Source organism: Ipomoea nil, unplaced genomic scaffold, assembly GCF_001879475.1.
Source record: "Ipomoea nil cultivar Tokyo-kokei standard unplaced genomic scaffold, Asagao_1.1 scaffold2159, whole genome shotgun sequence".
NCBI classification, from domain to species: domain Eukaryota; kingdom Viridiplantae; phylum Streptophyta; class Magnoliopsida; order Solanales; family Convolvulaceae; genus Ipomoea; species Ipomoea nil.
In genome coordinates, this window is record NW_017618587.1 from 4,386,081 (window position 1) to 4,495,349 (window position 109,269).

Here is a 109,269-nt window from a genome sequence, read left to right on the forward strand (position 1 = left end):
AGTAATTATGTTTGTAAGAGGAGTTTTGCTCCTCTTATATAGATAAGCTCTCTCGTTTCAAACATTTTCAATGTGTGATCAAAATGATCCCACATTATTTACAAAAGGAGTCTGTGACTCCTCTTTGTTTTTTCTTGTTTTTTTTTTAATTTTAATTTTATTTTTATTTTGTATATAGTTTTGTTTGGATTATTATTATTATTATTATTATTATTATTATTATTATTATTATTATTATTATTGTTGTTGTTGTTGTTATTGTTATTGTTATTGTTATTGTTATTGTTATTGTAATTTGATAATTTGGAGAATTCTCTAAAATTTTAAAAAATTCGCTTGTTTAACATTTTATATTTAATCAAAACATCAAAAATATTATTTAATAACATAACAATTTGCTTCAAACTGCTAAAAACAACACATATACATTTTGGGTTAATCTTAGCCAAATCCCCTAATAAATTAAAAAAAAAAAAACTAAAATAAGAAACCATTAAAATAAGATTTCTTAAATAAGAGCCTTTTGAAACGTTGGGCTTCAAGGGCTTCAATAGGTTGAGTAAGTCTATATGAACAGATACTACATGTAACACGGTGAATCGAATAGTTATGCTGTGTAACCGTGTCCACTTTGCAAGGTGGACACAGTTCTATGTTCATAATCTTTGAACTTCATATTCATAATTATTGAACTCTATATTCACAATTACAAAACTCTATGTTCATAATTACTAAACTATATGTTCATAATTATAAAGCTATATATTCATAAATTTTAAACTTCATATTCACAATTATTGAGTCTCCATATTCATAATTACATAACTATATATTCATAATTTTTGATATATATATATAATTATGAGCAATTTTAGAACCGTGTCTACCTTGCTAGGTGGACACGATTCCACAACATAATTTGACGTGTCAATAGTACTCAAAAAATAAAATATTTACCTTTGGACTTCTCAATACGTGTCCACATTGATGGACACGCAATTATATTTGTAAGAAGAGCATTGCTCCTCTTATATAGAGGAGCTCAAGAGCTCCTTTTTCAAACATTTTCAATGTGGGATCAAAATGATCCAACATCATTTACAAAGTTTTTTTTTTTTTAATTTTAATTTTATTTTGTATATCGTTTTGTTTCGATGATGATTATTATTATTATTATTATTATTATTTATTATTTATTATTATAATAATAATAATAAATGTTTGTATATCGTTTTGTTTGGATATATATATATATATATATATATATATATATATATATATATATATATATATATATATATATATATATATCCAAACAAAACGATATACAAATATTTATTATTTATTATTATTATAATAATAAATGTTTGTATATCGTTTTGTTTGGATATATATATATATATATATATATATATATATATATATATATATATATATATTCATAATTTTTGAATTTCATATTCACAATTATTAAATCTCTATATTCATAATTACATAACTATATGTTTATAATAATGTTCACAATACTATGTTTATAATTATAGAACTATATATTCATAATTATGAACAATTTTTGAACTGTGTCTACTTTGCAAGGTGGACACGATGCCACAGCATAATTTGTCGAGTCAATAATACTAAAAAAAAAAGTCTTTGGATTATTATTATTATTATTATTATTATTATTATTATTATTATTATTATTATTATTATTATTATTTACGAATTAATATATTTTATTTAATTTCTATTTGAGATTTACTTACCAAATAAGCTTTATTACAAAAAGTTTTTTTTTGGGGGGGGGGGCGGGGGGGGGGGGGGGAATGAATTAGGATGATTTAGTTTTTAATTATATATAGATAAATTGATTCTATTTTATTTTTTAAGCAAAATATTCCTTAAAGATTAATAGTAAAATAAAGCTAACTTATTAATAATCGATTCTATTACATTTTTTTACGCAAATTTTTTCTTAAAGATTAATAGTAAAATCAGGCTAAATTATTAATAACCAATTATATTCAATTTTTTATGTAAAATCTTTCCTAAAAGATTAATAGTATCTTAATGATTCTTTTTCTTATACTGCTTATTGATTCTTTTCCATTTTTCAGAGTGTAGAAAAAAATCACATGGTTGACATTTTCTTTCATTCATTTCTGTTTTCCATATTATTATTAATTTCCTTCCCAATATTATTCTATATTGTTTTGGCCTACGGCTTCCTTACATTCATTTATATTTTTTCATATTATTATTAATTATTTAGGCGGGAACTTGTAAATGAGGATATTGTTTTTATTAATTAATATAGAATATAGATTACCAATTAAAATTAAAGTTTTTATTATAATTGAACAATAATATTACCAATTATTATTTGAAGATTTTGTAAAACGGTAAGTAAAATTGTATTACGGATAGGAAAATATATGTACTTTAATTTTAATTTAAATTATTAATAATTAATTCTATTTTATTTTTTAACAAAATCTTCCTTAAAGATTAATAGTAAAATAAAGTTAAATTATTAATAACCGATTCTATTACATTTTTTACGCAGAATTTTTCTTAAAGATTAATATAGTAAAATTAAGCTAAATTATTAATAACCAATTTTATTACATTTTTTTATGCAGAATTTTTCATAACGATTAATAGTAAAATAAGACTAAATTAGTAATAACCAATTCGTTTTTTATTTTTTACGCAAAATCTTCCGTAAAAGATTAATAGTAAAATATCTTCATGATTATTTTCCTTATACTGCTTATTGATTCTTTTTCATTTTTCGGAGTGTAGAAAACATTCACATGAATAATATTTCCTTCCATTATTTTCCATACTTTCATATTATTATTAATTTTCTTTTCAATATTATTATTAATTGTTTGGGGGGTACGGCTTCCTTCCATTCTTTTTCATTTTTCATATTATTATTAATTGTTTAGGCAAGAGCTTGTAAAGGATGATTTGTTTTTATTAATTAATATAGAACATAAATATAGATTAATATAGAATATACATTACTAATTAAAATAAGTTTTTTTTTTAAATATTATTGGTTCACATAGTTGAATTATTTATTTTTTATTTAATTATTATAAACATAAATGATATTTTACTAATTAATTTATGATATTTATCAAATTGTATTTTTTAAATATAGTGTTTTATCCATACATTGCACGAAATTTTATTTTTGTTATTATGAATTTAAAATAAAAATAGAAAAAATAAAAAGATATTAAAATGTACAATATAATAATATAGTTGGACTTTTATATATTTAGTCAAGTATCTATTTCATAACATACAAAATTAAAATTTAAATTTTGTATGGTTAATATATTCTCTAATCATGTACATATTTAGATAAATTTATATAAAAAATTCATATAATTAAGTTGATTTATTTCAAATTGTATTTCATATCTATATATTTTTTTGAAAGGTGGCCAATAAGGCATATATTAAAGGTACTCAGAAATAGAGTCTGGAGGGACATCGTCCGAATACATAATCGTAGAAGAATTAAATGCAGTAGCCGCTAGACTATGTGCTAAATAGTTCTCTGATCTAGAAATAAAATTAACTGAACAATAATCAAAAGAAATAATGCATGCTCTACAAGCATCAATGGCATAGCCAACGTAAGACCGAACAGTGATAGCTTGATTTGTCAAATACTGTTGCAGGGTCAAACAATCCGTGAGTATGTGTACTGAGCGCTCTCCACGATTCCATAACCAAGACAAGGCTTCCTTACATGCTATTGCTTCAGCCATAAGCGGGGACAGACAATCTGACAAGGGTGCACTGAATGCCGATACATATCCCCCTTCCTCGTCGAACAAAACCGCGCCAACCGTAGCCCTTCCTGTAGCTGGCATGAATCCAGCATCGACATAGCATCTCCGTCTCGGCTCGGCAGGCTCGTTCCGTGCGCCCTCTTGGGCGATCCCCATAGCAGTCACGGCATTTGCCGTGTTGTAGTGCTGCTGCTGCCGTGTCACGGCAGTGGCAGTAGCACTGCTTTGTGCGGCAGCCCCTTGGTCCGTTTGTGGGTGGGTGTGGTGGACTCTTTGCCATGCAAGTGCGGTTGCTTCGGCCAAGGCTAATACTTTTCGTGGTCGCGGTAGACACGCATCCCATACCGCTCCGTTCCTGGCTCTCCAAATATGATATAATATTGCAGCTGCGTGAACAATTTGGTTAGTGTCTAAAATATTTAATAGCTCACTAAACCAAGTATGAAAAACATTTGTTGCTATCATGGGGATTGGAAGGTGAGATTGAGCCCAAATGGAACTTGCATAACCACATGTTACTAAAGCATGCATTGTGTCTTCATCCATTATTCCACACATAGCACATGTTGGTTGGATTTCCACCCTCTTTATAATCAAATTCGTTGTAGTAGGGAGGATACCACTCAAAGCCTTCCACAAGAATGTCTTCCATTTGGGGGGAACTTTTAATTTCCATAGGCGTAACCAATTATGCGTGCCTGTATTATCATTGAGATCTCCCACAACTGCTTTGTAGCCACTCTTAACAGTATAATTACCTCCCTGATCACCATGCCAATACCACATATCCTCATAGTCCGGTGATACTGGAATCCTTTTTATCCTAGCCACATCCGTAGGAATAAAAATATCTGCCAAAATATCCGGATCCCAGGTTTGTGTCTCATGATCAATTAATCCCAACACTGCTGCATTATTTAAATATGGGGGCTTATCAGTATGAACCATTGGGTCGTGTTCATCTTGTAACCATGGGTGGTCCCAGATTAGAGTTGTCTTTCCATTTCCAATTCTGCGCCTCGTTCCGCTACAAATCATGCTCTGAGCTGCCATTATACTACGCCAACAGAAACTGGGGTTATTTCCTACTTTGGCATCATAAAAGGTCCCTTTTGGGTAATATCTCGCTCTGTAAACTCGTGAGACCAGAGAGTCAGGTTTTGTTAACAAGCGCCATGCCTGTTTGCCCAGCATTGCTATATTAAATGCGTGCAGTTCTTTAAAACCCAGGCCACCATACTTTTTTGGTATACACAATTTGTCCCATGCCTTCCAATGGATTCCTCGTTCATTCCCAGATCCCCACCAATACCGGTTCATTGTTCGCTCAATAGCTGTGCAAATCCCCATAGGTAATAAAAAGACACTCATTGAAAAGGTGGGCATTGCCTGAGCCACACTTTTCAACAAGACTTCCTTACCAGCTTGCGATAACAATTTCTTATTCCAAGATAGGATTCTTTGCCTTATCTTATCCTCAATATATGAAAAGGCTGCTTTTTTATTTCTCCCTACAAATGAGGGTAGTCCCAAATATTTTCCAAAGTTTGGTGCCTGAGTAACCCCCAGTATCTGCGCCACTTCCTCCCTACTATCATCCTGTGTGTTCTTGCTATAACATATGCTGGACTTATGATAATTTACCACTTGGCCAGATAAATTTTCATACCGTGTCAAACACTGCTTTATCGCACTTGCTTCCTGCACATTTGCTTTAAAAAATAGTAGGCTGTCATCAGCAAAGAATAGATGTGGAATAGAAGGTGCACCCCTTGCAACTCTACACCCATGAATTGCTCCCTGAATCTGTGCCTGTTGTAGCAATAAAGATAGTCCCTCTGCACAGATAATAAATAGATACGGGGATAATGGGTCTCCCTGCCTGAGTCCGCGAGATGGGATGATTGGCAAACCTCGGGTTCCATTCAGTTTGATATTATATGACACAGTAGTCACACATAACATGATTAACTCCACCCATATATTACTAAAGCCCAAAGCTGTTAACATGTTTCGTAGGAAAGGCCATTCCATACGATCATACGCTTTCGCCATATCCAGCTTTAAAGCACCCCATCCCACCTTTCCACATTGTTTTCTGTTCAGAAAGTGGCCAACCTCTGCCGCTATCAAAATATTATCTGTAATCAATCTGTCAGGTATAAATGCACTCTGTGTATCAGAAATAATATCATCCATGAGTGGCTTCATCCTGGCTGAAATCATTTTAGCCATAATTCTATAAATCACATTGCTTAGCGCTATAGGCCTGAGGTCCGTGACCCGTTCTGGATTTTTCTTCTTCGGTATTAAAACCACATCAGTATCATTCAAGTTGGCTGGGAAGGTCCGTGTATTCAAACAGTCCACAATAAAATCCGACACATCTCCTCCCACCACATCCCAGAACTGCTGATAAAAACCCGGATTCATTCCATCCGGGCCGGGTGCCTTATCCGGGAACATAGCAAACAAGGCTGTTTTCACCTCATCCTTTTCAAAGGGGCGCAATAACTCTTCATTCTGCGTGTGTGTCACCCGGGGCAAGATATTGGCATAAAAACTTTCATCCATCTGGGACTGGTTTGACGAGAAAATATCTCGATAATAATCAAAAATAGTTGTTTTCATGGCTTCTCCCTCCACCCAATCCCCATAATCATTCATAATTTTTGAAATTGTGTTTTTCTTTTTACGGTGAGAGGCATACCTGTGATAGAACTTTGTATTCGCGTCTGCCCCCTTCAGCCAGTGTTGTTTCGCCCTCTGTTTCCAAAAGGCATCCTCCTGAGCTTCTAATTGGGCCAGGCGTTCCTCCAACTGCTGATACTCAGCCAATGAATTTTGATCTGTGCGTCCCCGTAACCGCAATTGTTCCTTGCGTAGGCACCGCAATTTCTCATCAAACCTATGATATTTATCACCTCCCCATCGCAATAACTTATTACCACATAATTCGATACAGGCTTGTAACCCTCTATCTCTTCCTTCAATCCATGTCGTCTCAACCACACCCCTACAACCCTCATCATGAAGCCAGGCCATCTCAAACCGGAACCCTTTTCTCCCACCACCCGTCCTTTCCCGAAGATTCAGAATCCCAAGGAAAAGAGCAGAATGATCTGAGCGTCGGGTTAGAATGTTCAAGACACTTGCCTCTCTCACCACATCTCGCCATTCCTGCGTGACCAGCACTTTATCCAATCTTTCTTCAATCCAGTCTACTGTCCCCTCTCCTCTTTCCCAGGTAAACGGGTACCCCTGCATAGGTAATTGAGCTAGCCCACACTCATCAATAGTCTCTCCGAAGCCACGTAATAGTGCCTCTGGATGGGGATTACCCCCTCGCTTCTCATACTGATATAAGAGATCATTAAAATCCCCTATAATAACCCATGGCAACTCAGAGCGATGTGATAAGGACTTGATGAATTCCCAAGAATCATTCCGTCTTTCTCTTTGCGCATAACCATAATACCCTGTCATCCTCCACTTGTCAAACCCCGGCATTGTTACCTCAATATCCACATGATTTTTAGAGTAACTCAACAGGCTTGCCGTTCCATTCGTTCTCCACAGTAAAGCTAATCCTCCCTTCGTCCCCACACTATCAACTTTAAACACACCATCGAAGCCAAGTTTCACTCGGAGCCGCTCCGCATGATCCTGGGCAACCATGGTCTCCATCAGAAATACAAAATCGGGCTTCTTATTGGACACCATGTCCACAATCTCTCGAACTGTTCGTGGATTACCCAAGCCACGACAGTTCCAACTCAACGTACTCATAATGTTGGGCGGGTCTGGGAACCAGCACCCGCCATGAACAAGTTTTTTGACACATCTGCCATGGTAATGTCCTCACCGTTACCCCGCCCTCCTCCCCCATACCCCCCTTCCCTTCTTCTCTTCGAAACCGCCTCAACCGCCTCCTCGGCCCCACCATCCACAACGGGCCCTACCCGCAGCACACCCTCCCCCACCGCACCGCCCTTTCGGCCTCCCTCCTCCCGCACCCCCTCGGCTACCCGTAGCAGTCCCCCCACTAGGACCAGCCAGCTCTCCCCCACCTCCCTCGGTCCACGGCCTCCCCCAACTCTCATCTCCGCACTATACGGATAAAGCTGAACCGGTATTGTAGAGACCCGGGCTTTGACACAGAATTTGTATGTATGTCCCAAAAGCCCACAAAAGAAGCAGAAAGAATGCAACCGTTCATACCTGAAATTAATCCAACAAGTGGTCTTGTCCCGTTTCAACAACTTCATACGTCTTCGTAAAGGTTTGTCCACCGGGATCGATACCCGGATCCGATAGAACGCTAGCCAAGGCGCCCCCATAAATCTCTCATCATGTTTAACAAACGTTCCAATAAAGTTCCCCATCTGCTCAAGCATTGGAAGGGACGTATAACCCATAGGGACATCATGAAGCTGTACCCACATATCAACCGAGTTCAACTCAACATCAATCGGTAACATTCCATCCTCCACCAACCGGCAAACCAATGTATTGTTCTCGAATGCCCACGGACCACCATTCAAAACATACTCAACATCCGTTTTGTGGAAGAAAACGAATAAAAACAATCCCTTATATATCTCCGTTACCGTAACCCCCATCACCGGTTGCCATACGGACGCCAATACTTGCCTCATGTATTCCAATTTGATCATACGTGCTGTTAGGAATCTACCAACTACACTCCACGTCTGTACCGGCTGCTCGGCACCCTCAGTCCCGCCCTCCTCCTCCACCGGTGCGAAACAAACATCTTCATCGTCAATCACAATTTCGGCCGTACGCTGCGTTAATTCTGCCACATGGTGCTCCTGTTCGGTGTCCGCCATATCGCCTTGCTGATTAGCGAATTAGCGCTGCCTTGCTATTAATCGGAAACCAGCAAACACGCCGGAGAAAGCTGATGGAATAGCGAAAAACCTAGCCAAAACCCTAGGAGAGAAAGCAAAACCCTAGAATTCTAGAGAGAAATTTTTTTTTTACATGTACGTATTTCATATCTATATATGAAATTTAAAAATATGAATAATAAAAACTAAGAGAATTGTACTTAGAAATCAATAAAAAAAATGTAAATTCTAAATTTTGTATGAATAAATAAATATTTTAATCGGACGCATATCCTTATATTTTGTATAATACTTTGTATATACACATAATATTTATTAATATGTGTATAGGAAAGTCCTATAATATAATTTCATTAATTATAATTTATATTGATAAATTTATACTTAAGAAATTATATTTAGAAATTTAAAGAGTATATGTATGTATATTTTAAAAAAATTATAAATATTCATGTTTTGTTAATTTTATAATTTCATTTCTTTAATTATATTTTATATTTTATTAATTATAATTTAATGAAATTGTCACAAATATGTCCATGGAAGAAATCATATATTTCTCAATTTCAGTAATTATATTAATTATAATTACCAAATATTGTGGCAATTACCACAATAATTTCATTAATTATAACATTTGTTTTCTTCCAATATTTAAATACATTACCATAAAATTACCATAATAATAACACAAAAGGAAAGAAAAATTATGAGAATAATCTATATCTATATATAATTAAAAGTAAAATCCTCCTAACCAAGTTTATCCCCAAAACTTAGGGGCATATATATATAAATTGCATATTTACCATATATGCATATTTTGTGTTTATATATTATAATTTTTGGTATCAAACATTTGAATGGTAATAAACGGGGGAAAATGTCAACATACAAATGATAATTCTTTCATTACTATACTAATTTTAATGATAATTCATTAATTACTATATTTCACGATGAGTCAGTCTGTTCATGCCCATCATTTTTCAAGAAACATAGAAATGAAACAGTCAATTATTAAAATTGTTTATGATTTCGTTTTTAATTTTTGTCTAAAGTTAAAGATATATATTTTCGGCGATTATAACATTTTTTGTATTAACTGAAAATTTGAAAGTTTTACCTTTTTTGTGATCTCTTACCATATTATAATTTCAATATTGTGCTATTTTGAACACTCTATATGACCATACAAAATCCATTGAGGAGACATTTGTACTCAAGAGTAAACTTCTCCTTAAACTAAATTCGGGTGTCAAGAAAATCTCCGTTTTCATTCATAATGGTATTCCTATTTCCGAGTCTCTCATCACCGTTCGGTACATCAATGATGTCTGGATTTCTGGGTCTTCCATTGTTCCCTTTGATCCTTATGATTGTGCTATTGCCAGTATTTTTTTATTTGGGTTCAGTACACCGTGGATTTTTTTGGGAGGTTTCTCTAATTAAATTTTTGGTTAAAAATTTATATTTCCTTTGTATTTTATTTTATTACTTATTTATTTATTTATACTAATATGTGAATGGAGTAACACAAAATCTGAAATTGTATTTGTTATTTATTTCTTCTTTTTTAAATAATCATAATTTTTGTGTTTTACAAAAATTTAAAAAAAAATCAAATATAGCGAGATTTTTAATAGGTTAAACAAACACTCTACTCAAGTTGTGATATATATATATATATATATATATATATATATATATATATATATATATATATATATATATTAATTATAAAAATGCTGTAAAATGAACTCTGGTTGGTAAAAAAAAAAAAACATAGAAACTTGAATGGCATGTACGAATCTCGAAGTCAACATATTAACTCTAAGTTTCAGAAAATCTTACAAAATTATCAAAATTACCGTCTTTATCATCCTCGATCGCATCTCTACAATCTTCCATAAAAACTAAACCAATAGGGTTCTGTTACAAATGCTCTTCCTCCTCAATTTCCTTTTGTTAAAGCAGAGCCTCCTTAAGTATCTTCAAACTTATACCAGATGATATAAACTGCAAAACATATTGAAGTACGTGAGAATATAGTTAGAAAAATGTAAAAAATTCATACAAAAAGAAAGCAGAGAGATGAGTCTGAGATTCTTTGATTGAAGAAGCCATTGTATTTATAAGTACAAAATACTAATTCAAAAGGAAAGTATAATAATTTATTTATTTAAGGGAAAGTATAATAATTTATTTATTTAAGGTAATAATAATAATAATAATAATATTATTATTATTATTATTATTTATTTTCCATTTGACATTTACTTACCAAATAAGTTTTACTACAAAAGTTTTGGGGGGAAAATTTGTTAGGAGGATTTTACTTTTATATATATATAGATATAGATTTCCATTTACGAATATTATTTAATCGTGACGATCACTCTTTCATTTAAGGCATACCAAAATCTAAAAAATTTAAAGATATTTTTATCCTTTTCAATTTAAGATTCAAATTGAGCATGAATAAATGAATTAAAATCATAAGATTTATCTCAATTCCCAATTTTCTTCCCCATCGTACCTTAATTTGAAAATGAAAATACGGTCTATATCTTGTTAACCATGTGTCCATGTCTAGTCATTCAACTTTCACATTGTAATAACTTGTGAGTTTTCAATATTCAAATTTCAACCAATTGTGATTTTCTGAAAAGATAATTTTGCTCTTACTTTATATGGTCTAACCGGCTAAAACTAACGGAATGACCACATGTGGATACAATTTGAAAGTTGAAGGACCATGGGTAATTAACTTGAAAATTTATGATTAAAGGTATCTTTGGAAATCAAAAATGTTTTTTAAAAAATAACTCATTTTTTCATAAAATATTTTAATTGTTTGATGTTTTGTCAAATGTTATAAAACTATATTTATCTATTTGGTTGAAAGTTAATAAATTGCATTTTTCCAATTTGGTTAATTTTTCTAAAAATGAACATTTTTTTTTTTTTTTGAAAACCAATCTGTAGATTGTATTAATAAATCAAGCTGTAATAACGTCAGGGGGATAGAATCAATACATAGCATGATCCTGAGTAAAAGCTAAGGAAGCTAAAGTGTGAGCATGTAAATTAACCTGTCTAGGGACATAATTTAACGAAATACGATTAAATTAAGACATAATTGTTCTGCATTGGTCAATCGTGACCCCAACATAAGAATGGATCGGTGAGTCTTGCTGCTGCAAAGTAGTACGTAGTACCATGCAATCCGTGAGCAGACATACTGATGTGACGTTCCTTCCTAGTAGCCAGGATAGTGTCTCCTTATATGCTTGTGCCTCCGCTATAAGCGGTGAGAAACAAAATGGCAATTTGTCAAAAAATGAACATATTATTTGTTATATTAATAATAATAATAATCTACAAACATAATAAAAACCAATAATGTTATAGCCGTAACGGAAAAAAAATGATGGTGCAATTGTTTGACGAAATTAAAGATTCAGGGTATTTTTATTTTAGTTTTTGATAATGTGACCACTGAGATCCTGTTAATTGCAGTCCACGACTTTCAAAAGTATTAATTTAGTACATTGACTATGTAAATTTTATCAATTTTGGTCACTACGGTCAAATTGCTTGCTAAATTTCATCAAAAATTTTTAATTGGTCAAATAATGAAGGTATTTTTGTAATTTTACTTATCTTTTATTTCTTCTCCGACCATCCCTTCTCTTAAGATTTTTTGGCGATCGTTTGCAGTAGCCTGAAGAAGCTCATTTGGTATTGGAGAATCTAATTTGGGATTTAGAAAAGGGCGGGACTGATCTAGGCTTAGAAAACCAGTGCCGACCACCATGATGCCGTCGCAGGTTGGTAGCAGAGGTTTTGGTCGCAGGCCGGAGTAGCAGAGGTTATGGTTTTGGTCGCGGGAAGAAGACATCGCCGGAAAAGGGGAAGAAAGAAAAAGATAAGTAAAATTACTAAAATACTCTCATTATTTAACCAATTAAAAAATTTTGGTGAAATTTGACCTGCAATTTGGTCGAAATGACTAAAATTGATAAAAAAAAAATGTATAGTCAAAGTATTAAATTAACACTTTTAAAAGTCGTGGACTGCAATTAACAGGACCACAATAGCCACATGACCAAAATTGAAATTTACTCTTAAATAAAGTAGTAGCTATAACAAAAAATCATACATAAATGCACTTGTTTAATTTAGAATTTTGATATCTACAATGATTTTATTCAAAAAACTAGTCATTATATACAAATTTTAAAAGAGATATAATTTTAATAGTTATATTATTTTTATTTTATACAATTCAAGTATTATTTACATTCAAATTTATTAATTAATTATATTAACTAGACTGTCCATTGTCTTCTTTTTAACCATCTTCTAATTAAATATCAAAAATATAATACAAAATAATATTATATATTTATTTACCAAGTATTTTAATAATACTATGACAACGAAAAATAAATCAATTTGAAACCAACAAGGGTATTCAAATAACCCAATAAATTAAAGTGAAAGATTTTTCAATAATATCTATAGATTACATCACAATTATTCACTTTAAAAGGTAACAAAAGAATTATATTCGGAGAACTCCATATAGAATTAACTCTCAGTCTCTCACACACACATGTAAGAGAGAGAGTGGGAAAAAGTAAATGAACCATATTATCCAAGCATTATAGCCAAGTTATTTGAAAAAAAAAAAAACATATAATCAATATATCAAAATTCTTACCAAAGATTAATGGCAAATAAAGACATTAACAGCCAAAAAATGACTAGAGACAGCTTTATTATTAAAGCTTAATATGAAAGATCACTCAGCCTTATCATTAACTGCATCCCATATGAATTGCCATAGGAATTACGGAGTAATAAATTATGAAAACAAAGCAAGCATTACATCCCGTGAAGGGAGAAAGTGAGCATCTCATATGAATTGCCATAGGAATTACGGAGTAATAAATTATGAAAACAAAGCAAGCATTACATCCCGTGAAGGGAGAAAGTGAGCTCTAAACTTCTGTTGCCGGGAATTGAACTCGAGTCTTTCGAGTGAAAACCGAATATCCTAACCAACTAGACTATAACAAATTTGTGAATAAAATCTCCAGGAATTTTTTATAATCATTTTATCCACCAAAGGCAATATAGTGTTAGTTCTATTGGGGTTATCAACATAAATCTTATTAAATTGTGTCTTGTTAAGACCTTTGTGAAGATTATCGGACGTGAATTATTACTGGAGCGTTATGCCATGGTGAACACGGTTCCAACGGTGTTAGTACACCGTTATCTTTTTTTTTTTTTTTTTTTTCTTAATTAATTGCGTGACTTTTCTTCTTCATTTTCACATTTTACGGTTTCACTTTAATTTGAGGTGAACAATGATTTCGGACATTCATAAATTATGAATTCATGCCTGCACATTCACTCTGGAACCATGCCTACACATTCCCGTCCAAAATCACGGATATTCATAAATTATGAATCCATGCCTGCACGTTCACTTTGGAACCATGCCTACACATTCACTTTGGAACCATGAGATTATGAATTTTCTGTTATGAGATTATGAATTTTCTGTTATGAGATTATGAATTTTCTGTTATGCGATTATGAATTTTCTGTTATGCGATTATGAATTTTCTGTGTATGCGATTATGAATTTTCTGAAAATTCATAATCTCATAACAGAAAATTCATAATTTGATCAACGCGCGCCGTTAACTCCACATCCGCGATTTTTTTTATTTTTTTTTGTCTAAAAACGACGTCGTTTGGCCTTGTGTTCACCATTCTCGGTCAACACGTTTCCAGGGCATAATTTGTCATTATTACTAATTATCAATATCTAATTATGAATTTTTTGGCTGGTGAAAACGTTTTCACAGCATAATTTGCCGGCAAATTATGCTGTGCATCCGTATGCACCATGCATGGTGCATACGGATGCAAAAACGACGTCGTTTTAATAAAACGCGTGTCTCCCCCTTAAAAAAAAAAATCAGGTTCGATTCCCAGCAACAACATATGAACTATAATTTCATAATCCATGAACTATAATTCCATAATCGATGAACTATAATTTCATAATCTAATCTATGAACTAAAAATTCCAGAATGAATGAACTAAAATTCCATAATCTATGAACTAAAATTCCAGAATCGATGAACTATAATTCCATAATCAATGAACTATAATTCCATAATCTATGAACTAAAATTCCAGAATGAATAAACAATATAATGTTGTTGCTGGGAATCGAACCTGAATTTTTTTTTAAAGGAGAGATGCGCGTTTTTTAATAAAACGACGTCGTTTTGGCATCCGTATGCACCATGCGTGGTGCATACGGATGCACAGCATAACTATCCTAATTTGCCGCTGTATATATATTGGACCAAAATGATTGGTAAGGGGAGTGGTGGGCTATGGGCTTTGTTTTATTTGGGCCACACCTGCATCAATTCCGGCCCACGTAAAACACAGAAAAGAAAACCGTCTTTTTCCCTATCCCCTTCCTGCTCTCTTGCTTGCTTCACTGAACGGACAATGGACTCTCTCGCTCTACTCTCAACGCCTCTCTCTCCTCACCGCGCATCTCTCTCTACTCATCTCCGCCTCCGCCGGCACGGCCTGCTCCGCCACCCGTCTCTCAAGTTCACTCCGCCCTCTATCAAATGCATTCTCGATTCTCACCTCCCCACCACCCCGAAACCCCTCTCCGAATCCCAATTTCTCAGCAACAGCGATAGGCTCTCCCTCCATCTCGCCTCGGCCCCGCAAACGCAGGCCACGGCTATGCGCGGAGCCGAGGCCGACGTCATGGGGCTGTTGTTCAGGGAGAGAATCGTTTTCCTGGGGAACGAGATCGACGACTTCGTTGCCGACGCCATTAACAGCCAGTTGCTGCTGTTGGATGCTCAGGACCCCACTAGAGACATTAGGCTATTCATCAATTGTTCTGGTGGCTCCCTAAGGTATATACTTCGTCATAGGAAGTTGAAATTTTGCTAATTTGATTTTTCTAGCGAAGATTCTTAGCTCATTTGAAGAAATGCCCGTATTTGTCTTCAGCTACGTACTGAGCCATTAAGATTTATTTCCATTTCAATGATTTTTCTCTTCGGAAACTGTATACTCCGAGATAGAATGTTGAGCTTCTGGAGCATATGTGAACTGCAGTAATGCATCAATGAACATTAACATACATTTGGAAAGATGACTTAGGATGTCTTCTGACTGTAAACAAGTGCATAAAAAAGTTCACCTAGTAAAGCTTGGGAGTGTTATGATGTGAATCTGCACGAAAATCTGTTTGAGCAGGAATATGGACCCTGCACTGGAATAACTAGCACTGTAGCAGTCTATCTTAGCTTGTTGGCTCTTGAACTGAAAATTGGTCCACTAACCTCTAGTGTAGCGAGTTGATTCTTTTAAACAACATTGCTGCAGATACAAATATTTATTTTAGTGCCTGTTATTATGCAACTCCAGAAGCAAGTCTGTTGTTTGAATGTGCATGTATTTGTTGTCAATTTTTCTATTTTGTTGTCTAGTATGTCTAAGTTTAAAATTCTTCAGAATTAAGTAAAGGTTATATTTATTTATTTAAGAAATAGAAAAAATAGCATTTAAAGAAATATGATCATGTACTAAAGTTGTAGAACAAAAAGGGGATGAAGCTTGAATTTAAGTAGTTTAATATTCAATTTAACTTTTTACAACAGGACTGTTACATCCTCATTGCCAACTTCCTAAATGACATAATTTCATTCTTATCGAACAAATATGAAGTAGACTAGTATAGTATACAAACAATCCATGTCTTGATCTTTAGTTTGTTGACTAGTGGTTTACTCATTGTAACAAAATAATAAATGTACTCTATATGTTTAAAGATTATCAATTGATAGATTGGTTGATATCCCACTACTTAGACTTCCATACTATGGACTATTTTTGCTTCAAAGATTATGAACCTTCTCCACTGGATTTCCATGTGCGAGTTCTGCTATTTGTTTCTATCTAGTCACATATGCAGCTAAAAGCTACTGTTATTGAGATATGTTGAGTCGGTTACTATAGTTCCCTTTTCCAGTATTTGCCCATTATTTCACCTTGCTCGGTTGATTGAAGATGTTGAAGCAGTTGTTCCACTTCTTAGTTCTTGAATCATCTTTCAACTGATGTACTTGCCCTTTTCAGTGCAAGCATGGCTATTTTTGACGTTATCCAGCTTTTAAGAGCTGATGTATCAACAATTGCCCTAGGCATTTCAGCTTCAACAGCTTCTATAATCCTTGGTGGTGGCACTAAAGGGAAGCGTTTGGCAATGCCTAATACTCGAATTATGACGCATCAACCACTTGGAGGTGCAAGTGGGCAAGTAATTGATGTTGAGATTCAAGCCCGAGAAATCATGCACAACAAAGAGAATGTTATTAGAATAATATCCAATTTTACTGGCCGCTCATTTGAGCAAGTTGAGAAAGATATTGATAGGGATCGTTATATGTCCCCCGTTGAAGCAGTGGAATATGGCATAATTGATGGAGTTATTGACAAAGAAAGCATTATTGCACTTGAACCAGTTCCTGATCGGGTTAATGCTACACTTAGCTATGAGGAAGTCACTAAAGATCCAAAGAAATTTCTTAATCCAGAGATCCCTGATGATGAATTGTATTAGCTGGTATGGCACTTGCAGGTACCGACTTCTTTTGCAATTTCTTTTATATTATGGACTAGTGTGTGAACTTACACTCTGAAACTTATTTAGAATAGTCATATTCCATGAAGATTGAGACAGTGTACTTGGCAGCTTCAGTCAGTTTAGTGATGAACTTTAGACAATTGCATTTATTATTTCCTCATGCCCTGTGCAAAAGTTAATCATAACTCATAAGAAATATGGCCTTTGTCGGCAATTTTTGTATTCTACTAATAGCTTATAATTTTCGCCAGCGTACTACTATCTAATCTTTTATAAATTATTCTCTTACATGACACTCTTTCAACATTTCTGTAGTTTATCAAAGGAATTTCTAATGACAATGCTCCTTTTTAGTGTTAAAATTGATTGATTACTTATTTCTGTTTTTCATATCTCGCCAACAAAAATGGCGAGACCTAATAACTACTACATCAAAAGCTTCTTCTTCTTCTTCTTCTGATCTCCTTCTGTTTTGGGTTTGATGCCTCACCCTTTACTGTTTGATGTGCTAATCTCACACTGCAACACCATAGTATTTTATCTGGATACATGGATTACATGCTGTGATTTTGTTTGTTTTTTATTTATTTACATGTCATTCTTGAGCTAATTACTTAGATTTCACTCTTCAAATTGATTTTTATCTTCTAAATTAGGCCTCTTGAATCTCTCTTCTTGGAGGGGGCATATGATGCATTTGCAGAGTCATCAGCTTTGTAGATTGAAGTTGAGGTTGATTGCAGCAGGAGAGCACATTTGAGATTTAGTGTTATGGTTGAAACTTGAAAGATTGTGTATGGAATGGAACTACTTGTCCAAAAGAAATGTATGCTGGTTTTTTTTTTTAGGTTTTTCTTTCTTTCTTTCTTTCTTTTTTATTTTCCTCAAGCAGAGGGGATATTCAATGTATGATAGCTCAATATGTCATGCGGAGCTACTCATATTAATTCATCTAGCAAATGCCTTCCTGAAAGATAATTGATGTAAAAAAATTTCTGGCAAACTCAGGGTTTTGAAACGAGCGAGATGTACACACGGTTTATCAAACAAAATTTTTATCTAAATATAATGGTATCTTAAAAGTATAACAAAATTATCTCTTCGAGAATAAACAAGGTTAAATTTACCCAAAATCTACACAGAAATGTCTCATTACTAAATATGTTTTTTTTTTTTTAAAAAAAAAAAACTAAATATTTAAAGATTTTGAGTTACGAATTGTGGATCTGAGTAAATTCCATCTTATAATTTTAGCCGATTCAAATTTAAAAAGTGAAATTGTTTTTAAGAGTTAAATTTTTAAATTGGTCTAGATAACATAGTTAGCTTTTATCAGCTTATTTGATCACTATGAGCTGTTTGACTTTGTTAAACAATTAATATGAGTATTTAATTAATTAATTTTAATTAATTCATTTTTTGTAACTTATTGTTCTAAAATACTAAAAATAAAAAATATGTTCAAAATTATTTTATCAATTTTTTTTTTAAAAAATATGTAATCAGTTAACAACTAATTTATATTTACCAAACACTTTTCAACAATTAATGTTATCAATTAGTCAAACTCACTAACCTAATTAGTTAACAACTCTATACCTAACACCATATTGTGATCACCGAATTACCAGTGTACGCTGCAATTTTTTAGGGCAGGATTGTAATTTTGCGCACATTTAATCTTTTCTTTAAAGAAAAGAAAAGAAAAAGAAAAGAAAAAAATGACAAAGCCCTAATGGAGTAAATCCTGTAGTCTCTCTCTACTCTATCGTAACCTACTTATCGAACTCTTCTGGGTACTCCAGTGACTCCCCATTTTGACCTCACTTGACTCAAAAATATCATAGAGAAGAACCTCTGCAACTGTCTGTACATGGAGGTAGCGGAACTCTTTCCCATACCCTTTTGTTCATACGCATTAAGTTTTCAGTTTTGTTTTAATTTTCCAGAATTTACTTAATTTTTGGCGTTTCTCAATTAGTTGAGATGATTTTGGAGCGCTTCAAGTTCTGGTAATCACTTTAGTATATAATATGATTTTCGGTGATTGTACGATGATAATTCAATCTTGATAAAAGTCATACATTTCGGTATACCCTGCCTTATTGTGTGTTATTTTCAGAGCTTGAAGGGAATTTGCTTCTTTGTTTCACAGTTCATGCTCAAATAGTGTTATTCTCAACTATGATATAAAAGTACTACAGTAGGCATTACTAGAACTGGATTAGGTGGATGTTGTTTAGCAGTTGCCTTGGCATTAAGCTTAATGTAGTATTTGTAGAGGTTAAGGCGTATTTCGTGATATGATATGTTAACCAGGAGCTATGTGTTTTGATGCCTTTACTGGTGCAGAATGGCAGAAGCAAAAGGAAAGAATTTTGGTGCGTGCAATACCTTCAAACATGCAATCCTTTATGAAGCAGTGTGAAAGTCATGAGAAGGAAGTCCATTCTCAAACTTAATCTAGCCTTCATGAACCGGTAAGATACCAGACTATATATGCGTGAAATTAAGCAAACAAACAAGTAATAAGGAGACGGAAAGGGGTGCACTCCTTTCCAAGCAATAGGCTTGAGTTTGAATCCTACCTCCCCCATCGTTGTCAGTTCTGCATTCATGTTGATTAATGGCTATCTATTGTTTTTGTTCAGCATTTGGCATTACTTAACTAAACAAGGATATCAGTTAGCTAATAGTTCTGTAAAATTTGCAGAAATGATTCTGAACAGACTAAGCATATAGAAGAGTTGCTGAAACAGATTTGGGGTATTAAAACTCTTACTCATACCCTTATGGTCATATGCATAAACTTCTTTTTTTGTTTTGTTTGTTGTTTTTTTTTTTTGTATTAAATATAAATCTGCAGAATTTACTTAATTTTTGGTGCTTCTCAATTTGCAGAGATGAATTTGGAGTGTCTCAATTTCTGGTAATGATCTATTTTGTTTTCTTTTTGTAGAATTGGGTTGATTAATTGGGCAAATGCATTCTTTTTCAAATTTGTGATATGGATGCTTCGATATCAAGTATGCTATGTTGAAGATTCTCAGTTCATTGATCGAGAGAAAGAGTGTTGGTGTTATTTTGGATATCTGTGGAAAAATGGAAAATGGGATGATGGGTGGTAAGAGACATCATTTTGATGTGTATAGCTTTGTGATGGGTAGGTTTCTCCAGAATAACGAGGTTGAAATGGGCCTGGAATTCCACAGAAGGATGACAGGGAATGGGTCTGTGCCTAATATTTTAGTTTGTAATAAAATTTTAAGGACTCTTTACAAAGAAAACCGAGGGGGTGTTGCACATCAGTTTTTCTTATTGATGCAAGAAGTAGGTCCAAAGCCAAGTCTGGTGACATTTAGTACGGTGGTTAATGGATTCTGTAAGGAAAGAAGGTTGGATGAGGCATTCAAACATTATGTTCTAATGACTGCAAAAGGTATAGAGCCTGACATAGTTGTTTATAGCATTTTAATTGATGGTTTGTTCAAGGCTGGGAAGTTCGACAAGGCAAATCAGTTGCTCTCAGCTGCATTAAGTAAAGGCATAAAATTGGATGTTGTTATTTTCAGCACCATAATTGATGGTTACATACGAAGGGGAGATATTCTAAGCGGTGTTGAAGTTTATAAGAGAATGTTAAGGGAAGAAGTCCGGCCAAGCATCGTTACATATAGTATCCTTTTAAATGGCTTGTGCAAAAATGATCGGCTTCTTGAGGCATTTGGAGTGTATGGTCAGATTGTAAAAAACGGCATTCAGCCATCTCTTGTTACTTACAGCAGTCTTATTGACGGTTTCTGCAAGCTAGGAAATTTTATAGAGGGATTTCATTTATACAAGGATATGGTAAATAAGGGACATATTCCTGATGTTACTGTTTGCAACATGCTTATAAATGGCCTCGTTAAACAAGGGTGGATGGACGATGCACTTGTGTTCTTTTATCAAGTTGTTAAAAGCGGATTAGTTCCCAATGTTTATATATTTAATACATTGATGGATGGGTTCTGTAGATTGAAACAAATAAAGGAGGCCACAAATCTGTATATTCTGATGGGTGCTTATGATATAGTCCCAGATCTAGTGACTCACACTCTTATTATCCGAGGCATCTTTGAGCTAGGGAGATTTCGTGAAGCCTTAGCTTATTTCTTCCAAATCCTGAAGAGGGGGTTCCTTCCCGATGTTGTTACATATTGTGTTCTCATTGACGGGCTTTGCAAATGTCATAATCTAGCTGCCGGATTACAGGTTTTTGAGCTTATGAAGAAAACCGGAACACAACCTGATATTGCCATTTATAATGTTCTCATAAATTCACATTTTAAAGAAGGTCATTTGAGAAACGCATTGGAACTGTTCAGACACGTCTTGGATTGTGGACCAGATCCCGATATTGTGACCTACAACACTGTAATTTGTGGCTACTGCTCTATGAAAATGTTGAACGAAGCCATTCAACTTTTTGAAGAGCTGAAGCAGAGACGAATCAGGTACAACACAATTACCTTAACTATTCTGATTGATGGGTTCTGTAAAGAAGGTAGAATGGACGATGCAATGTCATTATTCTCTGAAATGACGGGAAAAGATAAACTCCCCAATGTGGTCACATACAGCTGTTTAATTGATGGCTACTTCAAGTTTTACTCTTTGGAAACAGCATTCGAGCTCCATAAAGCAATGCTCAGCAACAATATTTCCCCAAACATCATAAGCTACACAGTTCTGATTGATGGCCTTTGCAAAAGGGGAATGGTGAAAGAAGCATCGTCTATCTTTTATTCTGCTTTGAAATGTGGTTTATTGCCCGATGTGATAACGTATGGCGTTCTGCTCCGTGGTTACTGCAAGTTTGGATGGTTGGTGGAAGCAAAATCATTGTATAACCACATGCTTGAAGCTGGGATTAAGCCAGATAGCCTTGTACAGAATACAATTGCAGAATACCATTTTCATCTTTGACCGAGTAGACAACTCGAGAAGGAATCAGTTTCTATATGTACCGATACACTGTACAAAACCGTAGCATTTTATCATGTTCTTAGTATTGTTATTATTATTCTTCATTGTAAAGTATAGAAGTTAAGGATACCAACTTTGTACTATAGCTGAACTATTTATTAATGGAGAAGTCTCTACGTTATACTACTTTCTTTACATTCTGGAGTATAAACCTAAAGGTGAACTTATGATAAATGCTTTGCTATCGTTCAGATTGTGACTTGAATCCATTCACAAGATGCAGGTCATTAGTACAGATGAATTGATCAAGAATCTGTGATGGTGCTCATAGGATCGAGCTTGGACACAAACACTGGTCTTCTCATCTCATGGGTAGCTGAGTCATCGTGATTTGCCCTTATACTATTCTGTCGGGCTGGAATGTGCCCCTATACTATTCTGTCGGGTTAGAATGTGAGTGCCCCGAGGACGGAGGAGTTTGCCCCTATACTATTCTGTCGGGTTAGAATGTGAGTGCCCCGAGGACGGAGGAGTTTGCCCCTATACTATTCTGTCGGGTTAGAATGTGAGTGCCCCGAGGACGGAGGAGTTTTATACAAACACTGGTGTTCTCATCTCATGAATAGTTGAGTTATCGTGATTTGCCCCTATACTATTCTATCGGGCTGGAATGTGAGTGTCCTGAGGACGAGGGAGTTTCGCCTTTGTGGACAAGAATATGTGACGGTGGGTTGTTTGACCACGGGCATGTTGTCTCATGCTAGCCAAAGGGAAAAAATGGAATGTGATTTTTGCTAAGCAAAAAAAGGGGCATTCCGAGAATCAAACTCAGGACCTCTCGCACCCAAAGCGAGAATCATACCACTAGACCAAATGCCCACTTTAATATAAATTTGAGATTGAATATAAATAACGACAAACATAATCACCATTCTACTGGTTCTAACTTATTCCTCTGATCTTAAATAAAAACAAGATTCCTGTTTCTTAAAGCCATGTTATAAGAATCATACATTTTGTATTACTAATATAGTGAAAACATTATGGTATGTTCATACAATACACTAAAACCCTCTAACAAAAACTATAGGGTACGACTGCTGCTATGTTCCAGAACCATAAACTCGAGGCTCAAAACCCTGTTCAAGGACTACAAATGATGGAATATGAAAAAATCCATTTCTAATGGCACAAGGATTTTAGACTCTTACATAGGAATGTCGAGTGCTTGCAAGTCACACTTCTGTGAAAACGACCGCTACCTACTATACTGAACTCTAACCTCAGGGAGGCCGATTCTTTGCAAGTATTGAATGGCCAACCAGCTTGAAAACGACACATATGCTACAAAGAAACAAACTCTTTTTAAACGGACTGCAGTGCAATGCAGAGCGAGCCATCTTGTCATGGAGAGTTGGAGATGATATGACCAGAATTTCCGTAAAAGGCCAACCAAGAATATGAGCAAAAAGGAAGAACAGAACCCGGTGATGAGTCCAGCAACCACACCCCATCCCCAGGACTGTAATAAATTTGCACTGGCAAGTGCAGATTTTGATACGCTCATGAACCTGTCGAAAATAACACCACTTCTAGTTACATATATACCGGGCAGGAAATAGAAAAGTAACTGAACACCCATCAAATCTAGTTTTTTTTCATCTATTTCAAAATATCAGGAGGCGTATTGCCAATGGGTATAAGCACAGATGTTCTTGAAATATTTTCTAATTGTTAAACAATCCACTTTATGGTGTAAAGCAGACACAAAAATTCTTTCTTTGATACTCACAGGATCAAATAGCGAACAGACATCTCGACAGTAGATGGATCTTTAGCTTGGCAATCGAAAAAGCCATCTTCATATATGTTAATCTTAGATATTCCCAATGAATACCAGCACTTGTAAGTTTCATTCACCTGAACAAAAGAGCAGGCACTAACATGATAATTCGCAAATAAACAAAGAAATAGCTTCAATGAGTGAAAATACACACAAACACATGGATACACGTGTATTAACTCAGAACAAAATTTAGTAATCTAGTTCAAAAACTTGGAAATCTTCTTTTTGTGGACTCGCAAAACTTTTCATTTCAACATATTTCCTTTGGTGCCTCAATCCAGAAAATATCACTTCAAGAGATAATTCTGTGATATAAAGGTGCACACTGGTCTTTTAAGTAATACTGTAAACAATTTTTGTCAAGATATAGCTTTTATACTAATTAGTGTTTTCCCACATTACACTAAAAATTCAATGCCCAAATTCTACCTTGAATCTATCTTTTGTCAACCAAGCAGCAATGAAATTGGGCCGACAGTCAGAGGGAAGTGCTTCGTTTGGAGCTTCTGCCAAAGCTAGCCGTGACTGACCTGAATGATCTGTATATTCAACCTGTACTTAGAAAAGGGAATTACAAAAGCAAAAAGTGAGCAGTTTATTATTTTATGCTCAGAAGATTTGCAAATTTCTCTATCAAAAAGGAAAAGGAAAGAAAAAACTGCTGAACTGGTGAGCGTCAAGTTCAAGGTCCAGATAATGGCAGATAGTATGAATGTTATTCAGTATACATCAAATGAAAAATGACAATCCATATTGAATTGGTATGACCTTCATGTCCTTAACGTGTTTGTACTATAATCTTGAATTAATTTCCTTTTCTTTTTGAGAGGGGTGGATCTGTGCATTTAAAGGAGCATACATATAATCTTATTGCGAAGCATATAACTACGCCACAGCTCACAAGTTCACAGGATCATAATATATGCCCAAATAAAGGAAGTAGACTATAAAAGAGTATCACATGCCATAAGTATTAATGATGATCACCTTAAATACAGATGCCCAGTAGTAATCATAGCGGCACCGGAACTTCTTTCTTTCATATGGGTAAAGTACATTTTTAGCTTTGTAATTCAACAGTCCCAGTTCACAGACTTTAGATGACCTAAGATCCACACCTGCAGAAAATTTTCGATTGGTCATTTTCAGGTTTCTTGATTCTTATTTGAGTTAGTTCACAATCCATACATTGCAAAAGTGCAAAACAATGTAATATTAAAGGTAATATAAAGCTGAACACAAGCTTCCCCAAGGGAATAACATATACAATCACTATAAGTTCCACTCTGTATGGTTTCCAGCAAACTGAAAAGTTTTAACCCAATCATGTTTCATTCTTGAACCAGATTACTTCCAAACCCTTCTTAGGAAACCAAACAGGTTCAAGGAATTGGCAGCTAAAATTGGAGGCCAAACTCAATCCAGTAGCCCAGAAAAGAAAAAGTTATGATAAATGTAATGTTCTTTCAAACCCCCCAATCAGACCCCAAGAAGTAAGAATAATAAGAAAATTGAAGCAATAACAAACCCTAGACAAATCCATCATTTCAGCGCACAAAATAAAATAATTTAGAATCACTTACTGCTCGAAACTATTTTGCAGCGCGAGGGCAGAGAAATAGGGTTCCAAATCGATAAACTCTCAATGTAAACCGCGAAATAAAGCACGACAATCGACAGCAGAAAGAAGCCCAATACAAACAATACAAGCCCCAAGCAGCTGCGCAACAATCGGTAATTAGGAGTCTCCGGCTCTTCACTGTTCTCCTCATCGTGCTCGGTCGAATCCATTGTATTTCCTTATAAATTGTCAACAGTTAAGGGGAGATTCGTAATTCCGGTCGCCGGAAATTTCATCCGATGATCGGAATTGGTTGTCAGGGATGATTCTGGGTTTGGGTACGGAGACGAAGATATTTTTGGAAGATACCGCAAACACATTTTTTCAAGAATCAAGACTTCCTCAATGGAGGAGAAAAGGACAAAACAGGTCAAAACACTACTCCCCATTAACATTGACTACCTTAATTTCAACATTTTTAAAGGCCAAGTTGCGATGTTTGCATAGAGATTAGAGAAAATTCTGCTTTTTTTTTTTACCCCTAAAGATTGTGCCTTTGAGAATGAGAAATTTTTCAAAACAATCAATGATGTTCACAGTTGACTTTGAGAGGCTGAATGATTTGAATGTAGACTTACGAATGAGGATTACATGAAGGCTTTCGAACGTAAAAGATAAAATATTGACTAATGTTGTGATTAAAGTTGACACATTTGCCATGATTAATGTCCTTAACAAGATAATTGAGGGGTTAGATGAAGAAGAAGAGGTGTTCATGGTGAATTGTAAGGAGCTTATTCGAGAAAATGAATCGTTGGAGTCAAACATAATTATTATTGATAATAATGACTACCATGAAAAATATTGTCCTTATCATTTGTTTTTTTACGAGGGATTTGGTTTTAATAATAATAATAATAATAATAATATTATTATTATTATTATTGATAATAATGACTACCATGAAAAATACTGTCCTTATCATTTGTTTTTTTACGAGGGATTTGGTTTTAATAATAATAATAATAATAATAATAATAATAATAATATAGTTGTTTTAAAGTCATGGGGTTAATTGATCAGACTACTAGTACACATGGGATCCTCACATTTTGTATGGTTACAGACTTATTGTTGGTATTGGTATGGAGACCCAAATGGTTGTTATTCAGTCAAGAATGGTTACAGACTTATTGTTGGCACTTATGATAATATAATACTGGTTTTGATAAGTGGCAAACCCTATGGAAACTGAAAATCCCCCTAAGTGGAATACCTTTCCATGGAGAGTTATAGGTGATATCCTCCCTACCACCACCAATTTACTTATAAAGAGGGTGGATGTTAGCCCGATATGTGCCATGTGTGGAATTATGGATGAGAACACAATGCATGCTTTAGTGTAGTGTGATTATGCTAAGTCCATATGGGATCAATCTAACCTTCCACTCCCCCATTTTGTGACGAATATTTTCCAGGAATGGTTTAGAGTAATCCTAAATGTTCTAGATGCTAATGGGATATTGTTTACAGGTGCAATATTATACAACATTTGGAAAGCCCGGAACGATGCCGTTTGGAATGCATGCCTACCGATGCCAAAGAAGATTCTTGCGATGGCCATAGCATCCATGCAGGCGTGGCAGCAAGTGCACTCGGCTGCCCCTTCACGATCAGCCGGCCTCGGCACTGCCAACCTGCTGCCGCCATCTTCCATGCAACAGCCCGCTCCTCCTACTGTCAGAACAGTGCAACCACAGCCACCCGTGCAGCTGCACGTTACCGCTGCTACTGGAACGCAAACAATGCCGCTGGTGCGTTGTTTTATCGATGCCGGGTACCGGCCACACTTGAAGACAGCCACAGTTGGAGTGGTATTGTTCGATGCCTACGGCGGATACATATCAGCTTACAGCGCACCCTTACAAAACTGTTTCTCACCGCTTATGGTCGAGGTTCTTGCGTGCAAGGAAATTTTATCATGACTCAGAGCACGTGGCGAATCGTCAGTTGAGCTATTCACAGACTGCCAGACACTTCAGGCATAGTTAACCACATCGGAGATTCAAGCTCGATCCTACCTTGGTTATGCCCTTGATGACTGTAGGACTACTATAGCTATGTTTACTTATTGTTCAGTTTTTTTATTCCTATATCGCAAAATTATTTAGCGCATATGTTAGCAGCTGAGGCTTTTAATCACGATTCGACTATATACTAGGATACTATCCCACCTGACTCAATTTTGAGTTATTTATAAATATAACCACATTGGTTTCTTCTTCTTCAAAAAAAATTGAGTTGATTAGGTTATGATAATTATAAGGTTACAAGTTCGACTCACATCAAGAGTTACAAGATGATTTACAGTTCGACCGTAACCTATTGCATACTTAAGGTGATGGGCCTGATGGTTATTGCTCTATGTCATTGTCAAGTTATTATGTTAGGAAACTCCTTACATGAAATGCCCGAGCAAATCGACGAGTGGATTGGTGAAGGAGAACTACAATGTTGTGGTGAATAGCCATCGAAATAGAATGGGGTTTGTGTGTGGGCTTCAAGATGACGAGGGAAATTTAATTTTGTGGCGGCAAGAGGAGTGTCATGGTTAGTGTTTAGCGGAAAAATTGATTGAAATGTGCCATTTGTGGAAGAAGTGACAAGAATAAGATAATTTGGGAAAATGGCACTTTTTCCCCCTTTGTTATATACTTATAGCACTTTTTCCCCCTAAATTATTTAAGTGGCAGTTTTTCCCCCTGATATATTAAATGGACATATTTACCCTTAAAATAAATATTTCATTTATTTTTCTTCTCCAACAAATTATAACCACGATTTGAAAAAAATAAAATACATTAAGTGTTAAATTTAGAATATTTTAAAAATAAAAAAAAAATTTAAAAGAAAGTTTGAACCAACCGTTCAAATTGGATCAAAAATCGTGAACCGACGGTTCAAAATAAAACTTAAATCGCGATTATATATACTTATATGTGAGAGTCAATATAAATGCGGAAAAAAACATGCACTATTTGCAAATATTATAATTCTAATTTAAGCTATTGCTAGTAGTTGTTCCGATTTGAACCTCCGGTTCATGGTTTAGGATCCATTTTTTTCCAGTTCACGATTTTAATAAACGGAAACCCAAATATTGGGTTATGTTATGAATCATAACCGAAATTTTTTAATTTGATTGCTATAGTGTTTGGTTCAGTTCGAACCGAACCGTGGTCATCCCTACGTATAAGCAATAATTTGGTGAAGAAGAGAAATAAATAAAATATTTGTTTTAAGGGTAGAAATGTCCATTTAATATTATCAGGGGAAAAAACCGTCACTTCTATAATAATTGAGGGGGCAAATGTGAATGCATGAATAACTCAGGGGGAAAAAGTGCTATAAGCATATAACACAGGGGGAAAAAGTGCCATTTTTCCATTTTTAAAGTTGTACAAAAAATAAAAAATCGCATTTGCAAGTACTTGAGTTTCTTGTCACAAATGAGTTTTTCAAAAATTTAAAATGATAGCACAGGGTGCGAGCCTCAGGGTAAACGAATTTTTAGATTTCTTAACCTTTTCATTTTGAGAATAACAACCATTAATGGCATCATTCAACAATTTGTCACTTGCCCATTTAGCTCAGTTAGTAAAGTGCAAGACTTTTAACATTATGGTTTTGGGTTCGAGCCCTAGGGTGGGTGGAAATTTAAATTATTTAAATAAGCTTTTAACCTTATGGTCTTGGGTTCGAGCCCTAGGGTTGGCGGAAATCTAAATTATTTAAATAAGTTGCACACAATCAATCTTCTAGCCCATAGACATAGTTCTAAATTATTTAAATAAGTTGCACACAATCAATCTTCTAGCCCATAGACATAGTTTATACGTACACGAGTGTTTTGTCTCAGTGAGAGGATTAGTGACTGTATTAATATGTAAATTATGTATTTTAAACATGAGTTCACATTGCATGGGGACCCGGGTCCACATAATAAGTTGCCATCTTCGATTCTTTGGGCTAGACTTTGAGATTTTATTGCCATTTCATGCCTTTGGACCACTCATTTTATATGTCCTATACTGTGTCTTCAAAAGTTGGGCCATAGCCTGTGTTTTCGTTGGGTACTTGAACCTAAATATCCCTCTTTTTTTTTTTTTTTGCAAACTATACCCTCTTTGTTTATTACTTCAAAACATATATGAATATCCTAAGGCCCACATATTGTAGTGCATGGGACTTCAAATCGCTATCGTGCATGGTGCACACGATTGTAAAAACGGTGTCATTTTGATTAAAAATGACGCGTCCGACTTAAAAAAAAAAAATCAGTTTTGATTGCCGTTAACGATGTTATGTTGTGCATAATTCGAACTATATATCCAGAATAAATGAACTATATAGTTCAAATTATGCACAACATAACGTCGTTAACGACAATCGAAACTGATTTTTTTTTTTTAAATCGGACGTCAAAATGACATCGTTTTTGCAACTGTGTGCACCATACATGGCGCACACGGTTGCACAACGTAATGCTCCACTTCAAACAATCGTTATATCGTGCACCGGAGCTCACTATTTGAACGTTTCCTTTTTTACCTAACCAAACCGATTGTTCAGTTGGCTCACTTGGAGTGCCACTTGAAGTGTTTTAATTTGTTGATGACAAGATGAAGAATCATCCATCCATATAGTTAATATTTGAAAAATAAGAATTATTAAAACACCAAATGTTAGGACTTACGACTTAGAGTTGAGGTCTGAGGACTTGAGTAATTGAAATTATTAATTATTATATTATTTATATATAATAATAGCATTTTGTACGCGTGATACGCGAAAATTTATGCCCAACATTAAAAAAGTTGATAAATGCAAATAATTACAAGTTATAGTTCAAATTATATTTTGCAATTCCTTAAAATAGTAAGTTTTAATCATCGTATTTAAAAACTATAGAGATGAACAAAATTTATATTTTTTTATTAATAATGTAAACAATTTTTTGATATAATTTATACTTTTGTTTTACAATAGTAAATAAATAAAATATCTATAATACTAATCTAGTACTCGGTCACATATATTGGTGCGTGTGCGTGCCTATATATATATATATATATATATATATATATATATATATATATATATATATATATATATATATATATATATATATATACTACACACACACATATATGATTTATCATTCATAGAAATTTAATTAAAATATAATCAACAATTAAAGTAATTAACTAATTATATAATAATTTTAATAAAATGATAATGAAAGAATAGGAAAAAAATATCATAGATATATGTGTATGATAATAATGATAGAATTATGAAAGTTATAATTAAATAGTAAAGTTGTTATAACGGTGAAAGGGTACTTTTGTCTAATAAGAATGTAGTAGGGACAATTTTGTCCATTATAATTGAAATGTATAACATTTAATGAAAATGTATACATTTATTAGCATAGAAATGTCAATATTAATGCAAATGTGTTATAGCTTAATGGGTAAAATTTTTGCTTTCTAACTTAATTGTTAAGAGTTCAAATCTCACATTGGCCATTTAATATATTATATTATACATTTATTATAATAATAAAAGCGATCGATTTTTTAGTTCAGTTCGAATTTTAACCGAACTGATTCGATCGATTTTCTTAAATTGAGTACCGATCAATACTTCGGTTTAAGACCGAACTGAAAGCCCAGCCCTAGTTAGAATGATGAGCCAAATGCTCTCTCAACAAAACGACGTTGGCTCTTGTTGAATTTTATGGCAAATTATACAATTGTGTGAATCATGGTCCGAAACGACGTTGTTGAATTTTATGAGTTAGAATAATGTATAGTTTGTGTTAGAATAATGAAACTTTTGGGGTAAGATAATGTACTTTATGAGTTAGAATAATGACATTGTGCTTTACAGTAGTAATGTACATTATGAGTTATAAAAAAAATATATAGTTATGCATGCAATTCTGAATGTATAGTTATGCAGTTATTGATGCGTAGTTATGTAATTCTTAATGTATAGTTATGAAGTTATGGATGTGCAGTTATGCAATTCTGAATGTATAGTTATGAAGTTATGGATGTGTAGTTATGCAATTCTGAATGTATAGTTATGAAGTTATGGATGTGTAATTATGCAATTCTGAATGTATAGTTATGAAATTATGGATGTGTAGTTATGCAATTATGAATGTATAGTTATGAAGTTATGGATGTGTAGTTATGCAATTCTGAATGTATAGTTATGAAGTTATGGATGTATAGTTCAAATTATGCACAACATAACGGCGTTAACGACAATCGAAACTGATTTTTTTTTTTAAAAGTTGGAAATCAAAATGACGTCGTTTTTGCAACCGTGTACACCATGCTGATGCACACAGTTGCGTTAACTCAAGCACTACCTCTAACGACTAAGAGCTTGGAGTTGACACGTCTGTCACTCCCACTCATCAAAAATAGCCAAAAGATAGTCAAGTCACAGAAGTATTCCAATAACTTAGACAATAAACCAAAGACTTAAGTCCATAAATTTGAAATCTTAAACATACACCATAACTTTCCAAATAACTTCAATGTCCACTTTAAATGAACTGAACATGATGAGTCTTATTTATATGTCTCACAAAATTGTCTTGAGCCTTACAAACCAAAATAGCCCAGGATCAATTTTGAATAAACTAAAGACTCTATCAATCACTAAATAATTTATTAAATGTCAATGCACCTACAAGTTAAATGCTTTTGTTCTAATAAATTCCTTAATATTGTTACAATATTTTCATAAATATGTTGCACAACCAAATGTTCAATATATAATTTGAACTTATGAATTTATAGGACCAAATACAAGATTGATACTTGTGAAATCGATCTTTTGAACTTATTATTTAACCTACAACCTAATTTAAAATATATAAATACAATTATTAAATTCAAAAACTTTAATAGAGTATGTGCACACGGTTACACAGCATAACGCTCCTTATCAATGATAGCGAAAATGGATTCAAAATCAAAATTCCCAGTGGATAAACTTACTATAAAATCGTTTCAGAAGACACGTGACTCAATGTCAAGTTAGAGAATTTCAATGGACAGTACTATTCGATTCATCATTGGGATTAGTATTAAATTAAAATAAATTAAAAGCAGTTGAAAGTGAAATATAGAAGGTACTTTACTATTCTTCAATAATCGAGTCAGGTAATAAACTTCTTTTTTAATTATAATTCATTTGATCTAATAATATATCTTTTTGGTTTTTCAAAAAAAAAAAAAAATAATTCATATACATTTGGGAGGGGATATAAATTATGGTGATTCAATTATTCAGCATGCAGGATCTCAATTGTTCAGCATGTAGGGTTAAATGCCAGTACGAGGACACACAAAGGATTTGTCCATTTTAAACATAATTCCTACACTATTATTGTCGAGGTTCAAACATTAATTTCTCTTTTCAAATATTATTCACTGATTCAGTGAGTTAAACTTGTGCGAACCTATTTTTAATTTTCTAAGAGTCCCTGTCGATGCTAACTTGTAGGGTTATATCTCATTATTATTATTATTTTTAATGTCTCTTTCACAATTTCTAAATCTTTTAGAACAATAATAGCACATCAATGCCAACTCGTGGATAACTCATCAACTCGCTCAGCTATTCCTTTAATTTCAAGGCTAAAAATATTAAATTTTAAAATGCTATAACATCGATATGGCCAAGCATGAAATTTACTATAACGTGTAATCAGGGGTATGTCCCGGTGTCACATGTATTGAACTTTTGATTTATATTTACATCTCCCGATTTGATGAAATTTACTATAACTTGTCCACATGAACAACTCAATTGGTCACAATGTAAAGCTTAAGAACGTCTCACCAGTAGCAGTGTGGGAGCAACCTCTCAAAGTGAAAGGCTCCTTATGGACAATAAGTAAATGTCTAGTCTCTGTTCAGCTGAATTACCATGATTTATATCCTTTGGGCCGGAACGTGATGCCCTTAAGGAATAATGAAATACACTTTAACTTGACCATTGATTACACGTATCCTTTTATTAATATTGTAATCTTGATCCTAATTAATAATTTTTGGTTTTTTTTTTTTTTTTTTTTTTTTTGTTACGCGTGAATGATCCACCGTCCATATTTTATAGTTGAAGGCATAAGCATGATCCACGAGCTGAGAGATCGATATGATATGAATACAGGTGGCCGGCTGGCAACGTTATATTGAGGATAAGTCAATTTATACTTCCAGTACCCATTTAACTCTTCTGTCATCATTATTATATTTATATATTATATATTTATATATACAAGCAAACATATGCAAAACATGCATGTGCAATATTAGATGACAACATTTACATCCGTGAGTTCATTAATTTCTATCTCATGCATGCATAATCAAATCATTGTTGTACACTTTTTTTTTTTTTAACGAAAAAATTTGCTACCGTTATTCAAATGTGCAATATGAATAAAACTCATTTAACCGGTTAAATTAGCCTAAATTATTTATAATTAATCGACTTAAACCAAAAAAGGTCAAAATTAAAGTCGTACTTAGAATTAAATTGGCATTGTGATTACTAAATAATTTAGTGTCTAATCAATTTGAATGGGTCGTCTCCAAATCATTGTTGTACACTTGTACCAATAATATAATTGTTTGTGGTCCATTTAAGATATTTATTTCCTTCAATAACATCGCAAATTTGAATTCAATCAGGTATAACCACATGTTGTGTAATTTATTTATTTATTATTTGGGATACAACAAAAGAAAACAAAGAAACCAAGTAACCAACAACTAGAGACTAAGAGTTATGGAGGTTTAAGATTAATCTAACGTAAGTTTTGAAAAAACTATACCCCTTCTCCTCTCATCTTTTGATCAAAATAGATGATGATATAATAATAATAAATGCGAAATTAACTTGCTTGACGTTTATGAAAGCTTAATATTGGATACTTGTACCAAGAGATTATCTCATTATCCAAGTAACGTTTATTACAATATTTGTGCATGGGAGTTGTCATATATATATGGTATCTTGCGTGCTCTATAACAACCAACAACATGCCATTTTTTTGAAAATTCATTTCAAATATGCCATATTATAAGTAAAATTGGTACTTTGATTATATATGGTCTAGATTAGTTAATGATCTACCTTGCATACATTTTGATTGGTTAGTTGACAACTTCACGTCTTCACATTACAAACTTTTATTGAAACGAAGCTAATATTGAATATAGATAAATTAACAATTAAATTACATAAAACATAATTTTAACAAAATTAAAATGATTATATTCGTTTTCAAAAAAAAATGATTATATTCAAAATTAAATTGTACTTAAATATTATTATTTACATTACAATTTGTATTTTATATTAAACTAATTAAATTCAAACCAATAAACTTTTAAATTTTGAGAAATCAAATTATTTTTGTATAAAATAACATTTGGTGTGATGCGTTGAAGATAAATAAAATTTGGTATAAGAATATTCCTTTCGATGTGATATTTTCTATAGATTTTTGGTGTTTTTTTTTTAATACGACTACTCTATTACAATGTAGTATCTGTTTATATACTTTCTACTCTATTACAATGTAGTATTTGTTCTATCTGTACCTAATGAAACACAAAGAGCCAATAACGCCTCCAAGGTTCGAACTCACAACCTTCCAAATAGAAGTCCAACCCGGGTACCATTAGACCACATAGTAACAAAAGTTGCAGTGAAAAAAAAAAAAAACAAATAGAAGAAAGAAAATAAGTATTATTTGGGGGTTGTTAAGGTATATATTGACCCAGACTTACTAGTTGTGTAACAAGTATTTTTTTTTTATTTTTTTTGAAAATGTGTAACAAGTATTTAATTTATTTGAATTTCTCACCTTGGTAGGTGTTGACTTTGATTTGCACCAACCAAATCTCATATATATTGTAATATAATACTGTATAGATAACGTCGTAACAGCCTAGCGTTAATAATTAATGAAATTTGTATTTTCACTATAATTTTTAAATTATAATTAAACTATATTTTTCCTCCTCAATTGCTTTGTGTCCACATATATAATCCCCGGACTTCAATATGAAGTTAGTAATTTTTAGTCCCTAAACTACCCTTACTTATTGGGTCATACAAGCTTACAACCTTTTATCCCCGCCATTTTAGCAGTTTCTATAAAGTAATCCAAACTAAATTGATCCGACAATTGACTTGATAGTGGCAAGGCTTCAAATTTGACTTTACGTTAGAATTGTTTATTAATTTTTTGGTATGAGTCAACATATACTGGTTTATCTCTTTGTGGTCCATTGTCAACTAGAGTTGATCACAAGCGAGTTGCACCTATAAGCGCGTTTTCGGGTAACACGCAGTTGTGGGTTTTTTCGTAAATAATAATTAGTAAGATCATTAAAGTATTACAACGAATTTCCTTCATAAAATAGTGGTGTTTAATAACGTAATTAACATTCTTCTCTCAAAAGGTTGAATCCCCAATCTCAAGGGTCCCAATAACCCAACCCGACAGAGCATTTGAGAGAGTGTAAATCACGATGAAGTATATAGGGTCAAATACCGCACGAGAGATTTGCTCACTTTAGGCATAATCCCAACACTGCCGCGCTGCCGATCGAGGTTCAAACCTTGATCTTTTATCTTAAATACTGATACTGAACCATTGAACTAAGCCAGTGTGGTCAGTGTTTAATAACCTTTAGTAGTATTTGGTGTCTTTACACATAATTTCTGCAAAACAATCATGTGTTTTTAATAAAATTATCATGCAGTGTAAAATATCAGACAAACATCAACCATTAATCCATCCATTATAAATATATTCCTTGTAATTGATTATATAATTTATATTCCTTTGACAAATACGATAATGTCTAAGTGATTACAACCTTCTAACGAACCAAATTGATTATAATTTAGTTCCACATTTGAGACATTATTATATATTAACAACGTGGGTCGAATCTGAATATATATATCTCCAAGATCGAATACTAATATGTAAACGTCATTCACATTTTATAATGATAACAATAAGATTACGACTAATTCCGTTGTTCGATTTATGATCATATTATATACGTAGTTTGTCATTTTTAATTCTCAATTTTCAAATTCATTGACGATAAAAATAATAGTGCAGGACAAAAGAACAGTACATGATTTTGAAGTTAAAAAAACTAAAATTTACGAAATTTCCTATAATTGAAGGACATGGCATGGGAATTTGTCTAGGAAGATAAAACAAAAACGTGCGGTTTATGGTTTCATATGAGGTTGAAGACACCCATGAATGACTATCATATCATATCATCACCTCTATATAAATCTGCCCACTACACCCTTAGAACTCTCAAGAATCCTTTAAACTTTGCCAATAATTCCAGTTCTCAAAATCCACAGCAATGGGGAATTGCTTACCTTCACAAAACGAACCCCAAACACGCCCCATTGATTCCGCTTTCAAGCTTCCTTCCCCGTTGCCCACCTGGCCTTCATCATCAGGTCCTTCAATTTCTGCATATATATATTCTCAACTTTCTTGAATATAACTAACGTTGTCATTATTGTTCATTAAGTTTGTTGTTGTCAAAGTTCTGATCTTTACAGTGTTTTGTTTATGTTATATGTGTACAGGCGGTGAATTTGGGAGTGGATATATTGATCTGGGAGGGCTCCATGTCTGCCAGATTTCAGCTTTCAAGAAGGTTTGGGTAACGTACGAAGGAGGGCCCGACAACCTCGGAGCGACAATCTTTGAGCCGTCGTCCATCCCTGACGGTTTTTCCGTTCTGGGTTACTACGGGCAGCCCAACAACCAGCCGCTTTTCGGTTGGGTTCTGGTCGGAAAGGACAACAGTACCGGCGCCGACATTCTAAAGCCGCCGAGTGATTACACTCTTGTATGGAGCAGTGAGGCTCTGAAAATCAACCAAACTACCCCTGCATATATCTGGCTACCTGTTCCGCCGGAGGGGTACAAGGCAGTCGGCCACGTCGTCACCACGTCGCCGGAAAAGCCCCCGGCGGACAAAATCCGGTGCGTCCGGGAAGATTTCACCGACAACTGTGAGGTTGAAAGCTGGGTTTGGGGACTGGGGAGCTCGAGTGACCCAAACGGCTTTAATGTCAACAGTTTGAGACCAAGCAATAGAGACATAGAAGCCCAAGGCGTCCCTGTCGGGACATTTGCGGCTAATATCGACGGCTCAGCCGCCATATCTTTATCTTGTCTGAAAAACAACAATTTTACTACGTTTTCTTCCATGCCTAACCTCGCCCAAATCGAAGCATTGTTCCGAGAATATTCTCCGGTGGTTTATTTCCACCCAGAAGAAACGTACCTAACGTCTTCCGTCAACTGGTATTTTGCCAGCGGGGCATTGCTGTACACGCAAGGAGACGAGTCTAACCCCGTCGCCGTTAACCCTGACGGCGAAAACCTCCCGCAGGGCGGGTCAAACGACGGGACGTACTGGCTGGACCTGCCGGTGGATGAAACGGCGAAGGAGACGGTGAAGAAAGGAGATTTGAAGAGTACGGAGGTTTATCTCCACGTGAAACCCATGCTGGGTGGAACGTTCACCGACATAGTGGTTTGGTTGTTTTATCCGTTCAACGGTCCGGCGACGGCGAAGCTTGGGATACTCAACATACCGCTAGGCCGCACCGGGGAACACATCGGCGACTGGGAGCATCTGACTCTAAGAATCAGCAACTTCACCGGAGTTCTGTACAGAATGTACTTCTCTGCCCACAGTAGCGGCGCGTGGGTGGACACCCGGGACCTGGAGTTCAGCGACGGCGGCAACAAGCCGGTGGCGTACGCGTCGCGGAACGGGCACGCGAATTATTCGGCGCCGGGGGTGGTTTTGCAAGGGCCCAACGACGAGATCGGGATAAGGAACGACACTGCGAAGAGTAACTTGGTTTTGGAGTGTGGGGCGAAGTATTCGGTGGTGGCGGCGCCGGAGAGTGTGGTTGAGCCGGCGTGGCTGAACTATAGAAGGAAGTGGGGGCCGCACATTACGTATGAGCTTAAAGAGGAAGTGGAGAAGGTGGAGGGGATATTGACGGGGGGCGTGAAAGATCTGTTTCAGAGTCTGGTGAATATACTGCCCAATGAATTGTTTGAAGAAGACGGCCCGACTGGCCCCAAGGAGAAGAATTTCTGGGCCGGTGATGAGAGGTAGGTAGCTGCCGTGAAATTAATGCGATTGGATTAATGGGTGTGAGTGATGAGTGAATTGAATGTCTTCAAATGCTGTCATGTCTGCAATATAATAGTTTTACTGCTGTATGTATGTGTCTGTGTGTATCATATGCTAGTTTCCATATTCACCTCCTTTCCCACATTATGGTTTACTTCATTTTCCAGATACCCGGAGTGGAAAGAAATGTGGTCGAAACTAGAGTTTCCTATCGGAAATCAGCCATTTCCGACCATTTTGTGGTGGTCGGAAAATCAAACATTTCTAGCCGTACTTCAATTCTTTCCCACATTATATTATGGTTTAGTTCATTTTAGGGTGAGAAATTTAAAAAAAAAAAAAAACAATCTTTCAACATAAACTGATTTAATTTTTTCATATTAAAATTTTAAAGGAATAAGGTTCAACGTAACCTGAAAATGCAATTAGACCACTGAACGAAAAAAAAGTGCAATTAGGCCACTGAACACTCCAAAAATGTGCAATTTCACCTGATAGCAGGTTATCCTCAATTTTAGCAGGTTATCTGCTTACGTGGCAGCTGAGTTGGCATTTTTAATAAATTTTAAATTATTTTTAATAAATTTTTATTTTAAAAAAAATAAAAATGATTTTATTTTATTTTTTATTTATTTTTTTCAATTTTTTATAAAATTTATTATTAAAATTAATTATTAAAAATGTCAACTCAGCTGCCACGTAAGCAGGTAACCTACTAAAATTGATGGTAACCTGCTATCCGGTGAAATTACATACGTTTGGAGAGTTCAGTGGCCTAATTGCCCGTTTTTAGAGTGTTCAGTGGTCTAATTGCACTTTTTGTTCATTCAGTGACCTAATTGCATTTTCAGGTTTCGTTCAGTGACAAATTTGAACCTTATTCCAATTTTAAAATACTTCTTCTCCATTATTAACGGTGATACTGGCCCGCTATCAATTACCGGTTAGTCGTAAAACCAACCTCTTAATTGGTAAGCAGCCGTTATTAGCTGTTATAGATAAAAACTCTATTTTGTGACCATAGCTTATAGCTAATTGGTTGCCCATGACTTCATATTATTGCCAGCTGGCGATGTCTCCATCGTTAAATAATGCATTCCATTGATTGCTATACAAGACTCCACTGCACACACATTAAATTGTTTGTCCGCAAGCAATTCTGTAAATATATTTCTGATCAGTTGTCTCAATGAGGTTTTTTGTCTAATTTTTGCCCACAAAATATATGAAATGATAGATAAATAGTCATATTTCAGTGTGTGATGTTACTATACGTTGCATGTATATTGTTTTTTTTTTTTTTTTTTTTTGTTTTTTTTTTTTTCCAATTTTGTCTCATGCATGATTGCATATATGGTATATACTTCAAATTATCCAAACCACAAAAAGAGATAAAATTGGATACATGTCAAGTAATGTATGGAGTTTATGAACTTGTAGTATTATATATATATGCTGTACATATAATGAATTTTAATGGTACAGTGTGCATTGTGTAAAATACATAGTTATACAAGTATAATTGGTACATGTTTTTTTTTTTTAATGATACTGACTCTATTACATTGTAATATATGTTCAAATATACTTTCTCAACCTAATGAAGCACAAAGAGTCAACAACGCCTCCAAAACTCGATTTCTTGACCTCCCACATAATTATACAAGTATAATTAGTACACATAATTTTTCACATAACGCACAATAAATAAATAAATAAATAAATATATATATATATATATATATATATATATATATATATATATATATATATATATATATAATGTTTACATTTATTTATATATTTATTCTCCTTTTTTTATTTAAAAAATAGTTGTCAATTATTGTGTGAACTACACTTTTTTTTTTTTTTTGATAATTAACTCTTATTCATTTGATTTATCAATACTATATATAAAAACAAAATCCTGAAATTTTAACTTCCCGCCCAATTCCTAAAAAATCTCTCTTCCTATAAAATATATTGATTTCTACTTTCCCATTCGTACAATAATTCTGCGTTAAAATTCGATTCTAATAGTATAAAATAGTGTAATACAATCTATAGTCTATAGTATATATAAAAACAAAATCCTAAAATTTTAACTTCCCGCCCAATTCCTAAAAAATCTCTCTTCCTAATAAAATATATTAATTTCTACTTTCACATTCGTACAGTAATTCTGCGTTAAAATTCTATTCTAATATTATAAAATAGTGTAATACAATCTATACTATATATAAAAATAAAATCCTTAAATTTTTACTTCCTGCCCAATTCCTAAAAAATCTCTCTTCCTAATAAAATATATTGATTTCTACTTTAACATTCGTACAGTAATTCTGAGTTAAAATTCTATTCTAATATTATAAAATAGTATAATACAATCTATAGTCTATAGTATATATAAAAACAAAATCCTGAAATTTTAACTTCCCGCCCAATTCCTAAAAGATCTCTCTTCCTAATAAAATATATTGATTTCTACTTCCCCATTCGTACAATAATTTTGCGTTAAAATTCAATTATAATATTATAAAATAGTCTAATACAATCTATACTATATATAAAAACAAAATCCTGAAATTTTAACTTTCCGCCCAATTCCAAAAACATACTATTTCTTGAAAGTTACTAACTCTATTAGATTGTATTATCTGTTCATATACTTTCTCAACCTACTGAAACACAAAGAACCAGTAATACCTCCACTGAGGCTCAAACTCATAATCTTCCAAATGGAAGTCCAACTCGAATACCATTAGACCACATAGTCCAAGTATACAATCTATACTATATATAAAAACAAAATCCTGAAATTTTAACTTCCCGCCCAATTCCAAAAACATCTCTCTTCCTAATAAAATATATTGATTTCTACTTTCACATTCGTACAGTAATTCTGCGTTAAAATTCAATTCTAATATTATAAAATAGTGTAATACAATCTATACTATATATAAAAACAAAATCCTGAAAGTTTAACTTCCCGCCCAAAACATTAATTTAATGCATATGTAATATTACAAAATTCTACAATAAGAAAATTCCTATTCTAATCAATATGTAACAAAATTCCTAAAACATCTCTCTTCTTAAGAAAATATATTGATTTCTACAATAATTCTTGGTTAAAATTTTATTGTAATATTATAAAATTGTGTAATACTATTCCTATTCTAATCAATATCTATTTTATATATCAGTGTTGCAAAAATCGTGTTGCTGGCCGCGGCGAGGAAGGCCGGAATCGGCCTCCTCAGCTGCCGCCTCGCCGGCTGAACCGGTCTTTAATTTTTTTTAAAAAAAATTTGTAAAGTGTCAAAAGTTCGGCACGGTATAACTTTTGACTCCATTGTCCGTTTTGGACAAATGTTTTTTTTGAAATCGTGTATTTTTTCGAGATCTATCCACCGCAAACTGCCGCAGGCGGTTTGGCCCATCAATTTCTAAAAAAAATACTTTATTAACCTTATGTTTTATTAATGAATTCTTAAAATTCTAAGAAAAAACTTTGAGAACCTTATGTTTTATTAATGAATTTTTAAAATTTTTAATTAAACAATTGTCTCGTGCATTATTTAATAATCTTTCTTTATAATTGGTCAAATTATTTAATTATGTTAAATTTGGGAATAATTAATGATGGTAATAGAAATCTTAGAAGAATATAGAATTGAACAATATTTAATTATTGTTATATTATTATTGTGACTCACAGAATACAAGACTTAATGCCATTTTTGGTCCTAGACTTATTGGGGCATTGACACTTTTCATCCTCCATAATAAAAATTGTCACTTAGTAGCCACTGTTATTGATCGTTGGACAGTTTTGATCCTCCGTCAATGACGCCGTTTGTTGACCGTGAATTAGAAGGGTTTTTCTGTCTTTTTATGTTCTAATCCTTGTATTTCTCCATCCATTGGTCACTGCTACATCCATTTCTTCAAACTGAGGTTATCCGCTTTAGTCCTTTCTAACATTAAGAAACCATCTTCACCCAACTAACAATCACGAATTTTACATTTGACATCAATCTCAAGATAATGGAAACAAGTGCAGTTGGAATAGAAAGGGCGTTAGTCCATGCCTGTGGAAATTTTGTCGAGCATACAGCATAACTAGCAAAGTCAGGAATATCACCCAACCCCTCCCTTAACCATTCTGCATCAACTATAATAGGTATGCCCCTACTCTTTGCCTCCTGCACTACAATCAAAGCAGTCTCATGCAGCCTTCCATCTAAGTAGACAATATTTACTCCAAGCGTTAAAGACAATTTTGATTTGGGTATGTAGACCCTCAGATATCATGGGTGGATATCCTGGAGTGAAAATGCACGTGCAAGTTTTTTTTTTTTTTGGTTGTCAACAATGACATATGTGAATGGTGAGTTTCCTCCTTTGGACACCACCATAAAAGATGTATCAACACCATCCCTTTCAAGCTCATCAAGTATTCTTTCGTCATGCAAGTCATCAGCAACCTTAGATATGATCCTTGGATTAAGACCAAGACGAATTTTATCATCCGGGTTTTATCAAAGCATTGCCAGTGTTACCACCTCCTTGGACCTCAAAGCTGGTGCTCCGAATTTTATCATCCGGGTTGGGGAATGAAGCTACAGCAGCCAGGAAGTCAACACCGGCCATTCCAACACCTCAGACAATGCGATTTTTGGGGAGCGGCAGATTCCACATTTTCAGCTTGAAACTTCAATGAATTTCAGGTAGAATAACAGAGTTTTTGAGGTTGTGCACCAAGTAGTTGTGGTCAGAGAGAGAGAGAGAGAGAGAGAGAGAGAGAGAGAGAGAGAGAGATGGGAAGGATATTTATGGTCAATATGGAAGGGAGGACTTACATGTGCAAATTCTACATCACGCCATCTACAACTACAACTGCTATTTACCATAGGAGGGTTCGCCGACCTGCTGCCCTCTCTGCTTCACCGGAACCAAAAACCACCGGTGAAGGCCCCAACCTCGCCGGATCTGTTGCTGTACCGCCAGATCTGCCTTATTGGTCCGTCGCCGAAAGGAGTTACTGCCTCGTATGCTCGCCGCCATACCCACAACTCGCCGGAGAAGAACCTCGCTGCTACTCACTATCGACGATTACTACTTAGCCGCCAAGTCTCGCCATCTCGCCTCACAGGAGTCATAGCAGCGCTGGTCTAAACAAGATTAGAAGAATAAGACATAAAAAGACAGAAAAGCCCTTCTAATTCACGGTCAACAAACGACTTCATTGACGGAGGACCAAAACTGTCCAACGGCCAATAACAGTGTCTACTAAGTGGCAATTTTTATTATGGAGGATGAAAAGTGTCAATGCCTCAATAAGTATAGGATAAAAAATGGCATTAACTCCGAAATACAATACAAGAATATTTAATTATGGTTATATTATTATTGTGCCTCACGACCATTATATACTAACAGTACTTGAAAAGAAACTAATAATAATAATAATAATAATAATAATAATAATAATAATAATAATAATATAATAATAATAATAATAATAATAATAATAATAATAATAATAATAATAATAATAATAATATAAGTGGTAATAATAATATCTAAAAGTAATTAAGTGTTAATAATAATAGTAAGAATATTAACGTAAGAGTTGTAACATAGAATAAATTGTAATAATTAATAACTATAATTTAGAATTAAATTTGGAATTGTCAGAAAAGATAAACGACCTCTGGTGAAATCAACTCTTAAATAATTATATATAGATTTAAATATTCTTAATATATTACAACAATTCCATTCCGTGCATCGCACGGGTGAAAATACTAGTTATGGTAACGCAATATTCAAACATTTGAAGGGTGATGATGTTTATGCTCATAGACTCTTGCCATATTCCACGTAACACAAATCAAGCTGTCATTTAAGTGTGATTTCCTCAATCCCCTAAAATCATATATTCATTTTCATAATTTTGGGCAATAGTCGTGACATGCATCTATCTATTTAGCCACTTGTTTTTGAATTGGAGATGTTTGAAGAAGCAATGTAAGTTAGATATGACATATATTAACTTAATTCATAATCAACCGTAACTGTCTTAAGTTTAAACATATATGAAATATACTCTACATATGAGTCATGTAAAAATAGTATATTCATGTTCAATTGAATAGTTACCTTTAAGAAATTCATCGAGGACATAACCTTCTATGTGCATTACCCAATGGCTTCCATAGTCTGAAAAGGAAAAGCTTCTAGGGGCGAAATGATTAGAACGGCGTATCGTAATACTAGATTTGCTCAGTTACTCTGACCTTAATTCACTATATGAATATGGTCTGGCTTAGAGAAGCATATTACTCAAAGTATATGTCTACACATGCGTAAATACTACATGATTACATGCATATGCCTTACTTAAACGTTCAATGCTCAATCGATCACCGCTCCAACTCATTGAACACCTGGACATTGCACACACTAGCCCATCATGGTGATTCTCTCTCTTAGGGGTGGGAATAGGCCAGGCCCCTTGTAGGGGCCTATGTCCTGGCCTAATTAAAGCTCAGTTAGGCCTAGCTGGTTTAGTAAAAAGGCCAGGCTTAAACCAATTTCAAAGCCTATTAAACTAAATAGGTCAGACCTATATATACCAGGCTCGGCCTTTAGGCCTACAGGCCTGGCCTATATATATATATATATATATATATATATATATATATATATATATATATATATATATATATATATTCTATTTTATACCTAATATTTATATATTTACAATATAACCCCAAGTATATATTATTTAGATAAGTTTTTAAAAAGTCTTAACATGTAGGCTTTAATAGGTTATAAGGTAGGACATACTTTGAAGCATTTTTAATGACCTAAATATTAAACATGTTTTTTAAAAGGCTTTAGGCCAGGCCAGGCTAATTGCAGGCTCAGGCTTGAGCCTAACAAAAAGCATACATACAGGCTCAGGCTTTAAATTTTCGTAACAAGCCCAGGCCTAATTTTTCAAAGCTCGGCTCGACTCGACCTATTTCCACCCCTCCTCTCTCTCTTTTTTTTTTTTTTTTTTTTTTTTTTTTTTTTTTTAAGTGTAACATACACATAGTTTTCGTTGTCGGGCACACTGATTAAATCTCTTGTTAAATTATGGTGATTCTTAGATTATGATAAATTGTATGATCTCTTGAATTTACTTTGTCAATTGTCTTTTTTTTTTTTTCATCGTTGAGTCTGTCATTATTGAGTTAAACATAATAAGTTGGGATATACTATGAGAAGAGATTTTAAAGGATTTTTTCTATGAATCATATATATAACAATAGTACACATTACATAATTAAATCAATTAATTATACATTATACACATTACATAATTGCACCATTAAAACAAGAGTTAATACCCAAAATAGTCCCTCGACTATGTCGTAATTGTTAATTTGATCATCGACTATCATTCTTACCCAATTAAGTCCTCAACTATACAATTTTTACCCAATTTAGTCATTTGTCAATTTGACTGTTTGTTGACTGTCAAAAGTGGAAATAAAGTTGTAATTTTACAAGTTTTCTCCTTCCTCCTCATTTAGCAGCGCCAAACCATGTAGCAATAAGCTCCGGTTGGGTTCTAAACCTGTCAGTATCGAAGTAGTGGTTATGCATCGGATAACCCATGAATTTGATTTCCAACGATTTTTTGACGATCGAAATCTGATCGGAGTATATTGTTGCATGATTTGGCGCTGCTAAATGGAGAGCAAGGAGAAATCTTGTAAAATTATAATTTTATCCCGACTTTTGACAGTCAACAAACAGTCAAATTAATACAGAGGACTAAATTGGGTAAGAATTGTATAGTTGAGGACTAAATTGGGTAAGAATTGTATAGTTGAGGACTTAATTGAGTAAAAATTACATAGTTGAAGACTTAATTTGATAAGAATGGTAGTTGAAGACCAAATTGGTAATTATGGCATAGTCTAGGGACCATTTTGGGTATTAACTCTTAAAACAAAATGTATTTCCAGTGGGCATGATTTGTAATACTGCAAAAGTAAAGGGACCGTTTACGCAAAAACCATGAGGACGATTGAAAAAGCTCGCACGCGCTCAAACATTTCGTGCGTCACGCGCCAGCAAAGCTTCCACTAGAATCCAGAAAGTCCCACCACTCCCACTCCGCCCTTTTTTTTCACCACTCTCTCAAATTTTCTCCTTCCCGCTCACCGTAACGCACTTTTTAGGGTTTTCGGATTTCTACACTTTTGTTCCCCCGCGAAAACCTTACTTTCTTTCTTCATTCTCACCGGAAAGTTTCAGATTTTGCGGGAAAAATGCCTCCGCCGGTTAACCTGTCCGAAGGCGCGATATCGATGTTGATAAACGGCGAAGGGCAGGTCGCCGATATGAAGCCCGTGCTGCAGGTCGCCGATATACGGCTTGTGAACACCCAGAACCAGAGCAGCGCCAATGAGCGGTACCGGATTATGCTGTCCGACGGGGAGTTCCTCCAACAAGGGATGTTGGCCACGCAGCGCAACGATCTTGTTCGGTCACAGCAGATCCAGAAAGGCTCCATTATTCAATTGAATCAGTTCGTCTGTAATGTCATCCAAAATCGCATGTAATGTCTCCTTTAAAACTCAGTTTTATATCCAATTTTACTAATCTACGATATATGAACCGTATCGATTTTCGCGCCTTTGTGTTAATCTGGATGATAAATGATTTTTACTTCTAATTTCTATAGGTGTTTATTTGATGTTCTCAAAACTGATTTCGGTGTCTGGGTTTTATCTCTATCATTGAATTATTTATGAGAGGATATTGTTTATAGGTTCAATTTGGGAAATCGAAAAGTTCCAGTATTTTTTAGTTAGTGTCTGTCATTTTATAAATTCCTTCCATTGAGTTTGACATCTCTTAGATACATACATAGTAATGAACTTGTATTTGCATGTTATAATTTTTTTTTTTTTGTCTTTCTTTAATGTAAATTATTGTCTTGAATTGTCAAGATTTCACAATCTGTTTGATTTCTGGACCTCTGGTCATGATCATTATAAGATGCATCTAATTCCCAAATGGCTGACACATTTCTCCTTAACATCACAGCAGAGAAGGCTGTCAACTGTTTTGTAGTGTTATATGAGTAATTTAAAAATTAAGACAATGCAATATATGAGTGTTTGTGTATAAATGTAGACGCTTTAGTAGTTCCACATAGGTTATGTTCCATATGAACCTTCTGCAGTTCACTTTAGCTTTATCCCCTTCACATGTTCCTGTACCTCATTTTCTTCATGATAAATATTATTAACCTGTGGAATAGAATACTGTATAGTGATGCCTACCCTGGTTGTTGTCTTGGCTGTTATTCTGTTGTTAACTACTTGTTATTGACCCTTGAAATCCTGTGCAGGATAATCATTATCATTGAGGTGGATGTGATTCTTGACACGTGTGATCCTATTGGGGACCCGAAACAATTTCCTCTGAAGACGAATGGTAATACCCCCGTAACCCCTCCCATGGCAAGGACATCTCCACCAGTTCAGTCTTATGTGAATCAGTCAGGGTCTGCAACTGGCAATCCTCAGTCCTTTACTTCAGGGGGAGGTGCTACTGGCTTTGAAAGTAAACCAAATGTCTCTGGAGGAATTCCTTCTCAACCTTTTGAGACAAATCGCCAGGTTGGTCATGGTAGTGCTGTCAGCAATGTTGACTTACCTCGATGTAATTCTCCAAGTGCACCCGTTTATCCCAAAGTGGAATCTGGTGCTGGGGCTTCCAGACTTTCCACAAACAGTTATTTGCGCCCACCTCAGCCATCATATCAGCATCCATCACCAATGTTTTCAAATAGAGGGCCCGTAGCTAGGAATGAAGCACCTCCACGTATCATTCCTATTGCTGCTCTGAATCCTTATCAAAACCGTTGGACTATAAAGGCCAGGGTAACTGCAAAAGGAGAACTTAGACACTACAATAATGCTCGAGGTGATGGTAAAGTATTCTCTTTTGATCTTCTTGATTCCGATGGTGGGGAAATAAGGGTAACATGCTTTAATGCAGTGGCTGACCAATTTTACGACCAGATTGAACCAAATAAAGTATATTTGATTTCAAAAGGTAACGTGAGAGTTCTCCAGGACAGAGCAAAAGCTTTCAATAACCTGCGAAATGATCATGAAATTCACCTTGAAAGCACTTCAACAGTACAGCCTTGCTTGGAGGATGATAAATCAATTCCTCAACAGCAATTTCACTTTAGGTCCATAAGTGAAATAGAAGAAATGGACAACAATACTGTTATAGATGTGATTGGTATAGTCTCATCTATTAGTCCCAGTAGTTCAATCATGAGGAAAAATGGAACTGAAACTCTGAAAAGATCCCTCCAATTGAAAGACATGTCTGGTAGAAGCGTTGAATTGACTTTGTGGGGAAATTTTTGCAATGCAGAAGGGCAAACGGTTCAAAACATGTGTGATTCTGGTGTCTTCCCTGTATTGGCAGTGAAAGCCTGCAGAATCAATGACTTCAATGGGAAAGCAATAGGGACTATATCTCCAAGCCAAATGTTCATTGAACCTGATTATCCTGAGGCACACAAACTTAGGGAATGGTTTGACAAGGATGGGAAGAATGCCCCTGTTATATCCATCTCTAGAGAAACAACATCTATGGGCCGTACTGATGTGAGAAAGACCATCTCTCAGATCAAAGACGAAAAATTAGGGACTTCTGAGAAGCCAGATTGGATCACTATTAGTGCCACTCTAAGTTACATTAAACCAGAAAACTTTTGCTACAATGCATGCCCCATCATGATTGGGGAACGGCAGTGTAATAAAAAGGTCACAAATGATGCAACTGGAAAGTGGCTATGTGAAAGATGTGATAAGACTTTTGATGAATGTGATTATCGATACATTCTTCAATTCCAGATTCAGGATCATACTGGCTTGACTTGGGTAACTGCATTCCAGGAATGTGGTGAGGAGATCATTGGAATGCCTGCGAAAGAATTGCATTACATGAAAAATGAAGAACAGGAAGACGAGAGATTTCAAGAAGTTATGCGAAATGTTCTTTTTAAGAAGTATATTTTCAAATTGAAGGTCAAAGAGGAAATGTTTAGCGATGAGGTGCGTGTAAAGTCTACTGCAGTAAAAGTTGAGAAGGTTAATCCCCAATCAGAGACCAAATATATTCTGGACATGATTGATAAGCTCAAATCAGAGGAATTTAATTCTGTGGCTCCAAATGCTAACAATGTAGCTCCAAGCTCAGGACTGAACAATACTGCATTTGGAAGTGGAATTAGAGAAAGTGGGAGTAATGTTATGAATTATGGCAGCAGTGCTGGAACTATTGGAAGCAGAGTGCAGACAAGTCAAGCCGGTCCATTTGGGAATCAATATGGCGGTTCTGGGCAAGCACCGCCTGGAAGCAGAGTGCAGACAAGTCAAGCCGGTCCATATGGGAATCAATATGGTGGTTCTGGGCAAGCACCGCCTAGTTCCCATATGTACACAAGCTGTAACAATTGTGGTGGCACGGGCCATAACTCTGTGAATTGTCCTAATGTCACGAGGAATCAAGGTCAGGCATATGGAGGCAGCAGTGGCTTCAACAGTAGAGTAGGTTCTGGGCCAAGTGCCGGTGGTGGTGCTTCTGATAAGTGCTATAAGTGTGGGGAGACTGGGCACTGGTCAAGAGATTGCCCTGGTGCTAGCAATGTTCCTCCCGCTTATGGAAGCAATACAATGAACCCGGGTGGTGGTGCTTCTGATAAGTGCTATAAATGTGGGGAGACTGGACACTGGTCAAGAGATTGCCCTGGTGCGAGCAATGTTCCTCCTGCCTATGGAAGCAATACGATGACCCCGGGAAGATTCGGGAATGTTCCAAGGCAACATGTTGGTGGGTTCTGAGTTTATGCCATGGCAACTCTCTAGCTGCATCCTATGATTGCATTGCCTGCATAATCTCTACTCTTATTCCTGTACATTATCTTGTTTACTTTGGATTCAGCTTCTCTTCTGTTGGTGTTCTCTATCAATGTCTTTGGGGTTCAAATTTTGCATTAATTATTGTTGCTTTGTTTTCCTTGGTTGGCTATTAGGCCTTTATCTGCTTAGAAACAGAGTTTTTGATGCTCCCAGTCTTGTAAATGTATTTATCTACTATTTCCTCAACTGAATCTAAATTAGTAGACCAAATCATTCTCGTTTATTTGACACTTTTTATTTTTAAAAGGTACATTTTTTTCCTACCAATTAAAGCATGTCATGAGGTGACACCGATTATTTGCTTTCAAAAGTATACAATTAATATTTGTCAAGAAATTTAATCATGTCTTTGGTCCACATGAGCAGCTCAACTGGTCATAAAAGTAAAATTTATCATAAGAAATTACTCGGTATAAATTAATAACAATAGATGAAATAGATTCTTTGTGTATACTAAGACTATATGGTCTAATGGTATTCGGGTTGGACTTTCATTTGGAATATTATTATGAGTTCGAGCCTTAGTGGAGACGTTATTGGTTCATTGTGTTTCAGTACTTTGAGAAAGTACATGAACAGATACTACAATGTAGTAGAACCAGTAGCTTTCAAAAAAATAAATACAATTCTTTGTGTATAATAAGTAAAAATTTAGCCTATATTAATTAGTTGAGTCACATTGATTTTTTTACCCTGGGAGGAATTCTTCAATTTAATATTTTGTATCCCTATTGAAGTTAGTGGGTCAAGAGGCAATTAAATTGTTCGGTGGATTTTATGAAAATTGTTGGGGCCAATGGAATGAATGATTTCATGATGTTGATTGCAAATTCATTATTGTTAATGATTAATTTTCGAGAAATGTGAGTGATAAAACGAAACATCATAACACTTTTGTATCCCATTCTAATTATGTATTTTCAATACCTTTGAGCATTCAAGTTAATTATCTACCACACTTTATTTTCTTGTAATCTTTTTAACTTGGAAACCAATCCTCCTACTTTTTTTAAAGTTTATTCGGAAACACTCTAATTTTGCAGCTTATTTTTGTTGTTAAGATCACATATTATATTTTCAAAAAAAAAGATCACATATTATATTTTATTTTGTCACAAAGTTTATTCGGAAACACTCTAATTTTGCAGCTTATTTTTGTTGTTAAGATCACATATTATATTTTATTTTGTCACAAATCCAGTCTCTAATTTTATTGTTAATGAATTATATAAATAATACATATGTTTTACTTTTGTTAATAGATTATTATTATTATTATTCTTAGTGTTTTTTAGAAGAATAATTTAGGAAAGTATAATCTATCATTCATAATGTTTATTTATTTTGACAACATACACAAGAAAAAAAGTGAACCACACAGTTTCAAGAATATTTTTTTTAGTAAATAAACTTTGTTGAGATTACCAATTTTAGCCAATTAATTATGATATAATTGTTTTGTTGTGCTTACATTTAGCTTCAATTATCACTAAAAATAGTCCATTTAGTATTCGCTTAACGAAATTTATTATCTTCAAAAAATAATAATTAAGAAAATCATAAATTGATAATCATTTCTTCGCGAGCTTATTAGATGGCGAAAATGATAGGCTTTCATAATTGTACTATTGCGTATTTGTATAGAGTTAACAAATTTCATTAAAAGAAATCAAATCAACAAGATTTGGAAATTCAGTGATAATTAAAAATTGAATGTGACTTTCAAAAAAAAATTGAATGTGTATATGTTAAAGTAATTATGTACAAAAAAATAATTATTGCATGATACTTGATGAATTAAATTTGATTTTCTCCCAAAACAATAGTACACATAATTGGTGTAGATTAGGGCTAAGATGACCTATATATTCATATCCATTGAAAAATTTTCATATTAAAGGTCACGTACGGAGAGGGTGGAATTCACTCATTTCTAGTAGCACGCTAAGAGCCTTATACGCATAGATTAAATGGTACTAGACAATTACACGATTTTAAATTTAATTTAATTTTCTCTCTTAAAAGGTTGAATTTTCAATTTAAAAGGCTCTTATACTTCGGTCCGACAAAGTGTGTGGGATGATGTAAATCACGCCCTACATTATCGCTGTCGAATTTTGATATTTTGTTATCTTCTTTCAAATACTGCATACTAAACTAGTGAGCTCGTGCGGACTCCAAATTTGATTTCTTTTGAGACTTGTTAATTGACCTTTTTTCTGTTTGAACTGGTTAGCTATGGACAGTCTACTCTGATTTACCTCATTTTGATCATTTGTTAGTTAGGACCAACAATTATACCATAGGCCCAGATTCAAAATACAGAATTTACATACTGAATGTTCACAATTTGAATTGTGAACATTCAGTATGCAAGGTGAACTCGGATCCAAAGAATAATTTAATAGCTAGGATTACAAGACATACTCTATTCACCGTTTTGACACATGTTTTAAAATCAATTGTGTGATTACATACAATGGATTTTTTTAAAAAATACAAAATTTATAGCTCCAACCCATTTTCAATTCTTCATTATGGAAATACTTCTCGTTTGTTTGTTTATTTATTTATTTATTTATTTATTTATTTATACATAGCTAACAAGTAAAAACAAATGCGAACAGTATCGTGAAGACTTTTTTTTCCAATTTTAAATAACAAATTTCAGCTGGTTTTTATAAATTTTAATAAAAAAACTTAATTTTATTTTCTACTTTAAAGTTATTATTATAAAGAAAATCCACTGAACACAATTTTTACTGTTTTTAATTTAAAAATATTGAGAATCTACAAATGGACAAAATAAAGTCAAGAGCATAAAGTAAACAAACGTAATGACTAACCAAATACAAACGAATGTGTCGGCAAAGCTAACATTTCAGTTTCTTTACCAAATGGGGCAAAGTAAAAATGTGCGAGGTTTTAAAATGTATCATTCAAATTACAAAATGTAAAATTATAATTCAAAATTTTTTAAAATAAATTTCAAAAAATATGAAAAGTGCACTACAAAAATAGTAATTAAAAAGTGTAATTCACGAGTCCTAAAAGTGCACTTTGAAACTTTATAGTTTTTGATGTTGATTTGTTGAGTTCCACTTTTACATATCATAATTTGTATTTTTGTAGTTTGTGTGGTGCACTCTTAAAGTTCGCACATTCTTATTTGATGCAAGTTCTCATATAGTCACTACTCCTTCCCCCAAATACTATATGTATATGATATTGGACCATATAACAATGAGGTTTAAGTTTATGACGACACCTTATAAACGAGGTGACATGACACTTTTTATTAATTAGTCATTATAGTTAATCTTAAGCAAAATATCAAACAACTATGATAGTCTACTATAAAAGTTGTATAAGCTACCTAAATTGACTAGCAAGTTGTGATATGTTTACACAAATTGTCTGACCAACTTCCTGACCTAATAAGCTTCTTATATTAGAATTTGAAGTCTATAGTTTTAGTAATAGTAGTAATTACACTTATCTATCACTAAGGCTATTCGTGAGATGTTAAAAGTGTAATTAAAAATGTTATATATCAAGTGAGAATGACCCACACTTAGTAGTTTATAAAGCGAGACACATATCATAATTTTTTTTGAAAAATAAGTGGTACGATCTTAAATTTGAGATTCAAACTTAATTATGAAAGAAATAAATAAAAGTAGTAGGTGAAAATTAAGTAACCTGTCTGCCAAAACCAGTATGGAAACTTCAACTTCCATACCACCATTGGTACGTACGTACTGTTATTTATTTTTTTTCAGACGTAAAAACCTGTTCCACATTATGACCATTTATTACATATTAAATACATTATTGTTACATTTTATTCATACATTATTTATTTATACCTAATAGAGTCGGCATATTGTAAAATTGTTCAATTATAATGAATGTTATATACATAAAATTAATTGTAATATACACAATTATACCCAACTACACGACAATAATGCTGTAAAAAAAAACTTGTATATACAAGTTATTATTCAAAGATTAGATAAATTCTTTCATTTTTAAGTGACACGAAGAAAATTTGTAATTACTATCTAATAGTCAGACTAATTTGGTTGAGATCGCTTTAAATTTTTCGAGAGAGAGGTAGAAGAGGAAGAATGAGACTACTTGGAGACTGCTCGGAAGATTTGTGATTTACCTCATTTATAATAGAACAAAGATAATTTAAAGTGGACAGATCTCTTGTGTGTACCGACATTTAGTTCTGTCTATTATTTTATTGAGTCATCGTGATTTATATTATCTTTGGAATTTGAAATTTAACTTGTTGGGGGAAGAAGCAATAGAACAAGGGTTTTGAAAATTTAGTATTAATCTAACACAAATCCAGAAATTTAATGTAAAAAACATAAGAGCATGAGCTAGCTGTAGAACATGAAGAATTGAAGAGTAGACAGCTAGCGAGGCACTGTTCAAACAATCTGAGAAAAGGATAGAGAGAGGGACAAAAATATCATTGGATAAGGCGAAAGAAATTCGAGTCATAAAGATCTCAGACTCTTTGCTTTTTCTTTCTTTAAATTTTGTTTTTATGGGTTCCGATATTAATTCAACAAGTCATCTTTTTTCTTTCCTATCTCTTCGTCTTCTTCCTTGTGTTTCATCTCATTTCTTTTATATACGCGTATGTGATGTGAAGTGACACGGATATCTCATACTCTGGGCTCTCTGCCTCTGTTCCATATCTTCTTTCTCCGCATTTCTTTCCCTGTAGCCTGCAGGCAGAGAGCGGGAGACAAATCTTGGGCTATTGGGTCTTCCCTGTTTGTCAGATATCGAGTGCCACAGGTACTTTCTTCTTGTCTTCTTCTTTTTTCTATTTTTTTTTTCTTGCTCGCTTTCTGTTTGTTTGTATGTCTGTGTTAAAATTGATTGTCTGGAGCTGTATTATTGGCTCTGTGTTACTTCTGTGTTCCATGATTTCGTGTCAGATCATTCCACTTGGCCATTGCATTGTGGCGCTTTGAGGTCCTTTTCACATTCAATGACCCTTTTCTCTTTCTTGGATAAGTATAATTGGGATTTCTTTAGTTTTGCCAAAGGGATATCATTTCCCCTTGGTTTGGATTTTCATTGAAGGATTTCAAGTTTAATTAATTTTTTTTTTTTTTTTTTTTCTATTCTGTGCAACTAGTTCTTGATTCTTCTGGTGTGATTGCTACACCTAAAAAGGGTAAGTTCCAATATCTCTACTCAATTTTGGAGAGATACCGTATGGGATAAGATAAAAAGGGGACTGATTAGTCAACATTGATATTTTAAGCAATGGCAACTTTTTCTTTCTTTAGTTCCTTCAGGCTATTGTTTTCATAGGTGCAAGTGTTCTGCTTGAGACTTTCCCTGATTGTGGTTTCTCTTTTGCATGATATCGATTAGGTGTTTGAAATGGACTGTGGTTTTTTCCTTTCTATTTGCCTGTTTTCAATGCCCTAGGAGGCAAAGAAGCATGGTTGGTCATCACTAGGACCACCAATTCCATAAAGCTTTGGGCCCTTAACATGTGGAAAACAAAAGGGAAAGTGACAGGAAAAGTTCAATGCACTAATAGTACTATCAGATATTCAGATCACATGTTTGTATTAGTTTTAAATTGCCAGTTTCGACCATTTGATCTGGGTTGTCCTCTGTTCTTCTCTAATGTGGATGCTCTTTCTATCTAGCATATAATCTTCTAATGTTGTGGTTGCTCTTTCTGCACTCTTTGATTGAAGAAAGTAATTATTTCTGATTTCAAACTGAATCTCTCAAACAAGTTGAAGCATTTTACATATCATATGGTTTACAGAATTTCCATCTTGAGCTAGGCAGATATTAAATTGCTGGATAAATTCAATTCAATGTTTGTTTTAATGTTCTTATATGTTTAATAATTTTTCTGCATTTCTATATAAAACATCATTGTAGTGCATATTTTTGTTTTCGGTGAGCTGCTCTTTTTAGTTTTAATACTACTCCAGCTCTTTCTTCTTTGTGGTCCACTCAATGTCTTATGTCAATTTGATGCCATTCTTGAAATTGCCAAGTGTTGGAATCCTTTCCTCCTATTTTCAAAGTGGTCTTGATCTTTTTTTTTTTTTTTTTTTTTTTTTTTTTTTTTTTTTTCTCTTCTTTATGGATTTATTTATTGATAATTTCCGGGCAAGCAGTCAATTTAAATGATCTTATAGTATCATAGATTTATTGTTTGGTAAAGCTTAGTGATTTAGAAGTTGATATGTTCATGTGCAGATAGGTAATAAAATTTGGGACCATGAAGCATAACGATGGGAAACCCACATCTCAACCAGAAAAAGGTTCCAGTGTAGTCGCCATGGCACTATTGTTTGTTGTGCTATGCAGTCTTTCATTCTATCTTGGTGGAATCTTCTGCTCTCAGGGGTGGAGATATGTAAATATGGATCTTGCTAAGGCCCTTGGGTATCCCAAGGAACCTGCTGTTTGCCCACTGCAAATAAACGCCACTTCCTTTGCAGAATGCAGTCCTGACTTGCAGGACTACACTCCATGCACAGATCCAAAGGTATATCCGATTACTATTACCATGCTCTGAAGGCAATGTTTGTGGCTGAGGGTTGTTATAATATAACGGTAAATATGGCTAAAGTATTGTTAACATTGCAGAGGTGGAAAAGGTATCGCGGTCATCGATTATCTTTCTTGGAACGCCACTGCCCTCCAATATTTGAAAGAAAAGAATGCTTGATCCCTCCTCCAGAAGGCTATAAATTGTCAATCAGATGGCCAAATAGTAAAAATGAATGTTGGTACAGGTAATGTATTCTTGATCTTTGTTATCATAGAGCAGTCTTCTCTTAAAGCAATTTGGCAGCTTTGGATCCTGGTTTGAATTCCCATTCAAGGCTAACATGCTGTTTCAATCTTTGTCTCAGGAATGTTCCATTTGATTGGATTAATAAGCAAAAATCAAATCAGCATTGGCTGAGGAAAGAAGGTGAAAAGTTTTTTTTTCCTGGGGGAGGTACTATGTTTCCAAATGGTGTTAGCCATTATGTTGATGTGATGCAAAATCTGATTCCGGCTATGAAAGATGGGACAATTAGGACTGCCATTGATACCGGATGTGGGGTAAGTGCTCTTGGTTTTTTATCTTTCAAATTCTGTTACCTTACAAGGCACTGAAACTGTTTACTTTTAACTTTTTTTTTAAAAAAATAAATGATCCATACATTAAAGAATAAAGAGCCATATGCTTGGCTAATCAATGGCATACCTAAGATGGTTTCTTAGCCTTTTTGTTTTTAGAGATATTTTGCTTGAAGTTGGCTTGACAGAAGTAAAAAACAAAGCTTTCTATTTTTGATGATTTCTTAGCCTCTTTTTGTTTTTAGAGATATTTTGCTTGAAGTTGGCTTGACAATTAAATGCTTTTTCATCAAACTTAGTCGATATTTATTGCTTGTTATTTCATGATTTCTGGAAAGATTGTAATACTGGATGGCACCAAAGTACAGTTACTGAAAAGTTCAACCTTAATTTCATTTTTCCCTTGCTTTAACTCTGGTCAAGTATTGTAAACTTTTTTTAGATTAACTTTTTCCTGATAAATAGGTTGCCAGCTGGGGAGGGGATTTGCTAGATCGTGGGATCCTAACAGTTTCTCTTGCACCAAGAGATAATCACCAGGCTCAAGTTCAGTTTGCATTGGAACGTGGAATACCTGCCATCTTGGGGATTCTTTCAACACAACGTCTTCCTTTCCCTTCAAGTTCTTTTGATATTGCGCATTGCTCAAGATGCCTGATTCCATGGACTGAATTTGGTAATTGATATATGACTGAGTTGATTCTTTCTTGCTTTTGATTGTGTCTTAAGTAGTTAAGTTATTGAATGAGTGTACTGAATTCGGTAAATGGTCCCGAAGAACGTTTCCGCTAAATGGTCCTGACCAATTAAGATCTTATTCCTTTCAGGTGGACTTTACCTTTTTGAGATACATCGTATACTGCGCCCTGGAGGTTTCTGGGTCCTCTCTGGTCCTCCTGTTAACTATGAGCGTCGTTGGAGAGGATGGAACTCCACTATTGAGGAGCAGAAATCAGATTACGAGAAACTGCAAGCATTGTTAACTTCAATATGTTTCAAGCCATACAACAAAAAGGGTGACATTGCTGTGTGGCAGAAATCATCTGACAACAGTTGCTATAAGAAGTTTGATAACCCGGGTACCTACCCTCCGGAATGCGATGATGGCACTGAACCGGATTCCGCATGGTACACGCCACTTCGGCCCTGTGTTGTTGTACCAAACCAAAAGTCCAATAAAGTAGCGTCATTAGAATCCCTCCCGAAATGGCCACAGAGGTTGCATACTCCTCCAGACCGTATTTCTAATGTTCATGGAGGGCGTGGTAGCGCGTTTAAACGTGACGATAGCAAATGGAAGACCCGAGTGAAGCACTACAAGAAGTTGCTTCCCGCACTTGGAACCGATGAAATACGAAACGTGATGGACATGAACACAGCGTTTGGAGGTCTCGCTGCTGCTCTCATTGATGATCCCCTCTGGGTAATGAACGTGGTTTCTTCTTACAGTGTAAATACACTTCCAGTGGTGTATGACCGAGGTCTTATTGGGACACACCATGACTGGTATGCCCGCAACACATTTTTGTCACTCGGTTCATTATTGTGTCGAAGCCATGCTTATGCATTCGATTGTTTTGTTCGCAGGTGTGAGGCTTTCTCCACATATCCTAGAACTTACGATCTTCTTCACCTAGATGGCCTGTTTACTGCTGAGAGTCACAGGTAACGACATTATCAATATCAAATATGTTCTTCCCTTTCTCGATTTCTTTCTATGGATCCATACTGCCCAAAAAGCGAAAAAATGTGGGGACTATATTTGTAACCCGCTCACTGGGATAACTATGCAGATGTGAAATGAAGTATGTTCTTCTAGAAATGGATCGCCTTTTGCGACCAAGTAAGTATGCAATAATTCAAGAATCCAGCTTCTACATAGACGCTATTGCGACCATAGCCAAGGGGATGAGATGGGACTGTCGCAAAGAAGACACAGAGAAGGGTGTAGAGAAGGAAAAGATATTGATTTGCCAGAAGAAACTGTGGTATTCTTCTAAGAAGCAGAGTTAACCTTGTAAGGGTCAAAAGATAGCAGAGCATAGCTAGGAAAATTGTTAGTCCTACACTGCTCATACAGAAATTTCTTGATCTCTACATATAATTGGAATTCAAGAAATTAGCTTTACTTAGTATAATGATATGTTTAGGTAATCTCTGGTTATGCTATGATGATGGTATTGGGCTGTGGCCACTGTTTTTTATAATGTATGTAAGTAGTTTGTTTCTATGGTTTTAATGAATGGAAATTTGCTACTTCATAGTTTGCCACTTACCTAGATTTCTTGTCATTGCCACACCCAATCATTATTTCATGGACTAGGTCCACACAGCTGTGTGGACCATAAATAAAATATACTCCGTACATTTATGTACTGAATGCACATTATTTGAGTACTGATATTGAAAGTATATATAAGTTTGTGTATTATCAAATAATGTACATTTAATACATAAATAATGTATATTTAATATATGAAAAATATACTTTTTATTTATCATTCATAGAAAATTTTGCTGATCTCCCTCCTTCACAACAACATGACAAAATATCAATATTATTTCAGCTTTAAAAATTATGAATGATTATTTCTGGCTTATAACCTCCCCATGATGAGATTGCACCTAATAACCCCCAACTCTGAATAGATTTTATGCTTTTAAAAGGAAAAAGAAAAATCTATTCTTTAGAATATTAGTTAGGTCTTCTTCATTTCACAATCTTTAATTAGGGTGTGCATTTGGTTGTTTCAATTTTGGCAGTTTATTACTAAATTTTAGTTTATTTGACTACTATTAATTGTTTGAGGTCAAATCATCAATATAAGTGTTTGATTAATTATTTTTTTATATCAACTTATTGCTACAAAACGTTAAAATTCAAAAAGATGTTCAAAATAATTTTTTCGAACAACTTTTTAAGAAAGTCATTTTATATGTAATCAGCTATCAGCTAACAACTAATTTACTAAACATATTTCTACAATCAGCTAATGATATCAACTAGTTGAGTCCACTAACCCAATTAGCTAACAATTATTTACCAAACACCTCATTTTTTCCTATCTTAATGTTTTCTACTTTTCTCCATTATATTAAAAAAATATTTGAATAAACCTAACCAATTTAAAGCACATATGTATTGGTAGTCTACAATACAATTTCTGCAGATGGAATGTCATAAATAATTTATTCCTAATGTTAATTCATATAATAAAGGTTTAACGTTTATATGAATCAAGTGGGAGACTATTAGATATAGACCCTGTTTGGTAAAAAATTGACTTAAAGGCCAATTTTAACTTATTTGACCACTATTAATTGTTTGATTTAGATGAAATATCAATAGAAATGTTTGGTTAATTAGCTTTTTGCAATTTCAAAAGGCTAAAATTCAAAAAGCTACTCCAAGCAACTTTTTCAATTAGCTTTTTGAGAAAAGAAATTATATCAAACAGCTATCAGCTAACAGCTAATTTACCAAACACTTTTCTACAATCATCTAATGTTATCAACTATTTATAACTTTTAATTAACACAATCAGCTAACAACAAACAATTGTCAGCTAACCGCCATTTTACCAAACATGGCCATAATTATTTCCTGACATTGATTTATATAATAGAGATTATAATTCCATAAGGTATTCACCGTGAGTCTGTGATGATTAGTGATGTGTAAATGCGGAATTACTGAGTGAAATTCCCCTCCATCTCATTCTGTTAAATTTTAAGTTTATTAAGTGTTAAAAAGATGTATGTTGGAAAAGGTTATGGGTTTCAGGAGGTTTCACAATCTTAAATGGATTTATATTCTTTCTCCCAAAGAGATTTCTATTCCTAAAAGGGGATTTTCCATTCCTCTTGAAAGATGATTTTTCATTACATCTATAAATACTCATGCAAACTCTAGGGGTCATAAAAGTTTTATAGTCTCTAAGTTTTCCAGTTTCTATATCATCTGGAGGTGATTAAGACATACAGATAAGAGAGGTGAATATTTATTCAATTTAAAGATGCATAAGTTTCATTTTTATTTCTATTTAATTAAAAACTCATGATCATGAGCATTGTTTAGTTGATTGATTTTATTTACATACGATTCACTGTTAAATGTGCTTCCCATTCAAGTTATAAGCACATAAGATTAAATTAACATGGAAAAGGTCTGCAAAACGTACATATTTTTTGTAATTGCACTATTGTTATGGGGTGCAGTACAGTGGCATTCCCCGGCCAGCTAAGACACCTCATCTCCCACCACACACCAAATTGCCAAAACAAATATTTGATTATATGTGGAGAATAATTTTTAAAGCAGCCCAATTTGGGGTGTGGAATAATGGGCATTGGGATAGATGAGTATTTTTTTTTTTTTTTTTTAATCCTTTTTGTGTTCCCATTTCCTAACCGACCTCTATCTTGACCTAACCTGATTACATTATGTTCAATCCTATTATGTATGTATGTGTATGGCCATACTCTTTCTCATCATTTGCACCACTTCATTCCATGGTGATTGGAGAATTGAAATTAAAAAGGAATCTTCTAATAATTTTTTAGATGAATAAATGAGATATTTGAGTGTTTGATAAATAGTTGTTGGTTGATTAGGTTAGTGGATTTGACTAGTTGATAACATTAAATGATTGTAAAAAAATGTTTGGTAAATTAGTTGTTATCTGATAGTTGCTAGTTGATTACATACAAAATGACTTTCTCAAAAAAACTTATCGAAAAAAGTTACTTTGAGTAATTTTTTTAATTTTAACGTTTTGAACCAATAAGCTGTTATAGAAAAAACTAATTAATCAAACACTCATATTGGCTATTTAAAAAGTCTTCAAAATCTTAATATGATAAAGTTTATAAAAATTAATAAATTTTTAAATATTTTTTTAAAATCTAATATCGCCAAACTTTTAAAGACTAGGGTTGAATTAAATACCAATAATTTACAAGCATTTTGTGCTTAAATGGCACTTCTATGATTTTCCCTTGAGAGAAGGTCACAAGATTGAACCTCGTAGTGGAGAAAGTATAAATATACATTACCTTATAATAGAGTGAATAATATTAAAAAAAATACCAATAATTTTACACAAAATTTATAAAAATCTAAATTAAATATAACCTAACTTTTTCATACTATACATATATAAAAATACAAACCCCAATAATATTACGTTGAATTAAATATCTTTCATGCTTAAAGCAAACATGATCTGATCCACCCATCATCAGAAGATGAGAACAAAAGCGGCGGCTGAAAAACACGTATGTCCGTATATATACTCCTTTTTGTTACGGGATTATGAATACGGAGTATTGTCAGATACAAATATTAAATAAATATACTCCGTAGTCACAAATATATATATGTATATATATATATATAACAATAATACTATAATTTTTTTCACAATACCAACGATCGGGTTTTGATAGAATACTAGAAGATCTCCGGATTTCTTCTTCCGTGGCTCCCTTAGGTTATGCCGTTTACCCCTCAGGTTTCTCTCCCTCTCTCTCTATCTCTCTTGCCCTATGTATCTTTCTATGGATTTGTGCCGGTCTGTGTGCGGATTTCTGGCTTTTCTTGTCGAATCTCAGCTTCTTGGATTTGGGGGATGAATTGGTTGTTTTTCCAACCCCCTGGGTCTATGCTTTATTGTTTTCATAATAAGATGTTTCTTTTCCTTTGATTGTTGTGCTTGTTGGGATTAATTTTGCTGTTTTAAATTCGGTTAAGGGTTTAACGTTTTGGTATTCAATCTTTTCTTTGATCTGCATTTTTCAAGTTTCTGTTTTTATTTTTGATATTTAATTTTCTTATTATGCTGATTTCAGGTTTGATAAATTAATATGGGTAGAGAAAGATTCTTATTTTGTCAAATTGATATTTGGTTTTCAATTTTGTTGAATTCATGGTGTTTTAATGGGGAGAATCATTCTAGGATTGGTTGAGAATGCATTCTTAGCTTTTTTCCTTGCTTTTTTGAATTTTATCATTTTATATATGTTGTTTTGGGGAAGAACATGTTGCACCAATTGTTTATTGTCTGGGTTATTTCCCGCTGATTACGTGATTAGCTCAATAACTCGATTCTTGATATTTCAGATCTTGTTAGACTTCAATTCCAAGGGATTATTATTACTTAGGACATGGAGCAAATGTGCCTTTGGTCAAGTTGCTACAAGTATCAAGGTTTTTCATTCCAGGAAGTGCTTGATTGGCGGTTTCTCACCTTTGGAGATTTCCTTGTTTCCTTTGTCAATTGTACTTAGTGAGCAGTTTTCCTTGAATGATCTGCACACGAGGCCAAATGCAGATTCCTTCTAAGATAGGTGTTGGATGTTTTGTTAAATTTGAGAAGCAGCACCCCTTGTTATGTCCGTTGTGATTCTACTGTTAAGTGTTGAGTTCATCATCGTTTGAGGTATTGGTTAGTTTTATAATGTTTCCTGTTAACCATATTCTGTATTAGACATGATGATTCTTACATCTGATCTCTCTTTCGTCTCTACTGCAGGAAAAAAAAAAATTGAGAGCAAATAAATGATGTTTTTAAACATCATCAAGAATAGACTGCATACACTCTTGTTTAGTGTTGTAACTTCTTAGATGCATATTCTTCTCATTGTAAGGCACCTGTTAGGAGTGATCTGGTTCCCTTGACTGAAGAATCAGCAGCAACGTTGTCTAGTATATGTGAGGAGAGCTTGTTTTGCTGTTTAAGAAGCCACTATCAACCATATATTGAGCTGAAAATCAAACCTGTTTCATTGGGCTGCATTATGTTTTAGTTAGGCTGTGGGTGATTTCAAGATGATTAACAGTCCTTGCCTGAACTTGTTTTCTCTACCCAGTGTTCCAAGTCACTGCTTTGAGGTCTTTGATGTGGCCATAAATAAGGTTGTGAAGCTCCTCCATCATAATCTTGCTGGATTTGGGTGCAAGACAATGCAAAATTAACAGTGGATTTTGTGGAACCAGCCAGGCTAGTCGTTATATATAATAGTCCTCTTTTCCAGGCATCTATTAAAGGAAAAAAAAACATACACGTCCTCTGTGTGTGTTTCCTTCTCCATCTCCAATTAATTGTGCTGTGTGCTGGTCAATTAAAAAATGGATAGGTCAGTTGGTTCATAGTTTATACTTCTGTCATCAGTTCTATTTTTTTTGTTGCTTTGTCTTGATTTAGTTTACAACTGATGGCTTGGAGCAGGTACAAGATAATTAAGGAAGTTGGTAATGGTACTTTTGGAAATGTGTGGCGAGCACTAAATAATCAGACTGGTGAAGTGGTGTGTGTTATTTTGGTTTTAAAAAAAGTTGAGCATTTGGTTTTGTGTTTTCCCCTCTCAAGTTAACCTTGTCATTTGAACAGGTAGCAATAAAAAGAATGAAGAAGAAATATTTTTCATGGGAAGAATGTATGAACTTAAGAGAAGTGAAGGTACTATTCAATTCCTTTTTACTCCTAGCTTTTAGCCTTTTATTGGATTTTCCTTACATTGTAGACATAAATGACTTCAATTTTCCTTGGCAGTCTTTGAGGAGAATGAGCCATTCAAATATTGTGAAGCTAAAGGAAGTGATCAGGGAAAATGACATCTTATTTTTTGTGTTTGAATACATGGTAGGTGGCCATAAACAGTGTCTTTTTAATTTTGTTTAAATTCTCAGGGCTTGTTTTTATCTTCTCTTTACCTTCTTCCAGGAGTGCAACCTATATCAGCTTATGAAAGACAGAGCAAAGCTTTTCTCAGAAAGTGAAGTGAAAAACTGGTGCTTCCAAGTATTTCAAGGTCTTGCATACATGCATCAACGGGGATATTTTCATCGTGACCTTAAACCAGGTAGTTATTTGCAGTGGTTTGTTGACTTTATGATTTTGATAATGTGTGCGTGTATTAACTTATATAACCATGCTGTTGGAGCTTAAAAACTGTTCGTTAAACACTTAAACCAAGCTAGTATAGTTAGCTGTTGCAACATCCACATCGCTTCAGTTTTTACTGGGCCATGTTTTGGTTTTAACAGTTGAAGAAAACACATTACAGAAATATTTACATCTTTGGCTGAGTCAATGCCTTAGTTGTTAATGTCCCATACAGTTGTCGTCAATATCTCTGACCCAGAATACTGTTTACTTGTGAGATTTATGCACTGTTACGGTGATTTATAATTTTCTTTCTTCTTTGTGCTTGTACTAATAAGAACTTATTTATGTGCCAAGTTGTTCAGTGTGTTAGTGTTGGTTAGACCCTGTGAGGAATGGTTAAGAGCAATGGTACATGAATAGTTTGCCAACTCATCTACCATGCAATTACAATGTTTCAGTGTCTTTATCTTTTCATCCAATGCGTTGTATGCAACTGTATATTTGTGGTAATGTCTGTGCTCATATAATTTTGGTGGTTGTGCAGAGAACTTATTGGTTTCAAAAGATGTCATTAAAATAGCTGATTTTGGTCTTGCTCGGGAGATTAATTCTGAACCACCATACACTGAATATGTTTCAACACGCTGGTATCGGGCCCCTGAAGTTCTTCTCCAGTCCCCAACATATGGCTGTGCTGTTGGTATGTATTTAGAAAACAGTTTAGTTTCCTTTTCATTTTCCCTCTGGTGTATGACTGTCTGTTCTGCTTCAGATATGTGGGCAATGGGTGCAATAATGGCTGAACTGCTTACGCTTCGCCCTCTGTTTCCAGGCTCAAAGTAAATCCTTACTTTCTTATGTATCCATCTGCTATTTTTATATTCATTGATTGATGCTTATAGATTCTATCGTTCTTTGATGCAGTGAAGCAGATGAGATCTACAAAATTTGCTGTGTATTAGGGACCCCAACAAAGACCGAATGGCCCAATGGACTTGAACTTGCTAATAGCATTGGCTACCAGTTCCCAAAGGTTGTTGGCGTACATCTTTCTGCACTTATACCTTCTGCCAGTGAGGATGCAATTAATCTCATTACGGTGAGGAGTTCAATTTTTCTGATGTTTGATGTCTCTATGATCTGAATTCCTAGTATTGGATCAGCATTTCAATCATTCTGCTCACAATTTATTAATTTATCCGCTTCATATGTTAATTTTCCTGCAGTTGCTTTGTTCATGGGATCCCTGCAAGAGGCCTACAGCTGTAGAAGTCCTTCAGCATCCTTTCTTTCAGGTGGCTCGTCGTTTCCTTTTCAGTGCCCTAGTTTGTTATTTTGTTTGTATTTAGCAACTACAGGTCGATAGGTGCAAGAATGGGATCAGTTAATGAATTAAATTATTAAATTTGATTGTACTTTATATTGCAGAGTTGCTTCTATGTTCCGCCATCCCTACGCCCCAAGGCATACCTCCCCAGAGCACATTCATCAGGCAATACCCCTGGGTATACTACCGCTGGAACGAAGCCTATATTGGAACAGAAATCCAAGAAATGGTCCTCAGGGACACTATCCAATTCTAGGTCCTATGGTGACTTTTGTTCTGCAAAGTCACATGTGCCCTTGAACTCAGGTAATGTGTGAAGAATGTTTGAACTGCTATTTTGAGCCCGATGAACTGATATTGTCATCCTTTAATGGATCTCTCTCTCCATATGAGAAAAATATTTTCTTCATTTGAACGCATAACGAATCGGTCAATCTGACATATTATTCTTTTTATATAGGTGTACAAAGAAAATTGGAGACGAACTTTCAAGTACGTTTATTTTGGATTTCATCTTATTCGCAAACAAATGGATAAACCTTGTCTTTGATCTGATCTCTTCTTTTCTTATTATCTGTACAGGATCCAAAGAAGCCTGTTAAGCCCCCCGAGGACTTTGTGAAGCAACAACCGAAATATCTACCCCCTGCAAAGAAAGTTCAAAGTAAGTTGCATAGCACAAATGAAATTTACTGTTGCAATTAGGCATTAGTTCCTGGAACAACAATGCATTTGTCCCTTTAATGTCTAGCATTGTTACTAATGACCCCTAAAATGAAGGATTAAATAATGCATTGCATGATTCACTTCCATTTCTATAATGACCGCAAATTCACTTGGTGATATGCTTTCATTGACAGTGGCGAGTTCTATGGTGAAGCCTCATGGAGTCTCGAATGCAAACGAGAAGTTGGCGAACATAACTGTTCCTTCTGGCAGACCTACTTTCAAACAACCATTACCTCAACCTATGAAGGCTGGAGGATGGCACGGGCCACCTGCTATGCTCCTCAATTCCCAAGATATGCTTCCAGGAAGAACTTACTCGAGGAAAGTGGCGGGATGAACGATGAAGAATGAACGAGAATCACTACTATATTTGCTTGTTTTCTGGTGCAATTTATGTTATTATGTTCTAGTGCCTGGCTATGTTAGGGTGTGACTGTGAACCCTTTTTTTGCTTCTGTTTTTGTTTTCTGAATGGTTTTACCAACGTTGGTTGTTCCCTGCCATGTTTTACCATGACAGTGTTAATAATAAATTCTGGTTGGAGTTAATAAAATACTTTTGCCAAATTCTGGTCATAAGTGTGTTGTAAGAAAAGGCTGTAATATGTTTACCCAGAAGAGCCTAATGATCCAGGAAGGTAAAGAGAAGATAAAAACAAGCCCTGAGAATTTTCCAAAATCATGTAATTACATATCCAGTTAGACAGCATAATGACTAGAAAAAGACACAAAACCCTTAGCCAAAGAGTGTTGCCCCCTCCATGTATGTACTGACAGACAAAACTGTTCCATTTTATGTTGGACTTGAAGGTACGAGGTTGCCAGCCACTTGGTGAATTCAGTTAAGTCTTACTCCTAAAGGTATTGTGCTTGTATTCTCTCCCTGTTCTGTTCCCACCAGGTCTTTGCGTTCACCTCTCCAAATCGTTCTCGGCTGTAAGAATTAAACCAAAAGCTTATAGAATGGTTTTCAAGTTTTGTGATTATCTATCAGATCGTGATAGTAAGGAATTATATGTACCTGAATCTAACACGACGCAGCTCTCGTGTCCCATCAGCTAGTTGTCTGATGGTTATGAACACCCCGGGCTCATCCTGTTCTACCCACTCGGACTCCATGTCACTTGCATTGCTGATGGAAATGGAAGCCTCGTCTCTGGAATCAGTTGTCGTTCTTGATGCATCCATAGTTCCAGTTCCTCTATAGTAGTTCCTCTGTCCAGGAGTCATCATGGGGCTCTCCCTCACAGACCCAACCCGAGAATATGAGGAATCTCTCTGCATTACAGGTAAGTCCAACGAGGTTGTTAAGATTCTACTACACATGTTGTCTCTTTGCTGTTATCAGTTATCATCAAATTTTAACAAGGTGGAGGTGGTTTAAGTTACCCCATCCTCAGAACGCGAGGGAGTGTCGAGAGCTTGCTGGTTGAATCTCTGGACATTGTAGAGCTCCATAATTCTATCATAATTCTCTCCCCACCATCTCTGGGCTTGCCATTTGTTGAACATATCCCGGCTTCAAATCCAACATGCCAGAAAATCAAATCTTTAGTATGGCATAAGAAGAAGATGCAGACTATACAATTAACAGAACATGTTTAAGGATAAATTGTACCTGAAACGGATTCGTTTAAGGTCATTTCCACCGCGGGGAAGAGACACAAAAGTGATCTGAACACCGGGCTCCACCTGAGCTGTCCACTCCTTGGGTGCACTGTCATCTTCAACCACAACTTCACCAGACTGGGGAATCGAGTCCATACCGAGAAATCCAGAAGCAAATTTCGGGACAGGCAGAGGGGTTCTGTGATGACCATTTCTAGTGAAATCCCAAGCTGGTGTAGAACTAGAACTTCCTGGCTGAAAAGGGTATGGAACTCCCTCTGAGATTGTATCAAAATCTGGGTATGGTCTATGCCCTTTCCTGTAAGTGCTGGTGGGTGTGCTGGACTTGCATTTATATGCCCCAGAGACCTTCAATGCAATATCCTTTATCTGCAGATAATCAAAGCCACCCACTACAGATTAAGCTTCTTATAACTACTTGATCAGAAAATGGAAGGTCCAACAAACATGGGAGACAAGGATTAATCAGTAGCAGAGGATCATGAAAATAAAGCAATTTAGTATAGAACATGAAGATCTTGGATTTTCTTATTCTACCTGTATGATCAGCTCAACTAGTTCTCAGGTGATAGATTAGACAAAGATTTTCAAAAGTCACTAGAACTTGTGTTCATTTCCACCAAAATGTACGAGAATTTTCACCATTTAACATTACTCAACTAAGATTATCTAGCATTCTATGTTACTAGTTTACACGTTATTAGTTATATTTTCACATTGACAGTTGGCACTGTATGCAAGTTATTTGTTATCTTGTACTACTATTTTTTGTCAAAAGTACACATAGAAAAAAATACAATTTATAAAGCACAATGTATGACTTTATGAAGCAGTTGTAAACAAAAATTAAGCAATAAAAAAAAGCATAGGGTTCGAAACTTGAGCAATAATGAAAACATGTACAGTAAAAGAAAAGAGGGAAAGCAAGGAGGGGTAAAGGTGGAGGGAGGGGGTGATATGATTCTCTTATTATTGCATGATGATCATGGGACAAAAATAAAATAAAATAATGAATGGACCACAGGGGTGAAAGCAAAGAAATAAAATTATGAAACATGTAAACATATTGAGCCCATGACTCAGACAGATGATCCGAGATGTTCGGACCCACATCCATAGGTTGTCATTTGTCAAAGTCAATTTAATCATAAAATATTACAGTACTTGACAATGGTGAAGTCACTGTCTTAGGTACCATTAGTGCCCACACAAAGGTTTTACATTGGTCCTCCTCCTTCCCGCGTGCCCAACACCTTTCTCATTCATGGAACCACAACCTAGTCGGCCCGACACCCCATAAAACCGATCAATATCCTTAAATCAAACTTAAAACATTACTCATTAACCCAAATTAACTTAGTTTTCTCATATACGAATCCGGTGGGTCCAAAAGAGGGCATTGGACCCCACAAAGACGCAGAAAAAAGCGGGTTCGACATTTCACGAAATTGGAAAAAGAAATTATGCAGATAAAAAGCGACGAAGAAGCAGCAGCAGTGAAGGATTGCATGCAATGCAGCTTGAATGATAGCGTAGGGTAGGGTGTAGGATTAGAACCTGCGCCGTCAAGCTTTTGACGGAATCCTTCGCTCCGGCCGTCGCGCGTGGGCCCTCTTCCCCTCCATCATCCTCTATCTTCTGCTTACACGTGATGCACGTCAACATCTCCCCGCCCTGCCCTTATATCTCCACTGCAAAACACAATATTTCCAGATTCACTCAATAATATATAAGTTTTATAAAAATCAATAAATTATAAATAATTTGAATCAAATTTCGTGATAGGTGAAATGGTGGGGAAGGAGATCAGAGTAAGTTTAAACGAGAAAACAAAACAGTAGGAAGAGTGGTTGAACAAAAGACAGACAGAACAGAAATGTTACGTTGTTTAAGAAAATAAGAAAAGACGTGAAATGAAATCGAATAATAATGATTTTGCATCAAACCAAACCTATAAAGAAATCATAAAAGCAAAAGAGGGGTGAGATATATAAACAATGATATATAAACAGGATCGGAGCTGGGCACGGCAGCAGAGGAAAGGATAAAGGCTTCGTTCCTTGCAGTTATCAATAATTGATGAAGAAAATAAAATAAAATAAAATCCCCAAAAAAGGATAAACACATCTTTCTACTTTAAAAACCACGCACTCGTCCCAAGTAGCTTCTGACACCATTAATGGAATCGCGTACGGAGGTTGTAAACAAACGGCTACGTTGTTATTATTCTGCGTGAAGGTGGAAGGAATCAAAGAATATAGAAGAAGGGAGGTAGTAGAGAGACTTCGAAAAGGACGCACGCGAGTAGCAGTAAGGAAAGGAGGAATCGAGAAATCGCTATTAAGCAATGAATGCAGCAGTAGTCGCTTTGTCCACTCTCGACAGCGAACACTCATCGGACAAACAGACAAAAACCTTCACACCACTCCCATCCCCGACAGCGACCATTTCGAATATTCCGCCACCATCTCCGAGGAACGAACGTAACCTAGCTAAACAGACAACATTTAACATACTAAAACCACAAATCCATTTACCCGGATATATAGATAATGTTGTCCGCCGATTTCAATCGCACTAACGCTTCCGGCTGTTTCTCCGGCGCCGGTTTCGGAAAGTAACGGATTCTCAGCTCCCGCAGGTTTTACGTTAACATGGAGCAAAACAGAACCTCCGTTTCTCTCTCTCTCTCTATCTCTCTCTATACATATAGAGGAGGGAATGAGGAGTGGGAATATATAGATACAGGGAGTTTTGTATGTATCGATGATGGTACAGATAAAATGAGGGGAATGGAGACAAAGAAAGAGAATAAGTCGGGCAAGTGTTGAGCTATTTATAGTGGGAGATGACGCCGTCTCATAACGGAAGGCGTGTACTTGTGTAAGGGCAATGGGGGGAAGCCCCGCATTGAGGGGTTGTACGTTGGGGAAGGAAGGTGGGACGGTGGTAGGGGGAATCACAAAATGGACAAAAGGGTGTTGTGCGGTCTTCATTAGTGAAGACATGATGGGCCCAGCTGTCAAAGGTGTTACGTGTGGTGCTGGTGGTCACGTGTCGAAAGGGGAGTGGATATCAACCCTGCTTCTATAGTTCTATGGCCAAAGCTGAAATCATTATTGTGAGCATTATCAAAAATGTGGGATGATTTTGCCAAAATCAAAATGTGAAATGATTATATGAGGATTTGGTTGAGTTGGTAATAATGATTCATTAAAAAGGCTTAATTATGATGTTTATAGTTTCTTTTTTTAATCAATTTTATTATATATATATCATTGTACCTTGTACTAGAAAATAAATATATTTTATATTTTATACATATATTTAAAGTTTTAAAATTCTAGCATCGATATCATGATAGGAGATACGAATCATGAAAAGTTTTAAAACTAGGGATTTGATTCATCCCTATCTCTTAAGTACAATATATTTTTTAAGAGTTTATCAAACAAAAAAATGTACATAATATATTGATACATTACATAGTCATATGTCGTGCCCTTATTTTACAAGTCGATAGTATTGATATAGTATGTGAATGCTCACTATACGTTAATAGGTTAAATCAATATAAATAAACCCTACATATTTTAAATGATTTATTTTTCTTCTCATTAGTTGTGCCAAAAGCCAAACATCTTGGATTAAAAGGAAAGGAAAAAGATTTTGAAGTAAGAAAAAGGAATATGTGTGATTGTGTTAAATCAAATGTCTAATCAAAGTGCATGGTAAGGTTATTCCTAGATTTTAATGCACCTAATAGAATCTAAGTGCACAAAAAAAAATCCTAATTGGAACCAAGCAAAGATCTCAGCCTTGTTTCATATTCAAAAATTGCCCCCCTCGATCGGAAGGCACAATTGGTTTTGCCTCACCTACGGAATTAAGCAAAGGCATAATCAAAATCATAGTACGACTCTTAGACAAACACTTCTTTGCTTAACTGACCCTCGGGACGTGACCTTTCACTGTGTTGCTTGCATTTGATGGAGATACTCCAAATTTTAGCCAGGCGTGTTACTTGCTCTTGTCGGTTGCCACCAATCTTTTGCATTGTTATTTGCCAATTTCTCTGCTTCCTCTTATATGTTCCATGCATTGTGTTACACTATTAAGCCACGTTGGACAATGGGTTTGGGTCAAACGTCCCCTCAAATTTAAAATCGTGTTTGTGTGGCAGATGTGTTAAGTATGATAAATTGTTTGAGAATAAGGTGTTGTATTATTGTATGATGTCGAATTTGAAATTTAATGTTGATGTCAGTGGTTTTGACATATCAACATCACAACTTGCTCAATTCTGTTTGTTTCTTTTTTAGTTATTGACAAGTGATAGAGATTCAATTTTAATTAAATCAATATAAAATTTTTGAACACCAATCAATAAAGAAACATTATTTAAGAACAAGATTCCAATCAACTATTCAACTCACAATCAAGGAAGGTAAAATACAAAGATTGTATTAATGCAGTTGTACTCTTTTTATTCTTTGCATTAATCAAGCCACTGTTTGGTGTCTGGCTTTATATCCTTTGATGCTAACCTCTCTTTAAGCAAAGGAGAAATGCTAGCCCTGTTCACGGCAGGACTGAAAAGGGGCGACCTGTACCCTAGTTGAGTAATGCACACTAGGTCAGACATACACCTACTTTAGTTTGGTTATTAGTGCAAGATTTCAAATTCTTTCTTTTTAAAATTTCAATATCATGCCATTACTATTCAAAAACCTTTTTTTTTTCTTCCCTAGATTGAAAATTTAAATTTTCATGTGAACATATATATATCAAGAAACAAAGCATTAAGAATAATTGTAGTTGAGGCGTTGAATAGACACATGTGACAAGGCAATAGGGCCAACAACTGTTTGCCTAAAAGATGTAGCAGTGGACAAGATCTTGTTAAGGGAACAGTCTAAAAGCAACTTAGCAGCTTCTTCCATCTCTCCATTCATTCATTCATTGATTCATCGTCTGTCGCAAGAGTGAAGGGCAGTTGTGGCTGCCTTTCTGATGAGTTCTGAGCGGAGATGTGATAAAGCGAGGCGAGGCGACCGGTTGCGTACGTTGAGACCAAAACAGTAATATTGGTTGCTGTATATGGTCATACATTGATACTCCATCCATCTGTCTTGTTGTACGTACCATGTACCAGTCTATATAACTACTCTGCCATACTGCTCTAAAATGCCACCTTTCTGGTGTGCCATTCACTTTATGTCATTGCTTCGATTGTTGCCTTAATTAGCTTAATTGCAGTTGTTGTATATCCAACCATAATTGCAATTAAACAGTAGTAATACGGTGTACACTACTGTACAACCTTTGACTAGAAATTTAAACAATTAATAAGAAATGTGCATTTATTGTTTAATATTTGTTCTCGAAAATCTACATTCTTAAACAAGTGACTTTATTCTTAAATAAGTGACTTTATTACATACTTGGGGTGGGTGTTATTCTGGGCAAAGAAAGTACTTAGCAGAAATGATTTAACTTACTGGATACATATTCCATATATGCGAGAGTAACAAAAAAGAAAGGAAACTTAAAAAAGAAAAAGGACAAAAGGAAAAAGGGGGAATTAATGAAAAGAAAAACATTCCTTGATTGCTCATGCACATGGATGGCCACAGGATAATATAAAAAGGAATAAGGGTCAAATAGGCCATCGAACTGCACACAATAAAATAATTAGGCCACTGAACTTAAAAAACCAACAATTGGGTTCCTAAACTAATCAATTTCAAACAATTTTTTCAATTAGAAGGTTTCCAACAGGTCAACAGGTCATCCTTCCAAATTAATTATTTTTTAAAATTTAAATTTTAAAAATTAATTATTTAAATTTAAAAAAAAAAAAAACTGATTCCAGTTTTTTTTTTTAAATTTAATTTAAAAATAATTAATTTTTAAAATTTATATTTTAAAAAAATAATTAATTTGGGAGATGACCTGTTGACCTGTTGGAAACCTTCAAATTGGAAGAATTGTTTGAAATTGATTAGTTTAGGGACCTAATTGTTGATTTTTTTAAGTTCAATGGCCTAATTGTTTTATCGTGTGCAGTTCGATGACCTATTTGACCCTTATTTCATATAAAAATAAAATATTAAAAATACTTCTAGAACAAATTTCGTTTAACTATGTTTATTAAATACTCAGTGATGATTATTAAATAAAATAATATGTTTCTTTGACAATCAAATAACTAAAATTTGTTACTTTAAACTTGATTTATCTTGTCAAAAACACATACACTATTACTATTATATTTTACATATCTAAGAGGTAGCTTAGGGAATGAGAGAGAGGAGCATAAAAAAGCATGTGAGATGAGAGATTAGGACTTTCTTAATTACAACGTTAAGAATGTTCACTGTTGTAAGCAAACAAGTTAAAGGGTAAATGCAAAGCAAGAAAAGTGATTACAAAGCCATCCAGAATTAATCATAATCACCATCATCATCATGTGTAAAGTTTTTTAAGTATTGGGTGATCTTGTCTTATTTCAATTCATTCAACCTTCCCCAAGACTTTCGCAATTTCCAAGGCATTTTATTTGATTACTTTGATGATATGCTCATATACCTACCTTCTTTTTCTAGTTTTGCATCACTTCTTAAGGAATGTTTACCATTGTTAAAAGAAGAGACCAGTAAGAAGCTAATCCTAGCCTCCTAGCTCCCCTTTCTATATTTTATAAATTTTTTGTTACAATTTTAACAAATTCTTGGTTTTTGAAAAATTTGATAAAATCATACTTTTTAATAGATTTTCTTTATTTTCCATCATTATATTTCTAGAACTTCTTTTCTATTCCAACAAATATTTTTAAAATACTTTACCTCTGACTTAACAATTAACACACCAACACTGTCAGTGAAACCAAGTTGGACTATCTAAAACTGTAGATAATAATCTAATGTGCACATGACATATAAAACATTAAATGAAGATAGTTTTTTGAATGAATTGAAGTTCAAAGTTGAAACAATTAGTTTTTGATACACAATGTTAGCATATTAAGTAATATATGGTATATTGCACTAAACTAAAAACTCCATATTCGTAGATTCCTTTCCAATATTATCCAAGTCATCATTCATCAAAATGCAAACAGCAGAAATCAAGTGTCTAGTGTCTACTATGTTCCACAAGTAAGAATGTGCTGGTAAAATATATACTCCGTGTACCTTATGTACTAAAATTTGTACTGCTGCCTGAATAGTTGCACCTGATGTTCTCTATATCCCTGCAAATGATTAGTAAAATGAACCGGTAATGAAACGTGAAGTAAAATTCTGTGATATGTTCAACAAGGAGTTTGTAATAGCATCCAGCAATTAAGCAGCACAAATCCTAACCTAAATTTGCATATTTCCTGCCAGGTTTGATGGGACACCATAGCGGCTCCTAAGAGAGTCAATGGCTTTCTCTGCCGATTGCACAAGCTGAGGGATGGATGTTTTGCAGACTGAAATTCATAAGCAAAAGGTTTAGAGGAAAATACGTAATCAACTAATCAGTCAAGCATTTATGTTCCTCACTAGTTCTATTATTAAAAATAAAAAATAAAAGACACAAATCAATAGCCCACAGGGCATAGTATTGAAATACTGCAACAGAGGATTTGTGTACGTGTATAGGAATTTCAAAGCAAAAAAGCATGGTCTGTAACTCTGTATAGTTATTAGTTAGCAGCGTGTTCCATGAAAAAATTACTTTGCCAGTAACAGTGAACTACAAAACATGTTATCAACTTCAATAATCTCATATGAACAACTAAAACCAAGCCTAAGAATAGAATAGTAACACTGTTAGGAACTCACAGCGAGATGCATTGGTGTGCACTTCTGCCATGAATTCAGTATATGAAGCCTGAAAATTAACAACCAAATGAAGTGGCAATGGCTTAAGCACAAGAAGAAACCTAGATAGTTCTCTTTCAAGTGGAAATAGCGGATAATGATGAGTGGAAGACTGACCTTCATAGCCTCACGACCTTCATTGATCCTCTCAGACATTTTCTTATGTTCCCTCTCTGCTTCATCTGCCGTTTTTTCACAAGCTTGTGTCTGGATCTGTTTAAATGTCCAAATCAAATTAGACATATAAGAATCTCAATGTTTCCAACTTAATTACCAATCTAAGTTTACCCTTTTCTCCATATTGAAAAATGTTCACTAATAAGAAAGCAAGTGTAATATGATCAGACAGATGAATCATAAAATTTCAGCAACCAGAGAAATGCTATTGTATTGACACTGTACTAAGGAAGATCCAATATTTTCTACAGTGAACTTTAAATCATGCATTTCTATTTTGAAGTTACACATCACTGTCTTGATGTTTATTGTGTTGTAATCATGAACTATACTATGATTACAGATTGTGTAATTGCAAAGCATCAAAGTCATGCACTGGAGATAAGTGACTGCCACAGCATACCCATGAACTTCAATTTAGCAGCATGCTTCTCACCACAACATTATGACTACATAGATCCAAGTGCATATTGCATCATAGAAACTTTGCACTTCTGTGTACGAGTCTGCTTATTATTTATACCTTTAGAAGGCAAAGGCACTGATTAATAATCTTCTAAGTATGAGAATACTTTATTTACTCCAAGTTAACTTTTACAAGAACTCCCAATTTTCCAAGACTATTTATATTACTGGCATTAGCTACTGACTGAGTATTGAGTAACCAACCAATGCATATGATTAAAAGTCTTCTAAAATGAGAATAGATTCAATAATATAATAATGAAATCAGCTTCAGCATGGTGTGAAAGAAATTTTGGTACAGACCCATCACCAATGAGAATAAGCATCACCTAATACCAACATAAGAAATCCTTTTAATTAATTTCAGGGAATAAGATATGCATTGTGCTTAAGTAACTGTTAATATAAACAACAACAAAGCAATGAGATACTCAAGTTTATCACTCATAGAATTCACATAAATCAAGACAAATTATATTAACCACATTGAACAATGTACACAGATTGGTTCTAGGAACAACTTTTTGAACACCATACTGAGCAATTCTAAGATGTACTCAACACATGCAACCTGATTTTATGGCATTCCTGCCAGAACATCAATGTGTTAAAAAAAAAAAAAAAAAAAAACACTGAACTAAACAACAACCAAGTTTCATAAACTTAATTGCTTCACCGCCTCTTACACAAATAAACAAAAACCTCAAGGATGAGTCATCCCAAAACTACCTTCCACCATTAATCAGACATTTCAGACACATCAAGCATGCCTTCAAATAGCCTTAACTGTAAGTCCATCAATTGTGTTACCACATTCATCACCTTGCATAAGGAGAATCATATATGGAGCAATCAATCTGAGAAAGTACTATTGTTGAAAGTTGAAAAGTGACCAAACACAAAACTATCAAACTAAGCGAGTAGAAAAACAAAAACAGAAAAGCCTAGAGCCACAACACATTTAATAATAGCATATCTAGGTCTGCTGCCATTATACAACTAAAACTCACAAACGTAAACAAATAAAAATTTCAATCCATGAAATGAATTTTATTTCATATTAATATCTGCACTTACGACTTACGAGTGCGCGCAGTGAGAGCATTCATATATCTAAATTGAATACATATACATACAGAGAGATAGAGAGGGAGAGACCTTGAGCCGCTTGTAAAAACGAGAATGAGAGGCCTCAATGTCCTTGAGAATCTCCGAGTGCGAGCAATCGAGCTGGCGCTTGATGGAGTCCAGTCCGGAAGACGCAAAGCTCCTAAGATCGGCTATCGTCTTGTAACTTTTTATCGACACAGGTGACTTAGAAAGCCGCATCGGCTTAGAGCTCACTCCCGCACGTCTCTTCTTCGACGATGGCGGTGGCGTCAGTGAAGTAGCATCGAACGCACTGAACTTGAACTGGAATGGCATCGGAGACTTGCTGACGGATAAGTTAGGGCTCGCCACTGCCGCAATCGGCGGCGTCTTCAGATAGTCCTCCGCCATGGACTTCCTCGTAGTCGTGGATCGCTTTCTCATCTCCTTCTCTCGCTCAAATCTCCCAGGTGGACGGTGGTGGTGATCTTCAAACCGTTTTGCTAGAGAGAGCTGTGCAGTAATAATTTGAAAATGTAAGAAATTTTTGTATTTATATTGGCGGGTATTCGGAAACGATACTTGACTTTATAGTGATATTGGGCTGGGCCGTTAATCCCAGTTTGGTAAAATAGTCTGTTTATCAATTAATTTTAATTTATTTGATCACTATTAATTGTTTGATTTGATTAAAAATTCAATATAAGTGTTTGGTTAATTAGTTTTTTTTGTAACTTTAAAATGTTAAAATTCAAAAAATACTCTAAATAACTTTTTCAATTAAGTTTTTGAGAAAAATAAACTATACTAAACAGCTATCGGATAACAGCTAATTTACCAACCACCTTTCTACAATCAGGTAATGTTATCAACTAGTTTTACACTCTAATTAACTCAATCAATTAGCAGCTTATGCTAGCTATAAAAAGGGATGAGCACAAGGAAAAGGGGATCTCATTCATCTACACATGGGAGGACTCTGCCAAGGAGTATTCTCCCACTTACTAATATTTTGCTCATAGAAAGACATGTCATTCTTCCTACACCACTCTCCCAAGAGAAGGCTATTCACATACGCAAGAGAAGACTATTCTTTCGCCCACAAGAAGACCTCCATCACTCTCCCAAAGAGAAGACACTCTTCCACAACCACTCTCCACTCATCTAAGCAGGAAGACTCTACCACTTTCCCAACAAGAAGATCAAAAGGAAGACTCCCTCTCTATATACAAAGTATAGCTCTTTCCCTACACAATATTTCTATATACAAAATAGCCATACAACTTGTACAAACAATCCTACATAATAGTGAATTTAGGCTTGGCACCGCCCAAAAAAGCCCGTGGTTTTCACCTTTCGGTTTTCACGTAAATACTTCTTCTATTTTAGTAACCTTATTAAGAAAGGTGAATCCACCAACTAAGATTGAGTTGGACCTCCCTGAGCTCAAAAACCCTAAAACCAACAATAATAATTAAAGATTACATTTTTATATTGAGTTGTATTCGAGTGCATCCAGTTTGGTTACAAATTTACAATATATTAATATCGCATGAGTCTTGTCATTCAAAAGTCGCTCAGTAAAGGACCAATTTAAGTTGTCGAGTTATTGATTTAAATAATAAAAAGTCTATAAACAGTTTTAATTGGTTCTATCGAACTATTACTAGGGATAGCAACGGGGTGGGGTGGTGGCGGGGAGTATAGTCCCCTCCCCGTCCCCGCGACCTTGTCCCCATCCCCGCCGGGGAATTGGAGACACTCCCCATCCTCGTCCCCGCGGGGAATTAAGCGGGGACGGGGATTCCCCATTCCCCATCAACTCCTAGTTAAAATGTTAAATATTTATAATTTTTAATAATAAAAAAATTAAAATCCAATTCCTAATATTAAAATTTAAAATACTAAGTCTGTATATATATAGTATACCCCCTCGGTATTAGTTATATATATAAATATACAGTGACGACATTACTGCCCCTTATATTACCTATATATATATATACATATATTAATACTATACTGCTAGTATTATACTGTCAGAGATATGGAGACATTACTCATTACTTTTATATATATATATTCGGGGACGGGGCAGGGCGGGGAGGGATATCCCCGTCCCCAGCGGGAAAACACATATATTCTCCATCCCCGTCCCTGTTTTCCAAAAATTTTCCCTATCCCCATCTTTATCGAGGCAGGGATCGGGAATCCCCGTCGGGGACGGGACACATTGCCATCCCTAACTATTACAAATAAAAGTGTCTCAAGATGAGTCGTTTACTGACCCATATAGATTGATTTTATCATACATTATCATTATCTATAGTTGGGGGCCTTGGGGCGGATGTTAAACCCTAATATTATCCAAAATTGTTTCTGGATCCACCGATAAAGCCTAAAAACAATGGGAGGATGATATTAAGCTCTGGGTCACTATCAAAATCGGGTCTTCCTTGGCTCCAAAATGAGTGGTTTCAAAAGCTCCCTTTACATACTCTCCCCAAAGGATGATTAAGTCCAACAGTGAGTCCTCAGTTTCCATTCGCCATTTCACGGTAAATGATCATATCTTCTTGTTTTCCATGTACACATAGAAGCGAAGTTCCATACTCTTAAAATGCCAGCAATTTCATCAAATTTTCCGAAATTAATCTGAACAGTATATCGTCTATGAATGGCATGTATGAAACTTAGTTCCATGTCTGCTGTGTTTGGCAAGTCGATACCTTTGCTTATGTGTGTAAATGTAATGAAGTGTGGCTTTAGGTGCTATAAGAAATGATCATAAAGGGCGTGTTCCGTAGATATGAAAGGTGGAATCCAGTGCACCCAACTTATGGAGCCTTCTGGGGGATTGGAATTGGAATTGGGTGTGGAGTGGGATGGGGACCTGGTTTTGGTCCTGAGGTGATTGGTTATGTTGGAGCAGGCTGCGGTGCCGGGTTTAGTGTGGGAATCACTCTGGCTGGATTAGGGATTGGGCTTCCTGCCAATGACTTCTTCACAGCTCCTTTAAATGGTAAACAACTGATTTCTTGAGTTATAGTGCTGTTGTTTCTACTGGAGGAAAGCGTTGTACTTGGTAGGAACATTTATTATGTGTTTGTATTTTTTCTGGAGTGACGAGAGAAACCCGCAGTCACTATTCGAGTTTGTGCATTGGGTAAACCCTGTCTTTTGATCCTATCAAGGGGGTAAACCAGTCTAGATTGTCCATAGCTGATCGACTCAAACCAAGAAGGCCAATCGGCCACTCCTGTTAGGAGTTGAATTTGTAATTTTATGGTTACCAAGTCAACAGTTTGAGCAACTTGGTTGGGGTTGCCCCTCGTGTTTCTAACCTTGTGTGTATTTTGTTTGTAGCATTCATGGCTACGAGAAGTGGTGCTTTAGATGTTGCTCGATCGAGTGGTCTACTGAGCATCCGAAATGATGGCAGGGAGGGTTGGTTTAACTTGGATCCACAGATTTCTGGTTTGCAGCAGAAAATAGGAGGGGCATTTTCTACCTTAACAGCGAAAGATTCTTTGAAGAATGCCATAGATTTCGCTGACTTGAAAACCCAAAGTTTTTTGCTTACAAAAGGTCTTTTGGATCGAATGAAGACGAATAGCAAGAATGAAAGTGAAGGTATGGAATTGTGAGTAGCAGGGTAGTATCCTGATGAACATACTTTTCAATAGGATTTTGCTAGTGTCATGTCTTCTGAAGTGTTTATTATTCCCTTATTAGGTATTTTGGCTATCTTTATGCTCGTTTTTCTCTTACTATCACCTTTCTGGAAAACTTTTGAACTGGTATTAATGAGAATCTGACTGCCTAAATGGCACCAAATCTTAAACCTAAGCTGCTATCACTCAATTATTAGGTTCCAACTAAGTTAGGTTTTGTTGTTCTCGGGACGCCCTTTTGCAAAACTTCATTCTCTCCCTGAAATAGTGTGTTTTTTTTGACTAACTCCTTTGTATTTAGACTATCATCTAGTCTAGTCTAGATATATAATTGTGAATATCGTCTACAATCGAATGGGTATTTTTACAATGGACATTGAAAGTGTAACTATATGAAAGTTGTATCCTCATTTCACCTATTCAGAAACTTGATAAAACTATAGAGAAGTTGACGGGCTTGTCTTGTGCTTGCAGGTTCAGAAGATGGATAGCGCGATGACATTGTTGACTGTCATGTTATGAGTATTTGAATGGCTTTTTTCAAAACACACCGGCATACTTCTCCGTTTACTGGAGAAATTTTCCTCGAATAAACAAAGAAGAGAATACGTTACTTGTGCATTTGGAAAACAAAAACCGAAGATGAGAGAAATGAAAAACAGTGAATTGAAGTAAACGCAGTTGGTCATTTGTTTTCGTGTAATCTTCAAATTATTCCAATCTTGTCATTTTCCTTTTACATGTTGCTTTTTTCTTCTGGCTTTATCATGTCTGCCACTTCTTGTAAAGTTTGCAATATCCATATTGAAACAATGAAGACTGTAAAATTGAACCAATCCTTGGCAGACAACAGACATCAATGAGATTGCACCCACTAATCAATACAAAAACTAGTTCCATGATATGGCAACACCTTAACCAAATGATGAAAACAGATCAAAACAGTTCTTGGGCAAATGGAACATATTACATATGGAAGTGAATTTCACTTTGGTAACATTAAAACAAAAAGCAGAAACTAATGTTGCAAATGAGATGTTCGGCTTACGGGAGATTGTCCAAGCAAGCTAGCTCGCTGGCGTTCAAGAACGACCAGTCCCTCAGTTGCATTACATCCTAGCTTCATCGAATGACATGCGAACGAGAGTCTCAAAACTAGGGCATTACAATGAGAAAGGCAATAGGAATAAGAGCATTCAATACAGACCAGGCTTTTATTTTGGGTGCACTAAAATTGACATTTTTACAGCTGCCGGAGCAAATAGGATCAAATAACCAGCTTCTGGGGTCTGCAGATCTTGAATGAAATCACTGACAAACCAAACAAATAAGAGAAGCAATTTTCATGTGCTTTCATAGATCAATCTGTTATCAGTGTTACAGTATATGGATCATGTTATAGCTAAGAAATCTGCAGTAATATCATTCAGTTTAATGCAAGTGAAGGAGGATCAGTACAATAACATTGATGAATGATACTCTTTTGAGTTTTGACAATAGATTTTCATTATCTGTTCTAAAATAAAATTTAAAAAAAAAAAAAAAAAAAAAAAAAGCTATTCCTGAGGACTCAGGAATAGGTTAATACCAGGGGGGCCAGTAATAGCTATTCCCTCTTTAGGGGGAATGGGCCATTCCCAGGAACAATGTTCCTGGGAATACAAACTTTTACCAAACAAAAGAATAGACCTATTACTGGGAATGCTATGCCATTCAAGGCCTATCCCGCGAACCAAACGTGCCCATTATAGTAACTAGCATTGCCATTTTCTCAGAACAGAAGACATAAACTAAAGTGCATCATGTATGTGATTTTATTTATTTACTAGAGCCTAGGTGATTGTTTTAATTTCTTAGGATACTGCAAAGATAAACAGGAAAGAAAAAAAAAATCAATTACCTGATCCAACAACAGAAGGATTCACGATATTACAAATGGCAAGATTCTGTCTCAGTACGGTACTTGATGGATGGAATATGCCTGATCTTTGGACGATCAATGCCATCGCCTCCAATACGTTGTATGAACTCTCCTGAAACTCCTTTCAAGTCCAGTGCTTCAAGGCTGGTAAGGTATTCAATACCTTGGGGCACCTTGTTCAGTTTAGGACACGAATGTATATTCAGGCATTCGAGCCTGGGCATCACTCCCTTTGAGAATACGATTTCTACTAAATCAGGGAAAACTGCAAGGTGTAAGTCCTCGAGCTTTAGGAATCCAGAATTGAAGAATAGTTGTTCCTTGCCAGAGCTATAAGCATTGACCAAAGTAAGGTGTTCCAAACACTGAAGCTCGCAAAGGTAGGGTACAGGATCCTCTGTCAATCCGCTCCAATGCAAATGCAAATGTATAATATTGCGCAGTGAAGGGAACCAATGGGGGACATCTTTTAGTTTCCCAACCAAAGTGAGCTTTCGGAAATTAGTTGGTGTGGAAGAGAGGTGATCGATTGGGAGACTTTCATTCTCTTCAGCAACCATTAGTAGAAGCTGTCGAAGAAACTTGAGTTTTTCGATTGAGGCACACAGAGCCTTCTTATCTGTTTCTCTCACATTTGTAAGCCCGATCCTTACAAGCTGACTCATTTTCCCAATTCCCTTGATAATGTCAGCATTTGCTTCAATGCAGTTAACAACTTGAAGATTCTTTAGCTTGCATATGGTAGCTGGAACTTGCATTCCTTTAGTATATGTGAAACATTCCTTTTCTATCTCTTTATAGACAAGTAAATGCCTCAAATAGAACAACTTGTCGATTTCCTGTGGTAGTGCCTTCACGTTCGTTCTCCTAATGTCGAGGGTGTACAAGTTCCTGAGTCTACCCACAGATTTGGGCAGTTCCTTGATATGAGTTCCACTCAGACCCAAGTACCTCAGATTGAATAAATTACCAATGACATCGGGCAAATGCTGAATTTGTGCACCCGGCAATTCCAGGACCCTTAATAGTCTGAATCTCGGTAAAAGATCACCCAAAGTCTCTTTAACATCAAACGCGGAAAAAGATCTCACATTTTTCATATCACCCCCCATGCGAAACGTTCCATCACTGGCATGCACAGACAAGCGGCGTGCTCTTATTTCTCCTTCGAGTTTTTCTGGATCACAGATTGACAAGAAATTTTCCTGCTCCGATAATGAATGAGCCAGCTCCCACATCAGATCATGAAGCTTACACATCTTCGGCCTTAAGTAACTATGGCGCTTTGTAACTTGAAGGAGGCTCCTAGAAATGAGTTCTTTGAGATAGATTTTTCCTACTTCCTCCGGTATTAGACCCCTTCTTTCTTCAAGAAACCCTTCGGCCATCCACATTCTCATTAGTCTGCCAGCTCCGACCCATCTTCCCATCGGGAAAAGGCAACAGTATAAAAAGCAGTTCTTGAGATAATAAGGCAAGTCATTGAAGCTCAATAGAAAAATGGTTTTGACCTCATCGAGCAAAGGGTTGTTGCTGATATGCCAGCTGAGGGCATTATAAACTTCCCTCCATTTTCGTTCTGACGGATCTTTTGAACCCATGAGACCACCTAGAGCAACAATTGCAAGAGGCAAACCCTCGCATTTTTCAACCAAGGTATGACCTATGCCTTCTAGCTCTTCAGGACAGTTGCAATTATGCTCGTTGCAAAAAGCCTTTCTACAAAAGAGAGCCCAAGCATCGCTCTTTGAGAGAGGATGAGAATGGAAAACACGGCAACCTGCCCCGTAGGGATAAGATGCTATGTCTTCCTTCCGTGTTGTTATGATTACTCTGCTTCGGTTTTTATCATCAGGGAGAGCAACACTTACTTGTCTCCAAAAATTGATATTCCATACATCATCCAAAACTACAACATACCTCTTTTGCTCCAAGAATTTGACAAGCGTCTCCACCAAGTGCTTGTAATCCATGGAATTCAATTTTTTGGGGACCGGTTCATCCTCGCCATTGAAAAATTCAGTTACCATCCTTCTGAGCAAGTCCTCTATCGTGTAATGCCTCGAGACAGACACCCATGCACAGCAGTTGAAATTCCTCTTGATGGAACGGCTGGTGTAGGTTTTCGAAACTAAAGTTGTCTTCCCTGAACCCCCCATGCCCACAACAGAAATCACAATGCGGTGTTCCTCTTCTCCCTCCAACCAGGTTAGCAACTCGTCTGTTTCTGAATCGAGTCCAACAATCTCATCACTCCCGATGAAGAAAGCCGAGTCACTGATGTTTTGTGCATGGCTGCGAGAGTGACTCGATGGTTCTGAAGATGACACGATGTGACTAAGATCGTACCTCTTACTTCTTTTCGCAATGTCTTTGATCTCACCTTTGATCTTTTTCAGCTCAACGGCAGTTCTGTGTGTAATCCAGAGTTCCTCTGGAAGCTTTAACACCCTGAGTAAGAAAGCTTTAAAACCACTTTTCTTCATACCATCTACATGATACAAGAACTCGTCTATAACATCTTCCGCTTCAAACGCTATGTCCCTCACTTGTACTGCCCAAACACACACACCTTCAATTTCGTTTTTGCATTTCTCAGCATCCTTTATGAAGCATCTCATGCTCTCGAGCTCAAGTTTGATCTTGGAGATTTCTTGCCGTACTCCACCAATCAGAAACCCCGGCCTACTGAGAAGGTATGTGATGCTCACTACCAAGAGTTCCACTGCAGCCTCTGCCATTTTTTCTCTTCAAAAACCTCTGTCTAAGAGAAAGCTTGTTTTTGTATTACACTTTACCGAGATAGAAAGAAGATCACAGTGAGAAAATAATTTTTAGATAGGTTTCTACATGTTGAGCTGTCAATGATGCAGGACCCACTCTCATTTCCCTGTATTTGTCACGAAAAGAAACTCCAACCTCCTTCAAATCATTGTATCAAACTATCAATCATTCAATGGTTATTCAATGTATTAACCTCACTGTGAAAGGAAAATAGTTACATTGGAGCAACACCATAAGATGCACTTATCAAAATCAACCTATTCAAATCCTTCCTTACAACCAATAAAAATTAAACAGATAAATTAACTAGTATTTAGCAGCAGTTGCTTGCTTGAAGATTTAAACGACAAAGTTATTGACAGAAATGTGAAAATTCAGCAACAGTTCATTACGTGACATCGTGACACTATCACTTCTTTCTTAGAATAAATGCAACTTTGACTAGTTTGTATTGATAAGTGTTAGGATCAAGCGCTTACCACTACGCCAAAAATTATAGCTCATAGCGAAGGCGCACAATCCCCCTAGCCACCTGGAGCTGGACTTGGCCCTTCATCGGTCTCCGCCCAACAATCCCCAGCACTGCTGGGACTCAAACTCGTGACCTGGCTCTTCACCGGCCTCCGCCCAACAATAAGTTTGGATGAATTAATACCTAATTGCAACGTACTTCTAAGAATGAAGTGAATCTCAGTACTGCATATTTTTAAAATATTGTGTATAACAGTGAACCACACAACAGTTTGTGACCAGTGTATCTGTTTCTATAATGATATATAGATATTCCATTAAGAGCTCAGTTTCTTTTAAAGGGCATTTAACGTCATCATATATCCAAGTGAATAAAGCAGACAAGTGTACTCATCTTGAACAAATGATAATGGATCTGTACATCTATAGAGATACTCTTCATCACTGTTAAGTGTTAACCAGAAAAATATATCATTGCATAGTCAATAAAGAGATCGATTACAAATCCAATCATCTAAGCAAGGCTCTTTACACAAATCATGCGGTTTAGTAATCCTCTGCATTGACAAAGATGGCCACCAATTAATCTTCAAAAGAGTCTTTATGTCACATTTTTTGTTATTAGTTCTCTGACTTCTCTCTCTCTCTTTCCTTCTCAATTTTCATTTGACATGTTTAGTTCAATAATTCAAGCATAATGTCCCCATGCCAGGAATGTCATTCAAATATCAAAATATAATAATTGCATACTACACATGCTTTAATAAAAACAATGAATTTGAAAAAAAAAAAAAAAAAATCTGATTGCACGATATTTTTACTCTAGAAATCTGTTTGAATTTTAAAAAAAAAAATCTTTAGACATCTGCCAGAACTATTTGAAATGATGTCTCACGGTGCAGAAATGCCAAATGCTTGTGACAAAAGGAATTGAACCCAGATTTAATTTGAAATCTTAGTATCTTGGCCAAAAAAAAGAAAAAACAAATCAAATATGAAACTAGGCATATATTGATTGAAAAAAAAAAAAAAAAAAGTTTAGGGCATTCAACAAATTGAAAATCTTCCAGTTTTCCAGAAAAGAAAAATAGAAAACAAAATTGGAAAAATGGAGTTGGTGTTCAAATTGAAATATTCTCCAAACAGAACAATGCAACAATAAATTTTTGTTTTTCAAATGGACAAGAGCACATGAGAAGAACACTTGGTACTGTTCATCCACATTTTCCTTTTTAAAGGGTGTTCTGCCCTTTTTAAACCCCCTATGGAAGAGTAAATATGCAAAACAGAAAACTTATTTCCATATACACAAGCTGGAACTCATAGATGTTGAGCATAGTTACAGATGCAGATATGCCAATTACAAAGTATCAGAAGGCTATGGCCAGGTTGGCCAAAGTTATAAACCAATACTCAGATGAATAATTGATGACTAATAAAGATTAGGAATCAAATGGGGATCACAAACTAGAAGACATGCCACAGTCAGCATTGCAGATGCTCTAGCACTCAGTAGAAGATTTTTTTTTTTTTTTTTTTTTTTGATACATTAAGTTTCTCAGCTTACGCCAGACTAATTCTAAGCCCCAGAACCCTTGCCCCTTGCCTGTACACTCTGCACGATATTCATCACCTTTGATCGGTCAAAATCTCCCAATAACCCCAGGTTCCTAGTGGGATTCGAACCCCCACACCCCATGTGCATTGTTCCCACTATTCCAATATCAATCTTGAACTTTAATCTCAATGGAGTTCTGCAAATCAAGTTAAAAGCAGCACTCAAAATTAAAGCAGTAAATTGTCACAGAAGATAAGAGGTCTATCTAACAACCTAACATGCTTTAGCAACCTCACTAAGCTCAATTATCATTTGCATCAATCAGCTTTTCAAATATAGCAAAACAGTACCATTTGTGGGACAAACATAACAAAGCATCATAAAGAGGCAAAAAATATGCCTATTAGCTGTCAATTGTACAAGACATCAAGAAATAAAAAAGATGGTTGGCCCCCTGCATTGTATTTTAGTCAAAAGCTTCTTTAGATATGTGGCTAGAGCGTATAGAAGAAAAAGATGAGTTCTCAGAATTCGTAAGCTACGCACTCCAGCACCAAAAATGCATCATACCTTTAATGAGTGCAACTTAACCTGAAACGCAAACGGGAAAGCCACACCCGTGACAGCGATATGAAAAGCAGAGTAATTGCATTGCTTTGAGGATTAAAAACAAAATGGTAGGGTTCCACGAAGGTGATTGATGAGAGTGAAAGCATGGAAAGAATGAATTAAAAACTTGTTAGAATAGGAAATGTTTGCCTTAAAAAAAAGAAAGGTAACGTAGAAGTCTTTGGTAAAAAGAAAAGAAAATTTCTTTTAGAGTTAATACCTAAAATAGTCCCTCGACTATGTCGTAATTACCAATTTAGTCATCGACTATTATTCTTACCCAATTAAGTCCTCAACTATACAATTTTTATCCAATTTAGTCTTTTGTCAATTTGACTGTTTATTGACTGTCAAAAATGAAAATAAAGTTGTAATTTTACAAGTTTTCTCCTTCCTCCTCATTTAGCAGCGCCAAACCATGTAACAATAAGCTCTGGTTGGGTTCTAAACCTGTCAGTATCGAAGTAGTGGTTATGCATCGGATAGCCCATGAATTTGATTTCTAACGTTTTTTTGACGATCGAAATCTGATCGGAGTGTATTGCTGCATGGTTTGGCGCTGCTAAATGGAGGAAGGAGAAATCTTGTAAAATTATAATTTTATCTCGACTTTTGACAGTCAACAAACAGTCAAATTAATACAGAGGACTAAATTGGGTAAAAATTGTATAGTTGAGGACTAAATTGTGTAAGAATTGTATAGTTGAGGACTTAATTGAGTAAAAATTACATAGTTGAGGACTTAATTGGGTAAGAATGATAGTTGAGGACCAAATTGGTAATTATAGCATAGTTGAGGGACCATTTTGAGTATTAACTCTTTCTTTTATTGAGAGGATTCAAGATCTCAGTCCAACAAAGATAGCAGGATGTTGAGTTGATTTTCAATATTCAAAAACACTTTTGAAAGTTTGGAGAATTGTTTTATACTTGATCTTCTTGTAAGTAACTCCTTGTTGTTTTTTTTTTTTTTTTTTTTAAATGAAGTAGCTAATTCATTAATTATAGACTGAAACGTTTACAATAAAAATCGATGGAATGGTTAAATATTTCTTACAGTCAGACATAGAAACAACTTTTCTAGCAATGTTATAGAAAACTTGATTCACATACTGTTTCACAAATTTGAAGTTAAATTCTTTGAAAGAACTTAAAGCTTTTTTAATGATATGGTCAAGCATATCCAAAACAGACACTGGTTGAATAGTCTTGCACACTACCTGAGTATCTATTTCCATTCTGTTATCCATTGACAATATCTCCATAGGGATGAACTGCATATCATAGTTCAGAGGAGTCTCTTTTCATTGTCATGTTTGTCGATGAGATTCACATACGTCATGACCAGTTTTATCGTTTCACGTTTTATAAAAAAAGAGCTAGCCAAGTAAACGAAAATAAAACCAGTAAAACAAAGCAATGGGAAACAACAATGCGAAAATAAAGGAGTAACCACCAGTATCGGTGGAGATGGAGGAGTGGGACAAGACGTAACCGGTGGTGAAGGCGGAGAATGAACGAGAAGATGGTGAAGGCGGACGCTGTCTGCAGTTGGAGATGGCGGTAGGGGAAGACGATTGGACGCCGCCTCCAATCCGCTTGTTTCACGGAGGCGGTGATTGTGTAGAAATTTGAGCGGTCAAAAACCAGATACGAGAGAGAATTAGGCTCCGGCAACTACTCATTTTTTATTGATACTCGGTTGAGGTTTACATATAGTAAATGGGTTTCTACCAAAGTGTAAACTAGTACTTACAAATCTTGTATTTTAAATTTGTTATAGTGAATTTGGTTCTTACACTATAGTGTTTTCCCCTCTGAGTATGAAGAATATGAACTGAAATAAAGTATGGTGTTCATCTGCTATCTTTTTATTGTTTGCGATATGGTGTGCTTATACTATGTGTCTATGTTTGACTTTATTTATCTCCTTAGGCCCTGTTTGGTTCGCGAAAAAAATATTTGAAGGGAAATAGAATTGAAATTCTATGGAAAAGAAATTAATTACATTATTTGGTTGGTAAAAAATAAATTACTGAGAATATCGATTCTATTGTTTGGTTGAGTTTGGAATTGTAAGGAATAGTAAGTATAAAGACAATTATACACCTACATAATAATATCAACAGCAATAATAATGGTAATTAAGAAAAATTGGTGAGGACATAATTGTCTTATTTGTTTTCCATAGAAAATATTTTACATGAACCAAACAAAGGAAAATCTAGTTTTTCTCAAATTCAAGGAAAACATTCTTCATGAATCAAACATGCCCTTAATGTTTCTACTAGTGTTGGGACAACTATACAACACCCATTTTAACACACCAAAATTTTTAAGTTCAAATTCTATTGTGAAAGTGCATTATTATGCAAAACGCATGTGCTCAGATTGCATATTTGTGGCTCTCATTGAGAAAATATCTTAGAGTTGAATCCCATGTGACTCTTCTTGTAAAAAAAATAATAATAATAATAATTCTTTTTTTATATAATACTAATATATTCACTATTGCGAAATTAATTTGAATTTGACTTTTATCTTAAAAATATCTTACCAAAATGTTTTAACGTGGCCACCATTCAAATCCAAACAAGAAAAACTCAGGGTGTGTTTGGTTTGCACATAGGAATCAGAATCGGAATGGGTATCAAATACTTGGTAATGGTAATGGATTTTGGTGAAAATATTTAACATATTTGGTAGTAAGGTGGAATGGGAATGGTTACTAATAGTAGTGGTTAAGAATGAATAAGGGAATGAAACCCTTATTGTATTTGGGTATGAGTTTTTCAATTGATGGGGTATTTGAAACCCATAGTAGTGTTCTAAAAACCTATTAACCAAACAACAACAATCACTTTCATACCCATTCCTATGGACAAAACCCACCAACCAAACACACCCTCGAATTCATGTGGACACCTTCATAAGTCAAAAGACACCATAAAAATCACTAATCAAAAACTATATAGTGGTAATGTAATATTAAAATCAAATGGTGTTGGGACTTAGGAGAATAGGAGGTAATCAAAATTCAAATAAGAGAAGAGAGTCAAATAGGCCACTAAATTTTAGTCAAAAGGGTTATTAGGTCTCTAAACAAAATTTAAATACTTAATTTTGGATTTTCAAAAAAAAATATTTAAACTTATTAAAATGAGTCAAATAGATCTGATTTACGGGTAACCAATAAGTTACCGGTAATAATATCACGTTGACTACCTTTGACCACCATTAAAACCAACTTCCGGTGACTTTTTTACCGTAGAAGACGACCAGTCGTCTTCTCCGGTGGAAAAGCGACCAGTCCGGTCACCTTGTGGAGAAGGCGACCTTTCTGGCCGCCTTCCCTAGCGAAGGCGACCACTGGTCGTCTTCTCCACTAGAGAGACAACTAGGGCATTCTCCACTGGAGAGGCGACCAAATCTGGTCGCCTTCCCCGGCGGAAGGCAGCTAGTTGGTCGCCTTCTGCTGTAGATGGCAAGTCGTCGCCGGTTGCCGATTTTTTTAGTCGGAATTAAAATGATATGTTATAACAGATCATTACTGATTCATGAGGTTTATTAACTCATTTTGACAAAGTTTAAATATTTAATTGTCCTTTTAACTAAAATTTAGGGGCCTTTTGGCTAAAGTTTTAATGAATAAATAAATAAACATAATGGTCCCCTAATTATTCATTAGTTGGTAAGTTGGACAAAATTCTTCTTGCCAACACATTCCTACTATTTCCTAGTATTTGTCAAAAATATTGTACACCATAACACGTGATGCATATTGGAATCTCCGAAAGAAAATTGGTCAGATTAACGCAATCAATAAATATTTTCATAAATTAAATTGATGCCCACCTTCAATAATTCACTTTGGATATACAAAATATGCATATTCAACCATCATTATATTCAATAAGCTTATTGAAGAAATTTAAAATTCTTGTTTTCTATCTTTGAAAGCGTATTATGAGTGAAGTCCACTTTGTGATTTTAGTCGATAAAAGATTATAAAATGTTAAACCAACTTAAGTTGCTTATAGCTAATCAGCTTAAACTGGGCCAACTGACAATCCCGTCTTACCATATTTTAAATGGTTATATATAATTGTGACAAGGCATAAAAATTAAACTTATTAAACTGGTAATCCGCTTCATTGGTACTAGATTCAGAAAGCAACATTGACTTTCATGTGCAAAGCCTAAATCCAACCAAATTAATAAAAATTTGATTATTTAACTTATAATCTCACAAATTGTGCCTTAATACAACGACATATTACATGTTACACATTTGCTTCCATACTAGTAATTGACAATACAACCCCTGAGAATCTAACACCACAGTGCTACATACTACCTGGTAACACATTTATTCTGGGCAGCAAACATGAAGCTGCCATTAGTTCTTACAATGAAACATGTTTTGCTTTACAGTGGTTCAACACAGCCTTACACATATATAATGCAGCTAATGTTCCAGCCACCGAAAAACGTACACAAAGATCACGCGAGCAAATTCATTCATTCATCAGCACAAGATCACATACTGACTGCTTCGAGCTTCTGTCGTGCTCGTTGTCTTGTTCACCTCAGGCATCTGCATTCCAGACAGATCGAAAGAAAGTATAGGTTAGAGTGTCGAAAAATAAAGGGTTATGTTTGTCTATACGGTTGTGTCTGTTTATGAATAGGTGCTTAAATTAACAGTGATGTGTCTGTATATATATGTACTATTTTTGGTCAAACCATGAGGTGTCCTGAGAAAGCCCTAATTGTAAGAGGCATTGGTCAGACCATGAGGTGTCCTGAGAAAGCCCTAACTGTAAGACCCCAACCAAGCTGGTTGTATATATATGTACTACATTTCTTCATTAGAAACATAGAATTATAGAAATATATTGTGACCTTTCAGCATTATATACGTTTTCTCATTCCTTGATTCTTCATCTTTGCTTCCGCCTAACTGGCAGGTGGTTGTTATTCCTCACCCACCAGGCCTTTGGATCTTTAAAATTCAAGACATCTCACCATCGAGGCTAATGTAACTAATGTGCAATCTTAGGCATGTTACTAATAGGAGAAGCGGGTTGGTTGGTTAGGGCGCTGTTTAACTCACCGTTTTGGGAACCGGCGTTTCTTGGAGAGAAATCGGAGGTGGTGACCGGGATGGATATCGAGAGTTGTGTTTTGTTTGATCCGTCGCTATCAAGATTGGACCACGACTCCTTGGTTGCAGGCCACTCACTGAAGAAAGGACGCATAGACTGTTGCTCCTGCTTTACTGTCCCGGGGGAATTGATGTCACTCCCAAATAAGCAATGCTGTTGTCGCTGTTTTGGAATTGTGGCATCGGCTATAGGCTCATACACACCGCCAGGCAGATGCACGTTGGACGATGAGCTACCCAATAACAGAGACTCGTTTTTCAGCTTCAGCATGGGAGTGGAGGATACTTGGAACTGCACGGGAGGCCATGCGTTGTCGATATTGGACCCCATCCCCAGACTCCCCACACTCGCAGATGTTTCTGGCGGGAAATTGTGTTCATCTGCATTGGGGTTCATTCCATGGGTATACCTGTGTTTCAAATGCAAAACAGAGATCTCGTGTTATCAGAATAACACAGCTTACAAAAATTGGCACAAACCAATAGAAAAAACAGGTAAAGACAGTATTTCATGTGGCATAAGAGAAACTCAAAAACATTATTGAACACATTAAACTCAAAATATCAAGCTAAGTATCAATCTGCTGAGGGGCCTCATTTTCTTCAGATCAAAGATCAAAGATCTGTTTTTTTTTGCCGTTTTCAGAGGAGCATGCACATATATTGCACGAACTTGCAATAAAAGGACCGTACAAAACGTGTGAAATCCCGAGTGCTACTTACTGAAAGGGATTATCAATCCAAATACTAACAAACTTCATTGAAGTCGCTTCCACACTTGCACCCCACCCCACCCACGTTCACCTACCTACCTACCTACCTACCTATCCACCACTAATTTGTTACAATAATTGCTTCATAACATAATGACTAGGACCAAAGTTTGATCATAAAGTATAAAATTAAGCAAACTGCAAATCGTCATTATCAAAGATAATATAGCAACAAGATGAGCAAGTGTTTCAACGAAATAATCCAAAAGGAATGGAAGGGATGTACCAGAAGTCCTTGTTGTCTCTCCCGTAAGAAGCACACTCCATCTGCAGCTTAGTTGCAGTTGCGGGGCTTCCATAACATAGACCTTCCGAATTGGCGATTGAATATAATGGCATGTTTTGGAAGCTTCGATCAGTACTCTGAAAACTTCCACTCGTAGCACTGCTCCCAGAAGTAATGTGTGACATGGCAGTCGACAATGGTTGGGAAGCAGATTGAGATTCCACAGGCTTTCTTGAACGGTTGCGGCCACGGTGCATGTGGCGCTCACAGTATTTGGAGTCGGGATATGCGTCTTTAGAGCACCTCCACTTCTTCCCATCTGTTCTTCGGCATCTCCCTGGCTCGGGATCAAATTTCTTCCCATAATAGGAACAGTACCCCACTGGACATAGAAACAAATACTTAGAAAATTGCAAGCAAGAAATCAAGAAAGTCTTTATCATCTAACTACTCCATATATTCTGGCAACACTTCAGTTAAGCCTTTATAACTATCACTACAGAAAGTCAGAAATTGAAGATACCAACCTCAAATTAGACTAGCTATAAGCTATCATAGTATCATCAAAGACAAAATAAATACCCTTTATCCTATATGCCATAAATGTCTCTCCTAAAATCCCCATTGTCTAAAACAAATCTCAAAGAACCCTGTTGAGATAAACGAGAACAAGAATCCAAAACAATGACAGAAAATAAAGAAATAAGATTTACGTGATTCAGCAATGTGTCTACGTCCAACATCCTCTAATATAAATGTCTCTCCTAAAATGACCATAAAGAAGTGTTTTTTAAGATAAACAAGAACAAGAATCGAAAACAATGATAGTAAATAAAGAAGACAAGATTTGAGTCTACTAGATAACTAAAAAGAGCAAGAACAATATGCAAATGTAGGGATTAAGAAAAGAGTGAGAGAGGGACAATACAGGTGGGATGATGGAAGAATCGAGAGGAGAGAGCTTCGAAGCTCCGGCGAATGGGGACAACGAGGTCAGGAGGCACGGGGACACCGGCCACCAGGTACTTGTATATCATAGCTTGGTGCTCCAGCTCCTGCCACTGCACCGCCGTGAACGGCGGACGGAAACCCCCATACCCATACCCCACGGCGCCCCCCGACACCGATGTCGAAGTCCCACTCATTTCCCACCCGCCCGCCCACCCAAGAAGAAAAAAAATCTCAACTTTATCCCTTTCTCCTTTCTCCTTTCCACTTCACACCAAAAAGCTGCAAGAAAAGAGATAACAAGATATCAGTCGTGAACACACAGAAATAGATACTGATAGATAACTGTATGTATGGGGAGAGAGCGCAAAAGCGTGTCTGTGTGAAGGATTGTTGGGTATATTACTCACTACTACCTAAGAGGGGGACAGATCTAGGGTTTAGACAAACATGGAAGGGGGAGCAGAGAGAAAAAGCTGGGTGGAAAGTGAAAGTGAAAGAGAAAGAGATTTTTAACTATGGTGTGAGAGAGAAATAGAGAATGATAGTTATAGTCCTAGCTAGCTCTCTCTCTTTAGTGTGATTATTATTACCTAGTACTTCCATCACTTAAGTATAAGACATAAAAAAGATTGCATTTTTGGGTTTCACATTGCTTTTACAAGGAAGCAGGTGACAGAGTGTGGGATAGTGAGAGCAGTGTGGTTGGGGATGAAACAAAGAAATCAAGAATCATGAAGAAATGTTTGACTTTTGGAGTTAGGTAGGTGATGAAGGGAGTTAATGAGAATTAAGGTTGTCGTAATCAAGAATTTAAGGCGTTTGGATTGTGTTGAGGTTAAGGGGAGCATTGGGACATGGGAATGATGAGGTGAGGGAGTGGGGGGACGCCTTGGGGGGTGTAAATCATGTCTTTTGTGATCCATTGATGTAACACCTCTGCTCTGCTTAATGCTCATCCATCAAAAATGGCTTCTCCTCCTCTTGTGATTGCAGCCCTTCAATTGTCCTTACGGCTCAACAATAATTAAGCCAACAAAGAAGAAATGATTGCAAACAAAATGGTGGGATTTGGATTTTTTTTTTTTAGTTGTATGTATGACAAATCACAAGAGTAACGACATCTCTGAGAGTGTGTTTGGTTTGCACATAGGAATCAGAATCGGAATGAATATCAAATACTTCGTAATGGTAATGAGTTTTGGTGAAAGTATTTAACATGTTTGGTAGTAGGGTGGAATGGGAATGGTTACTAATAGTAATGCTTGAGAATGAATAAGGGAATGAAACCCTTATTGTATTTGGGTATGGGTTTTTCAATTGATGGGGTATTCGAAACTCATAGTAGTGTTTTAAAAACCTATCAACCAAACAACAACAATCACTTTCATACCCATTCGTATGGGCAAAACCCACCAACCAAACACACCCTAATAGTTATAGATTTTGAAGAGTTTACAAAAGAGAATATTAGAAAGATAAAAATGAATGGAAAAAAAATAAGGAAATTATTCCCCCAGCAGGCGCGAGGAGTGCATGCATCAGGTTAGGCGCTTGCAATTCGCCTCACACGACAAACAGAGTAACTTTTCAGCTTTGGTGGACCCACTGTACAGATAAAAACCAACTATTAGTAGGAAGACCCCAAAGTTTTTCTCCCCTCACTCTTTCTCTTCCAAATAAGCTTATATCTCCTCAAAAACTGAACAAACTCCACTGATGGAGATGCTCTTGGTGATGGAAAAACTTGTCTTATCAAGAATGTGAGGAGTTATTATACATAGTATACTGAAAATATTAAATATTATATGAGCAAATGAGAAGTCGTATCATTTTGACTTATAAGATTTAGTTAATCTATCAATCAGATTTACAAGTCAATACAACTAGAGTTTGTATATATGCAAATGTTATATAGGGGTGGGAGTAGAGCCGTCAAAACGGGCTCAGCTCGCCGGCCCGCCCCGTCCCGCCGCCTACTTAGGTAGGGGGCGGGTTTCGAAATTACAAGACCGTTTTAGGAGCGAGCCTTTTTGGCCCGCCCGGCTTAGGCCCGCGGGCTTGCCCGCCATTTTTTTTTTTTTTTTATATATATAAAATATAATAGAGTTATAGAGCTATTTTAGATATTTTAGTCTATTTCTGCCACAAAACCGCAAACCCTAGATCTACATCTCGCATTCTCGCCACAAATCCACAATCCCGTCTTCACTCTTCCCGTCTTCCGCAAATCGCAATCCGCTTGACCGGGACCGCATCGCAGATTCGCAGGCGCAGACTCCGGCCACCGGCCCACCGCCAGTCCGCCACCGCCTCCACCAGTTCGCCCTTCTTCCACCACCGGCGTCCGCTACTCCGCTAGTTGCTATCGCCAGTCCGCCATTCCGCCACCGCCCACCAGGCCACCAACAGTCCAGTAGACATCACTCACGGCGCCACATCAGGTAACAATTTTAGTTGACACTTTTATTTAAGCTTATTATAACTCCTAAGATATGTTCCACCTGCTTCTTGTGCATTAATAGGATACTGTTTCTTGGTACAGATCTAGACTTAGAAACAAAAAGCACCAGTATAGATTTAACAATTCTCAAATATTGAGCTAAAAACAGAAAGAAGATTTAGAAATTCAGAAAAAACAGGATGATGAATTTTTATTTTTTTTTTAAAAGATGGGATTATGGGATTTGGGCGGGGGCCCGCCTAGCCCGCGGGTTATTGGCGAGGCGGTCCGGGCCTGCCAAATCCAAGCCCGTTTAGGAGTGGGCCTTTTTAGCCCGCCAGCCCGTATTGACAACTCTAGGTGGGAGTGAGGGAGAGGGGGCAGTTGCCTCCACTGCTCCCACTGTAGCTCCGCTCATGATAGTATCTAGACTTGTAAACAATCATTACGTCTAATTGTCTAGGATAATCATAGTATTACTTTGTCAATTCAATGGCATGTTAGGATGAACTTGTTAAGGTAGTTAAGTCTACACAATGACTTTAATTGAAGCACCTACACAATAGCTTGGAGTTGGTTGACCTACCAGGCTACCAGCCCATTTATCACATCATTATGTTGGCCTTAATCATGCACTTAAACTCTTTAATCTAATTAATTGGTTGGTGATACATAGATTCCTCTAATCTCTCATACATTCTTGGTGTTAATTGCCTCCCATCCCATTTATATATTGGATAATATTGTATAAACTATAGCCACACACTTGGCCCTTAGCTATTTCATCTCTGCAGACTGCAATGTTCTTTTCCAATCCCTATAAATATACACTCTGAAACTAACATTCTACTCTACAATAATCTTATGTAAGTGAAAATAACTGCAGAAAGAGATGTTGAAGTTTATGTTTTGTTTAATCCATGACTAGCTAGCCTGCATATATTGTCATTCAACAACATTATATTGTGATGAAACTTGAATAATGTCGATATTGTTTTCCCAGAAATTGAAGCAGTAGTGCAGTGATGCCAATAATAACCAACGTGAGATCAGAATCATTTCAGCGTGCTTGAAAGCATTATTCATATATGCAACACAATTCCAGGCAGGCAACAGCTTGACACGTGTTAGTCTAGTTCGGATTCTGACTTAGAGATCTTTGATTATAATCAAAAGTATAATACTGTAATTTTTTGATAATCAGACACTTTTTAATCAAGACCAATTATGCAAATTAAGGATTGAAGACTCCACTACCTTATCTTCTACGAAGAACAGTGAAGATTCCTTTGATCAAACACTAGTTAATGCCCACACACGGCTACAGTACGTACTCTCTCTTTCAAATTCTATAGTGCTCCATACTTTTCCGCAGAGCTTTAAGAATGCATTCTGTTTTCTTAAATTATGCAACTTTTTCCCCAAAGCTTCAAAAAATAAAGCACAGTAAAAAGGAATGCAGGCAAAAAACAAAAGATGCTAGCGAAAATGGTTCCAAGTTTGACTTATTGTGTGACTTTTTTATGTTTAAATCGGTCTACTAGAGCTAACCTATGTTAGTTTGTCTCTTTATAATCATTTACCGACTAGAATAGTAAGGCATTCTTTACCCAAAACGTACAATTGAAGACTTAACTGTAAACTCTTTTTTTTTTTTTTTTTTTTTTAAGAGAACTGCAAACTTTTAAGTAAGACCAACTTCACCAGGACTATGTGGTTTAATGGTACCCGGGTTGGACTTCCATTTGGAAGATTATGAGTTCAAGCCTCAATAGAGGTGTATTGGTAATCGAGCTAGTAACTTTCAACAAAAAAAAGTAAGACCAACTTCAATAATAGTTTTTTTTTTTAAAAGTTTGCATATTTTTATGCTTAGTTGTCGTACCAGATGCACTTTGGGTGCAATGCACGCACTATCTAGGCACGTAAATGTGATTTGTTTTTTCTCTCTTTTTTGTTATAATATTTTTTTTCCTCTTCACTCTCTTTCATACTTGGCATGAAAAAAAATCATCCAAAAAATTTAACTCTAGCTTGGAGATAGTCTAAATAACAAAAATGCTATTAAAGTTTATTCCATGAAACAATCTTTTTACATCAAAAGATTATTATTTTTCTTTTAAAAGGTATAAAAAAAATACGTAGTAGTACTTTATGCTTTATTATGTCAAATTAAATATTCTTAAAAGTAATGCCTTTTCATCGTCATATATAACAGTATCATATATAACAGTATAACACTACTATAAGAATCCATATTACAATAATTGATGTTGATTTTATTAGTATGCGATTCTTTTTTTTGTTTGTTTGTTTATGTTATTGTTTTGTCGATTCTAAAATATCATTTATAGACCAATAATACTATACTCATTTAATGCATGCACATTTTACTTTGTTTAACATACTTCATAGTTAAGCATACTAGGTTTGAGTGTATTGTGAAAATTGAGTTTAATTTTTTTTATATCATTAATAAATATGGCGAATTAAATTTAAATATTTTAAAATTATATTATCAGTTTTATTAAAAACAATAGGCTAAGCTTACAAGTTATATACTCCGTACAATGTTTTAAAAAATAAATAGATACAAAAATAAGTTGATTAATTTTCAAATTAATGAATTATATATGAGATTACTCCAATGATAATAAGACTTCGCGTGAGAAGTGTGGGTAGACACAGAAAATTTGAATCCGACAAATGGGCCAATTAAATCATTATTGAACTCAATTTCGAAGTTTATTATTGGATCAATTTAATTGATTGAGCCATGATGATTGGATTAATTTAATTAGCCCAATAGTTTTGACTTTGGATTATTGAATTAATTAATTGATCCAAATTCCAAACCCAATTTATATTTGAAATTAATAATTATTATAATTAAATATAGTTTTATTATATTTGAATTTAATAATTATAATTTAATTTAAATTAAGTGATAGAATCTTGAACCTAGACATGATTATGGCAATAATGCTCATTCTAGATAAAATTCTTAGTATTTATCATAAATAATTAAATATTTAATGGATAAATATTAAGAGGGGTTTATTGAGGGATGGGGATGAGAGGTTACATTTTTCACTATAAATAGAGCCCTCATTTGACGCCTTGAATCACAACTTGAATATTTGAGAGCACCTTGAAGGCACACTTGAAGAGTTGAAGACACCTTGAAGACTTTTTTTTTTTTTTTTTTTTTTTTGTTAGACCACGAGGTGTCCTAAGCAGGCTCTAACTGTATGATGCACCTTTAAGCCCGTACCATACTTAGACTAATCCTCGTTCGCACCGTCCTGGCCCATTTAAGGGGCAAATTGCTAGTCATATTGGTACACTTCCATTTAAGGGGCAAAGTGTTGGCCAGATTGGTACACCTTGAAGACATTTAAGCCTTGCAGAGTGCTTTCTTGACGTTAATTTTGAATTATACACATTGTAACTCGATTTTGTTATATATATACAATTTTGATTTTTGTGTTTACAGCAGAGGGAGAGAGAGAGAGAGGGCATGATCAATTTCATCAATATTGAAAAGTTATAAAGTTTGTAATATTTATGAAATTGACCTGTCATTTTTGTTCTTTATTTTCTAACCATTGATCCTTCAAGATGGAAGATTCAAATTAGTCAACACTTCTCATGAGAAGTTTTGTTTTCATTTTATCACAATTATGTGTGTGTGTGTGTGTGTATATATATATATATATATATATATATATATATATATATATATATATATATATATAAAGAGGTAAGAATATGAGTTACCATAATTTACTCCGTCACTTAAAGGTCACGGCAATACAAATGGCAAGCGGTTGCTTTTCACTGCTTATGGCAGAGGCACTCGCGTGCAAGGAAGTTTTATCTAGCTTGGCTCAAGGAACAGAACGTGATGGATGTGGATCTTCTAATAGATTGCTCAAAGTTACAAAGTTCTTTACACTTGGCCTCCACGACTATCTTGTCCTATGTTAGGGTCTTTGTGGACCAATGTAGAACGTTAATGTCCTTATTTAATCATTGCTCGTTAAGTGTTATTTTTAGATCAATTAATTTACATGCTCATACTTTTGATCAAGATCATTCTATGTTTTGGGACTCCGTCCCTCCTTGACTCTATTGCTTTGTTCATTCATTAATATATGACTTTACCTTTGCTTTCAAAAAAAGGCAATAATATGTAAATAAATAAATAAATATATATATATATATATATATATATATATATATATATATATATATAAAGGAAATATCATTATATTTTGGAAGACTCAATTTTGCAGATTTGCAGGCAGGTCAGCAACCATCAGGCCCATTACTATGCAACAGCAACGGTTATATCATTCATCAATCGTTATATCCTACACCACGGCGCACATAGCACTGTGCGTCGTGCGCCTCCCAAAACGACGTTGTTTTGGGTAGTGTTGGGAGGCGCGGTAGGAAGTTACTGAGATTATATGTATTTGTTCACAACGTTATGTGTATTGGTTCATACAGTTATGTATATTTTTTTATACAATTATGTACATTCTTTTTATACAATTATGTACATCCGAATCAGAAAATTTGTGTGTATTATGTTAAGAGTTGATGTGTATTATGTTAAAAGTTTATGTTTATTATGTATTATGTTAGATTATGTGTATTATCTTTTAAAAAGAGTATGTATATTTTGTTATATAATTATGTACATTCATGTATAACATTATGTGTATTCTAGTATAACATTATGTACATTCTTGAACAACGGGTTTTTTTTAAAGAAAAAACTACTGCCATTCACTTGGGTGAGAAATTTCAAAAAAAATAAAAAATTAAAACGACGTCGTTTTGCATCTGGGCGCATAGTGCAACGCGCGCCGTGGTGTAGGATATAAATTGCCATCATTCATATACTAACATAAAATAACGTTATAATCAAAATATATCAAACAATGCATATATTCTTACTTATTATTCCCTTTTTTCTCCTGGTACAAATAAATTTAATGTAATAGCAAATATCATTAAAATTTCTTATTGTGAATTAAATTGTCGCGATTTATCTCATTGTAAGTTTCGTACAAATAAATAGTCTGTACGCTGCAGAAGTGCAGAATCTTGAAGCAATATGACCAAAAAAAAAAAAAGAAAAGATAACGGAAAATCAAAATGGGAAATACAAAATTGTAGAAATACTTGAGTGTTTTCAGCTTTGGGTTTGGGCCCACGTCTTCCTGCTCATAAAAGCCAAACCAACGTACCCAGCCACCCACAAGAAGTTTTCAAAATAAGATGGCGATCACAATATTCAAAACCGTCGCGGCAGCTTGCCACGTCGCCCTGAGTTTACGGAGGTCCGCCTACGTCCTTCCTGCGATTCGGATTCCCCTTATCTTTTACCCCTCCCATTTTACTCCGCTTGCTGCATTTTGGGGATTGCATTTTTGTAAAACAAGTTTAAGTGAATTGTGATTAAAGAAATTAGAATAACTATCCGCACAGATTTAACTCAATGGTTTAGTGGGCAGTATTTGAGAGAAGAGACCAATGTTTAAACCTCGGAGGCAACAGTGTTTGCTGAACCATTGAGTCACCGTGTTTAGTTATTCTTGTAGAATGAGTAGCTTTAGTGGTTATTTATTATGGGAAAGAGTAGTTATAAACATTACTATAAATAGCATGTTGATTTGTAATGTGATGATTAATTAAATACTTTATTAATTGATTCTCCATTCATTTTATTTGTATTGTTAAGGCAAAGTATATAGATATATTATATTTTAATATATCTTACAAATTGAGTTCGACTCAAATGGTATCAAGTCAGTGTGAAGTTAGCTCGCAAATTATAGCATAGACTATGGTCCATAATGTGTATTGTGAAATATGGTTCAAAACAAATTCATTTTGTTTAATTAGCATGGCCTTTAACAAAAAATTCCTTCCATTTATCTCGATAGTAAATACATAATATGTTAATTATAAACTTTTTTTTTTTTTTTTTTTTTGGTGTAAATCACAATGTGGTCCGGGTTTTTGTCTGTCCGTTTAACGGTCCAGGTCCACCCGGTTCACTCCAAGAGACACAGGTGCTGGCCTAAAGGGAATCGGACCCGGGTTATCCCGAATGTCCTTGTGGTCTAATGGTACGAAGTAGCAATAGTTATGCTGTGCAACCGAATGTACCATGCGCATGGTGCATACGGTTCAAAACGACGTCGTTTTGATTAAAAACGCGCGTCCCACTTTAAAAAAAAAAAAAACAGGTTCGACTCTCAGCAATAGCATTATTGTGGATATATAATTATGAAATTGTGGATATATAGTTATGAAATTGTGGTTATATAGTTATGAATTTATGGATATTTAGTTCATTCATTGTGGATATTTAGTTCAATCATATATTGTGGATATTTAGTTCATTCATTATGGATTTTTACTTCATTCATTCATTCATTGTGGATTTTTACTTCATTCATTCATTCATTGTGGATTTTTACTTCATTCATTCATTCATTGTGGATTTTTACTTCATTCATTCACTGTGGATATATAGTTATGAAATTGTGGATATATAGTTATGAATTTCTGGATATATAAAAATGCTATTGCCGGGAATCGAACCTGATTTCTTCTTTAAGTGGGACGCACGTTTTTTTAACCAAAACGGCGCCGTTTTGCAACTATATGCACCTTGCAAGGTGCATTCGGTTGCACAGCATAATTTGCGACGAAGTAGCTCTCCCATATGGGTGGGAGGTTATGAATTTGAGCCTCAATGGTAGGCGATATTGACACTCTTACTCGAAAATACATTATTATAGATAAAAATTTATAAAACTTGGTGCTACAATAATAACCAATCTAAATTATCCATATCTAACCGACTAAAAAAAAGTTGATAAACAACTCATATGAAAAATTAAACATGAAACTGTGTAATTACCTGCCAAATGTCCAACCATATTAAAGCTTTTCTACTTTCTATTTGAACTTCATGTTATTTCTTTGTTTATCTCAAGTAATTAATACTATCAAGGTCAAAAAAATGTTGTGATTGGAATAGTCAGCACGTTTCAATATCACTATTACCGCGTTTATTACCCTTTCATTTATAAATGTGCTAGAATCCATCAACAAATTATTTTTATTCAATATACTCTTAAAATATATTGTCGTGTTTATTTTAAAAGAATTATTTGCTTTATGATGTAATATTTCACTACCGATTATAACTTATATATAGTATATATAGCTCTAGTTAATTTACCCAAATACCCCATATTAAATAAAAATAATAATAACAACATAAACTGGCCACCCAACAATCTACTCTTATTTTAGTAGTGGTAGTTACAACTTACAATAGTTGAATCAATAAGCAATCTACACGACCAGCAGTCCAACGTTTTCAATTTTATATATTCCAATTTGATATATGTGTAGTGTAATTTTCAAATTGTTAGAATATATTGCGTGTAAGATCATAGTATTGCATCAGACTGTCCATAAAATAAAGGAAAAATTACATTTTTTAATCTTCCAATTATATATGTATTACAAGTTTAGTTTATATAAGTTATATATACGTGACAATTTTTAACCCCTAACAGGGCGTTTGGTTTGGGAATAAAGTGAGAATTTAAATTATAGTGTTTGGTTTACAGGAATATAATTATTAGGAATTTCAATTCTAATGTTTGGTATACATGAGATTTGAAAGGGAATAAGTAGTATAAAGTCCAAAATGTCCATTGTTGTTGTCGGACATTAATTTTAGGTTAAAAAAATGAGGGGTAATTTCGACTCATCACTATATTTTTTTCTTCCTAAAATCCCGGGGGGGGGGGGGGGGGGGGGGAAATGAGATTTTACAGTGCGTTTGGTTGGAGAGGGGGAATTATGTGGGAAAGGAATTGTAATTCCATGGGAGTTGAATTACTGGGAATAAAGTGGGAATTTAAATTCCAGTGTTTGGTTGACAGGAATAAAATTACTGGGAATTTCAATTTCAATGTTTTGTATACATGGGAATTGAAAGGGAATAAGTAGTATAAAGTCAAAAATGTCCATTATTGTTGTTAGACATTAATTTTAAGTTAAAAAATGAAGGGGTAATTTTGACTCATCACTATCTTTTTTTCCCAGGAATTAAAATCCCAGGGGGGGGACATGGGATTTTAATTTCATGAAAATGAGGGAATTGCAATTCCATGGAATTGCAATTCCCTCCAATCAAACTACGGAATTTAATGGCCTTTGGAATTCGGTGGGAATTAAGTGGGAAGGGAATTTAAAATCCCTCCAACCAAACGCTCTGTTAATTCCATGAAAATAGGGGAATTGCAATTCCATGGAATTGAAATTCCTTTCAATCAAACAAGGAAATTTTGTGGCCTTTGAAATTAGGTGGGAATTAAGTGGAAAGGGAATTTAAATTCCCTTCAACCAAACACCCTGTAAATTATGTGCGGAGTAATGATTTTAGTACATAAAGGACAAAATCAGCCACCTCATAACTTATGAGTTAAAGTTGGTCACATATATAATTTAGTGCTAAATCTATATCACGAGTATAACTGAATGACTACAAATATAATGTTTTATAAAATAAATATATTTTGTTTTATTCTAAATAAATATTCTCAAATTTTTTAAGTTCTAGAACAAATATTTTAAGATGTTGGAGAAAACAAAATAAAATCAACAACGTCATGTATATCCTGTGTATAACATCATGTAGTAGTTGTGTATTTTCATCGTCATTCAACTTTTGGCTAAGAAAACCTCGCAACTATTACCGATGTGTACGTGTACTAAATAACATAATAACATGGTGATTCCGTTTTATTATAATATTATTACAATTATAACTTTATTATACTATAATGATACAATTAATATTTATATAATGAGAAATGTTATGATAACACATGTAATGGTGTTGTCTATTGTCTAATGAAGTTGTATCACATGCTTTGTTAGCGATACAAAATTAAATGTATAATTTTACAAAACTAAAATTGTACAACTATAATAGTATTACGTAGCATGCTATAAATTTGTGTAAAAGAATACACTTTTAATCATTGAATTGATGAAATGTAGGATATATCTTTCAATTTATTTAAATATAATCACTTATGATAAAAATAAAAAATGTCATTCATAGTGTGTTTTCACAAGGATATTATTATAATTTCAGTTTATTCTCATTATTTCCCTTCTTTATTGAGTTTTTCAAGTCCTATTAAGAAAAAAAAGATAAAGAATTTGGT

General features: G+C 35.0%; 12 protein-coding genes, 1 long non-coding RNA gene and 1 other non-coding gene across 31 annotated transcripts; 7 read left to right on the forward strand and 7 right to left on the reverse strand.

Moving 5' to 3' along the window:
* The first annotated feature begins 15,187 nt into the window (after positions 1–15,187).
* Positions 15,188–18,373, forward strand: LOC109149813 (ATP-dependent Clp protease proteolytic subunit 4, chloroplastic). Of its 2 annotated transcripts, none has more exons than XM_019297815.1 (3): positions 15,188–15,664; positions 16,893–17,379; positions 18,057–18,373. In XM_019297815.1, the coding sequence occupies exons 1-2, from the start codon at positions 15,237–15,239 to the stop codon at positions 17,374–17,376; spliced, it is 912 nt and encodes a 303-aa protein (XP_019153360.1). In that variant the 5' UTR covers positions 15,188–15,236; the 3' UTR covers positions 17,377–17,379; positions 18,057–18,373. The 2 variants fall into 2 exon arrangements, with proteins under 2 accessions (XP_019153360.1, XP_019153359.1); XM_019297814.1 differs by having other exon boundaries at positions 15,189–15,664; positions 16,893–17,394.
* A 750-nt stretch (positions 18,374–19,123) lies between these two features.
* Positions 19,124–22,597, forward strand: LOC109149751 (putative pentatricopeptide repeat-containing protein At1g31840). 6 transcript variants are annotated; one of them, XM_019297705.1, is made up of 4 exons: positions 19,124–19,279; positions 19,753–19,880; positions 20,114–20,166; positions 20,360–22,597. In XM_019297705.1, exon 4 carries the CDS (start codon positions 20,434–20,436, stop codon positions 22,366–22,368), a length of 1,935 nt encoding a protein of 644 aa, XP_019153250.1. In that variant the 5' UTR covers positions 19,124–19,279; positions 19,753–19,880; positions 20,114–20,166; positions 20,360–20,433; the 3' UTR covers positions 22,369–22,597. The 6 variants fall into 6 exon arrangements, with proteins under 6 accessions (XP_019153250.1, XP_019153253.1, XP_019153255.1 ...); XM_019297708.1 differs by having other exon boundaries at positions 19,145–19,279; positions 19,523–19,880; XM_019297710.1 differs by having other exon boundaries at positions 19,145–19,279; positions 20,302–22,597.
* A 578-nt stretch (positions 22,598–23,175) lies between these two features.
* On the reverse strand, positions 23,176–23,247 carry TRNAP-UGG. Its single transcript has one exon. It is a non-coding gene; the product is annotated as a tRNA-Pro (tRNA).
* Positions 23,248–23,366: 119 nt separating this feature from the next.
* On the reverse strand, positions 23,367–26,258 carry LOC109149752. The gene is made up of 5 exons (XM_019297712.1): positions 25,798–26,258; positions 25,202–25,332; positions 24,644–24,766; positions 24,161–24,288; positions 23,367–23,939 (listed from the first exon to the last, which is right to left on the reverse strand). Exons 1-5 carry the CDS (start codon positions 26,003–26,005, stop codon positions 23,627–23,629), a joined length of 903 nt encoding a protein of 300 aa, XP_019153257.1. The 5' UTR covers positions 26,006–26,258; the 3' UTR covers positions 23,367–23,626.
* Positions 26,259–37,032: 10,774 nt separating this feature from the next.
* Positions 37,033–39,361, forward strand: LOC109149839. Of its 3 annotated transcripts, none has more exons than XM_019297847.1 (3): positions 37,034–37,376; positions 37,509–39,074; positions 39,111–39,361. In XM_019297847.1, the coding sequence occupies exons 1-2, from the start codon at positions 37,277–37,279 to the stop codon at positions 39,062–39,064; spliced, it is 1,656 nt and encodes a 551-aa protein (XP_019153392.1). In that variant the 5' UTR covers positions 37,034–37,276; the 3' UTR covers positions 39,065–39,074; positions 39,111–39,361. The 3 variants fall into 3 exon arrangements, 2 of the variants coding, with proteins under 2 accessions (XP_019153393.1, XP_019153392.1); XR_002049017.1 differs by having other exon boundaries at positions 37,035–37,376; positions 37,509–39,137; positions 39,173–39,189; XM_019297848.1 differs by having other exon boundaries at positions 37,033–37,371; positions 37,507–39,171.
* Positions 39,362–47,264: 7,903 nt separating this feature from the next.
* Positions 47,265–51,348, forward strand: LOC109149826 (replication protein A 70 kDa DNA-binding subunit A). 3 transcript variants are annotated; one of them, XM_019297834.1, is made up of 3 exons: positions 47,265–47,708; positions 48,507–50,755; positions 50,816–51,348. In XM_019297834.1, exons 1-3 carry the CDS (start codon positions 47,419–47,421, stop codon positions 51,022–51,024), a joined length of 2,748 nt encoding a protein of 915 aa, XP_019153379.1. In that variant the 5' UTR covers positions 47,265–47,418; the 3' UTR covers positions 51,025–51,348. The 3 variants fall into 3 exon arrangements, with proteins under 3 accessions (XP_019153379.1, XP_019153380.1, XP_019153378.1); XM_019297835.1 differs by having other exon boundaries at positions 48,507–50,482; positions 50,555–51,348; XM_019297833.1 differs by having other exon boundaries at positions 48,507–51,348.
* Positions 51,349–55,634: 4,286 nt separating this feature from the next.
* Positions 55,635–60,513, forward strand: LOC109149770 (probable methyltransferase PMT20). 3 transcript variants are annotated; one of them, XM_019297743.1, is made up of 8 exons: positions 55,635–55,926; positions 57,371–57,658; positions 57,760–57,908; positions 58,029–58,224; positions 58,708–58,918; positions 59,070–59,748; positions 59,830–59,907; positions 60,036–60,513. In XM_019297743.1, exons 2-8 carry the CDS (start codon positions 57,389–57,391, stop codon positions 60,253–60,255), a joined length of 1,803 nt encoding a protein of 600 aa, XP_019153288.1. In that variant the 5' UTR covers positions 55,635–55,926; positions 57,371–57,388; the 3' UTR covers positions 60,256–60,513. The 3 variants fall into 3 exon arrangements, with proteins under 3 accessions (XP_019153288.1, XP_019153286.1, XP_019153287.1); XM_019297741.1 differs by having other exon boundaries at positions 55,637–55,926; positions 57,367–57,658; XM_019297742.1 differs by lacking the exon at positions 55,635–55,926 and adding an exon at positions 56,738–56,852 and having other exon boundaries at positions 57,367–57,658.
* Positions 60,514–61,637: 1,124 nt separating this feature from the next.
* LOC109149682 lies at positions 61,638–80,275 on the reverse strand. Its single transcript, XR_002048990.1, has 3 exons — positions 80,245–80,275; positions 71,762–71,766; positions 61,638–61,707 (listed from the first exon to the last, which is right to left on the reverse strand). It is a non-coding gene; the product is annotated as an uncharacterized LOC109149682 (long non-coding RNA).
* Positions 63,670–68,740, forward strand: LOC109149679 (cyclin-dependent kinase F-4-like). Its single transcript, XM_019297600.1, has 15 exons — positions 63,670–63,755; positions 64,364–64,682; positions 64,776–65,379; positions 65,472–65,550; positions 65,634–65,702; positions 65,796–65,885; positions 65,967–66,105; positions 66,676–66,831; positions 66,904–66,970; positions 67,056–67,230; positions 67,358–67,426; positions 67,560–67,764; positions 67,919–67,950; positions 68,041–68,122; positions 68,319–68,740. The coding sequence occupies exons 3-15, from the start codon at positions 65,372–65,374 to the stop codon at positions 68,522–68,524; spliced, it is 1,377 nt and encodes a 458-aa protein (XP_019153145.1). The 5' UTR covers positions 63,670–63,755; positions 64,364–64,682; positions 64,776–65,371; the 3' UTR covers positions 68,525–68,740.
* On the reverse strand, positions 68,835–72,512 carry LOC109149680 (protein BREVIS RADIX-like). 2 transcript variants are annotated; one of them, XM_019297601.1, is made up of 6 exons: positions 72,353–72,512; positions 71,373–71,506; positions 69,805–70,184; positions 69,576–69,705; positions 69,208–69,464; positions 68,835–69,120 (listed from the first exon to the last, which is right to left on the reverse strand). In XM_019297601.1, the coding sequence occupies exons 2-6, from the start codon at positions 71,478–71,480 to the stop codon at positions 69,042–69,044; spliced, it is 954 nt and encodes a 317-aa protein (XP_019153146.1). In that variant the 5' UTR covers positions 71,481–71,506; positions 72,353–72,512; the 3' UTR covers positions 68,835–69,041. The 2 variants fall into 2 exon arrangements, with proteins under 2 accessions (XP_019153146.1, XP_019153147.1); XM_019297602.1 differs by lacking the exon at positions 72,353–72,512 and adding an exon at positions 71,767–71,779.
* LOC109149681 lies at positions 76,757–79,948 on the reverse strand. The gene is made up of 5 exons (XM_019297603.1): positions 79,487–79,948; positions 77,804–77,899; positions 77,648–77,696; positions 77,183–77,292; positions 76,757–77,070 (listed from the first exon to the last, which is right to left on the reverse strand). The coding sequence occupies exons 1-4, from the start codon at positions 79,859–79,861 to the stop codon at positions 77,183–77,185; spliced, it is 630 nt and encodes a 209-aa protein (XP_019153148.1). The 5' UTR covers positions 79,862–79,948; the 3' UTR covers positions 76,757–77,070.
* Positions 80,276–81,817: 1,542 nt separating the features above from the next.
* LOC109149736 (cadmium-induced protein AS8) lies at positions 81,818–83,859 on the forward strand. Of its 2 annotated transcripts, none has more exons than XM_019297687.1 (4): positions 81,818–81,975; positions 82,176–82,439; positions 82,784–83,050; positions 83,566–83,859. In XM_019297687.1, exons 2-4 carry the CDS (start codon positions 82,199–82,201, stop codon positions 83,580–83,582), a joined length of 525 nt encoding a protein of 174 aa, XP_019153232.1. In that variant the 5' UTR covers positions 81,818–81,975; positions 82,176–82,198; the 3' UTR covers positions 83,583–83,859. The 2 variants fall into 2 exon arrangements, with proteins under 2 accessions (XP_019153232.1, XP_019153231.1); XM_019297686.1 differs by having other exon boundaries at positions 82,187–82,439.
* Positions 83,860–83,943: 84 nt separating this feature from the next.
* On the reverse strand, positions 83,944–90,475 carry LOC109149735 (disease resistance protein RPM1-like). 2 transcript variants are annotated; one of them, XM_019297684.1, is made up of 4 exons: positions 90,396–90,475; positions 89,901–90,021; positions 84,992–88,824; positions 83,944–84,402 (listed from the first exon to the last, which is right to left on the reverse strand). In XM_019297684.1, exon 3 carries the CDS (start codon positions 87,751–87,753, stop codon positions 85,021–85,023), a length of 2,733 nt encoding a protein of 910 aa, XP_019153229.1. In that variant the 5' UTR covers positions 87,754–88,824; positions 89,901–90,021; positions 90,396–90,475; the 3' UTR covers positions 83,944–84,402; positions 84,992–85,020. The 2 variants fall into 2 exon arrangements, with proteins under 2 accessions (XP_019153229.1, XP_019153230.1); XM_019297685.1 differs by lacking the exon at positions 90,396–90,475 and having other exon boundaries at positions 89,901–90,147.
* A 4,154-nt stretch (positions 90,476–94,629) lies between these two features.
* LOC109149100 (growth-regulating factor 3-like) lies at positions 94,630–98,236 on the reverse strand. 3 transcript variants are annotated; one of them, XM_019296744.1, is made up of 5 exons: positions 98,142–98,236; positions 97,529–97,830; positions 96,601–96,982; positions 95,551–96,011; positions 94,630–95,031 (listed from the first exon to the last, which is right to left on the reverse strand). In XM_019296744.1, exons 2-5 carry the CDS (start codon positions 97,743–97,745, stop codon positions 95,024–95,026), a joined length of 1,068 nt encoding a protein of 355 aa, XP_019152289.1. In that variant the 5' UTR covers positions 97,746–97,830; positions 98,142–98,236; the 3' UTR covers positions 94,630–95,023. The 3 variants fall into 3 exon arrangements, with proteins under 3 accessions (XP_019152289.1, XP_019152288.1, XP_019152287.1); XM_019296743.1 differs by lacking the exon at positions 98,142–98,236 and adding an exon at positions 97,965–98,131; XM_019296742.1 differs by lacking the exon at positions 98,142–98,236 and having other exon boundaries at positions 97,529–98,131.
* Positions 98,237–109,269: the final 11,033 nt, after the last annotated feature.

What these genes read in the sequence shown, in the direction of transcription:
- LOC109149100 (XM_019296744.1), bottom strand. Translation starts at nt 97,745, where the DNA reads ATGAGTGGGACTTCGACATCGGTGTCGGGGGGCGCCGTGGGGTATGGG. An exon ending in ATTCTTCCATCATCCCACCT is followed by an intron (nt 96,983 to 97,528) that starts GTATTGTCCCTC and finishes TTCTATGTCCAG; the next exon opens with TGGGGTACTGTTCCTATTAT. An exon ending in AGAGACAACAAGGACTTCTG is followed by an intron (nt 96,012 to 96,600) that starts GTACATCCCTTC and finishes TTTGAAACACAG; the next exon opens with GTATACCCATGGAATGAACC.
- LOC109149751 (XM_019297705.1), top strand. Translation starts at nt 20,434, where the DNA reads ATGTTGAAGATTCTCAGTTCATTGATCGAGAGAAAGAGTGTTGGTGTT.
- LOC109149680 (XM_019297601.1), bottom strand. Translation starts at nt 71,480, where the DNA reads ATGTTGACGTGCATCACGTGTAAGCAGAAGATAGAGGATGATGGAGGG. An exon ending in CCTCGCGTTCTGAGGATGGG is followed by an intron (nt 69,465 to 69,575) that starts GTAACTTAAACC and finishes CCTGTAATGCAG; the next exon opens with AGAGATTCCTCATATTCTCG. An exon ending in CTGCGTCGTGTTAGATTCAG is followed by an intron (nt 69,121 to 69,207) that starts GTACATATAATT and finishes TAATTCTTACAG; the next exon opens with CCGAGAACGATTTGGAGAGG.
- LOC109149735 (XM_019297684.1), bottom strand. Translation starts at nt 87,753, where the DNA reads ATGGCAGAGGCTGCAGTGGAACTCTTGGTAGTGAGCATCACATACCTT.
- LOC109149679 (XM_019297600.1), top strand. An exon ending in AACATATGGCTGTGCTGTTG is followed by an intron (nt 66,832 to 66,903) that starts GTATGTATTTAG and finishes GTTCTGCTTCAG; the next exon opens with ATATGTGGGCAATGGGTGCA. An exon ending in ACATGTGCCCTTGAACTCAG is followed by an intron (nt 67,765 to 67,918) that starts GTAATGTGTGAA and finishes CTTTTTATATAG; the next exon opens with GTGTACAAAGAAAATTGGAG.
- LOC109149736 (XM_019297687.1), top strand. Translation starts at nt 82,199, where the DNA reads ATGATCATAAAGGGCGTGTTCCGTAGATATGAAAGGTGGAATCCAGTG. An exon ending in CTTCACAGCTCCTTTAAATG is followed by an intron (nt 82,440 to 82,783) that starts GTAAACAACTGA and finishes TTTTGTTTGTAG; the next exon opens with CATTCATGGCTACGAGAAGT.
- LOC109149770 (XM_019297743.1), top strand. Translation starts at nt 57,389, where the DNA reads ATGAAGCATAACGATGGGAAACCCACATCTCAACCAGAAAAAGGTTCC. An exon ending in AAAAATGAATGTTGGTACAG is followed by an intron (nt 57,909 to 58,028) that starts GTAATGTATTCT and finishes TCTTTGTCTCAG; the next exon opens with GAATGTTCCATTTGATTGGA. An exon ending in TTTACTGCTGAGAGTCACAG is followed by an intron (nt 59,908 to 60,035) that starts GTAACGACATTA and finishes ATAACTATGCAG; the next exon opens with ATGTGAAATGAAGTATGTTC.
- LOC109149752 (XM_019297712.1), bottom strand. Translation starts at nt 26,005, where the DNA reads ATGGATTCGACCGAGCACGATGAGGAGAACAGTGAAGAGCCGGAGACT. An exon ending in TGACAAAAGATAGATTCAAG is followed by an intron (nt 24,289 to 24,643) that starts GTAGAATTTGGG and finishes TCTTTTGTTCAG; the next exon opens with GTGAATGAAACTTACAAGTG. An exon ending in TCTGTTCGCTATTTGATCCT is followed by an intron (nt 23,940 to 24,160) that starts GTGAGTATCAAA and finishes TATTTTCGACAG; the next exon opens with GTTCATGAGCGTATCAAAAT.
- LOC109149826 (XM_019297833.1), top strand. Translation starts at nt 47,419, where the DNA reads ATGCCTCCGCCGGTTAACCTGTCCGAAGGCGCGATATCGATGTTGATA. An exon ending in AATGTCATCCAAAATCGCAT is followed by an intron (nt 47,709 to 48,506) that starts GTAATGTCTCCT and finishes AATCCTGTGCAG; the next exon opens with GATAATCATTATCATTGAGG.
- LOC109149839 (XM_019297847.1), top strand. Translation starts at nt 37,277, where the DNA reads ATGGGGAATTGCTTACCTTCACAAAACGAACCCCAAACACGCCCCATT. An exon ending in CACCTGGCCTTCATCATCAG is followed by an intron (nt 37,377 to 37,508) that starts GTCCTTCAATTT and finishes ATATGTGTACAG; the next exon opens with GCGGTGAATTTGGGAGTGGA.
- LOC109149813 (XM_019297815.1), top strand. Translation starts at nt 15,237, where the DNA reads ATGGACTCTCTCGCTCTACTCTCAACGCCTCTCTCTCCTCACCGCGCA. An exon ending in TGTTCTGGTGGCTCCCTAAG is followed by an intron (nt 15,665 to 16,892) that starts GTATATACTTCG and finishes TGCCCTTTTCAG; the next exon opens with TGCAAGCATGGCTATTTTTG.
- LOC109149681 (XM_019297603.1), bottom strand. Translation starts at nt 79,861, where the DNA reads ATGAGAAAGCGATCCACGACTACGAGGAAGTCCATGGCGGAGGACTAT. An exon ending in GTTTTTACAAGCGGCTCAAG is followed by an intron (nt 77,900 to 79,486) that starts GTCTCTCCCTCT and finishes ACATTTAAACAG; the next exon opens with ATCCAGACACAAGCTTGTGA. An exon ending in GCACACCAATGCATCTCGCT is followed by an intron (nt 77,293 to 77,647) that starts GTGAGTTCCTAA and finishes TATGAATTTCAG; the next exon opens with TCTGCAAAACATCCATCCCT.